General features: G+C 40.5%; 1 protein-coding gene across 2 annotated transcripts; it reads right to left on the bottom strand.

The window, feature by feature from the left end:
• Window positions 1–52,310: 52,310 nt before the first annotated feature.
• LOC128657019 (gastrula zinc finger protein XlCGF26.1-like) lies at window positions 52,311–120,700 on the bottom strand. Of its 2 annotated transcripts, XM_053711244.1 has the most exons (8): window positions 120,663–120,700; window positions 107,949–108,071; window positions 89,144–89,203; window positions 88,808–88,955; window positions 88,393–88,485; window positions 75,528–75,635; window positions 63,965–64,072; window positions 52,311–53,744 (listed from the first exon to the last, which is right to left on the bottom strand). In XM_053711244.1, exons 2-8 carry the CDS (start codon window positions 108,024–108,026, stop codon window positions 52,654–52,656), a joined length of 1,686 nt encoding a protein of 561 aa, XP_053567219.1. In that variant the 5' UTR covers window positions 108,027–108,071; window positions 120,663–120,700; the 3' UTR covers window positions 52,311–52,653. The 2 variants fall into 2 exon arrangements, with proteins under 2 accessions (XP_053567219.1, XP_053567220.1); XM_053711245.1 differs by lacking the exon at window positions 120,663–120,700 and having other exon boundaries at window positions 107,949–108,116.
• Window positions 120,701–144,179: the final 23,479 nt, after the last annotated feature.

The raw sequence follows: 144,179 nt of genomic DNA, 5'->3' as shown, positions 1-144,179 counted from the left end.
GATTCAGAAACAAAATCTCTTATGTTATCAGGAACATTCTGCACCTTAGATGTTGAAGGAACTGCAACAGGCAATGGTACTTTACTAAAGGAAATATTATCTGCATTAACAAGTTTGTCATGACAATCAATACAAACAACAGCTGGAGGAATAGCTACCAAAAGTTTACAGCAGATACACTTAGCTTTGGTAGATCCAGCACTAGACAGCGATTTTCCTGTAGTATCTTCTGACTCAGATGCAACGTGAGACATCTTGCAATATGTAAGAGAAAAAACAACAACATATAAAGCAAAATTGATCAAATTCCTTAAATGACAGTTTCAGGAATGGGAAAAAATGCCAAAGAACAAGCTTCTAGCAACCAGAAGCAATGAAAAATGAGACTTAAATAATGTGGAGACAAAAGCGACGCCCATATTTTTTAGCGCCAAATAAGACGCCCACATTATTTGGCGCCTAAATGCTTTTTGGCGCCAAAAATGACGCCACATCCGGAATGCCGACATTTTTTGCGCAAAATAACGTCAAAAAATGACGCAACTTCCGGCGACACGTATGACGCCGGAAACGGAAAAGAATTTTTGCGCCAAAAAAGTCCGCGCCAAGAATGACGCAATAAAATGAAGCATTTTCAGCCCCCGCGAGCCTAACAGCCCACAGGGAAAATAGTCAAATTTTTGAAGGTAAGAAAAAATGATTAAATCAAATGCATTATCCCAAATATGAAACTGACTGTCTAAAAAATAAGGAAAGTTGAACATTCTGAGTCAAGGCAAATAAATGTTTGAATACATATATTTAGAACTTTATAAACAAAGTGCCCAACCATAGCTTAGAGTGTCACAGAAAATAAGATTTACTTACCCCAGGACACTCATCTACATGTTTGTAGAAAGCCAAACCAGTACTGAAACGAGAATCAGCAGAGGTAATGGTATATATAAGAGTATATCGTCGATCTGAAAAGGGAGGTAAGAGATGAATCTCTACGACCGATAACAGAGAACCTATGAAATAGACCCCGTAGAAGGAGATCACTGCATTCAAATAGGCAATACTCTCCTCACATCCCTCTGACATTCACTGCACGCTGAGAGGAAAACCGGGCTCCAACTTGCTGCGGAGCGCATATCAACGTAGAATCTAGCACAAACTTACTTCACCACCTCCATCGGAGGCAAAGTTTGTAAAACTGAATTGTGGGTGTGGTGAGGGGTGAATTTATAGGCATTTTGAGGTTTGGGAAACTTTGCCCCTCCTGGTAGGAATGTATATCCCATACGTCACTAGCTCATGGACTCTTGCTAATTACATGAAAGAAAGTATAGTTTTTATATTTTTAGTATTAAAAAATTATTTTAGATGATATATTATTAGTGGTTTTCATATTAAATCCACAAGTGAGCTGTGATATCTCTCAGGAAAGGTATGGGGGCAGGGAGTCTTGCATCTTGCCTGGTATAGTGTGGCATTTAGCTGGCATTCATGTGAGTAGGGGAACTGATTGGCAGATTTAATATGGTATATGATAAGTGGCATAAATGAGGGAAGGGAGTCATGTGGCAGAAAACTGTAATACGTGGTTGTAAAAGGCCCTTAATCTTAATCAAATGTAGTGTATTACTGGCACATAGTAAGTAGGAGCAGGGGGCCACTCCATCTTGTCAAGTACAACTGGCATATAATATTAATAAAACATTTTATTCAACTATTATATATTTAACTCATGTAAAAGTCACGTGGAAGTATGTATGTGTGTGTATCTGAGTGTGTGTGTGCTTGTCTGTATATATTTGTGGATTAGCCAGCCTCTTAGTGGGTGTTCCTGTGGGTGCTTGTGTATGGGTGAGTGATGATGTATGTGGCTTCTTGTCTGTGCTTTTTGGGTGCCTGTTTGTGTGCATGTGGTGCCTGGTTTTATGTTAGTTCCTATGTGTATATGGTATCTGATGGTGTCTGTCTGTGTGAGTCTTATGGTATATCTGAGTGTATATTTCTGTGTGTGATTCTGTATGTGTCTGTTTATGTGTGTGTCACTTTGTGTGTCTGTATGTGTTAGTGCTTCTGTATGTCCGAGTGTGTTTCTGTGTGTATGTGAATCTATGTTTGTGAGTGTGTGTTTCTATGTATGTGTGGGGGGCCCTGATTAATGGTTTTGTAAGGGGCTGTATAAGGATGTCAGTAGTATGTTAGGACTGTACATGGATGTCAGCAGTTTTCTGGAAATGTACATTATGTCAGCAGTATGCTAGGGCTATACATTGATGTTAGAAAAAATAAATATATATGTTTTTTTCCATTAAAATTTTTGTTTTTATAGCCTTATTTCTATCATTTCTTAGGTGCTTTGCTTCACTTGTATTTTAACTTTATATATAGAATTGCAAAGTGGGCATGGTTTTAGTACTTGGGCCACTGAATTGTACTTGCCCCCTGGTTCCAAAATTGCCAGTCATCCCCTGCATTTTTGATGCATTAGGGAGTTTCTGGTTTTAACATGTGGTCAGATTGTTTGGAAGCCTTGTTTGTGTGCTTGCAAGTATTTCATCCTGCCTGGGTCAGAATTCAGTCTACACCAAAATCGCTATTATTTAAAAAGATAGATAACGCCTTTATTACCCATTCCCCAGCTTTGCACAATTAACATTGTTATATTAATATACTGTATAACCATTTAATCTCTACATTTCTGACTGTTTAAGCCACTACAGACAGCCTCTTATCACATGCTTTTTTATTAGCTTTTTTACAACAAGAGACTGCTAATTTATGTGTGTCATATAGATAACATTGTGCTCTCTCCCGTGGAGTTGTGCAGGACACACCACTGACTGGCTAAAATGCAAGTCAATAGATAATAAATAAATAGCCCTGAGATAAGGGGACTGTCTGCAGAGGCTTAAATACAAGATATTAGATACTATTCTAATCGTCATTGTGTAACCGGCTAATTTAATCGTAAATTTAAGTTACCTATATTAGGTTCATATATGTGCTTCTCAGGCCTATCATAGCCACTGCCTCACTAGCCTCTGAGCTCACTGCACGTCACTGATATATATATATATATATATATCCCACTGACACCAATAAATTATCATATATTTAACCCACTGTAATATATATATATATATATATATATATATATATATATATATATATATATATATATATATATATATATTATAATTATATGATAATTCAGTGGTGTGGGATCCATATATAATATATATAAATGGTTTATAGTGAGTTAATTTTATAATTCATTGGTGTCAGTGGGAGAGAAAAAGAGAGAGAGGGGAGGAGAGAGAGAAAGAGATAGGGGAGGAGAGAGAGAGAGAGAGAGAGAGAGAGAGGAGGAGAGAGAGAGAGAAAGAGAGAGGGGAGGAGAGAGAAAGAGAGAGGGGAAGAGAGAAAGAGAGAGGGGAGGAGAGAAAGAGAGAGGGGAGGAGAGAAAGAGACTGTGTGTGTGTATATACAAATATATATATTTCTTCCAAACCTACTGCAACCCACTCCCGATACTTACCGGGCCCTGGACCGGCCCGGCTAAAACTTACCGGGCCTTGAGGTCACTTAGGTTAAGAACCACTGCTTTAGTGTACTCTATTAGAATACTTCTAATTCAGCAATATGTGCAATAGAGAAATACTATCAGTAAAATTACAGGATGACTAATGAAGGCAAACAGCAATTATGAATAGAGTATGAGGTGAAACTTTCCAAAAATATATATGATAAACAAGGAGGCAGAGAAAGCTAACACTTTATATGTGAGCTGAATATAAGGAGAAACTTTCTATTAAACATTCCGAAAACAATGAGGCTATGGTCTTTTCACAGTAACAAATATTATTTGAAGTACTAGAGAATGGATGCGTCTCTGGTAGTATGAAATATTAACAGGCTAGATGCGTAGAAAGTACCTTGTCACGGTGAGAGAGTGGTAGACAGTGCTACAAGCACTTCCGGGTTCTGTGTGCACTGAATGCAGGGAGGAATCTGACTCCTGGTTGTCAGGATGGTAAGTAGCGTGTGACGTCACAGAAGCTCCGATAATACCGGATCAGATCTCAGCTTGTAAGACTTATTGTTAGCTCAATATATATAAGAGATACAACATGAAAGTTCAATTGTTCAGAGCTATATTTATGAAATCAGACTTCACTTACATGTATGTTGTGGGTTGTAGTGAAGGAGTGAATATGACTTTCCGTGATGCACAGTCTCCCTTAAGTTGTTTTTAAATCATGCCAAATGACTCGATGTTACTTGCCAGTAATGAGTTGCAGCAGACAGGCAGGAGATGGGAGATAGCCTTTCACAACGACTCAGAGAGTTAGCTGTAGATCTAGGAATGGTAGAGATTGCATTAGGTAGGATATCACAAGGAATATCAAGGCTCAGTGTTACTCCTAAGGTGAATAACAAAATACTAAGCAAGGAGTGCTTAGTGTGCAGGTGTTTTATGGAAGTAACTAGCTTGTGATTGGATGATCAATAATTAAAGGAACAGTATACCCTAAAACCCTGACATCTAGTGAGCCGTCAATCACACCCCAGCTAAGCCAGAGACCTATACCTTTTAATTACCGATTAAGAATATAGTATACATAATAAAGCGAGATAAAGATATAGTTGTATCAGCAAAAAATTCCCTCAAAATGAGGAGATATCTGTACCTTTTAATACCGTTAGAGCAGGAGTAAGCAAATGCTAGTTAAAAAAAGGGGGAGAAGGAGCAAGGACGCCACTGACGCGTTTCGCCGTGGTGGCTTTATCAAAGGGCCTTTAACCCCTATACCTAATACCACCTAATTTTAAATTAAATTTACAATATAACTATTTTTAAATAAAAAAATATAAAGTAACCTTACATTACTATTTTAAAACAATAAAATTAACGAAAAATCAAAAAACCTAAGTTACAAATTAAAAAAATCCTAACACGATTTTTTTTTTTTTCACTCAATCCCACTGCCAGTCAGCCCCCCACAGATCACCGTCTTGCTAGGAGACACACCTGGTCATCGCTAGCCGACACACTTGCTGTGAAGGGCTCTCCATCCGCCCTAGCCCCCGGTTGTACAACGCAACTTACTGACCATGCTGCTGACACGCTGCAAGAGACTCAACCAAGTTCCAGCTATGCTACTACAAGAGAGTATTCAACATCTACCTCTGTGAGGGACAAGAGGTAACTGCTTGGGCTGCTCGGTAGCGGGTCTTGGATGTTAATTACCTTTATTGGCCACGGGGATGGCAGCAGGACCGCAGCATGACCTAAAACCCTCTCCGGAACCTGCAGGCAAGCGGAGTGACTGACCTCGCTCTACTCATAGTACTACATGGACTTACTCGACGATACAGCACAGAGGCATATATCTTGCAAGCCTGTCTAATCTTGTATCATAGACTGCAGGGTGTCCAGGCCTAGACGTCAATGAGGTACTGTACAGATAGAAAAATAACTGCCTGCACTGTATGGTATCGGGCCCTGACTGATAACTATCTCTATTAGCCATGTGGGTGGCGACAGGGCTGCAACGCGGTCTGAAACCCCTCTGGAATCTTGGAGTGGGAGGAATAACTGATCTCACTCAACACGCAGCAATACCAGGGCTTGCTTGATTACATCGCTCAAAAGGACACCTTCTACAATCTCACCTGACAGGCCTTGTGTTGCGGGCTGCGGAATGCTGCCACGTGGACATTGATAAGGTACTGTATTACTACCCAAAAGTGTGCCAGACAAGACCAGACATACAATTATACAGTGACTTCAAATACTAGTGGGAGTACATTAGATAGCCTGGACACTGCTGACAACCGCCCATTTAGTGCCACCACTATAAGACGAGATATATGTTACATTGCTCTGTGTGGGCCGCTGTTGTTATTACATGATACTTGAACTGCACATACAATACCTGCATAGAGCTTGATCTTTATTAACACTACTTATTCACCTCTTTGGCCTACGCACACATCGCTAGTATACTTTCAGTGGGGCTACTCAGAGGAGCGTCATTTTCTATCTCTACCAATCACATGAAAGTGGATCAATACTTTTAGAAGTTACATACCACCTGAGATAATAAAATGACCCACAAATCTAAAGCAGTGGACAAAAGAACACTCCACACGGAGGAAATACACTCAAAAATCTCCCAATATCCTGACCCCTCTAGCCCGCAAGGTGGGGACCACTCAGGCCTTATGCAAGGCTTAAAATCCTTTTTCCTACCCAAGATAGACTCCTTGCAGGCAGGGGTGGACAATTTAACCACTGAGGTGAGACACTTCTCCTCCCGCCTTACAACTGTGAAGAATCACATTTCAGATGTGGAAGACCGACAGTCTAGTGCGGATGTCTCTATTAAACAACTTCTTAGGCAAAACCAACATCTACTGGACATCATTTGGCGTCCCCGAAATGATTAAAGGCAAAGCTCTCATGGAATTCCTGGCCCTGACCTTCCCCAGACTGCTAGGAGTCCATGCTGACCGTCTCCCTATAGATGTGGAGAGAGCCCACAGGGTAGGCCCTGAAACCCTCCCAAACACCAGTAGCAAGCCTAGACAAGTAATTTTTAAATGCTTAAATTTCCAACAGAAGATCCTGATACTCCGAGCCTACCGCATGCAAAAGGAGGTGAAATATGACTCCCAACGCCTGCTCCTGTTCCAAGACTACTCGATGGAAGTCAAAGGCATAAGGACTTTGCTCCCCACTGTACAAGCCTACACGAACAGGGTCGGCAAGTGGCTTTGCTATATCCAGCCAAGCTCAGGCTGATAACAGCCTCTGGCCCCAAATATTTTCACTCCCCACAGGCACTGGAAGCCTACTTGTCTGCAGAAAAGAACCCTGCGGTCACTTGAGTGTCTGAAGACACTACACCTTGGAACTTTACTCTATCCTGTGGACACTCCAGGGGACAGATATGTATACCATGTTTGTGATAATATTGATGTTTTTTGTTGATGCATTAATGTCTACTACCCTTTACAGGTTGAAGAAGAAAACAGCCATTACTCCTATTATGTTTTTGTTGGTGCATTAATGTCTACTACCCTTTACAGGTTGAAGAAAAAAACAGTTATTATTCTTAATTGTTTAATGATGTTAAATGTTATGAATGTTGCCCACCTTAGGACTAACGATTACTTCCCATCGTCTAGAATTAACATGTGAAACTCTCCACCCTCTGGCCCTTTAAGATCTTGCCCCTTACCTACCTTATGGAAGTAATGAAACTGTTCATTGTTTTAGTTTGTTTATTAATTAATTAATACTAGTCCTAAAGCCCGTTCACACGGGCCGTGTGGTTTATTTTTATATTCTCTCTCTCTCTCTCTCTCTCTCTCTCTCTCTCCCTATCTCTCTCTCTCCCCTCTTTCTCCCCCCTGTCTCTCTCTCTCTCTCACCCTGTCTCTCTCTCTCTCTCACCCTGTCTCTCTCACTCTATCCCCCCTGTCTCTCTCACTCTATCCCCCCTGTCTCTCTCACTCTATCCCCCCTGTCTCTCTCACTCTATCCCCCCTGTCTCACTCTCACTCTATCCCCCCTGTCTCACTCTCACTCTATCCCCCCTGTCTCACTCTCACTCTATCCCCCCTGTCTCACTCTCACTCTATCCCCCCTGTCTCACTCTCACTCTATCCCCCCTGTCTCTCTCACTCTCTCCCCCTGTCTCTCTCTCTCTCTCCCCCCTGTCTCTCTCTCTCTCTCCCCCCTGTCTCTCTCACTCTATCCCCCCTGTCTCACTCTCACTCTATCCCCCCTGTCTCACTCTCACTCCCCTGTCTCTCTCTCACTCCCCTGTCTCTCTCTCACCCCCCTGTCTCTCTCACTCTCTCCCCCCTGTCTCTCTCACTCTATCCCCCCTGTCTCACTCTCACTCTATCCCCCCTGTCTCACTCTCACTCTATCCCCCCTGTCTCTCTCACTCTATCCCCCCTGTCTCTCTCACTCTATCCCCCCTGTCTCACTCTCACTCTATCCCCCCTGTCTCACTCTCACTCTATCCCCCCTGTCTCTCTCACTCTCTCCCCCTGTCTCTCTCACTCTATCCCCCCTGTCTCACTCTCACTCTATCCCCCCTGTCTCACTCTCACTCTATCCCCCCTGTCTCACTCTCACTCTATCCCCCCTGTCTCACTCTCACTCTATCCCCCCTGTCTCACTCTCACTCTATCCCCCCTGTCTCACTCTCACTCCCCTGTCTCTCTCTCACTCCCCTGTCTCTCTCTCACTCTATCCCCCCTGTCTCACTCTCACTCTATCCCCCCTGTCTCTCTCACTCTATCCCCCCTGTCTCTCTCACTCTATCCCCCCTGTCTCACTCTCACTCTATCCCCCCTGTCTCTCTCACTCTCTCCCCCCTGTCTCTCTCACTCTCTCCCCCCTGTCTCTCTCTCTCTCCCCCCTGTCTCTCTCACTCTATCCCCCCTGTCTCACTCTCACTCTATCCCCCCTGTCTCACTCTCACTCCCCTGTCTCTCTCTCACTCCCCTGTCTCTCTCACTCTCTCCCCCCTGTCTCTCTCACTCTCTCTGAGGCTATGTTTGCGTGCGCATTCTGCAAGTGTGCTGTGTGATAGGCTAAGTGGGTGTCAACATCAAGTGTGCTGTGTGATAGGCTAAGTGGGTGTCAACATCAGTTTTTGCTTTGAGGGTACGGTGCGCATGAGGTCACGTGGGTGCGAGGGTGCGCGCGGTGAAAGTGTCACATCAGTTTTGTACGCATCAGGGTGCGCGCGGTGAGGGTGCGCGTGCGAGGTCAGCGGTGTGCGGTGAGGGTGCGCGTGCGAAGTATCAACAGCTGTCAGCTATAGGCCAAGGGTGCGCGTGCGATCAGCGGCAAGAGTTTGTCTGAACTGCGCATGACGGCTTCAGACAAACTCTTGTCTTTTATAATATAGGATATTGTTCTTAATGTTATGAAAGTTGTTTATTTAGAACCTAGCGATCAACTTCTCATGTCTACAATTAATACATTAGGTATCAGACAACTGAAGTTCTTATTACCCAATCCCCCTGGATATTGCCCACACTCCCTGAGTAACTTAGCAAGGGCCGAGAACCCTATTTGTATTTCTAGTCTGCTGGGTTATTTGAATTGGATTGTTCCATGTCTCCTACTACCCCTAACCCATAATTATAAATTATTATTTTTTTGACTACAAACACCAGGCCCGCCAGGGCTGTAAACATTATGTACGGCTAGCTTTACCTATCCCTCCCCCATTTAAATACCATCAATATCTGGACTCCCTCATATCCTACCCACTGTGCTTTACGCATGGGACTGACCATGCCTGCTGTTGTGGAGTTGGGGGGGGTGATTTGGGAACGATCTATGTGCTCATATATGGGTTGTTGCGGCTTTTGACTAAGGTTGTCGCAATGTGTGGGCCTCACAATGTCTATTTCTTAGCACACCTAGAATATTGGTCTAGCCTTAACATGTTTTGTGATGTTCTTGCTCTAGCGGCAATTGCCACTATGTACCGAAACTTTACTCATCTGCTTTTTACCACATTGGTGACCTTAAGTCCCATCGCTATATATGTCTGTTCTACTCTTGTCCTGCGGGGATCTCGTGGTGTTGGGACTGGATACAACCTGACTCTAGCACAGTATCATTCTAAAAAAACCCTAGGTAACACACCCTATATTTTCAAGTACATTCATGTTGTCCACTGTGTTCAGACCCCCATAGGGAACACCGATGACCCTTAGACTGTTTACTTGGAATGCGGGAGGTGTTAATTCCCCCATTAAAAGAAAATCCATCCTGACTCACGTTCGTAGACTTAATGCAGATATTGCTCTCCTACAAGAGACTCACCTAACGGATGGGGAACATGAAAAATTACGTAGTGACTGGGTGGGACACGTTGCTCATTTATCCTACCAAAGCAATAGTAGAGGACTGGCCATCTTATTTGGCAAAAGACTCCAAGTAGAGATACTGAATACAGTTTCAGACCCTAACGGAAGGTTCTTGGTGGTACAAGTCTCTATCAATAAGGTTCACTACACACTGTGCAACATATATGCTCCCAATAGCAATTATTTACCTTACTGGGAATCCTTGGTTCAGACCCTGTCTCCTTTTATAGGCACTAAATTTATTCTGGGAGGAGACTTCAACCTTACACCGTACCCAGCCCTGGACAGATCTTGGCCGTCTGAAGACCTGACTAACAAAAGAATCCTTCGCTATAAAGGAAGGTTTGAGCTAAACGTTTTTGGCCTTCTTTATGATACCCTGGCCGTGTGGGACATTTGGTGTAGACAACACCCAGATGATAGGGATTTTACATGTCTCTCTAAATCTAATGCATCCCTCCATATCTTTTGGCAATCGCTTAAACTACCCCATCTTACTCGGGATCAAATTGATATCTTAAATGCCCCAATATCCTTAGAGGAAATCCAATGCACTATTAAGCGGGGCCGGATGGCCTTCCCATAGAATTTTATTGGTTACTACTATCTCAAGTATCACCAACCCTCCTTCATTTATTCAATGATATGTTTATCCGCGAGGGGCGACCCTCGGACTCAACTGCCCACATTACCCTAATCCCAAAACCAGGGAAGGACCATGCCCTCCCTGAATCATACCGCCCCATATCGCTATTAAATACAGACTACAAGCTCCTTATGAAAATATTAGCTAACCGTCTGAAGGGAATTCTCCCCTTTCTGGTGCATCCTGATCAATCGGGATTCGTGCAAGGGAGACCATCTGTAGTTAATCTGAGAAAGGTTCTTCATGCCCTTTATCATTACTGGAATAAGCCCACCTTAGATCATCAGAATGGGGCTCAGGAGGCCTTCCTGCTGTCTTTAGACACAGAAAAGGCCTTTGATAGAGTTGAATGGCCTCACCTTTTTCATACCCTGCAACAATTTCATTTTGAGGGCCCATTCCTCGACTTTATTCATAAAATATACTATACTCCCACCGCAAGCATCTTGGTCAATGGTCTCCACTCCCCAAATTTTCCCCTGGAGAGAGGCACGCGTCAGGGCTGCCCACTGTCCCCCTTATTATTTGATCTTGCCCTTAAACCACTCACCCTAAAGCTGAAGCAAATTTTCCCTGGAATGACCATGGGAGATGCCAGCATTCACATGGCCCTGTATGCTGATGATATGTTACTCTTCGTCAGCAACCCCGCCCTATATATCCCAAAATTCATTGATACCCTGGGGGTCTTTGGAGACTTCTCAGGGTACAAAATAAACATGGCTAAGTCGGAAATCCTCTGGCTTACTGATCATGATCCAGACCGAATGGATTACCCCTTTGTTTTGCAACCTCATACTCTGACCTACTTGGGTATCCCCATTCATAGAAACCCCCATAAACTATATGAACTCAACATCACGAAACAGTGTATACAATTACCCGTACAATTACAAGCCTGGACTAAACTCCCGCTAGGGCTAACCGGACGGATTAATCTTCTTAAAATGTCAATATTACCTAAGCTTATCTACCCACTTCTAATGCTTCCCTTCCTGCTCACTAAGTCAGACTTAGCAAAACTTAATAGAGCAATTCAACTCTTTATCTGGAATGGCAGGAAATCGTGTATATCATCGACAACCCTGCAGCAACCATACCTTAGAGGGGGTCTGGCGCTCCCTAATTTTAAGATTTACAATTGGGCAGCTTTGATCAGGTTAGTGATAGACTGGCAACTTAACACAAACCACTTTCATGATCCAGTTCTGGAGACGGCTGTTGTTTCTCCACATTCATTGGCTTATTTGCCATATATGCCATTTACTGACCTACCCCCGAGTCTTAAACGCAACCTCATGTACAGAGATGCACTGCGAGCTTGGAAGCTTGCATTTAAATTCTTGGGAAACAGATCACCTACACCCAAACACATCCCATTAATAGGAAATAAGAACTTCCCGGCGGGTGATGAAATGGCTCCTTTCCGGGAATGGAAGTCACAGGGAATCACATCAGTGGGTGCCCTTTGGACCCTCTGTCACACACGGTCAGGACTTTTCAGAACCTCAATATAGTCAATATAATCTACCAAACTCAAACTTCTATGCATATCTCCAGGTCCGGCATTATATAAATACACTAATGACTCAGCAGACTGACTTCTGGCAGCTCTCCCCCTTTTCTCATACTCACGTTTCTTACACCATGGGAGATTTCTCTATGTCACCCATATATCGCCAATTGATAGCACAGGCCTTGCAGAGTACTGTGGAACGAGTCTTAGCCAGATTACAGAGGGAAGAGTTGGGAGAGATATCATCTAATGACATACTAACTAGTTTAGACAGAACAAAAACCGCTAGCCTTGCGGTCCAGATTAGGGAAATGCAGACCAGAATGCTCAATAAAGATTATATCACACCAGCGCGCCGTTCTCATTGGAATCAGGGTTTGCCAAACCAATGCATTAAATGTTCATTAGTGAATCCCTCACTTAAACATTACTTCTATGAGTGCCCATATGTAAACCAATTTTGGAAACGCATACAATATTGGGTAAAACTTACCTTTCAGGCGGATATTTGCTTTTACCCTAAGCTTGTATTTTTACTTACATGGGAAACACAAAATAAATCACTATGTTCTATGCTTACACTCAGCACTTTAATAGCAAGACAGTGTATCCTAACGCAGTGGATTTCTAAAAAACCACCCACCCTGACCCAGTTCAAACATAGAATGTCTAGACAATTGTTTATTGAACAATTTGACACTACCTTGGACACTAAACGTAGACTGAGACACTTTCTAACAAGTGACAGACCCTTATACTGAGCCTTCCCCTGGGTCAATAGCAGCAGGTACTAAAGCCCTTTCAGCACCACGAGATCTAATTATTGTTATATACAAAAGATTGCTAGGTTATTATTTACTATTAATATATTTATTTAATGGTTTAATGTGTTAAACATTTGTAAAAAAAATGTATAGAAGGATGTGTGGAAAGGAAAACGGAAATATATACCTTTTCATTACTATGCGACTCAAAGATATAGCCTTCTTACTGTATATCACAGGAAACTATGTATCATACCACTGTATAAGAAATATCATATTACTGATGTACCTCTTCTCCTATTGTGAATAGGAAAACAACTGTCTTTGTAATGATGTTATATCATGCATTCCTTCTATCAATAAAAATAATAAAAAAAAAAAAATTCTAACACTACGAAAAAAAAAAATACATTACAGAAAAATAAAAACTCTAAGATTACATAAAATAATAAACAAAGTTATCCAAAAAAATAAAAATTACACCTAATTTAATACCCCTATAAAAACAAAAAAGCCCTTCAAAATAAAAACACCCCTAACCTAACAATAAACCACCAATACCCTTAAAAGGGCCTTTTGTAGGGAATTGCCCTAAGCTAAACAGCTCTTTTACCTAAAAATTACAAAGCCCCCCTAACAGTAAACCCCCCACCCAACCAACCCCCCAAAATAAAAAAAATAAGCCTAAAAAAAAAAACTAAGCTACCCATTGCCCCTAAACGGGCATTTGTATGGGCAACATTGCCCTTAAAAGGGCATTCAACTATTTTGCAATTAGCTCTTTTACAGCCCATCCCTAATCTAAACCCCAAAAAAAAAAAAAAACTAACACTTGCCCCAGAAAATCTACTCACAGTTCCTGAAGTCCGGACATCCATCTTCATCCAGGCGACGAGAAGTCTTCATCCAGACGGGGACATCTTCATCCATCCCGGGGGCATCTTCTATCTTCATCCCGGTGGCACGGAGCTGTGGAGGCGCGGAGCATCGGCGGCGGCGCGGACATGCAGCGTGGAGGATCCTCTTCTGGCAATCACTGCCGTACACTGAAGCTTGAATGCAAGGTACCCGTTTAAAAATGGGGTACCTGGCATTCCTATTGGCTGACATTTTCAAATTAGCCAATAGGATTAGAGCTACTGAAATCCAATTGGCTGATTTGAACAGCCAATAGGATTTCAGTAGCTCTCATCTTATTGGCTGATTTGAAAATGTCAGCTAATAGGAATGCAAGGTACCCCATTTTTAAATGGGTACCTTCAATTCAAGCAGTGTATGGCGATGATCGTATGAAGAGGATCCTCCACACTGGATGTCTGTTTCGTCGGCGACGATGCTCCGTGCCAAAGGGATGAAGAGAGAAGATGCCCCCGCGATGGATGAAGATGTCGCCACCTGGATGAAGACTTCTCGTCGTCTAGATGAAGTTGGATGTCCGGACTTCAGGAACTGAAAATTTTCTGGGGTTAGTGTTAGTTTTTTTTTGGAGTGTTTTTTTTTTTTTTTTAAGATTAGGGATGGGCAGTAAAAGAGCTGATTGCAAAAAAGCTAAATGCCCTTTTAAGGGCAATGCCCATACAAATGCCCCTTTAGGGGCAATTGGTATCTTAGGTTTTTTTAAACTTAGGTTTTTTTTATTTTGGGGGGGTTGATTGGGTGGGGGGTTTACTATTAGGGGGACTTTGTAATTTTTAGGTAAAAGAGCTGTTTAACCCCTTAATGACCGGACCATTTTTCAATTTTCTTACCCTTAATGACAATGGCTATTTTTACATTTCTGCAGTGTTTGCGTTTAGCTGTAATTCTCCTCTTACTCGTTTACTGTACCCACACATATTATATACCGTTTTTCTCGTCATTAAATGGACTTTCTAAAGATACCATTATTTTCATCATATCTTATAATTAACTATAAAAAAATGATAAAATATGAGGAAAAAATTGAAAAAAACACACTTTTTCTAACTTTGACCCCCAAAATCTGTTACACATCTACAATCACCAAAAAACACCCATGCTAAATAGTTTATAAATTTTGTCCTGAGTTTAGAAATACCCAATGTTTACATGTTCTTTGCTTTTTTTGCAAGTTATAGGGCCTTAAATACAAGTAGCACTTTGCTATTTCCAAACCCCTTTTTTTCAAAATTAGCGCTAGTTACATTGGAACACTGATATCTTTCAGGAATCCCTGAATATCCCTTGACATGTATATATTTTGTTTTAGAAGACATCCCAAAGTATTGATCTAGGCCCATTTTGGTATATTTCATGCCACCATTTCACCGCCAAATGCGATAAAAAAAAAAAAAGTTCACTTTTTCACAAATTTTGTCACAAACTTTAGGTTTCCCACTGAAATTATTTACAAACAGCTTCTGCAATTATGGCACAAATGGTTGTAAATGCTTCTCTGGGATCCCCTTTCTCAGAAATAACAGACTTATACGGCTTTGTGGTTGCTTTTTGGTAATTAGAAGGCCGTTAAATGCCGCTGCGCACCACACATGTATTATGCCCAGGAGTGAAGGGGTTAATTAGGGAGCTTGTAGGGTTAATTTTAGCTTTAGTGTAGTGTAGTAGACAACCCCAAGTATTGATCTAGGCCCATTTTGGTATATTTTATGCCACCATTTCACCGCCAAATGCGAGCAAATTAAAAAAAAAAACTTTACATTTTTCACAATTTTAGGTTTTTCACTGAAATTATTTACAAACAGCTTGTGCTATTATGGCAGAAATTGTTGTAAAAGCTTCTCTGGGATCCCCTTTGTTCAGAAATAGCAGACTTATATGGCTTTGGCGTTGCTTTTTGGTAATTAGAAGGCCGCTAAATGCTGCTGCGCACCACACGTGAATTATGCCCAGCAGTGAAGGGGTTAAATTAGGTAGCTTGTAGGGAGCTTGCAGGGTTAATTTTAGAGATCAGCCTCCCACCTGACACATCCCACCCCCTGATCCCTCCCAAACAGCTCTCTTCCCTCCCCCACCCCACAATTGTTACCGCCATCTTAAGTACTGGCAGAAAGTCTGCCAGTACTAAATAAGAGTTTTTTTTTTTTTTTTAAATAAAAATTATAAAATATTTTAGTTGTGATGGACCCCTGCCTTAGCACCAACCTCCCTGATCCCCCCCTCCAGCTCTCTAACCCTCTCCCCTACCTAATTACCGCCATCTTGGGTACTGGCAGCTGTCTGCCAGTACCCAGTTTGGCCCCACAAACCAAACTATTTAAATTTTATTTATAACTTTTTTATTTGTATTTTTAATTATTTCTGTAGTGTAGCAGCCCCCCCCCACAATACCCCCACCCCTCCCCCTCCCAGATCCTTTTATATGTAAAAAAACCCAACTTTTTTTTTAACTTTTTTTTCCCCCCTTCCTTCATTGGTGTCAGTGTGGCTAATGCGCGCACGCGCATTCGCGCGCACACGCTCCCTCCTCCCACCGGACAAAGGCACCATCGGCACCATCACTACCGGTGCAGAGAGGGCCACAGAGTGGCTCTCTCTGCATCGGAGGCTTGTAAAGGGGTATTGCAGGATGCCTCCATATCGAGGCATCACTGCAATACCCTCAGAGCTGCTGGAAGTGATTGTGATCACTTCCAGCACTCTGTTAGACAACTGACGTACCAGGTACGTCCATTGTCATTAACTGCTTGTTAATGCATGACGTACCTGGTACGTCAGTTGTCATTAAGGGGTTAACTTACGGCAATGGCCTACAAAAGGCCCTTTTAAGAGCTATTGGTAGTTTATTGTTAGGTTAGGGGGTGTTTTTATTTTGGGGGGCTTTTACTTTATAGGGGTATTCGATTAGGTGTAATTTTTATTATTTTGGATAATTTCGTTTATTATTTTTTGTAATCTTAGAGTTTTTATTTTTTGTAATGTCATTTCTTTTTAATTTTATCGTAGTGTTAGGATTTTTTTAATTTGTAATTTACTTCTTTTTATTTTTCGTTATTTTTTTTGCTTTATAATAGTAATGTTAGGTTACTTTATAGTTTTTTTATTTCACAGGTAAGTTTTTATTTATTTAAAGATAGTTATATTGTAAATTTAATTTTACATTAGGGGTATTAGGTTTAGGGGTTAATAGTTTCATTTTGTTTGTTGTGATGTGGGGGGCGGTTTAGGGGTTAATAGGTTTAGTTTAGTAGTTGCGATGTGGGAGCTGGCGGTTTAGGGGTTAATAGGTTTATTATAGTAGTAGCGATGTGGGGGGCTGGCGGTTTAGGGGTTATTAAGTTTGTTATAGTAGTAGTGATGTGGGGGGCCAGCGGTTTAGAGGTTAATTGGTTTATTATAGTTGTAGCCATGTGGGAGGCCGGCGTTTTAGGGGTTAATAGGTTTATTACAGTAGTTGCGATGTGGGGGGCGGCCGTTTAGGGGTTAATAGGTTTATTATAGTAGTTGTGATGTGGGGGGCCGGCGGTTTAGGGGAAAATGTATTTATTTAGTGTTGGCAATGTGGGGGGGTCGGCGGCTTAGGGGTTGATAAGTTTAATAAAGTATTTGCAATACGGGAGGGTGGCGGCTTAGGGGTTAATAGGTAGTTTATGGGTGTTAGTGTACTTTGTAACATTTTAGTTATAAGTTTTGTGAAACATTTTTGTTTCACAAAATTCATAATTACTAGTCTCAGATCGCGGTATGAATCATGGCGGTATAGGCTATAACGCAAATATTTTAGACGGAACGCACATCCTGTAATAAGGCGCTATGAAAATCCTGCACTCAAACGTCATTTTTTGAGTGCAGAATGAATCGTTGCGTTATAGCTATACTGCAGCGACTTGTGATACGGGAGACCTGCCATTCCGTGCGCATTGCCCAGTTTTCAGCGGTATAGTCGTACCGCACAACTTGTAATTTAGGTCATAGTAAAGCACAAATATCAATTTCTTTGTTTTGTTTTTTATTTGACATGACACTCTTGCTTCCCTCTGTTTTGCAGTCTCTGCCCCTTTTTCTAACAACCTCTCCATCTAAAATATCTATGTACATTTATTTATGTTACCATTTTAGTTCCTGATTTAGGGCCAGATTATATGTTCTATTGTATGTTGTTACCGTTCCAAGTGATCGGTGCTTTCTTTCTCGCTGCCATTATAGTTTTTTTCCTTGTCATCAAAATTATTACATCTTAAGATGTTATCTCTTGGGGGAGCTGATTCAGGTGGTTTAGATCTTAGTGCTGTATGCGCTCTATCTAGTATGATGCATTTCCATTCTCTAATATAAAGCTGAATCATTGTTGTTGATACTCCTGCTTCTGAGATGGCAATACACTCTCAGGGACTCCTCTTATTCTCAAGTTTTGGCATCTGCCCCTGTTGTTTAGGTCTTCAGCTTGTGATTGAAGCTGTAATATTGTGGCATTTTGTTGTTGTATTTGCAGAGCCATTCAGTCTGATGATGTGGAGATTTCTTCTGTATATTCTTTGCGATGAAGAACTCTTTGGCCTAGATCTGTGCCATCTTTCCTAACCTCTGCCAAACCCTCTTTAATTAATTGGCCTACTTGAGTAAGGAATACTGTAAAATCTGCTCTGGAGTTGAACGTAGATCAGCTATGGTAAGGGCACTGTTGTCCTTAGGTTGTAGCGTCAAGGTGTCTTCACAAACTTCACCGTTTTCTGACTGGTGAGGTGAATTTGGTGCAGCTTCCAAAGCTTTAAAATAAGTGTTCATTTTCATGCTTAAGTTGTTAGGAGTTTTAGCTGCTTTGTATAACTGTACAGTATATATATTTATTAATTTTTGAAGGTACAATGGCATAAAAATACAACATCATTTATAGCAGTTAATTTGTACAGAATCGACATCTTGAAACAACTTTTGTATTTTTTCTCATTAGGTTACGTCAAGTCAGTACAGTAATCTACAGAAGGCCGACTCACTTCCTATGTCTATTTTCTCACAATGACAATCAGAGAATCCCGTCAGTCCGACCCTACAACAGTTCTCGAAGAAATATACGGCTAGATTACGAGTTTTTGTCGGTAAGACTTGCGGTGCTAACGCTCCTTTTTTTCCCAGCGCTGACTTTAAACAACGCTGGTATTACAAGTTTTCTGAATGGCTGCGTTAGCTTCAGAAAAGAGAGCGTTGAGAAAATTTAGCGACACTTCTCACTGTAATACCAGCGTTGCTTATGGCAGCGGTAAGCTGGCTAAACCGTGCTTGTGCACGATTTCCCCATAGGAAACAATGGAGCTGAGACGGCTGAAAAAAAACCTAACACCTGCAAAAAAGCAGCGTCCAGCTCCTAACGCAGCCCCATTGTTTCCTATGGGAAAATACTTTTAATGTCTACACCTAACACCCTAACATGAACCCCGAGTCTAAACACCCCTAACCTTACACTTATTAACCCCTAATCTGCTGCCCCAGACATCCTCGCCACCTGCATTATATTATTAACCCCTAATCTGCCATTCCGGACACCGCCGCCACCTACATTATACCTATGAACCCCTAATCTGCTGCCCCTAACACCGCCGACACCTACATTATACTTATTAACCTCTAATCTGCCGCCCCCAATGTCGCCGCCACTTACCTACAATTATTAACCCCTAATCTGCTGCCCCCAACATCGCCGCTACTATATTAAATGTATTAACCCCTAAACCTAAGTCTAACCCTAACACCCCCTTAACTTAAATCTATTTTAAATAAATCTAAATAAAATTACTATAATTAAATAAATTATTCCTATTAAAAACTAAATACTTACCTATAAAATAAACCCTAAGATAGCTACAATATAACTAATAGTTACATTGTAGCTATTTTAGGATTTATTTTTATTTTACAGGCAACTTTGTATTTATTTTAACTAGGTACAATAGTTATTAAATAGTTATTAACTATTTAATAACTACCTAGCTAAAATAAATACAAAATTACCTGTAAAATAAATCCTAACCTAAGTTACAATTACACCTAACACTACTCTATAAATAAATAAATTAACTAAATTAAATTAAACTAATTACAATTAAATTAAATAAACTAAATTACGGATAAAACCCCACTAAATTACAGAAAATAAACTACCTACAATTAAATACAATTAAATTAACTAAACTAAATTACAAAAAAACAGAAATTACCATTTTATTAAACTAATTACACCTAATCTAATCCCCCTAATAAAATAAAAAATCCCTCCAAAATAATAAAATGCCCTACCCTATACTAAATTACAAAGTAATCAGCTCTTTTACCAGCCCTTAAAAGGGCTTTTTGCAGGGCATTGCCCCAAAGTAATCAGCTCTTTTACCTGTAAAAAAAATACAATCCCACCCCCAACATTACAACCCACCACCCACATACCCCTACTCTAAAACCCACCCAATCCCCCCTTAAAATAATCTAACACTAACCCCCTGAAGATCACCCTACCTTGAGCTGTCTTCACCCAGCCGGGCACAAGTGGTCCTCCAGAGGGTCCGAAGTCTTCATCCTATCCGGGCAGAAGAGGACATCTTATTATTTTGGGGGGATTTTTTATTTTATTAGGGGGATTAGATTAGGTGTAATTAGTTTAATAAAATTGTAATTTCTTTTTTATTTTCTGTAATTTAGTGGGGGGTTTTCTTTTCGTAATTTAGTTTAGTTAATTTAATTGTATTTAATTGTAGGTAGTTTAGTTAATTAATTTAATTATAGAGTAGTGTTAGGTGTAATTGTAACTTAGGTTAGGGTTTATTGTACAGGTAATTTTGTATTTATTTTAGCTAGGTAGTTATTAAATAGTTAATAACTAATTAATAACTATTCTACCTAGTTAAAATAAATCCAAAGTTGCCTGTTAAATAAAAATAAATCCTAAAATAGCTACAATGTAACTATTAGTTATATTGTAGCTATCTTAGGGTTTATTTTATAGGTAAGTATTTAGTTTTAAATAGGAATAATTTATTTAATTATAGTAATTTTATTTAGATTTATTAAAAATAGATTTAAGTTAGGGGGGTGTTAGGGTTAGACTTAGGTTTAGGGGTTAATACAATATAGTAGTGGCGACGTTGGGGCGGCAGATTAGGGGTTAATAATTGTAGGTAGGTGGCGGCGATGTTAGGGACGGCAGATTAGGGGTTAATAAAAAAAATTATAGTGTTTGCGAGGCGGGAGTGTGGCGGTTTAGGGGTTAATACATTTATTATAGTGGCGGCGATGTCCAGTCGGCAGATTAGGAGTTACATTTTTTTATTATAGTGTTTGCGATTTGGGGGGGCCTCGGTTTAGGGGTTCATAGGTAGTTTATGGGTGTTAGTGTACTTTGTAGCACTTTAGTTAAGAGCTTTATGTTCCGGCGTTAGCCCATAAAGCTCTTAACTACTGACATTTAAATGCGGTAGGAGTCTTGGAGGTAGAGGCTGTACCGCTCACTTCTTCCAAGACTTGTAATACCAGCGTTAGGAAAATCCCATTAAAAAGATAGGATACGCAATTGACGTAAGGGGATTTGCGGTAGACAAAAGTCGCGAAAAAAAGTGAGCGGTACACCTGTACCTGCCAAACTCGTAATACCAGCGGGCGTTAAAAAGCAGCGTTAGGACCCCTTAACGCTGCTTTTTAAGGCTAACGCAGAACTCGTAATCTAGGCGATAGTGATGAAATGTGTGAGGACTAAGTATTTTGGAATAGATATAACCTTGTTCTTTAATGGTTATGTATATATGATTATAAGGTTTTATTAAAAATAATATTTATTTTCATGTGCTTGTTTTTTGTTCCCAAATAAAAATAACGTCTAGTATAAGTTCCGGTTTCCCTAAATAACTATAATATACTTTCTATAGGGTGAGGACATGATCTACCGAGTTTAGCCATCGGATGTAGGTTGGTACATGTTTTTGTCTAACTTTGAATGACTTTTGGAAGCCATTTGTCCTGTATATCACAAGGTGTATATGAAAATGGGTAAAGTCAGTTTATCCAAATGCTTTACTCAGATGCAGTTGTATGACAAAGGAATTGTACAAAAAAACTAAAAATAGGTTAACAGAATTATAGGTATTTACAATCTTATATTCAAGAAAAGCACAGTTTAATTGTGGGCTATTAAAAGTTTACTATGGCTTGTGTAACTGTGGCCCATGAGTGTCAGAAAAAGTTTTGCATCCTCTGTTGCATTGATGTCCAGCAATTCATAAACAACGATGCAGGCTCTGTACTGTGCAATAAGTCGCATATATTATGGTGAATAGAAAGTAACAGCAGCCTGTTGTAATTATAGTTAGCGGGTACTCACGCCACAAGGCCTTGGATGCTGCGGTTCCTGCACCGGATAGATCCGTGTGATCTCTGTTGCCTGCAGAGCTGTTCATTTGTTTGCAGAAGGTGATCCAATATTACTGTGCCTTGGGTGATTCACAATCAGGTCTCCGGCCGGCATACATATTATTAATAGATACAAATATACAGTTTTACATACAGATGTAGACAATACGTCTGTTGCGGTTGTCAATATTATAAGCCAATGGCATGCTTACTATTAATAGCAACTAAACTGTAGGATACGTCTGTATGAATATTTACCTAAAAGAGCAGAACAAACCTCACATTTTTTATTTCAGCCGCTTTTGGGCCTCACTGCAACTCAAATAAACAAATTGAAGGAAACTTATATAATCGTCCGCTTATGGACCTTACTTTATACAGAACTATACCTTATAACTATCATAACAACTGCTTGTTCCTTCCATAGACTCCTGAAGCCACTTATGGACTTAAAGGGACAGGAAACATGAACATTTTATTTCATGATTTGGATAGAACAATTTTAAATAAGTTTTCAATTTACTTCTACTATTAAATTGTCTTTATTCTCTTGTTATCCTTTGCTGAAGGAACAGCTTTGTACTATTGACAGCTAGATGAACACATCTAGTTATCCGATCACAAGAGACAAATTTATGCAGGCACCAATCAGCAGCTAGCTCCCACTAGTGTAGGATATGTGTGTGTTCTTTTTCAACAAGGGTTGCCAAGAGAACAAAGCACGTTTGATAATATAAGTGAATTTAAGCGTCTTAAAATTAAATGCTCTATCAGAATCATGCAAGATTCATTTTCACTTTCCTGTCCCTTTAACTAATATTATATATGAATATAGCAGAAGGAACCTGCAATGACAAACATACATGTATATTACAGCTATCATAATAGTTGTTCCTTCAACAAGCTCTTAAAGACACTTATGGACTCCATTATTAATATAAATGTAGAAGGAACCTGCAATCACATCCACATTTTTGTAAAGTAGCACACAACTATACCAGAAGTCTCATAGGAGGGATAAGCTTAGCCTCTTTAGCTAGCAATATGATATACATTTATATAATAAACACATATATACAACATAAAGAAATGCAATTCCACTTATTTAGCCAACAATTAGGATATCTGTAAGTCTGGAAGGTGCACCTCTTCATATAAAGGTTAAAAGGCACTATAATAAAATGACCTGGAGTAGGCATAGAAACTGCACTGCAAATAAAAATAAATACTAGCGTCATATTGATGGTTTAAGAGCGGGGCACTGTCTTCTGGAGGACTAAAAGGAAGGCAATAGTAGGAGCCAAAAAGCTCTTGGTACCTACTTGATAGGCCTAGTATGGCTACTTACAATTTCCCCAATGACAACATAACTCTCAATATATCTATCACATCTGACTCAGAAGTCACCCTTAAAACTGCTCATAGTGTTTCTCGGACTATAAAAAAACATATGTTAAGGATTAAAAATTCTTATAAACATCAGCCTAAAGGTAAGCCATGCTGTGAGCATTTGTAAAGGTAAAATTCTATTGAGACATGTAGTCCTTATAGTAATGGGCATAAGGCAATGACTCATATATCCAACTAAGCCCCAACGTTTAACTGAGAAATTGTATAACCTAGGATGCACATTTCCTCAACACCTCAAGTTGGTCATTCTTGAAAATAAGAAATCCTAGAATTATTAGTAAAACAACAGATTACTTACAAAAATGTATTAAATATATAAGCTAGAACAATAAGCTTCAGCAAACTCAGGTTAAGTAGTGTAACGCTGCTATGTGTTGGAATTCAGGGAGGGCAACCTGTCATTATTGTATGGGTCCCCATAAAGACCCCATCTGGACCGCAAAAGCACAGAAATAAGTATACATATAGTTCTGATAACATTATAAATGTCTGTATATGCTATTATTTAAATCTGTGGTTATTAACGTGTGAAGCGGGCCTCTTCAGGGGGCATTAGAACAGATAAGGGGAGGCGTGGTAGCAGTGAAACTTCACTCTATCCGATTGAAACCACAAGCAGAAGCACTGAGGTTGGAATCACTCAGATTGCATTGCTTCATTTGTCTTGATCGGTAACTTGAGTTTAACACAGGAGTAAAAGTGCAAATTTAAGCGTGAGTGAAGCACTCATTTGGTTGAGTAGTAACCGCTCTTGAGAGCTGTGTGTAAACCTTGGATCAGATGTAAATTCCCCACTTTAACGTGATGGTAAACTATCACTAATCTTATATGCATGTATTCTAAGAATTTTTAAGCTGCTAATCGCAATATTTTTTTTACAATTTTTTTTTCTTCAAAATAATACATTTCATTACCTGTCCATCAACAGCTTCCCTCCTCCCACTTAGAAACTCCATTATTCCTTTCCGTGACGTACATGGTGGATTGATCTATTGGCACGTCACATAATTGGGCTGTACTAAGCGGAGTTACTGACATCACTCAATGTGCTACTTGTTACAAAGCGCATGCTCTAATTTTGTCACTGGGTTTCTTTCAAGTAAACACTGAATTGTAACACTATCTACAATTTAGTGTTTGAAATTGCGTCACTATGTTATGCCCACTACAATTAGCACGCATGAGTGAAAATTCATACGAACGAGCATGGCTGACTTCGTGGGGTTGCAGGAATAGAGAGCGGGAGTACGGATGTGTGATTTTCCGGTCCGTTTACTCATAGAAAACTGCCAGGCAGCTGACTCAGATTAGGATTGGTGAATCATGATAAAAAATAAAAATAAAAAAAAAGGACAAAAGAGCGGGGCCGGTTTTTGCAGTGCACATGGCCACTAAGAAAATATGTATAAAAAAAATAAGGGTTTGGAAATACTACTTAAATTTTTTTTTTTATACTTTTACTTAATTTTTGCTAAACTTTATAATGGCAGCATCGATAAATACATTGTTTACCATCACTTTAAATCTAAAAATAAATATTACAATTTACAAGAGAAAAAATTTAGTAAAAATGTTTTGATGGTGGGGGGGGGGTTGCTGTCTCATAAATTTTTATAAGAAAGTAGGCCCATAAGACCTTGAAAACCCCCTGATTTAAAGCAATGGATAGTCTTCAAACATTAATGAGGGGTTAACTCATTTAACAGCTCTAAGAGTCACTAAAAAGCTGCAAAGCTAAAAAAAAAAAAATTGTATGCTTACCTGATAAATTTCTTTCTCTTGTGTTGTATCCAGTCCACGGATTCATCCATTACTTGTGGGATATTCTCCTTCCCAACAGGAAGCTGCAAGAGGACACCCACAGCAGAGCTGTCTATATAGCTCCTCCCCTAACTGCCACTCCCAGTCATTCGACCGAAGACAAGCAAGAGAAAGGAGAAACTATAGGGTGCAGTGGTGACTGTAGTTTAAAAATAAAAAACACCTGCCTTAAAATGACAGGGCGGGCCGTGGACTGGATACACCACAAGAGAAATAAATTTATCAGTTAAGCATAAATTTTGTTTTCTCTTGTAAGGTGTATCCAGTGCACTGATTCATCCAATTACTTGTGGGATACCAATACCAAAGCTATAGGACACGGATGAAGGGAGGGACAAGGCAGGCGCTTAAACGGAAGGCACCACTGCCTGTAAGACCTTTCTCCCAAAAATAGCCTCCGAAGAAACAAAAGTATCAAATTTGTAGAATTTAGAAAAAGTATGAAGCAAAGACCAAGTCACCGCCTTACAAATCTGTTCAACAGAAGCCTCATTCTTAAAAGCCCATGTGGAAGCTACCGCTCTAGTGGAATGAGCTGTAATTCTTTGAGGAGGCTGCTGGCCAGCAGTCTCATAAGCTAAGCGGATTATACTTCTTAGCCAAAAAGAAAGAGAAGTTGCTGAAGCCTTTTGACCTCTCTTCTGTCCAGAGTAGACCACAAACAAAGCAGATGTTTGACGAAAATCCTTCGTAGCTTGTAAATAAAATTTTAAAGCACGAACCACATCAAGATGTGTAATAGATGTTCCTTCTTTGAAGAAGGATTAGGACATAGTGAAGGAACAACAATCTCCTGATTGATATTTTTATTAGATACCACCTTAGGAAGAAAAGCAGGTTTGGTACGTAACACTACCTTATCTGCATGGAAAATGAGATAAGGGGAATCACATTGTAAAGCAGATAACTCCGAAACTCTTCGAGCCGAGGAGATAGCTACTAAAAACAGAACTTTCCACGATAAAAGTTTAATATCTATGGAATGCAAAGGTTCGAACGGAACCCCTTGCAGAACCTTAAGAACTAAATTTAAACTCCATGGTGGAGCAACAGGTTTAAACACAGGCTTGATTCTAACTAAAGCCTGACAAAACGCCTGAACATCTGGAGTATAGAGCCAGACGCTTGTGCAAAAGAATAGACATAGCAGAAATCTGTTCCTTTAAGGAACTAGCTGACAATCCCTTCTCCAATCCTTCTTGGAGAAAAGATAATATCCTAGGAATCCTGACCTTACTCCATGAGTAACTTTTGGATTCACACCAATGAAGATATCTACACCATATCTTATGATAGATTTTCCTAGTGACCGGCTTTCGAGCCAGAATTAAGGTGTCAATGACCGACTCAGAAAAACCACGCTTTGATAAAATCAAGCGTTCAATCTCCAAGCAGTCAGACGCAGAGAAATTAGATTTGGATGGTTGAAAGGACCCTGAAGTAGAAGGTCCTGCCTCAGCGGCAGAGTTTATGGTGGAAGGATGACATGTCCACCAGATCTGCATACCAAGTCCTGCGTGGCCACGCAGGTGCTATCAAAATCACTGAAGCTCTCTCCTGCTTGATCTTGGCAATCAGACGAGGGAGCAGAGGAAACGGTGGAAACACATAAGCCAGGTTGAAGGACCAAGGCGCTGCTAGAGCATCTATCAGCGCTGCCTTGGGATCCCTGGACCTGGATCCGTAACAAGGAAGCTTGGCGTTCTGACGAGACGCCATGAGATCCAGTTCTGGTTTGCCCCAAAGTTGAATCAACTGTGCAAACACCTCCGGATGGAGTTCCCACTCCCCCGGATGAAAAGTCTGCCGACTTAGAAAATCCGCCTCCAAGTTCTCTACTCCTGGGATATGGATAGCTGATAGATGGCAAGAGTGAACCTCTGCCCATAGAATTATTTTTGAAACCTCCAACATTGCTAGGGAACTCCTTGTTCCCCCTTGATGGTTGATGTAGGCTACAGTCGTGATATTGTCCGACTAAAATCTGATGAACCTGACTGCAGCAAGCTGAGGCCAAGCCTGAAGAGCATTGAATATCGCTCTTAGTTCCAGAATGTTTATCGGAAGGAGTGCCTCCTCCTGAGTCCACAAGGCCTGAGCCTTCAGGGAGTTCCAGACTGCACCCCAGCCCAGAAGGCTGGCATCTGTCGTTACTATTGTCCAATCTGGCCTGCGGAAGGTCATACCCTTGGACAGATGGACCCGAGATAGCCACCAGAGAAGAGAATCCCTGGTCTCTTGATCCAGATTTAGTAGAGGGGACAAATCTGTGCAATCCCCATTCCACTGGCTGAGCATGCAAAATTGCAGCGGTCTGAGATGTAGGCGGCAAACGGCACTATGTCCATTGGCGCTACCATTAAGCCGATTACTTCCATACACTGAGCCACTGAAGGGCGAGAAGTGGAATAAAGAACACTGCAGGAATTTAGAAGTTTTGACAACCTGGTCTCTGACAGGTAAATCTTCATTTCTACAGAATCTATCAGAGTTCCTAGGAAGGAAACTCTTGTGAGAGGGGATAGAGAACTCTTTTCTTCATTCACCTTCCACCCATGAGACCTCAGGAATGCCAGAACAATGTCCGTATGGGACCTGGCGATTTGAAAATTCAATGCCTGTATCAGAATGTCATCTAGGTAAGGGGCTACTGCTATACCCCGCGGCCTTAGGACCGCTAGGAGTGACCCTAGAACCTTCGTAAAGATTCTTGGTGCCGTGGCTAACCCAAAGGGAAGAGCCACAAACTGGTAATGCCTGTCTAGGAAGGCGAACCTGAGAAACCGATGATGATCTCTGTATCGGAATGTGAAGATAAGCATCCTTTAAGTCCACATTAGTCATATATTAACCCTCCTGGATCATAGGTAGGATGGTTCGAATAGTCTCCATCTTGAAGGATGGGACCCTGAGAAATTTGTTTAAGATCTTGAGATCTAAGATTGGTCTGAATGTTCCCTCTTTCTTGGGAACTACAAACAGATTTGAATAGAAGCCTTGCCCCTGTTCCTCCTTTGGAACTGGGTGGATAACTCCCATAACTAGGAGGTCTTGAACACAATGTAAGAATGCCTCTCTCTTTATCTGGTTTGCAGATAATTGTGAGAGATAAAATCTCCCTTTTGGGGAAGAAGCTTTGAAATCCAGAAGATATCCCTGGGACACAATTTCCAACGCCCAGGGATCCTGGACATCTCTTGCCCAAGCCTGGGCGAAGAGAGAAAGTCTGCCCCCTACTAGATCTGTTTCCGGATCGGGGGCTGATCCTTCATGCTGTCTTAGAGGCAGCAGCAGGTTTTTTGGCCTGCTTTCCCTTGTTCCAAGCCTGGTTAGGTCTCCAGACTGGCTTGGACTGGGCAAAATTTCCCTCTTGTTTTGTATTAGAGGAAGTTGAAGCTGCGCCACTCTTGAAGTTTCAAAAGGAACGAAAATTAGTCTGTTTGGTCCTTAATTTGTTGGACCTATCCTGAGGAAGGGCGTGACCTTTTCCTCCAGTAATATCAGAAATGATCTCCTTCAGTCCAGGCCCGAATAGGGTCTGCCCCTTGAAGGGAATGTTGAGAAGCTTAGACTTTGAAGTAAGGTCAGCTGACCAGGATTTAAGCCATAGCGCCCTACGCGCCTGAATAGCAAAACCTGAATTTTCAGCCGTTAGCTTGGTTAAATGAACAACGGCGTCGGAAACAAATGAATTGGCTAGCTTAAGAGCTTTAAGCTTGTCAAGGATATCATCCAACGGAGTTTCTACCTGTAGAGCCTCTTCTAGAGACTCAAACCAGAAGGCCGCAGCAGCAGTGACTGGGGCAATGCATGCAAGGGGCTGGAGAATAAAACCTTGTTGAATAAAAAATTTCTTAAGGTAACTCTCTAATTTTTTGTCCATTGGATCTAGAAAAGCACAACTGTCCTCGACAGGGATAGTTGTACGCTTCGCTAGGGTAGAGACTGCTCCCTCCACCTTAGGGACCATTTGCCACAAGTCCCGTGTAGCGGCATCTATAGGAAACATCTTTTTAAAAACAGGAGGGGGAGAGAATGGTACACCTGGTCTATCCCATTCCTTAGTAATAATTTCTGAAAACCTCTTAGGGATTGGAAAAACATCAGTGTAAACAGGCACTGCATAGTATTTATCCAATTTACACAATTTCTCTGGGACTACAATGGCGTCACAGTCATCCAGAGTTGCTAAAACCTCCCTGAGCAACACGCGGAGGTGTTCAAGTTTAAATTTAAATGTAGACATATCAGAATCAGGTTGAAGTGTCTTCCCTGAATCAGAAAAATCACCCACAGATAGAAGCTCTCCTGCTTCGGCTTCTGCACATTGTGAGGGTATATCAGACATAGCTACTAAAGCATCAGAGAGCTCTGTATTTGTTCTAGCCCCAGAGCTGTCTCACTTTCCTTGTAACCCTGGCAGTTTGGACAATACCTCTGTAAGGGTATGATTCATAACTGCCGCCATGTCTTGTAAGGTATACGCAATGGGCACGCTAGATGTACTTGGCGTCCCTTGAGCGGGAGTTATAGGTTCTGACACGTGGGGAGAGTTAGTCGGCATAACTTCCCCCTTGTCAATTTCCTCTGGTGATAAATCTTTTAAAGCCAGAATATGGTCTTTATAATTTATTGTAAGATCAGTGCATTTGGTACACATTCTAAGAGGGGGTTCCACAATGGCTTCTAAACATAATGAACAAGGAGTTTCCTCTATGTCAGACATGTTTAACAGACTAGTAATGAGACCAGCATGCTTGAAAAACACTTTAATAAATGTGAAAAAGCAGAATATAAAAAACGGTACTGTGCCTTTAAGGGAAAAAAACAATCACATAAACTGCAAAACAGTGAAAAAAAAAGCAGTAAACTCTACGAAATTTTTACAGTGTGTATAATAGACTAAAATAGCATTGCACCCACTTGCAAATGGATGATTAACCCCTCAGGTTCAAAAACAAATCAGAAAAACGATAAAACCGTTATAAACAGTCACAAGCAAACTGCCACAGCTCTACTGTGGCTCCTACCTGCCCTTAAAATGACTTTTGTAGCAACAAAAACCCTTTACAGAGGTCCTATATGTCAGGGGACTCCTTCAGGGAAGCTGGATGTCTCAGACTGCAAAAACTACTGCGCAATTAGAGCGTGAAAATAGGCCCCTCCCACCATGCAGTCAAAGTGAAAGGGCCATAAATAACTACTCCTAGGAGAAATCTAATCAGCCATGTGGAAAACTAGGCTCCAAATAAAGATTTATCACCTTCAGTAAAAAACGTTTTTTATATCTCATGCAAACGTTTTACATACTAAGTGATAAGAGCAATAAACATGAATATTACCCTTTACTGCAAGCATGATCCCAGTCGTTTGTTAAATCACTGTAATCAGGCTTACCTTAAATATATCAGGCACTGTCAGCATTTCCTAGACCTTATCATCTCTCTAGAAAAAAATATACTGAACATACCTCAGAGCAGGTAATCCTGCCGGCCATTCCCCCAGCTGAAGTTTTCCCATACTCTTCAGTTATGTGTGAGAACAGCAGTGGACCTTAGTTACAACCTGCTAAGATCATCAAAAACCTCAGGCAGAACTCTTCTTCTAATTTCTGCCTGAGGTAAAAACAGTACAATGCCGGTACCGTTTAAAAATAACAAACTTTTGATTGAAGATAAACTACACTAATTCACCACATATCTCTTGATACTTCCTTTCTTGTCGAGAGTGAGTGAGAGAGAGTGGCAGTTAGGGGAGGAGCTATATAGACAGCTCTGCTGTGGGTGTCCTCTTGCAGCTTCCTGTTGGGAAGGAGAATATCCCACAAGTAATGGATGAATCTGTGGACTGGATACACCTTACAAGAGAAATATATAGAGCAATTAAAGGCTTAAAGAATGAAACGTTTAGCCATTATAAAAAAATAGCTGGGATTCAAGGAGCCTGCCGTGTTAACAAAGGAAAGCAATCTCTTGGGAGAAATACAGACAGCCTTACCATATGCAAGACATCCAGGATCTCAGACCCATTATATTTCCTCCAGTCAAGTGCAATAAAGGGTGTCATAAAAATATCACAGATGACACTGTTGCACAGGACTGCCAGAACAGTTTAGGTTGTGTTGGTCCCACCCTCCATAGTTGCAACTGTCCCTTTTTGGAGTGCATCCAGTTGGCGAACCAGGGAGCCAGCCGCTGTCCCCGGAATATCAAAAGTGTACCAAATCATTACACTCCCAAGTAGCATCCCCCTGTCTGTAAATAGCAAACTGACAGGTGAACCTTCTTCCACCTCTAAGCCATTCTCAGCAAAGTTTACAAACTTTTCTGTAGTGCAGGGGGGGGGGGGGCAAAGAAGGAATCTTGGGGAGTTGCTTAGGTGTACTTTGTTCTACATTCCCGGTTTTAGGAACCTGTGACATGTTATCCAGAGGTCTTAGTGCAGGAAATCTGAAGTTGTTTTCTATGCTGTATAGCGGATTGGTGTCTTCCCCAGCCACCTCAGAAGTAGGGGCTAAACCGCTTTCTCCCGCCCCAACAACATAAAACTAGGCGATCAATACTCTTGCAGACCCTCCTCTCAAAACCATCAAAGAGGAACTAAATAGCTCTGTAAAATTTCTGGAAACCTTTCAGGGAGTGCTCAAGTTTAAAATATAACTGCAGCTAAATATGTGATGCAATTTTACTTATGTTATTATGAGTCTCACTGCTCGATAACCCAGTCTCCTGGGAGGTAATGTGTGGCAGCATAGACTCTGGACACCGTCGATCGAAACAAATAGGCAACGTTGAAAAAGTAATGGACTCTCTTGGGAACCACACAGTTTCACTAAAGAACATAGGTCAGGTATGAAGACTTGTTAAATGCTTTCAGACTTGCTGGAATAAAACTTCACATGGATATGCTAACTAAACCAAGTAGGTAAAATGGAGCAGGAGCTCCTTCAAACTGTGTCCTGATGCTTTAGTGGTTGGCACTACCCTCCCAATAAAATTTTATTAGATATCATATGGTGCACAATTTTCCATAGACCCCCTAAGATAAAATGGATATGTAACAAATGGTTTCTGGATCAGGCTTATTTATGTCACCAGAAGAGTATAGCAGATTTAACAAGAAATGTGATTCAGTATTTTGTGATCATGTGTAATGAGTTTCTTTAAGATTACAACAACACCCACAATATCAAAGGAATAGTGAGCTGTGTCAAGGCAATAAGGTCTCTGGTTCAGCTGAATGTTGTACAGGTTAGGAGAAGATGTTTTTCAGCCCATACAAATATAATGGCTTCTTCAGCTTGATGGACACAAATAGAGCTATTTACTCCACTGAACTAAACATACCTGTTTGGTTTGATCATGTGGTTGCTAAATGAGGGTGTCTTAATTATCCTAATTACAGTGGTTATTACATCCATGGATCCACACAAATGAAAAAATGAAAGTATATTACAAAGTAGTCCTAATAAACACAATTAAATATTTTATATCTCAATGTGTTTCATGTCGTGTTCACCCCTTAGCTGCGGAACCATTTTACACCCCTGTGCTGAGATGTTTTGAGCTTTTAAAATCTGCCTACATTTAATTAAGCCCTACTAGAAGTAATTTTCCAAGGAGAAACCCACCTAAACTATACTATTATTTTATATGAGGAATCTGCATCAAAAGGTAAAAATAAAAAGAAGCATATTTTTGTTTTTATAACCATTTTAATAAACAAGGTCATAAACAATACAGTGTAAAAATAGTTTTTTTTCACCTCAAATCTAGTCAAAACTGTTCTGGATCATAGCATAAATAGAGAATATATTTATAATATATAATTTTGCAATTAAACATAAAAAATGAAAAACAATTTAGTGTTATCATTGTATGCAACAAGGGGGGTTCTCCTATTCCAGACAAGGGCTTTTGCATTTTTTATAATAACATAGGGGCATACCCTAAACAACTGGTCAATTTAAATTCCGAACTCTGGGGAGGCGGAGCCTAGGCAAGCTTCATGGCAGACGCATAACCTCAGAGCTCCGTGAACATCTAGCACAGAAAGAGGAGAAAAAGCAATTGCTACCCTAATGAGTGACCCTCAAACTATACCGGACTGCTGCTGAAGTGGATCTTCGCTACATAACTTGCTAAACCGCGCTAAATACAGAAGCAGCCAGAGAGACGGCTCACCCGGCACTCTCCGGGTAATGGCGAGCTAAACAGAACAGCGCTGATCTACAAGAAACAAAGCCCCTGATCTATTGAGCCCTGCACGGAGTCGCCAGTCGGCAAGCAAACGATCCGGTAAGCAGAGCAGGGGCTGACAGGCACACGCACTTACTTCAGCATGGCGTTGGCTTAAAATCATAAACGGAGACGCCATCTTAATCGCACAGCCACGTGGGAGTCAGGGCTGATAATAATGCCGAACTAACACTACTAGGGCTATAGACATTGACTTTAAAAAGCCTAGATCCTAAGTTACTAAACCTACAGCTTTAAAGATGAATCAGCAGGGCAAAACACAAATATGATTCCAACTTTACTTTAACTGACCCGCTCCACTAAAGGTTCAGCCTTAACTTGAGTGCGTAACAAATGAATGAAGGCGCTGTTATATTCTATACCTTCAATTTTGGATCTTCCTAAAGATTCAACATGAAAAAAAGAAAATAGAACTTTTCAAACCTGGAATGGCAATGTGTTAAAACTATATCCACATCATATATCTATCTCTCAGCTGACTGATCTCTCAAAATCATATGAGATTCAAGGCAATTTTGCTGTAATTCTCTCCACACAGACACAGTATATATTTGTTATCAGCCACTACAACGCTTATACCCTACTGCCTGTCACCAAACTACATAATGTCAGTTAGAAGGCAGAACAAGTCAGGGGCCATAAACAAACCTGCAGTAGCTGATATTTTTCTTAAAGCCCAAAAAGGAGAAAAGCCTCCTGAAAAAAAGTGGTAACAACACAGAGGAAGAGATGGAGGAGGAAACTGAAACTATCTCCCCAGATAGCTGTGATACACCTGTAACTCTAAAAGATATAAAAAATCTCGTCTCCAAGCAAGACATAACTAACATCTTTGACAAAATGTGGGCAAAGATGGATGCACTCCAGAACACTGTCACAAACAGCCTCACTGAAATCAAGCAAGACATAACAGAATTAGGCACCAGATTGGCGACTTTGGAAGAAAAAGAAGAAACAATGGAAGAAGATATTACATATATTAATCAACACCTAGCTGATCATCAGCAGGAATTAGCGGATATCAATGACAAACTTGAAGACTTAGAGAATAGGAGTCGGAGATGTAACATTCGATTGAAAGGGATCCCAGAAACGATAACACCAGCAGACCTCCGTAACTACCTTTTACACTTATTTCAAAATATTTCAGGTTCAACAGAAGAGGGGAAATTCCAGATTGAAAGAGCTCATAGAGCTCTTAGAGCAAAACCCAAAGACACTGAACCCCCAAGAGATGTAATAGTCAAATTCCTCCGCTTCCAAGAAAAAGAAGAAGTCATGTCGGCAGCAAGGAAAAACCCAACATTCAAATATCAAGGATCAATTATACAATTCTTCCAAGATCTCTGTATCAAGACTCTCCAGAAGAGATTTGCTCTCCGTCCATTGACACAACTTTTGAGGAAAAATCAAATTATGTACAGATGGGGATTTCCTTTTGCCCTGTTCATACACCATGAGGGCAGCACCATTACCATTAGAGAGAAGCAGGACATTCCAGATATTTGTCAAAGACTAAAATTAGACTGCCCAGAGATCCCAGACGACTCTCAAGACAACAACAAAGTCCGTTCACAAATCCCACGAGGATCAAACCAACAAGGTCGCTGGACTAAAGTCTCCAAAAGAAAACAGAAGTCATGAGAGAGACTTTACAGACTCTGAAAGTTGAATAGTACCTTCGGGTGGTAACTATACCTTTGCCTGCTCCTAAGTGAGAGAAACTTATATAGGACTTTAGACTTTGGCCGATATTTCCAGGAAACAGCATAGACAACTCTTTGAAAGGAGGTTGGGGGTTGAAAAGACTTATGTCCAGTAAAACCCAAAGTGTAGTTCCCCCATACCTTCATCTAGTCCGAGTCAATACATATTTTACACAAGCACTTAACATCCGGTCATTCTAAGATCGAGACTTTATCTATCATAATTGCTGAAATATATTTGTAAAATTGATGTGCTATTTAGGGCACGTAGATAGAGAGTTAGGAAAATACATTTCCACAATACTGTTTTGATATGTACGTTTTTTTTAAGAATTGAGTTATGTTTAACGTTTGGTTTTGTTTTTTTCTTTTCAAATTCCGCCGAGCAGAGGTCCAGAAAGTTTCTCTATACTAAAGAAGGCCAGAAGGCATGGTCAGACAACCTACAATCCCAGTTCAAATACGATAGCCAGGTACGTGATGAAGGGGTGGTGAACGTTTGTAAATGGATTCTAAATTGCAGATAATCTCACACAACGTCAGGGGTCTCAACACCAATGTAAAGAGAAAGTTAGCTCTCACCCAATATAGTAGTATGAATGCTAAAATTATTTTTCTACAAGAAACTCACTTCACAAATAGTCAAATCCCTACATATTGGAGCAAACACTACACGCAACACTATCATTCCACAACCGACACAAAAAAGAGAGGTGTGACAATTCTCCTGCACAACTCCCTCACATTTACCAAAGAGGAAGTGATAAGAGACAAAGAGGGTAGATACCTCATTGTGAGAGGTAATATTCAGGGCACGCAAATAACACTCTGCAACATTTATGCACCTAATGAGCAACAACATACCTTTTTCACTAAACTCTCACACTTATTAACTCAGTGGTCGCAGACTCTATTGATAGTGGCGGGAGATTTTAATGTAAATTTAAAGATACTGAGGGAAACCAATAACTCCAAACTGACAAATAAACAATGCAGACTAAACTCTATCACTAAAGCTATCAGAGAGACTCTAGAATCACACAATGTAATGGACTCCTGGACAACACTGTATGGTCAGACAAATGATCATACATATTACTCACCAGCTCATAAAACTTATACTAAGCTAGATTATATCTACATTAGTCAGATAATGATACCTAACTTGATCTCCTCATCCATCCACGCATCAGTTTGGTCAGATCACTCAATCATACAGATACAGCTAAAGGGACTTACTGACGTAAACAGACAAAAATCATGGACATACGACCCTACATTACTGAAACAACCAGACATATACAAAAGAATCCTAAATAGACTTAAAGAATATTGGAGATTCAATGTTAATCCCTCAATCAAACCTGTTATGGTATGGGCTGCCCACAAACCCTACATTAGAGGGTTGCTCATAAAAGAAAAAAATATATTTTTAAAAAGAACCAGGTCGGTAATTGTTACACTACAGCAAGAAATTGAAGAATTAGAAAAGACACACCGACTCACCCTGTCCAATTCGACTTTGGCCACCCTGACCAATAAAAGAAAAGAGCTTAACAAAATCTTAACTGACAATTCCATGAGAGCGATTAGCAGATTAAAATCATATTACTTCCTGCATGCAAACAAACCGGACAGATACCTAGCTAATAGACTAAGAGAGAAAACTAAATCCTTCACGATTGCACAACTACAAAAGCCAGACGGTACACTGACTTCTCACCCACAAGAAATTGTGGAAAGCTTTGCACAATACTATGAGGCTCTTTATGACGGGAAGAAAGTCACACACTCACCACAGATAGCACACTTAAGACAAACACTTCTTGAGGCAGCAGAGCTTCCGAAGCTAGACGAACAAGGCGCAAAAACCCTAGACGCAGAGATCACTTTGATAGAAGTAGCCTCCGCTATCAAAGAACTTAAAATAGGAAAAGCAGCGGGCCCTGATGGGTTTTCGGGAGATTACTTTAAATTACTTAAAACAGACTTGGTTACCCACCTTCACAAATTCTGTAATGACGTTCTGAGCGGCACTCCACTACCCTCAGAACTTCTTCAGGCTAAGATCATTGTAATTCCCAAACCGGGGAAGAATCCCAAAATAACACAAAATTACAGGCCAATATCATTGATCAACCAAGATGTAAAGATCTTCACCAAGATCTTGGCAAACAGACTTAAACACTTGTTACCCTCATTGATTCACCCTGACCAGGTGGGCTTCATTAAAGACCGAGAAGCACCAGATAATGTTCGACGCACAGTAGCCCTGGTCGAATATTTAAAGGAAACAGGAACGCCTTCTCTGCTCCTATCTCTGGACGCGGAGAAGGCGTTTGATAGAGTGGATTGGACATATATGGTGGCGGTCTTAGAACACTTAGGTTTTGGCGACAAATTTATAAAGGCCGTTAAAAATATCTACTCTAACCCAATGGCAACAATTAGAACGGCGGGATATCAATCTAGACCTATCCAAATATTAAACGGAACGCGACAGGGATGCCCATTATCACCTCTTTTGTTTGCTATGTGCGTAGAACCCCTAGCAACATGCATACGGAATTCCAAGAACATTTATGGGGTTAGATTAAAGAAAGGAGATTTTAAATTATCACTATTCGCAGATGACATTCTGCTGACACTTACTAAACCCATGTTATCTCTACCTAGTCTCTATCAGATCTTAAGCGATTTTTCCCAGATTTCTGGCTTCAAAATAAATTCCGACAAATGTGAGGCACTCCCCCTGTCGTTACCAGAACACACACGAAAATTAATAGAAACTAATTTTGATTTTAAATGGGCCAAACATGCCATTAAATATTTGGGAATCTATATCACTGACACACCAGACATGTTATACAAAGCGAACTATACCCCGATTATCAAAACTATAAAATCAGATCTAAATAAATGGAAAAAAGGCGGATTCTCTTGGATGGGGAGACAGGTAGCAATAAAGATGAATATTCTGCCAAGACTGCTCTATCTGTTTAGAGCCCTCCCTATTAAGATCCCCCTAAAAGACTTGGAGGACCTACAGACTGAATTTCTCAAATTAATTTGTGGACACAAAACGACTAGAATCCCAGCTTACTTACTAAAACTACATAAACAAATAGGGGGAATAGGTGTACCTAACTTACGTGACTACTACCAAGCTGCTAGACTAGCGCAAAGCGCACTACTAGGGAAAGACTGTCACAACATGACGTGGCCAAACATTGAAGCGGATATTGGGGGTTATAACCAGGGGATATTCTTTGGACTTCAACAAACGCTAAACTTCAACCACTAGCTAAACTTAAAATCACAGAAAATACTAAAACAACATGGAGTTCTATGACTACAACATTGAAACTAATCTCACCACACACAGTTATACTACCATTGGGGATGTTACTCCCGTTAGAATTTCAAAAACTGATAACTAAATGGGAAAACAAGGGTCTTTACCGAGTAGCGGACTTCCTGGACAATGGGAAACTACTGACGTACACACAACTAAGAGATAAAATTAGCCCCAACACTCTGCATTGGTTTTTATACCACCAAATTTCACACGCGATACACAAATATAGACAAGGTGCTCCCTCCGGCCCAAAAACTATCCTAGAGCAAATTATATTAACTCCAGGTAGAAACAAAAAAATGATTACAAAACTGTACCTGGCTATCCAAGAGGCGAAAAACCTTAAAAAACAAAAGGTTACACAATATATGGGAACAGGACCTAGGTATAACTTATAATGAAGAAGAATGGAGACAAATACTCTTATCACTAAGCAAAAGTTTAGTAGGGGCTGATCTTGTTGAAAATACGATAAAAACAGCATACCGTTGGTACCTTACACCACTAAAAACATCACATTTTACCCCACAGAACAATAGATTATGTTATAGAGGCTGTTCGGGGTTAGGTACTTACTTACACATGTGGTGGGAGTCCCCGATGATACAGCCTATATGGGATAAACTAACACAATTGATTAAAAACTCATTAGATAACTCATTCACACTCTCGGCCGCAAAGGCCTTGCTCCATATTCCTCTTGATTCTCTAAACTCGACCACTAACAAGTGGGTTAATATAGTATGTACAGCTACTAGATTATGCATAGCTAGGAAATGGAAAGTGGGAGCGCCGGAATGGTGTGAAATACTCGACAAAATTGAGAATATCTACATTATGTCTGAAACAGCAGCATGGTTGCAGGGTACTTCTGAAAGCTTTCAAAATATCTGGATCCATTGGATTCTAAATAGACATGATCAGAAGAGATAGTCTAGGCTAATGCTACAAGAATACTTATAAAAGTAGAGAAACTTGATACAATAGCTTCCAAACATGGGACACTGCTCGACGGAACAAAGTTCAATGTTTATAGTTAAAAGTTAGACCAAGTTAAGAGGTCTTTTGTTCATGGGGGGGGGGGATAGGGAGGGGGGGGAAGAGGGTCAAATGAGGGAAGGGATAAAACACGATATTTAAAAGGAAGGTAAAACAAAAAGAAGAGAAATGAACATTGTACAATGTGGAAAATCTGACTGTATATCCAAATGTATAATACCTTATCTTGTTGTACTGTTACACTTTATGATGCCGTAATGTATTTGATGTGAAACCTCAATAAAAAACATTTCAACTAAATTCCGAACTCTGTCGCCTCAGTGATAAACTGACTTTAATGCCTTCAACAGTACCTAAATTGCAAAGACAGCTCCATCAACAGGGCATTTTATTTGTTCCATGTGATCACTTGGCTATTAAAACCAATTTAGGGACTCATGATGCCCCCAGGTATGACAAATACAGTAAGCCACCTAGTAAATTCTTGCAGTGCAGAAGGAGCCTCAAACTACTTCAAAAGCGCCCCTCCCCCAAGGATAACATGTAGTCATTATCATTACTAGGTATTGTGTGGGTGATAACTACATGCCACTCTACTCTTAAAGGGAAACTCAAGTCAAAAACATTATTTATGTAAGAACTTACCTGATAAATTCATTTCTTTCATATTGGCAAGAGTCCATGAGCTAGTGGCGTATGGGATATACATTCCTACCAGGAGGGGCAAAGTTTCCCAAACCTCAAAATGCCTATAAATACACCCCTCACCACACCCACAATTCAGTTTAACGAATAGCCAAGAAGTGGGGTGATAAGAAAGGAGCGAAAGCATCAACAAGGAATTGGAATAATTGTGCTTTATACAAAAAAATCATAACCACCACAAAAAGGGTGGGTCTCATGAACTCTTGCTAATATGAAAGAAATGAATTTATCAGGTAAGTTCTTACATAAATTATGTTTTCTTTCATGTAATTGGCAAGAGTCCATGAGCTAGTGACGTATGGGATAGCAAATACCCAAGATGTGGAACTCCACGCAAGAGTCACTAGAGAGGGAGGGATAAAATAAAGACAGCCAATTCCGCTGAAAAACAATCTACAACCCAAATCAAAAGTTTTAATCTTTATAATGAAAAAAACTGAAATAATAAGCAGAAGAATCAGACTGAAACAGCTGCCTGAAGTACTTTTCTACCAAAAAAATGCTTCTGAAGAAGAAAAAACCATCTAAATGGTAGAATTTAGTAAAAGTATGCAAAGAAGACCAAGTTGCTGCTTTGCAAATCTGATCAACAGAAGCTTCATTCTTAAAAGCCCAGGAAGTAGAAACTGACCTAGTAGAATGAGCCGTAATCCTTTGAGGCAGGGATTTACCCGACTCCACATAAGCATGATGAATCAAAAGCTTTAACCAAGACGCCAAAGAAATGGCAGAAGCCTTCTGACCTTTCCTAAAACCAGAAAAGATAACAAATAGACTAGAATTCTTTCTGAAATCTTAGTAGCTTCAACATAATATTTCAAAACTATGACCACATCCAAAGAATGTAAGGATCTTTCCAAAGAATTCTTAGGATTTAGGACACAAGGAAGGAACAATAATTCCTCTATTAATGTTAGAATTCACAACTTGAGGTAAAAATTTAAATAAAGACAGCAAAACCACCTTATCCTGATGAAAAATCGGAAAAGGAGACTCACAAGAAAGAGCAGATAATTAAAAAACTCTTCTAGCAGAAGAGATGGCCAAAAGGAACAATACTTTCCATGAAAGTAATTCAATGTCCAAAGAATGCATATGCTCAAACGGAAGAGCCTGTTAAGCTCTCAGAACCAAATTAAGACTCCAAGGAGGAGAAATTGGCTTAATGACAGGCTTGATACGAACCAAAGCCTGAACAAAACAATGAATATCAGAAAGATTAGCAATTTTTTCTGTGAAACAGCACAGAAAGAGCAGAGATTTGTCCTTTCAAGGAACTTGCAGACAAAACCTTATGAAGAAACTAAAATCCTAGGAATTCTAAAAGAATGCCAAGAGAAATTATGAGAAGAGCATCATAAGATGTAAGTCTTCCAAACTCGATAATAAATCTTTCTAGACACAGATTTACGAACCTGCAACATAGTATTAATCACTGAGTCAGAGAAACCTCTATGACTAAGCACTAAGCGTTTTAATTTCCATACCATCAAATTTAATAATTTGATTTCCTGACGGAAAAAACGAATCTTAAGATATAAGGTCTGGCCTAAATGGAAGTGACCAAGGTTGGCAACTAGACATCCGAACAAGAACCATATACCAAAACCTGAGCGGCCATGCTGGAGCCACCAGCAGCACAAACGATTGCTCCATGATGATTTTGAAAAATCACTCTTAAAAAGAAGAACCAGAAGGAGCAAAAATATAGGTAGATTGATAACTCCAAGGAAGTGTCAATGCATACACTGTTTCCGCCTGAGGATCCCCGGACCTGAATAGGTACCTGGGAAGTTTTCTTGTTTAGATGAGATGCCATCAGAACTATTACTGGAAACTCTCACATCAGAACAATTTGAAAAAACACATCTGGGTAAAGAGACCATTCTCCCGGATGTAAAGCTTGATTGACAGAGATAATCCGCTTCCCAATTGTCTAAACCTGGGATATGGACCCCAGAAATTAGACAGGAGCTGGATTTAGCCCAAGCAAGTATCCGAGATACTTCTTTCACAGCCTAAGGACTGAGAGTCCCACCCTGATGATTGACATACGCCACAGTTGTGACATTGTCTGTCTGAAAAACAATAACGTCTCTCTCTTCAAAAAGAAGCCAAAACTGACAAACTCTGAGAATGCACGGAGTTCCAAAATATTGAATGGTAATCTCGCCTCCTGAGATTTCCAAACCCCTTGTGCTGACAGAGATCCCCAGACAGCCTCCCAACCTAAAAGACTCGCATCTGTAGTGATCAAGGTCCAGGTTGGATGAATCGAAGAGACCCGTAGAACTATATGATGGTGATCTAACCACCAAGTCAAGATAGTTGAACATTGGAATTCAAAGATATTAAAAATGATATCCTAGAATCCCTGCACCATTAATTCAGCATAAAAAACTGGAAAGGTTTCATATGAAAATGAGCAAAGGGAATTGAATCCAATGCTGCAGCCATGAGACCTAAAACTTCCATGCATATAGCTACTGAAGGAAATAATAGAGACTGAAGGTTCCGACAAACTGAACCCAATATAATTGTCTCCTGTCTGTTAGAGACAAAGACATTGACACAATCTATCTGGAAACCTAAAAAAGGTGACCCTTGTCTGAGCAACCAAGGATCTTTTGATAAAAAGATCCTCCAACGATGTCTAAGAAGAAACAACAAAAGTTGAATCGTATGAGATTCTGCAGAACGAAAAGACTGAGCCAGTACCACGAGATCATCCAAATAAGGAAACACTGAGAACCTTGAAAAGATTCTCAGAGCTGTTGCAAGACCAGAAGGAAAAGCAACAAATTGGTAATGCTTGTCAAAAAAAAGAGAATCTCAGAAAATGAAAAATAATCTGAATGAAAACAGAAGAAGATATGCATCTATTGTATCTATTGTAAACAAATAATGCCCTTACTGACCAAAAAGGCAGAATAGACCATATAAACACCATTCTGAAAGAAGAAACTCTTATATGACAAATCAAAAAGATTTTCTATCTTTGGGGTTTTGTTCAAAACTATTCATTGTCCCAAACCCTGTTCCTGAAATGGAACTGGTATGAATACCCCAGATAACTCCAGGTCTGAGCAGCGCCATGAGACCCCAATGGGTAACCAGCCGCGCCTCACAAGTACCCAACACAAACAGGTCTGAAAATACTTCAGAAAAGTGTGAGCCTTTACTGGAATAGCTGGAATATGCTAGAGAGAAAAAAACTTCTCACAGGCGGTTTTACTCTGAATCCTATTCAGTACCTCAATCTAAGAAGTTTGGACCGAATTGAACCAAACAAATTTAAAAAAGTCAAAACCTGCCCCTTACCAGCTAAGCTGGAATAAAAAACTGCACCTACATGCAAATTTGGGGGGCTGACTTTGATCATTTAAATAGCTTAAATTCATTCCATGTTGAAGAAAGCTTCCAATTATAAACATGTTACTTGGGGAAGAATTAGGATTCCGTTCCTTATTTAGAACAAAAAAATAAGTTTAAGATTTACTCTTAGAACTCAATCTTGAAGCAACAAAAAACATAATTTATGTAAGAACTTACCTGATAAATTCATTTCTTTCATATTAGCAAGAGTCCATGAGCTAGTGACGTATGGGATATACATTCCTACCAGGAGGGGCAAAGTTTCCCAAACCTCAAAATGCCTACAAATACACCCCCTCACCACACCCACAAATCAGTTTAACGCATAGCCAAGAAGTGGGGTGATAAGACAAAAGTGCGAAAGCATAAAAAATAAGGAATTGGAATAATTGTGCTTTATACAAAAAAATCATAACCACCACAAAAAAGGGTGGGCCTCATGGACTCTTGCTACTATGAAAGAAATGAATTTATCAGGTAAGTTCTTACATAAATTATGTTTTCTTTCATGTAATTAGCAAGAGTCCATGAGCTAGTGACGTATGGGATAATGAATACCCAAGATGTGGATCTTCCACGCAAGAGTCACTAGAGAGGGAGGGATAAAATAAAGACAGCCAATTCCGCTGAAAATAATCCACACCCAAAATAAAGTTTAAATCTTATAATGAAAAAAACTGAAATTATAAGCAGAAGAATCAAACTGAAACAGCTGCCTGAAGTACTTTTCTACCAAAAACTGCTTCAGAAGAAGAAAACACATCAAAATGGTAGAATTTAGTAAAAGTATGCAAAGAAGACCAAGTTGCTGCTTTGCAAATCTGATCAACCGAAGCTTCATTCCTAAACGCCCAGGAAGTAAAAACTGACCTAGTAGAATGAGCTGTAATCCTTTGAGGCGGAGTTTTACCCGACTCGACATAAGCATGATGAATCAAAGACTTTAACCAAGACGCCAAAGAAATGGCAGAGGCCTTCTGACCTTTCCTAGAACCGGAAAAGATAACAAATAGACTAGAAGTCTTTCGGAAATTTTTAGTAGCTTCAACAAAATATTTCAAAGCTCTAACTACATCCAAAGAATGCAACGATCTTTCCTTAGAATTCTTAGGATTAGGACACAATGAAGGAACCACAATTTCTCTACTAATGTTGTTAGAATTCACAACCTTAGGTAAAAATTTAAAAGAAGTTCGCAACACCGCCTTATCCTGATGATAAATCAGAAAAGGAGACTCACAAGAAAGAGCAGATAAATCAGAAACTCTTCTAGCAGAAGAGATGGCCAAAAGAAACAAAACTTTCCAAGAAAGTAATTTAACGTCCAGCGAATGCATAGGTTAAAACGGAGGAGCTTGAAGAGCCCCCAGAACCAAATTCAAACTCCAAGGAGGAGAAATTGACTTAATAACTTTATACGAACCAAAGCTTGTACAAAACAATGAATATCAGGAAGACTAGCAATCTTTCTGTGAAAAAGAACAGAAAGAGCAGAGATTTGACCTTTCAAGGAACTTGCAGACAAACCTTTATCCAAACCATCCTGAAGAAACTGTAAAATTCTAGGAATTCTAAAAAAATGCCAAGAAAAATGATGAGAAAAACACCAAAAAATGTAAATCTTCCAGACTCGATAATATATCTTCCTAGATACAGATTTAAGAGCCTGTAACATAGTATTAATCAGAGAGTCAGAGAAACCTCTATGACTGAGAATCAAGCGTTCAATCTCCATACCTACAAATTTAAGGATTTGAGATCCTGAAGGAAAAAAGGACCTTGTGATAGAAGGTCTGGTCTTAACGGAAGAGTCCACGGTTGGCAAGTGGCTATCCGGACAAGATCCGCATACCAAAACCTGTGAGGCCATGCTGGAGCCACCAGCAGAACAAACGAGCACTCCTTTAGAATCTTGGAAATTACTCTTGGAAGAAGAACTAGAGGCGGAAAGATATAGGCAGGATGATACTTCCAAGGAAGTGACAATGCATCCACTGCCTCCGCCTGAGGATCCCTGGATCTGGACAGATACCTGGGAAGCTTCTTGTTTAGATGAGAAGCCATCAGATCTATATCTGGAAGTCCCCACATTTGAACAATCTGAAGAAATACCTCTGGGTGAAGAGACCATTCGCCCGGATGTAACGTTTGGCGACTGAGATAATCCGCTTCCCAATTGTCTATACCTGGGAAACGAACCGCAGAAATTAGACAGGAGCTGGATTCCGCCCATACCAGAATTCGAGATACTTCTTTCATAGCCAGAGGACTGTGAGTCCCTCCTTGATGATTGACATATGCCACAGTTGTGACATTGTCCGTCTGAAAACAAATGAACGACTCTCTCTTTAGAAGAGGCCATGACTGAAGAGCTCTGAAAATTGCACGGAGTTCCAAAATATTGATTGGTAATCTCACCTCCTGAGATTCCCAAACCCCTTGTGCTGTCAGAGACCCCCAAACAGCTCCCCAACCTGTCAGACTTGCATCTGTTGAAATCACAGTCCAGGTTGGAAGAACAAAAGAAGCCCCCTGAACTAAACGATGGTGGTCTGTCCACCACGTCAGAGAGTGTCGTACAATCGGTTTTAAAGATATTAATTGAGATATCTTTGTATAATCCCTGCACCACTGGTTCAGCATACAGAGCTGAAGAGGTCGCATGTGAAAACGAGCAAAGGGGACCGCGTCCAATGCAGCAGTCATAAGACCTAGAATTTCCATGCATAAGGCTACCGAAGGGAAAGATTGAGACTGAAGGTTTCGACAAGCTGAAACCAATTTCAGACGTCTCTTGTCCGTCAGAGACAGAGTCAAGGACACTGAAACTATCAGGAAACCTAAAAAGGTTACCCTTGTCTGAGGAATCAACAAACTTTTTGGTAAATTGATCCTCCAACCATGTTCTAGAAGAAACAACACTCATAAAAGACTGGAAAGGTTCTTTCTAGTGAAAATGAGCAAAGGGAATTGAATCCAATGCTGTGGCCATAAGACCTAAAACTTCTATGCATATATAGCAACTGAAGAAAATAATAGAGACTAAAGGTACCGACAGATGGAACCCAATAGAATTATCCCTTGTCTGATAGAGACAAAGACAGTGACACAAACTATCTGGAAACCTAAAAAAGGTGACCCTTGTGTGAGGAATCAAGAGCTTTCGAAAAAAAGATCCTCTAACTATGTCCTGAAGAGGAAGTGAATCATATGAGATTCCGCATCCTCAGAAAATAATCTGAATGAAAACAGAAAAATGAAAATATGCATTTATTGTATCTAATGAAAACAAATAATGCTATCAATGACCATAAAAAGGCAAAATAGTTTGAATAAAACTCCAAACCCGGTTCCTAAAAAAGGAACTGGAAGAAATACCCCAGAAGATTCTAGGTCTGAGCAGCGCTTGAACCCCATGGGTGCCCAGCCATGCTTCAACAGTACCCAAAATATATAGGACAGAAACACACTTAAAGAAAGTGTTAGCCTTACTGGAATAAAATCAAAGAAATTTGGACAAAATAGAACCAAATAAATTTCAAAGAAGTCATAACCTGCCCCTTACCAGCCAAGCTGGAATACGGCACGTACATCGCAATATTAGGGAGCTGATTTCGAACCCCAATTATAAACATGTTACTTTGGACAAAATAGAACCAAATAAATTTCAAAGAAGTCATAACCTGCCCCTTACCAGCCAAGCTGGAATACGGCACGTACATCGCAATATTAGGGAGCTGATTTCGAACCCCAATTATAAACATGTTACTTGGGAAAGAACTCAGGAATTTGTTCCTTAATAAGAACAACCAAACTAGTATAAGCTTAAAGTTTTAGTCTTAGAACTCAATCTTGAAGCCCAGAGTAACAGTTAAGAATTGAATCCAATTATAAAACAAATAATTGATTATCTTAGAACAAAAGAAATATGGATTTTTTTTTTTTTTTAAAAATCACAAAATTCTTCTAGCTAAAATAGCTAAAGACATAGATTAACCCTCATTTGCGAAAATATTCAATAAAATGAAGACACAAATGAAATTATTAGCATGATAGTCCAGTTTAAAGGACCAGTCAATACAGTGGACTTGCATAATCAATAAATGCAAAACAACAAGACAAATGCAACAGCACCTAGTCTAGTAAATGTTGTCCTTTAACAATGCTAAAATAAATCATAATCTGATACTTAATCTTAAAGTAAACAGAAAAAATGAAGCAATTGCAATATCCAAATAAATCACAGGACCAAGAAAAGTACCTGAAACTAAATAATTTTCCATAAATAAGATACAACTATCTAAAGGAAAATAAATACTATTTTGCTATAGAAACAATAGCATAATTAGTAGAAGTAGAGATAGCCCCAATAAATTGGAGAACCCTCCAAATTGGATTTAACAGCTGGCAAAGAATATAGTTTAAAACCTTTGAAGAAGGAATAAAAGAAAATTCTCAGCCTATTCCATTCCCTAGTATGGGGAATTGGAAAGAAAACCTCTGAAAACGCAGAAGAAATAAATAGGCAGAAATAGTGTCAGCTAGTCTTAAAGAACTAGTTACCTTAATATCCAAAATAATCAACACCTTTTCAACAAAGAACAAATGTACTTTAATAATAGAAAAATAATAAAAAAGTAGATTTGCTAGTGTCAATATCTGATGAAGAAAATTTCTGAAAGAGAAAAAACATCATCAGAGAAGGATAAATCAGTATGTTGTTGGTCATTTGAAACTTCAATAATTAAAAAAGAAGTGAAAAAGACCTAAAAATTTTATTAGAAGGCACGAAGTCAGACAAAGCCTTTAAAATAGAATCAGAAAAAATATTTCTTATAAATCTTCTAAATATTTCTTGTACATAAGATGTAAGAATGGAAATATATAAAGCATAAATACTAATGGATTCTGCATGTAAAAGTATATCATAATAACTTATTACAAACCATAGCTAAAGATAAACATTTATAACACTTAAAATAAATGAACTTAGCTTTGGTAGAACTGAAACTCAGTTAAGCGTTTTTCCAGAAGTGGCTTCTGATTCAGGGTCAATCTGAGACATCTTGCAATATGTAATAGAAAAAACAACATATAAAGCAAAAAAGATCAAATTCCTTAAATGACAGTTTCAGGAATGGGAAAAAAATGCCAATGAACAAGCTTCTAGCAACCAGAAGCAATAAATAATAAGACTTAAATATTGTGGAGACAACAATGACGCTCAAATTTTTTTAGCGCCAAAAAAGCCGCCCACATTATTTGGCGCCTAAATGCTTTTGGCGCCAAAAATGGCGCCACATCCGGTAACGCCAACATTTTTTGGCGCAAAAACGTCAAAAAAATGACGCAACTTCCGGCGACACGTATGACGCCGGAAATGACAAGAAAATTTTTGCGCCAAGAATGACGCAATAAAATGAAGCATTTTCAGCCCCCGCGAGCCTAACAGCCCACAAGAAAAAAGTCAAATTTTAAGGTAAGAAAAAATTGATTTATTCATATGCATTATCCCAAATATGAAACTGACTGTCTGAAATAAGGAACGTTGAACCTGAATCAAGGCAAATAAATGTTTAAACACATATATTTAGAACTTTATAAAAAAGTGCCCAACCATAGCTTAGAGTGTCACAGAAAATAAGACTTACTTACCCCAGGACACTCATCTACATGTAGTAGAAAGCCAAACCAGTACTGAAACGAGAATCAGTAGAGGTAATGGTATATATAAGAGTATATCGTCGATCTGAAAAGGGAGGTAAGAGATGAATCTCTACGACCGAAAACAGAGAACCTATGAAATAGACCCTGTAGAAGGAGATCATTGAATTCAAATAGGCAATACTCTCTTCACATCCCTCTGACATTCACTGCACGCTGAGAGGAAAACCGGGCTCCAACCTGTTGCAGAGCGCATATCAACGCAGAATCTAGCACAAACTTACTTCACCACCTCCACAGGAGGCAAAGTTTGTAAAACTGATTTGTGGGTGTGGTGAGGGGTGTATTTGTAGGCATTTTGAGGTTTGGGAAACTTTGCCCCTCCTGGTAGGAATGTATATCCCATACGTCACTAGCTCATGGACTCTTGCTAATTACATGAAAGAAAACTCCCTTCCCCAGAGTAACAGTTGGAAAAAATTGAATCCAATTGTGAACCAAATAATTGATTACCTTGGAAAAAAAGAAATCTGAATTTTAGAAATCAAATTAGCATTCCAAGATTAAGTCACAAAGTTCTTCTAGCTAAAAATTGCTAAAGACATAGATTAAACCTCAATTGTGAAAATATCAAAAAAATGACGACACAAATGAAATTATTAGCATGTTGATCAACTTAGCAATGCTAAAACAAATCATAATCTGATACTTGTTGCACTAAAGTATCCAACCAGAAAGTTGAAGCATTTGCAACACCAGCCAAATAAATTGCAGGCCTAAGAAAAGGACCTGAAATAAAATAATTTTCCTTATAAGTTTCCCATCTGAAGGAAAAAAATAAATACTATTTTCTATAGGAATAGTAGTATGTTTAGCAAGAGTAGAGATAGCCCCATTAACTTTGGGGATCTTCCTCAAAACTTTAAACTAACTGCCGGCAAAGGATACAATTTAAAAACCTTAAAGAAGGAATAAAAGAAGTCCCAGGCCTATTCCATTCCCTAGTATCATGAACTGGGAGAAAAAAAACCCTCTGAAGAAACCACAGGAGGTTAATGAGCAGAATTTAAATGTTAGCTAGTCTTAAATCAAAAGAACTAGACTCCTCAATATCCAATATAATCAACACCTTTTCAATAACGAATGTACTCTATTTAAAAATAAAAAAGTAGATTTGTTAGTGTCAAATATCTGATGAAGTATATTCTAAATGAGAAAAAACATCATCAGAGAAGGATAATTCAGTATGTTGTCGGTCATTTAAAAATTCATCAACTAAATGAGAAGTTTAAAAAAGACCTATAAATTTTATTAGAAGGCGGGATGTCAGACAAAGCCTTTAGGATAGAATCAGAAAAACATTCTCATAGATTTCTAGGTATATCTTGTACATTAGATGTAAAAAGAATAGCAATAGATAATGCATAAATACTAATGGACTCTGCATGTAAAAGTTTATCATGATAACTTATTACAAACCATAGCTAAAGATAAAATTCATAACATTAAAAGAAATGAACTTAGCTTTGGTAGGACCGATATCAGTCATCAGAAATCCAACAGTATTTTCTGATACAGGAACAGTTTTTGGAATATCTTGCAATATGTGATAGAAAAACAACATATAAAGCAAAATTATCAAATTCCTTAAATGACAGTTTCAGGAATGGGAAAAAATGCAAACAGAACAAGCCTCTAGAAACCAGAAGCAACTAAAAAGTGAGACTTAAATAATGTAAAAAAAAACTGGCGCCAAGTATGACGCCCACATATTTTTTGGCGCCAAAAAAGTCTAATAAACACGAGAGTCAAAAATGACGCAACTACGTGAAAACTTCCGGCGTCAACTACGACGCCGGAAATGGTGTCATTGACGTCAGACAAACGTCAATCTTGCGCCAAAAAAGTCTCGCGCCAAAAATGACGCAATATAATCTAGCATTTTTTGCACCCGCGAGCCTAACAGCCCACAATTTAAAGGAAAAAAGTCAATTGAAAATTTTAGCTAAGAAAAATATTTCATTCATATGCATTTTCCCAAAAAACTGACAGTCTGAAAGAAGGAAAATAAACTGATTGACCTGAATTATGGCAAATATAAGTATAAAACATATATTTAGAACTTTACATATAAAGTGCCAAACCATAGCTGAGAGTGTCATAAATAAAATAAGACTTACTTACCCAAAGACACTCATCTACATAAAGTAGATAGCCAAACCAGTACTGAAACGAGAATCAGTAGAGGTAATGGTATATAAGAGTATATCGTCGATCTGAAAAGGGAGGTAGGAGACGAAATCTCTACGACCGATAACAGAGAACCTATGAAATAGATTCCCTAGAGGAAGACCATGGAATTCAAATAGGCAATACTCTTTCACATCCCTCTGACATTCACTGCACTCTGAGAGGAAAACCGGGCTTCAGCCTGTTGCGAAGCGCATATCAACGTAGAAATCTAGCACAAACTTACTTCACCACCTCCATGGGAGGCAAAGTTTGTAAAACTAAATTGTGGGTGTGGTGAGGGGTGTATTTATAGGCATTTTGAGGTTTGGGAAACTTTGCCCCTCCTGGTAGGAATGTATATCCCATACGTCACTAGCTCATGGACTCTTGCCAATTACATGAAAGAAATAAACTTTTATGATTCAGAAAGAGCATGCAGTTTTAAGACACTTTACAATGTACTTCCATTATCAACTTATCTTCACACTTTCTGGGGAACAAGATCCTACTGAGCATGTGCACAAGCTCACAGGGTTTAAGCATACTAGTCTGTGATTGGCTGATGTCTGTCACATGATACAGGGTGCCGGAAAATGGGAGAAAAAATAAATTTGTCAGAAGAAAATCAACTGCTTATTTGAAATTCAGAGTAGGTGTTAAATCATTGTCTTTTTATTATGCACTTGTTTATTATGCAATTCTTCTGCAATGAGAGGTCCTTTAAGTGTTTATGTTCTTATTTCCTTTAATATGACTTTTCTGATGCTTAGTAAGATTTGACTTTAGAGTAAAACATTTCCCACAGCCAGAACATGAAAATGCTCTCTCTCCTGTATGAATTTTCTGATGACTAATAAGATGTGTTTTCCAAGTAAAACATTTCCCACAGCCAGAACATCAAAATCCTCTCTCTCCTGTATGAATTTTCTGATGCGTAATAAGATTTGATTTCCGAGTAAAACATTTCCCACAGTCACAACATGAAAATGCTCTCTATCCTGTATGAATTTTCTGATGACGAATAAGATGTGGTTTCCGAGTAAAACATTTCCCACACTCAGAACATGAAAATGCTCTCTCTCCTGTATGAATTTTCTGATGATCAATGAGATATGATTTTAGAGTAAAACATTTCCCACAGTCAGAACATGAAAATGCTCTCTCTCCTGTATGAATTTTCTGATGCGTAATAAGAGTTGATTTCCGAGTAAAACATTTCCCACAGTCAGAACATGAAAATGCTCTCTCTCCTGTATGAATTTTCTGATGACGAATAAGATGTCGTTTCCGAGTAAAACATTTCCCACAGTCAGAACATGAAAATAATGCTCTCTCTCCTGTATGAATTTTCTGATGATCAATGAGATATGATTTTAGAGTAAAACATTTCCCACAGTCAGAACATGAAAATGCTCTCTCTCCTGTATGAATTTTCTGATGCGTAATAAGATTTGATTTCTGAGTAAAACATTTCCCACAATCAGAACATGAAAATGCTCTCTCTCCTGTATGACTTTTCTGATGATCAATGAGATATGATTTCCGAGTAAAACATTTCCCACAGTCAGAACATGAAAATGCTCTCTCTCCTGTATGAATTTTCTGATGCGTAATAAGATTTGATTTCTGAGTAAAACATTTCCCACAGTCAGAACATGAAAATCCTCTCTCTCCAGTATGAATTTTCTGATGCGTAATAAGATTTGATTTCTGAGTAAAACATTTTCCACAGTCAGAACATGAAAATTCTTTCTCTCCTGTATGAATTTTCTGATGGACAATAAGATACGACTTCCGAGTAAAACATTTCCCACATACAGAACATGACTTTTTTTTTTCTCCTGTATGAATTTTCTGATGAACAACAAGATTCCCTTTACGGTTAAAACATGTCCCACATATAGAACAGGAAAATGGATTTTCTCCTTTATGAACTTTCAGATGTCTATAAAGATGTGATTTCTTGAGAAAATATTTCCCACATTCAGAACATACATTTCCCACTTGGCTTCTTTGATGATGAAGATTTAAAGAAGCATCTGCACTCTGATCATGACTAGGATTATTGTGGTTTGTGAATTCACCTGTCAATAAGAAAGACAACGAAAGTAACATTATTTATTAATAAATAATTATTTAATCATAAGAAATTTTAATTGTTCTAAGTTAGTGTATACTACAAAGGTAGGGGACTTTCCGTAACCCCCACACCTTTACCCAGCTCCATGCTAAGGCTTAACAACAGTTTACTGGACATCAGTGACTATTTTTAAAGGACTCACAAATATACCATATAAACCAATCACTGAACTAAATTAAAATTAATGTTGTAATTTTGTACCTATTATTATTTTTCTTACATGTATTATTTAGAGCTTTTAAAATTGTGATCTCAGAAAATTTCAGTAATACAATTTATTTTAGTCCCAAAACAAATCTTTATAACTACTTCTTGTGTGCTTGTAGTTAAAACAAGGATAACTCTAAAACAACAAAAGAAAAGTAAAACGGCCCCATCATAAACATAAGTATCACATCTACCGAAAAAATATCATCACCAACAAAGCTTACATTAACATAAGTGCATATTGGCATCAATATCTCCTGAGGGAAATGAACAGACGCCAGATATGATTGTATATATTTACTTACATATCAGTGAAACATTGAGGTTTGCCAAGGAAGGGGAACTCCTATGAGGTATGTGGTTGCACTATAGGCGTTCACCAGTGTTTCAAACATTTGGTAGAGGAACTCTGGCACCAGTTGTTTAACTGTTTAGGACTTTTTGGAATGTTTTTTAAAAGGATTACAGGTTGTTTGAAAATAACAACATGTACTATTCTTTGTTCAGGATATCATATGGCATATGCCACATATTAATTAGGTAGATCATTGATTTGTAACACCTGTTTATCAGGTGCAGGGAGGAGCATATGGGCTCTGTATCAGGTTTTAAATCTAGAGCTTCCTTATTGTTAACAGATGTCTGAGTAAGCAGCTAGACAAGCTGAGAAACGTGTTGCAATCTGTTACCACTATTGTTGTTTCTTTTACTTTATTGGGTGCACACTAAACCCATTGTTTTTATAAGATTTTAATAAATATTTGTTGTATCTATTGGAAGCATGAGCCTCTATTGCTTCTCCCACCACCTGGAGTTCCTGTGTATTCCTGTTATCCGATGGTTGGATCAGTGTTACTGGGCCACTGTGAGTCCCCAGTCTGCATCATTTAGCACACTGGGTGCAACCCTTTTGAGTATTATTTTAATACAAGAATTGTCAGTTGTCAGCACCATTGCAATATTGCACTAGGAGGTGCCCTCTTTGTGATTTTTCTCACAGATTTTTGGATTTCTTTGTTGCCTATGAGAGGCGCTGCCCGCACTCTGCATACCTGCACTTTAATCATAGTGAACAATCTTTTTGGACGTCATCTTACATCCGATCCTATTGACATTAAAGGACTCAGTTAAGGCACTAATATAAATTATATATACATCTGTATACATACTATTGTTATATATGTTATAATAACGTTTCTGTGCCATAATATATCTTAGCGTCCCCTGGAGCTGGATATGTAGGTATTACAGCAGTAGTTTTTAAATTAAAACTTACCTGTCAAATTAAAAAAAAACTAAGTTTAAACTAACAATTAAACTAATATAACTATTAAATTAATATTAAACTAACTACCAATTAAAAAAAACTAAACTACCATTCAAAAAATCCTAACACTACTCTAAAAATTACAAAGTATCTAATTACAAAAAAATACTACTAAGTTACAAAAAATAACAAACACTAAATTACGGCAAATAACAAACAAAATTATCCAAAATAAAAAAAGAATTACACCTAATCTAATAGCCCTATCAAAAAAACAAAAAAAAAAAAACTAGCCTACAATAAACTACCAATGACCCTTAAAAGGGACTTTTGTGGGTCATTGCCCCAAAGATATTAGCTCTTTTACCTGTAAAAAAAAATAAAAATACAAAGACCCTCAACAGTAAAACCCACCACCCAACCATCCCCCCAAAATAAAAAACCTAAATCTAAAAAAAGCTAAGCTATCCATTGCCCTGAAAAGGGCATTTGTATGGACATTGCCCTAAAAGGGCATTTAGCTCTTTTACTGCCCAAACCCTAAAACTAAAAAAAAAAACATCCAAAAAAAACATAAAAAGCCTAACACTAACCCCCGACGATCCACTTACAGTTTTTGAAGTCCCGCTTGAATAATTTTCATCCCAGCGGCAAAGTCCTCATCCAGGTGACGAGAAGTCTTCATCCAGGCGGCCTCTTCAATCTTCACCCCGGCGGCAAAGTCCTCATCCAAGCGGAGAGAAGTCTTCATCCAGGTGGCCTCTTCAATCTTCATCCAGACGGCCTCTTCAATCTTCATCCAGACGGCATCTTCTATCTTGATCCCGGTGGCGCAGAGTGGGTCCATCCTAAAGACATCCGGTGTGGAGCATCCTCTTCATATGGTCACCACTGCACACTGAATCTTTAATGCAAGGTACACAATTCAAGATGGCGTCCCTGCATTCCTATTGGCTGAAAATTTTGAATCAGCCAACAGGAATTAGAGCTGCTAAAAAGAAAATTTAATTGTATCAAAAACTTATGCTTACCTGATAAATTTATTTTTTAACACGATGAGTCCACAGATCATCTTAATTACTAATGGGATATTCACCTCCTGGTCAGCAGGAGACGGCAAAGAGCTCGACAGCAGAGCTGTTAAATAGCTCCTCCCTTCCCTCCCACTCCAGTCATTCGACCGAAGTTAAGGAAAGATAGGAAAAGCCTAGGTGCAGAGGTGTCTGACGTTTATAAAAATCAAAAAACCTGTCTTACAAGAACAGGACGGGCCGTGGACTCATTGTGTCAAAAAAGAAATAAATTTATCAGGTAAGCATAAATTTTCTTTTCTTTTTAAGACACGATGAGTCCACGGTTCATCTTAATTACTAATAGGATCCAATACCAAAGCTAGAGTACACAGATGAGACGGAAGGGACAAGACAAGGAACCTAAACGGAAGGCACCACTGCTTGAAGAACCTTTCTCCCAAAAGCGGCCTCAGCCGAGGCAAAAGTGTCAAATTTATAGAATTTTGAAAAAGTGTGCAGAGAGGACCAGCTTTATTTTTGAATGCCCATGAGGAAGCAACAGCCCTCGTGGAATGAGCCATAACTCTCTCAGGAGGCTGCTGTCTCATAAGCAAAACGTATGATACTCTTCAGCCAAAGAGAAAGAGAAGTTGCTGTAGCTTTCTGTCCCTTACGTTTTCCTGAAAAAATGACAAACAAAGAAGACGACTGACGAAAGTCCTTAGTCGCCTGCAAGTAAAACTTTAAAGCACGGCCCACGTCCAAATTGTGTAGAAGACGTTCCTTCTGAGAAGAAGGATTAGGACACAAAGAAGGAACAACAATCTCCTAACTTAGTACGTAAAACTACCTTATCTGAATGGAAAATAAGGTAAGGAGACTTGTACTGTAACGCTGAGAGCTCTGATACTCTACGAGCATAGGAAATAGCAACAAGAAATAAAACCTTCCAAGATAACAACTTAATATCTAAGGAATGTTTTGTGGGTAACCCCCTCAACAATCTACAACCACTCCTAGATATTATTAACAATTTTGGGACCTTTTCGGGCTATAAGATCAATATCGATAAGTCCGAAGTTACCTGGTTGCAGAACTCCCACAAAACTACATTGACAGACACAGGTCTCAAGGTTTACGGAGGGCCTTTCAAATATCTAGGGATATGGATACATGTCAACCCTTCTAAGTTGTACCACCTCAATTTTAGTGACATTATTGCTAACATCAAACAAATGCTCCTGAGCTGGGCGGGCTTCCCCTCTCCTTCTCTGGCAGGGTTCACCTTTTTAAAATGGTTGCTCTGCCTAATCTACTCTACCCTCTACAGATGTTACCCCTCCTCCTCACTCGACAAGACACTGACTCACTCCAGGCCTCTCTTGGACAGTTCATATGGCAGGGTAAAAAACATAGGATAAGCAGATCGTATTTGTCAATGCCATTGTGTGGGGGTGGGCTTCGCCTCCCAAATATAATGTGGAACAACTGGGCCGCCCTGTCTAAGATCACATTGGATTGGCTTGTGGGCAACAATCACTTTACCATCCCTGACCTAGAGACTAGCCTCATTAAACCAATACATTTGGCATTTCTGCCTCTTGCAGACTTCAACTCTCTTCCCCCGTGTATACAATCCTATATACTATTTAGGGATCCCCTGAGGGCATGGTCCAATATTTGTAAACTATGGGGGGTGCAGAACTCAGTGAGCAAATATTTACCGATTCAAGGCAACTTACACTTCCTTCCGGGATACACGACAGAGGTGTTTGCTGTATGGCAACGAAAACATCTCACTAAGCTTCACCAACTCTTCAACCCACTAACTTTAGCAAATACATCTTTTCAGGAATTGCAAAACTCACAAAGGTTTGCGTACTTTCAGTGTAGACATTACCTATACCAGTTGATTTCAGATAAGCTGTTAACTAACGAACCCTCTAACATTGAAAAGTTATGCCCATTAGCCAAGCAAGGATCTTACAAAATCTCCTACATATATGATCTTTTCCTTGGACATTTTGAGGAATCTACTGTACAGGGGATTTTACTAAAGTGGTCAAATCACAGAGAGCTACAGATAGACCCTGATCTCCTCAAAGCCAGTTTTAGAAAGGCACATACAATTCATACATCAAGCTTACATTACTCCAAGTCTGCATTCAAAATGGGTGCAGGGGGCGAAGAACATTTGTAACAAGTGTAGATACCATACCCAAAAACAAATTACTGCGCTAGCTGTCTGTACCTATTATTAAGAAAAATTCATACACCAAATCAATGATAATCTCAAATTATTGATATGAGTGTTAGCACCTCTAGTATCACCAGGTACCTTGTAAACACAGTTCAGATGGTATAATCTATCACTTTAAAAATAGTGAGATAATATATAAAATAAATAAATAATTAAAAATATAACACACTTTATATATAAAACTTGACAGAGATACTTACTTCATGACTCCAGGAGTATGGTAAAAAACATATAATACCAATAGTTTGTTAACTCCACAGGGTATTCTTATATCCTCTCTGTGATTTCTCATGTGATTCTGAGATAGTGGTGCTGCTACTTCTTACAGGGCACTCAGGGGTGCACTGACATGGAGATACTGAAATGATAAAGCACAGAGCACATCCACGACTCAAGGTGAATCAAATACAATTTATTTTGAGCATATAAATCGTTAAGAATAAAGCCTTGATAAAACCAGGTCCGAAAAGTCAGCTCAGGAAAGTAAGTTCCTACAAGTTTCAGCTGGAAACCGTCCGTCCGCTCCACCTGTAGTTCCCTGACTTGGTACCTTTTCCCCCGTGCTTCTCTTAGTTCCCATGCGGCTGCTTGGAATAGTAACGGATGTCTTGCCAAGCTTCTCTCCCGTTGGTATCTCCTGTAGATACCAACTTTCCGACTGGACTCACTATGGGATTGTCCCAAATTGAAAGGATTTCTGGCACAGAACTGCTTACTGGCTGACAAGGGTGACAAAAGAACAGGTAACACTCACAGCACAGCATGTGATTTTCTTGATCCCTAATTACAGAGAATATAAATTTGACATTTTCATAATCACAGTCCTTATGCTCGCTAGACAAGTCATTCTGATGGGATGGGCTAGTGAAAGATCTCTTCCCTTCCGACAATTAATTAGTAAGATACACACCCAGATGCTGATTGAACAGGCAGACACAAAGTGAGACCCAGAAAAACGGATTAAGAGATTTCTTCACAAATGGGAGGCTCATCTATTATTTTTACCGGCTAGTGTTAGATATAGAGTTATTTTCACATTTAGAAACAGTCTTTATGTTCTAAATGAGAACCTCAGAGGTAAATGGTGTTTATATGATGGCTAGGCCCCCAAGCAACCATAAACGTATTTTGGATTGTCTTATTATTGCTCTTCTTTTTTCCTGAGCACTGGTCTGCGGGGGTGAGCTGGAGGCGCTCCGGGTAAGTGTTATATATTTATTGTTTGGTTTTGTTTCTTTTGTTCTTATTTCATGTATAAACAAAATTAGGGAACATTTGATTCCTTGCCTCTGCATGACAAACTAGTGATCCTGTTATTATTCGCTGTACTCATATCTATTATTATGATGGATTTTGTGGAACCAACAAAGGTCTTTTGTCATTCTACTCTTCTTTGTTATTTGTCATGTATGTATTGGATCTCTTGTTCTTATTTGCTATAAATAAAGTTATTAAAAAAAATATATATATTTAAGGAATGCATAGGCTCAAATGGAGCCCCTTGAAAAACTTTGAGAACAAGATTAAGACTCCATGGAGGAGTAACTGGTTTAAACACAGGCCTGATCCTAACTAAGGCCTGACAAAAGGATTGAACATCTGGGACATCCGCCAGACGTTTGTGTAACAAAATAGATAAGGCTGAGATCTGACCCTTTAGGGAACTCATCGATAAACCTTTCTCCAAACCTTCTTGAAGAAAAGACAAAATTCTAGGAATCCTAACTTTACTCCATGAGTAACCCTTGGATTCAAACCAATAGAGATATTTACACCAAATCTTATGGTAAATCCTTCTAGTAACAGGTTTACTTGCCTGAATCATGTTCTCTATGACCGAATCAGAAAACCCCCGCTTGGATAAAATTAGGCGTTTAATCTCCAAGCAGTCAGCTTCAGAGAAACTAGATTTGGGTGAAGGAAGGGTCCCTGTATTAGAAGGTCCTTCCTCAACGGAAGTCTCCAGGGTGGCAGAGATGCCATCTTCACCAAATCCGCATACCAAATCCTGCGCAGCCAGGCTGGCGCTATGAGGATCACAGACGCCCTCTCCTCTTTGATTCGAGCAATAACCAGAGGAAGAAGAGCAAACTGAGGAAATAGGTATGCTAGACTGAAGGTCCAAGGGACCGCCAGAGCATCTATGAGCTCTGCCTGGGGGTCCCTGGACCTCGACCCGTATCTTGGGAGCTTGGCATTCTGTTGGGATGCCATAAGATTCAATTCCGGCTGACCCCACTTGAGAATCAGATGGGAAAACACTTCCGGATGGAGTTCCCAGATAAGGTGCCACTCCAATGCCCCTTGACCGAAATACCGCCAACAGAGACCCCAGAACCTTTGTGAAAATTCTGGGAGCAGTGGCCAGGCCGAAAGGAAGCGCCACAAACTGGAAATGTTTGTCCTGGAAGGCAAACCTTAGAAACCTGTGATGATCCCTGTGAATAGGGACATGAAGGTACACATCCTTTAAATCCACTGTTGTCATAAACTGACCCTCCTGGATTAAAGGAAGAATGGAACGAATAGTTTCCATCTTGAATGACGTAACTCTGAGAAATCTGTTTAGACTTTTGAGGTCTAAAATTGGTCTGAAGGTTCTCTCCATTTTGGGAACAACAAACAGATTGGAATAAAACCCCCGACCCTGTTCCAGAATTGGAACGGGAACAATTACTCCCAGGGCGGAGAGGTCTTCTACACAAAGTAAGAACGCCTCTCTTTGTCTGGTCTACAGATAATCTTGAAAGAAGAAACCTGCCTCTGGGAGGAAAACTTTTGAACTCCAATTTGTATCCCTGAGACACTATTTCTATTGCCCAGGGATCTGGAATGTCCTGAACACAAGTCTGAATGAAGAAGGAAATTTTGCCCCCTACAAGATCCGGACCCGGATCAGGGGCATGCCCTTCATGCTGATTTGGATTCAGTAGCCAGCTTCTTGGATTGTTTACCCTTATTCCAAGTCTGGTTGGGTTTCTATGTATGCTTAGATTCATTGTTCCTGCTTAGAGGAGGAAGAGAAAGAATTTTCCTTGAAATTTCGAAAGGAACTAAAATTACTCTGTCGCCCCTTTTGTTTGTTTCTCTTATCCTGAGGTAGGAGATGACCCTTACCTCCCGTGATATAAGAGATAATTTCTGTGAGGCCAGGTCCAAACAAGGACTTCCCCTTGTAAGGGATCGCTAGAAGCTTAGACTTAGATGATACATCCCCAGACCAAGGCTTTAACCATAAGGCTCTGCATGACAGAATAGAAAACCCCGAAATTTTAGCTCCCAATTTAATAATTTGAAGGGAAGCGTCCGTAATAAAAGGTCTCTCCCATTCCTTAGTAATGATCTCCGAAGCTCGCCTTGGAACAGGAAATCCGTCTGAGTAAGAAGGAACTTCGAAATATCTGTCCAATTTACTAGACTTCGTAGGGGCAACCACTACCGTGGAGTCAAAGTCGTCCAAAGTAATCAAAACCTCCCTAAGTAACAGGCGGAGGTGATCAAGTTTAAACCTAAAAGATACCACCTCACTTTACCACTTCCTATAACTAACGTAGGCAAAGAGAATGACTAGAGTGGGAGGGAAGGGAGGAGCTATTTAACAGCTCTGCTGTGGTGCTCTTTGCCGCCTCCTGCTGACCAGTAGGTGAATATCCCATTAGTAATTAAGATGATCCGTGGACTCATTGTGTCTTAAAAAAGAAATCCTATTGGCTGTTCAAATCAGCCAATAGGATTTAAGCAGCTCTCATTCTATTGGCTGATGAATCAGCCAATAGAATGAGAGCCGCTTAAATCCTATTGGTATACTGTTAAGGGGTATTTGTTTTTTTGAAGCAAAAGAGCTGTTTATCTTAGGGCAATGCCCTACAAAAGGCCCTTTTGAGGGCCCCCCCAAAATATATATATACAAAAATTAATACATAAAATTTAATTAACAATGAAACGAATAATACTAGTAGTCCACCTAATAAATACAAATGCAAATGGAAAAATCATACAACAAAAGTTCACAGGGTTCCAGCTGTGTAAGTCCCGAGCGAGGCGCCAAGCTGTACAAGAAAGGAAAAGAGAAACACAGCGCATCCGCGATTCACAGTATCGTTTATTCTTACAATGAAAAAAACACACTTACAAGATAACAGTGTGAAAGAAGCACTTTGCCCACTGGCCTGATTATATAGCCTGCTGTACTCCTCGAGGGAATCCCAGAGACGCCGACCTGCAGCACCTGGTTTCCCACTCCTCTCCGCAGCTAAGTGTAACAAACTTTCCACTGTTCAGCACAGTCCTGACGTTTCCTGTAGGTACCTCCTCCCTACGTGTTTCCTCTGCTCACACACTGAGTGGTTTGCACGATGCAGCTTTGCAGGTGACTTTACACAGCACAGATAAACTGAAAGAGCAAGGATTTACTCTGTGAAAGATCAGCTATCCAGAGGTAGAGGTCACGTGATCAGACTGGAGAGAGCTGAACCCACAGCCTAGAGGGAACAACAATAATCTGCTGTTGGTGACAGCCAGCTGGAGGCTTTAAGATCCAGCCTGCTTTGTCAGCACTAATTCAAACTTAGTGCTCAACTAAATGTAAATGTGAAAAAATGTATGTAGGACGTACGAAAAGGAGCATAAAAAGAAGTCTGCCTGTGAGCAGAGGAAACGCGTAGGGAGGAGGTACCTACAGGAAACATCAGGACTGTGCTGAACAGTGGAAAGTTTGTTACACTTAGCTGCAGAGAGGAGTGTGAAACCAGGGGCTGCAGGTCGGCGTCTCTGGGATTCCCTCGAAGAGTACAGCAGGCTATATCATCAGGCCAGTGGGCAAAGTGCTTCTTTCACACTGTTATCTTGTAAGTGTGTTTTGTTCATGTGTGATTAGGATGCGCTGTTTCTCTTTTCCTTTCTTGTACATGAGGACTTAACCCTTGATTTCCCAAAGGACTCTACACCAGTCTCAGGAAATCATGTATTATTTAGAAGGTAAATTAAAATGAGAACATGGCCTATAAATATAAAAAAGCTAAAACAATTCTATATTAGAAATCTAGCAATTTGAAATGTACTGCTAAGGCACACGTACCCTCTGCAGTGTGGTGTCATATGATAACTTAGGTCTTGCTGACGATCTATAGCACACGAGCAAACAATAAATGTCACAGAATCACTGCTGGTGCACAGTGTAAACTTGTCCATAGAGGCGCCTAGCAACCAGTAAAAAGGAGACTTACTGACATGTTTAGGGCTAAGCTAGAACAGCAGTCAAATAACAATGAATTTCTTTGAAAAATGTGTTTATAATGCAATTTATCTATGCACAATTTTATTAGAAACTTGTAGGTTACTTTACTGGGAGAGTTCCATGGTCAGACCCTTCACACATGTGCAGTCACCTGTACCTTGTGTCCCACATGTACACTCACCTGTATTTATATTGTCACATATTTCCTGCTCTGCCGCTTCTGGCATATTACTTAGCCACTGATCTTCTGATTGTTCTGTGTTACATGAAATCTTAGCATCTTTTTCAACTGGAAAAAAAAAGAATAAATATAAAAAACACTATTTACATGGTCTCTATTTAAAAATTAGTTTAGTGTGATACATTGTGTAATTTAAGTTAAATACACCTGAGCCTATATCATTAATAGTCACATCTGGATGAAACAAATTATATAATGACATTAGCACAACAGTAAATACAACCTGTGTCATACAGTAAAGCAAGTTAGCTGGGAATCAGTTACTTTACTCGCTGCAAATACAGCCACCATTGTAACCAATCATAATTCCCACATGAGACGTATTACAGGGTTTTGTGAGTGGTACACTGCTGGTGCAATACTGCCCCCTGCAGATTTGCGGCCAATCGGCCGCTTGCAGGGGGTGTCAATCAACCCAATCGCATTCAATCTGGTTGATTTCAGGTGATGTCTGTCCGCCTCCTCAGAGCAGGCCGACAGGTTATGGAGCAGCGGTCTTTAGATCGCTGCTTCATAATTTGTGTTTCTGGTGAGCCTGAAGGCTCACCAGAAACACGGGGCATCAAGCTCAATTTGGAGCTTGAAAATTCGGTCTCATACACACAACTGTGACCGGCATCCCTCAGACACATCACACATGTACACTCACCTGTGCCCTGCATCCCCCATACATGTCATACAAATACACTCACCTGTGCCCTGCATCCCTCAGACAATCACACACATGCACACACCTGTGCTCGGCATTCCACATAAACATCACACATGTACACTCACCTGTGCCTGGCATCCCACAGACACATCACACATGTACACTCACCTGTACCCATCAGACACATCACACATGTACACTCACCTGTGCCCTGTATCCCTCAGACACATCACACATGTACACTCACCTGTGCCCTGTATCCCTCAGACACATCACACACGTACACTCACCTGTGCCCTGTATCTCTCAGACACATCACACACGTACACTCACCTGTGCCCTGTATCCCTCAGACACATCACACACGTACACTCACCTGTACCCTGTATACCTCAGACACATCACACACGTACACTCACCTGTGCCCTGTATTTCTCAGACACATCACACACGTACACTCACCTGTGCCCTGCATCCCTCAGATATTTCACACACATACTTACCTGTGCCCTGCAACCCACAGATATGCTATACATGTACACTCACCTTACTTGGAGTTCCATGGTCAGGCACGTACACACACCTTTGCTCTGCGTCCCTCAGACACATCACACACATGCACTCACCTGTACCCTGCATCCCACAGACAAGTCACACACGTACACTCATCTGTATTTATATTGTCACATATTTCCTGCTCTGCTGCTTCTGGCATATTACTTAGCCACTGATCTTCTGTTTGTTCTGTGTTACATGAAATCTTAGCATCTTTTTCACCTAAAAAAATAATAATCAATCAATAAATCGATATTTACATGGGCTCTATTTAAAAATTAGTTTAGTGTGATATATTGTGTAATTTAAGTTAAAAACACCTGAGTCTACATCAGTAGCAGTCACATCTGGATGAAACAAACCCATATAATAACATTAGCACAACAGTAAATACAACCTGTGTCATACAGTAAAGGGAGATAGCTGGGAATCAGTTACTTTACTTGCTACAAATACAGCCTCATTGTAACCAATCAGAATTCCCATATGAGAAGTATTACAGGGTTTTGTGAGGTTTTTGAAAACCAAATCCATGCACCCCTCAGACACATCACACACATACACTCAACTGTGCCCTGCATAAGTCAGACATGTCACATGTACACTCACCTCTGCCCTGCATCCCCCCTACATGTCACATACATATGAGAGAAGAAGGTAAAAAACCTACAAAAGTTGTGTAACAAAAAAGCACTCTACATCTCTTATCAAAGCCTAATTCCAAAATTAATTGGTCCGATTATGTATAACTGGAAAATGCTTGTCAATTCCCACTAAGGGGAAAACAAATTGGGGGGAGGGGATGTAAGGTTAAAATACAAACTTTATTAGTTACAAGTTAAAATAGGGAAACACCGTTAAAATTAATAGTGATGTCAAACCAACCCATAATATGGTGAGTGGTCCACGACAGGTAAATCACTGGCTAAGTAATTTATTTATTCATTGTGATGCAAGGAGCAGAATTTTATATGTTGTCTGTCATAAACTGAGAACAATAGTGGGGGATTATGATCTTTAAATTAATTACTTGACATTTAGTGGTTGTGTTCCCTGGATTAACAGAATAAACCCTCTTACAAAATCAAAGTCATAAATAAATTATGATGTCCCCCCTAAGTGTATACATTGTGACTCAGTCCCATATGTGATTATGGTGTCCGATTAATTCATATATGAAAGCTACCATATATATCACTAAATATAAAATTTGTCTTGTGATGATTACTCACATAAGGTAGTTAGCAATTGTACAAATATTGTAAGATTAAAGGGAAAATAGAATAGTTGTATAAATATTCTGGGATATAAGGTAAATTCTAGTGGAATCACTGTAGTAATTAAAAATTATTTCTGAAATGAAATGTGTTTGCATTTGTTAACATATACGTTACACTTTTTTTATATATGTATATCTCTTTAAGTGCTGTATATTAATTATGCGGAGACTATAATAGTCTGTCTCTAAAACATACAGCAGTTAAGTGGTATTACCACTAATTATCCAGTTATATTGTTCTTATAATCTGAGGTGTCAATTATTAAGCGACTTATATTTAAATATACATTGTGGTAATCTTTATTGGGTCAGTGAAATACTCCAACTAGATATGTGATTTTGTTTGTGAAATTCGATGGTTATTACAAACCCCCAAAAACCACAACGTAGATATTACTGAGTCACGATTATGAACAGTGAAGCTGATGTGTAACGATAACGCTACAAAATACAGCCTCATTGTAACCAATCAGAATTCCCATATGAGACGTATTACAGGGTTTTGTGAGGTTTTTGAAAACAAAATCCATGCACCCCTCAAACACATCACACACATACACTCAACTGTGCCCTGCATAAGTCAGACATGTCAAATGTACACTCACCTGTGCCCTGCATCCCCCCTACATGTCACATACATACCCTTACCTGTGCCCTGCATCCCTCAGACACATCACATACGTACACTCACATGTGCCCTGCATCCCCCATACATGTCACACACATGTACACTCACCTGTGCCATGCATCCCTCAGACACATCACATACAGACACATCACATACGTACACTCACATGTGCCCTGCATCCCCCATACATGTCACACACATGTAAACTCACCTGTACCCTGTATCCCTCAGACACATCACACATGTACACTCACCTGTGCCATGCATCCCTCAGACACATCACACATGTACACTCACCTGTGTCATGCATCCCTCAGACACATCACACATGTAAACTCACCTGTGCCATGCATCCCTCAGACACATCACACATGTACACTCACCTGTGCCATGCATCCCTCAGACACATCACATACGTACACTCACCTGTGCCCTGTATCCCCCATACATGTCACACACATGTACACTCACCTATGGCCTGCATCCCTCAGACATGTCACACGTACACTCTCCTGTTTCCTACAGAAATGTCACAAACGTAGAATCATCTGTGCCATGCGTCCCTCAGACATGTCCCAGATGTACACTCACCTGTGCCCTGCGTCCATCAGACACATCACACACGAACACTCACCTGTGACCTGCATCCTTCAGGCATGCCACACACGTACACTCACCTGTGCCACACATCCACCAGACATGTCACACGTACACTCTCCTGTTTCCCACAGGAAAACACGTAAAAGCATCTGTGCCCTGATTCCCACAGACATGTCACAAGCGTACACTCACCTGTGCTCTGCGTTCATCAGACACATCACACACATACACTCACCTGTGCACTGCATCCCTCAGACACATCACACACGTACACTCACCTGTGCCCTGCATCCTTCAGACACATCACACACGTACACTCACCTGTGCCCTGCATCCTTCAGACACATCACACATGTACACTCACCTGTGCCCTGTATCCTTCAGACACATCACACATGTACACTCACCTGTGCCCTGTATCCTTCAGACACGTCACACACGTACACTCACCTGTGCCCTGCATCCCCCATACATGTCATACAAATATACTCACCTGTTCCCTGCATCCCTCAGACACATCACACACGTACACTCACCTGTGCCCTGTATCCCTCAGACACATCACACACGTACACTCACCTGTGCCCTGTATCCCTCAGACACATCACACACGTACACTCACCTGTGCCCTGTATCCCTCAGACACATCACACATGTACACTCACCTGTGCCCTGTATCCCTCAGACACATCACACACATACACTCACCTGTTTCATTCCTAACTTTATCTGAAGAAATCAACATAAAGAATCAGAAGGAAACACATTCATATAACAATCTAAATAAAAAAGAGAAAGTTGCACTTAACACTCTAAAAAATAATCCCAATTTGGTAGTTGTCAATTCAGACAAGGGTGGTTCAATAGTGATACTCAATAAAGATCAATATTTAACTGAGGTTTATAGACAACTAAATGATATACATACATATAAGAAATTAACGTTTAATCCTACAATTAAATACCAGAGAGAGTTAAAACATCTACTAGACATAGGATTAGAGGAGTCTATATTGACCGTCAAAACAGGAGAATTCATTTATGTTGATACACCCAGAGTCCCGGTATTTAAGATCTTACCAAAAATACACAAATCCTTGGAAAATCCCCCAGGGAGGCCAATTATCTCTGCTATTGGCTCCCTGGGAGAGAGATTGGGACAATGGGTTGATGCACAACTTCAGCCAGTTGTACAATCGTTACCAGGTTTCCTCAGAGACACTAAATATTTGTTGAGACTATTACAAAATTTCACATGGAGAGATGGTTACAAATTTGTAACCATCGATGCTATATCCCTATACTCATGTATTCCTCATGAGTTGGGGATTAGTGCAGTCAAGAAAATGTTAGAAAAGTATTCAGAATATGACATCAAACTAATTAATTTCATTCTACAAGCCATTTCCTTCTTATTGGAACATAACTTTTTTATCTTTAATGGAGAATTCTGCCCCATCGTATGCGAATCTTTACCTTGCAAACTTTGAAACTGAGACAATATTTAATGAACAGAATGAGTTTAGAGATAACATTAAAATGTACACTAGATACATTGATGATATCTTGATAGTGTGGGATGGCTCCAACCAAGCTTTAGAAAAATTTCTTGATTATCTGAACAATAATGTGGGGAACCTAAGATTTACATCTGAGGCCTCAGAAAACAATATACCATACTTAGATCTAATTTGTCATTCTGAAGATAAAGTAACCACGGAGGTTTACAGAAAAGATATAACAGGCAACACTATACTGAGAGCAGACTCATTACATCCATCACATTTAAAAAAGGGCATACTCAAAGGTCAATATATAAGGCTTAGACGCAATTGTACTTATCTTGAAAATTATTGGAAACATGCTAATGATTTAACATCACGACTTATAGATAGGGGTTATAAGCCTTATGACCTAAAGAAAATATCTGAACAGGTCTCCCATTACAATAAGGACAATCTGTTGAAAGATAATATCAAAAAAAGTTCAGATAATAGTGGTATAAACTTTGTTCCAAAATTCAGTAAACAGTACAATGATATTTCCAACATTATAAGAAAAAGGTTGCCGATATTAGAAAATGACAAAGATTTACAATCTATTTCTGCCATGTGTAATTTTGTCTCTAGGAAGTCTGAAACTTTTGGTGAGAAAGTAATGAAGAATTTCAGTTCCAAAAAAAATCAAAATGAGACGAACACAAATAAAAATTGGCTATCCAGAAAAGCTGGTTTCTATAGATGTGGTGGCAGGCCTTGTAAATGCTGTGAATTTGCTAAAACAAGTGACAGTTTTATTTCAACAAACACAGGTAAATCATTTAAAATCAGGGATTGTGGGGGGCGGAGCTGACTAGCAAGGAGAATGGACGTGTTTTTATGGAGCTCCTATGTTATAATGAACTAACGATGGGCAAATATATAACTTTCTAATGACTTCAACTTCTCAACACCTTAGTAGTTTAGGGTGATACGATCTACTAACTTTTTGCTAAAAATAACCCCTTAATCTGCGGGCTATGAATCTACCCCAATAGTGACACAGCTTGGGGCCTGCTGTCTTTGGCGCGGCAGCTCGGATATAACTCTTGAAGAGTCTCTATCTTCCTCCCTGCAGAATGAATCTCGAGGCTGCACTACACAAGATTGAAGATCGCTTTTGCGGCGCCCTGGAGGCTTATTACTCCGAAATGAACCTCTTACTCCAGCAGCTATGCGAACAGCTTTCTAATCCACATGCTGCGCAAGATGGCGGTGACAAACCGAGAACAGCTAGCACTGATGCCACGCTAGATATACATGTCCCTGAAATCTCCATCTCCCAGAAGGTAGCTGCTATATCTATTGAAGCTAACAGACAGCAGTGCAACCAGAGCTACAAAGCCCTGAAGGACGGCTTGAGAGCAATGAGAACTAGACCTGCTGCTCCGGTGTTCAGATCAACAAAAGGCATGAAGCTAAACACCTACCTGTCAGACTCCATGACAGCGGCATCACGCACGCTGATTACCGGAGTTACCTTAGATGTTCCTATTCCCGGATGGGCAGATTCTCACGATACCCCAACCTCATCTAACGGAGGCACCATGGGGAGCATATCATTAAAGGCATGTGATCCCTTCTTTCCAAGACTGTTTTCAGGGGCCAGCAAGGCAACAGCTACGGGTATTGGCTAGAGCAAGGTGATTATGGCGGCAGTCCTGAACCGTTCTGTGGGGCACTTGAGATGGAGACTTTTTCTTTTCTTTTTGTATTACACTTTGCCGTTTGGCGCTACACCCATCAAGCGCAGTATTTGCAGGTACCCACTAACTGATCTTTATCTCAGCCTATGCTCCTGTCACTGGAAGATATTTATGATGGCGGCGACGCCGGATACATCACCCTTCCCAGTCAGTTTTTTGAACTATGTGTCATGAGAAGTATCACATGAACTACTTAATTGTGGGACATATATTGATTCATTCATATTTTGAGGGTTTGTGTTTATCTGTTATGTACTGTCCTACATGGTCTGCTGTTAAAATGTTCTTTAGTTATACCTCTGATCTCGTGAACCACACCAGCTTCTAGTTTTGGTACAGTTTGAACACTTGCTACCGCACACTTAGCCTTAATCTAGAACTAGAGAACTTTGTGATCGTGGAGTTATCAGCATAAGAGCCTCTAGCCCATAGGTGCACATAGTCTCCACTTTCTTAACCCCTTACTTAAACCTACTGTATTCATTCCAGCAGCTACTTAAGGCTTCTACCATGTTGAATCTCCCGTGTCTCATACTTAAATAAGGTATGGACCTGAGTCTACAATTTAGATATAGTTGCATGCTGTATTATATATCAGGAACAGTGTTTAGGTAGACGTTTTGTTTATGACCATAGTTCTATTTTTAAGCCCCAGGATTGTCTTTATCCCTGCTCATTCTTGCTGCAGCTACACTAGGTGACTATTGTGCTATTAGTCCATCTATGAGCTTAACCACTTTGTCCTCACTAACTTACCCTTCTAGTGTCATTTAGATATCATCTAGAGAGTCGCTTGCACTTGAAGAGATTAAGATTATCTTTACTAGGATCTGCTTTCTAGAGGGCATACATAATCTCATGTAACATAACAACGGTCTTCCATGATAGTCTGCAATGTGGGAGATTATCCACAATGTTTTAGTTGAGGCATACTTATTCATTATCATGACTAACATATGAAGAAGTGGACACTGTATCATGAGCCTCCTTGAACCCACTGTATATGCTTAGACTAGCTTCTCTAAAACATCTAATGGAAAGATATACTCGAGGCCCCTCTCCATGCCATATATGTAGCTGGTATATTTAGCTGTTATAACAGCATGTTGCTGCTAAACATGTGGTTTCAGAGCTTTCTATCATATCTATATGGCATTTACCTTGCCTTCATTTGCGAATATGGCCACATTTATTACTATATTTACTCAGAGCAAAATAATATCTCTTTCAATTACTAAGTGGATGACTGTATATTTGCTGTTTCTGTTAAGAGTTGTTCTTTGTCATCCTATCACTTGGATACTATACTATTATTTCGCTATACACATAATAACTGTTATTATACATCATTTTCTATATAACATTACCAATCCCATATCCCTCTTAGTTCCTAGTATCTGCATACTCACAGATAATTTGACCCATGTGCATACCTAAGACCCCCACTACTGTGGTCTAATGCTAGTTGAAATAAAATTCTAAGAAGATTACCATCCGACGAAAAACCCCTCCACATTCTTCCCACATTCCCTTATTCCCACATATATCACTGGCCCTATACCTATCTGTCTATACATCTACACTAGGTTACCCACAGTGTTCATTAATATATCTTATTTTTACTTTCTTCTGATAAATAACCTCTCTAAGGAAGCACCCTAAAAGCTTAATAATTCGGTACATTTAGAACCCCAGCACCCATTCCAGACTTGCAGCTTTTTAACCTCCGCCCCCCACATGTTTTCCCCCCTTTAGAGCGGCTTTGGCCCGCTGAGCTTCCCTCCCCCTGATAAAAACCAACATACCAACTCCTATATTACTCTAACTCATTAGAATACATATTTAGCTATTTCACCATAGTAATATAGAGACCATTCACTATGCCTTCTTATTCAAAGGTCACAAAAGAGGTTTCATACTCATACGTCCTAGCCATTCCTCTCCCTCACATGTTGATTCATTATGTCACTCCTATCCTTAACAATACACATTTATAGCTACATACTTGTACACATACTCCTCTACCCATTTCTAGATGTAATATCTCTCTTATTTCGATCTTGTTACCATTTTAGGCTATAACCCTTATACGCTCACATACATAGAAGTGATGACACTTATCACGACAATAATCACTGAAATATTGCCTTCCTCGGCTCTAGATCAAATCTATTTCCTACAAGGGAGTTGTTAAGATGTACTCTTTATGTTTGACTTTATATAGACGTATTTACTATTTCGCTGTAATTGTTTATTACCTCAATAAAAAAATATTTTCAAAAAAAAAATAAAAAAATAAAAAAATCAGGGATTGTATAGATTGTAACTCTACATATGTTGTTTACCTTATCACTTGTCTATATTGTAATTTTCAATATGTAGGACTCACTTTGAGATTACTAAAGGACAGGATAAGGGAGCATTTACTATCAATAGAGGCAGAAATACCTAAGACACCAGTGGCTAAACACTTTGCACTCCATGATAGTAATTTAGGCTATTTTAGTTTCCAAGGAATAGAACATGTTTCCTTGGGAATACGTAGAGGAGACAGATATCAAGCTTTAAGTAGAAAGGAAGTGTTCTGGATCTATACATTAAGAACTGGATCCCCCAATGGTATGAACAAGATTAGCGATGTCAAATTGTTTATAGATAGGAATTAGATATAATTATTCCAGTCCATGTTAGATCTTATATTATTTATATATAAATGAAATCTGACATATCTATGCTTTTTCTTCTAGATTTTGCATTTTGGGTTTTGCTAAGTGTCTATGTGACACATGTGATTATACAACAACCGATATCCCATATAGTATAATGTTCTCTGTTGAAATGTGATATGATGTTGGGGAATAAATATGCAGAGATTGGACAGTTATCAATTATTATATGGCATTTGACTTTTATACTGTATTCATATGTAATATGTGCAACCTCTGTGTGTTTCTTTTCCCATCATCATTTAAAATCACATTGTATGAAAAAATTGTTTTGCATTATTTATATTCTCTTTCTTAATGTTTTACATTTTAAATGAGCTTTCTTAATAGTTGTTATAGGATAGTGTATATTTGTGTATGAAGTATAGTGATTATTGCAATGGAGGTACTGAGTGTGTTAAACCTGAAAAAGTGTTGAACAAGTTGCAATTGGCTGAAATACCTCTTACCTTGACTATTTAACAGCTGTGAGTAACGCTTGTTTATTAGCTCTGATGAACTGCCTCTGAGGCAGGAAACGCCTCAGCTGTGTCCTGTGCTGTGTCTTTATGCTGGTTTTAAACAGATGAAATAAAGGATCGTTTTTATACTATATACCTTCTCTCCTTGCTCATTTTCGGTGAGATCGCTACATCAGACACATCACATATATACACTCACCTGTACCCTGTATCCCTCAGACACATCACACACGTACACTCACCTGTGCCCTGTATCCCTCAGACACATCACACACGTACACTCACATGTGCCCTGTATCCCTCAGACACATCACACACGTACACTCACCTGTGCCCTGTATCCCTCAGACACATCACACATGTACACTCACCTGTGCCCTGTATCCCTCAGACACATCACACACGTACACTCACCTGTGCCCTGTATCCCTCAGACACATCACACACGTACACTCACCTGTGCCCTGTATCCCTCAGACACATCACACACGTACACTCACCTGTGCCCTGTATCCCTCAGACACATCACACATGTACACTCACCTGTGCCCTGTATCCCTCAGACACATCACATATGTACACTCACCTGTGCCCTACTGCCCTGTATCCCTCAGACACATCACATATGTACACTCACCCGTGTCCTGTATCCCTCAGACACATCACATATGTACACTCACCTGTGCCCTACTGCCCTGCATCCCTCAGACACATCACATATGTACACTCACCTGTGCCCTACTGCCCTGTATTCCTCAGACACATCACATATGTACACTCACCTGTGCCCTACTGCCCTGCATCCCTCAGACACATCACATATGTACACTCACCTGTGCCCTACTGCCCTGTATCCCTCAGACACATCACATATGTACACTCACCTGTGTCCTGCATCCCCCATATGTCATACAAATACACTCACCTGTGCTCTACTGCCCTGTATCCCTCAGACACATCACATATGTACACTCACCTGTGCCCTACTGCCCTGCATCCCTCAGACACATCACATATGTACACTCACCTGTGCCCTACTGCCCTGTATCCCTCAGACACATCACATATGTACACTCACCTGTGTCCTACTGCCCTGTATCCCTCAGACACATCACATATGTACACTCACCTGTGTCCTGCATCCCCCATATGTCATACAAATACACTCACCTGTGCTCTACTGCCCTGTATCCCTCAGACACATCACATATGTACACTCACCTGTGTCCTACTGCCCTGTATCCCTCAGACACATCACATATGTACACTCACCTGTGCCCTGCATCCCCCATATGTCATACAAATACACTCACCTGTGCCCTGCTTCCCACAGATTCACGTCACACTAGTACACCTACCTGTACTTATATTGTCACATATTCCCTGCTCTGCAGCTTCTGTCATATTACTTAGCCACGGATCTTCTGTTTGTTCCGTGTTACTTACAATTTTAGCATCGTTTTCATCTGAAAAAAATATCAGTAATAGAAATAAATAAATAAATCATTCTTTGCATGGTATCTTTATAAAAGTTAGTTAAAAATTTTTTTTTAAAAAAACAGTGGAATTTAAGTTAAATAAACCTGAGCCTACATCAGTAGCAGTCACATCTGGAAGAAACATCCCATGAAATGACATCAGCACAACAGTAAATACAACCTGTGTCATACAGTAAAGGGAGTTAGCTGGGAATCAGTTACTTTACTTGCTACAAATGCAGCCTCACTGTAACCAATCAGAATTCCCATATGAGACGTATTACAGGGTTCTGTGAGGTTTTGAAAATAAAATCCATTTCCCATTGGTTATTAAAACCCCACTATAGCCCATTTAATGATCTTAACTTGTATTGCCTGTGTGAGAGAGAGTACCACAGTGATATGATAGAGACATCAGATATATAAAGGGATTTATATAGTTCAAGACAAAGGCATTTTCTCTTAGAGTAAAAATAATAGGAGGAATAATGCAAGTTATCAAGTTTAACCTTTTCACCACTGAGCCATTTCATACCCTGTTAACCAACGCGCCACTCGTAATCTGGCCCTAAATGGATCTAAAATAAATGTTTCACCCACGGGCTGCATCCCTGCATTTGCACGTGCGTCTTCACAGCTCATTAGAATATGCAATTCAACTGCGTACACTATTGCACATTTTCATAGTCATCGCTGCTGCCACTTCTCAACTGGGTATTTATCACTAATAATAATTAGTTGGTTCTGTCTTTAATGTTGTGTCTTGCTGGCAGAGTTCAATGTCCCTTTAAAATTATCCACGTAAAAATAAATATTACAAAGCTGTTTCTCTGCTGGTCTTTCACATGTACAGGGAGTGCAGAATTATTAGGCAAGTTATATTTTTGAGGATTAATTTTATTATTGAACAACAACCATGTTCTCAATGAACCCAATAAACTCATTAATATCAAAGCTGAATAGTTTTGGAAGTAGTTTTTAGTTTGTTTTTAGTTTTAGCTATTTTAGGGGGATATCTGTGTGTGCAGGTGACTATTACTGTGCATAATTATTAGGCAACTTAACAAAAAACAAATATATACCCATTTCAATTATTTATTTTTACCATTGAAACCAATATAACATCTCAACATTCACAAATATACATTTCTGACATTCAAAAACAAAACAAAAACAAATCAGTGACCAATATAGCCACCTTTCTTTGCAAGGACACTCAAAAGCCTGCCATCCATGGATTCTGTCAGTGTTTTGATCAGTTCACCATCAACATTGCGTGCAGCAGCAACCACAGCCTCCCAGACACTGTTCAGAGAGGTGTACTGTTTTCCCTCCTTGTAAATCTCACATTTGATGATGGACCACAGGTTCTCAATGGGGTTCAGATCAGGTGAACAAGGAGGCCATGTCATTAGATTTTCTTCTTTTATACCCTTTCTTGCCAGCCACGCTGTGGAGTACTTGGATGCGTGTGATGGAGCATTGTCCTGCATGAAAATCATGTTTTTCTTGAAGGATGCAGACTTCTTCCTGTACCACTGCTTGAAGAAGGTGTCTTCCAGAAACTGGCAGTAGGACTGGGAGGTGAGCTTGACTCCATCCTCAACCCGAAAAGGCCCCACAAGCTCATCTTTGATGATACCAGCCCAAACCAGTACTCCACCTCCACCTTGCTGGCGTCTGAGTCGGACTGGAGCTCTCTGCCATTTACCAATCCAGCCACGGGCCCATCCATCTGGCCCATCAAGACTCACTCTCATTTCATCAGTCCATAAAACCTTAGAAAAATCAGTCTTGAGATATTTCTTGGCCCAGTCTTGACGTTTCAGCTTGTGTGTCTTGTTCAGTGGTGGTCGTCTTTCAGCCTTTCTTACCTTGGCCATGTCTCTGAGTATTGCACACCTTGTGCTTTTGGGCACTCCAGTGATGTTGCAGCTCTGAAATATGGCCAAACTGGTGGCAAGTGGCATCTTGGCAGCTGCACGCTTGACTTTTCTCAGTTCATGGGCAGTTATTTTTCGCCTTGGTTTTTCCACACGCTTCTTGCGACCCTGTTGACTATTTTGAATGAAACGCTTGATTGTTCGATGATCACGCTTCAGAAGCTTTGCAATTTTAAGAGTGCTGCATCCCTCTGCAAGATATCTCACTATTTTTGACTTTTCTGAGCCTGTCAAGTTCTTCTTTTGATCCATTTTGCCAAAGGAAAGGAAGTTGCCTAATAATTATGCACACCTGATATAGGGTGTTGATGTCATTAGACCACACCCCTTCTCATTACAGAGATGCACATCACCTAATATGCTTAATTGGTAGTAGGCTTTCGAGCCTATACAGCTTGGAGTAAGACAACATGCATAAAGAGGATGATGTGGTCAAAATACTCATTTGCCTAATAATTCTGCACTCCCTGTATTATAGAAGGTTTAAGTACAATGCCCCTTTAACTCACAATATACAGACGACATACAGATGAGCAGATCATATAATGCTGTGAGATTTATTTTATGCTCCTACAAAGTGCTACTGACGTCTCTGCAGCTGATCAGATGACAACAGTAATGATTATACTCAGATATAAATGACAGCAGCTGTATAGGGCTTGGGTGTCATGTGATCAGGATAACTAAACACTAGGCAGTGAGTATCAGGCTATATTGTACTGTGACACTCAGTGTGTGATTGTGGTGACACCCTGACTGGTGATATAATGTACAGCACTTACAGACAATAAGCTATAAAACCAGGCAATACCCCATAAACAGAAGACACGTCACACACGTGCACTTACCTTCATTGTCACTGTCACACACGTGCACTTGCCTTCACTGTCACACACGTGCACTTACCTTCATTTTCACTGTCACACACGTGCACTTACCTTCACTGTCACACACGTGCACTTACCTTCACTGTCACACACGTGCACTTACCTTCAGTGTCACACACGTGCACTTACCTTCAGTGTCACACACGTGCACTTACCTTCAGTGTCACACACGTGCACTTACCTTCACTGTCACACATGTGCACTTACCTTCACTGTCACACACGTGCACTTACCTTCACTGTCACACATTTCCTGCATTGGAGCTTCCAGCTGACACATTACACTCAGATACTCTGCTTTGACATCTATGCATTTTGAATAGAAGCATTTTTGTAATATAGATGTATTAGCGAAAATGCTTCTAATAAAAGCTATAGCTGTTTCAAACATGTATTTAAGTATGCACCGTGCACCAGCATTTTAAACCCAGCCTAAGGTGCTTTTACCATCTGGTAATGACTCAATTTGTTAATTGCTGACATGATACAAGTCCCGCAGGTGCTCTGAGCAGCTGTAGAATTTAAAATGCTGGTGCACAAAGAAAATCCAGCTATGCTGCACGTGCAGAAAAAATAATAACACTAAAACAGTGAAAACTTTAACTATAAGTATTTTTGCTTATTCTTGTATAGCACAAAAATGTTTCAATTCAGAGATTTAATTCATCTATGCGCATTTAAATTTTGACCGGAATGTCCCTTTAAATTTATATATAATAGTCTATAGATTAAATATTGTTCCACTACTGTCATTGTATTAAAAGGATATTTACAGTATATTACAAAGTACCAGATGCCAATTTATTCCTATATTTAATCTTTATTAATGGCCCAAATGTCTGAGTTCACAATAAAGAGTTTTCAGAATACCATTTAATGAACTAGAAGAGGGATAGAGAGGGCACATTTGTATCATTTACATGACGCAGAGGGTGAGAGAGGGCATGTGTGTGTACCATTCACATGAAGCAGAGGGTGTGAGAGGGCATGCGTGTGTACTATTCACATGAAGCAGAGGGTGAAAGAGGGCATGCGTGTGTACCATTCACATGACGCAGAGGGTGAGAGAGGGCATGCGTGTGTGCCATTTACATGAAGCAGAGGGTGAGAGAGGGCATGCGTGTGTGCCATTTACATGAAGCAGAGGGTGAGAGAGGGCATGCGTGTGTACCATTCACATGAAGCAGAGGGTGTGAGAGGGCATGCGTGTGTACCATTCACATGAAGCAGAGGGTGAGAGAGGGCATGCGTGTGTACTATTCACATGAAGCAGAGGGTGTGAGAGGGCATGCGTGTGTACTATTCACATGAAGCAGAGGGTGAGAGAGAAGGGAAGAGAGGGCATGCGTGTGTACTATTCACATGAAGCAGAGGGTGACAGAGGGCATGCGTGTGTACCATTCACATGAAGCAGAGGGTGTGAGAGGGCATGCGTGTGTACCATTCACATGAAGCACAGGGTGACAGAGGGCATGCGTGTGTACCATTCACATGAAGCACAGGGTGACAGAGGGCATGCGTGTGTACCATTCACATGAAACAGAGGGTGTGAGAGGGCATGCGTGTGTACTATTCACATGACGCAGAGGGTGAGAGAGGGCATGCGTGTGTACCATTCACATGACGCAGAGGGTGAGAGAGGGCATGCGTGTGTGCCATTTACATGAAGCAGAGGGTGAGAGAGGGCATGCGTGTGTACCATTCACATGAAGCAGAGGGTGTGAGAGGGCATGCGTGTGTACCATTCACATGAAGCAGAGGGTGAGAGAGGGCATGCGTGTGTACTATTCACATGAAGCAGAGGGTGTGAGAGGGCATGCGTGTGTACTATTCACATGAAGCAGAGGGTGAGAGAGAAGGGAAGAGAGGGCATGCGTGTGTACCATTCACATGAAGCAGAGGGTGTGAGAGGGCATGCGTGTGTACCATTCACATGAAGCACAGGGTGACAGAGGGCATGCGTGTGTACCATTCACATGAAGCACAGGGTGACAGAGGGCATGCGTGTGTACCATTCACATGAAGCAGAGGGTGTGAGAGGGCATGCGTGTGTACTATTCACATGAAGCAGAGGGTGAAAGAGGGCATGCGTGTGTACCATTCACATGAAGCAGAGGGTGAGAGAGGGCATGCGTGTGTACCATTCACATGAAGCAGAGGGTGTGAGAGGGCATGCGTGTGTACTATTCACATGAAGCAGAGGGTGAAAGAGGGCATGCGTGTGTACCATTCACATGACGCAGAGGGTGACAGAGGGCATGTGTGTGTACCATTCACATGACGCAGAGGGTGAGAGAGGGCATGCGTGTGTACCATTCACATGACGCAGAGGGTGAGAGAGGGCATGCGTGTGTTCCATTTACATGACGCAGAGGGTGAGAGAGGGCATGCGTGTGTGCCATTTACATGAAGCAGAGGGTGAGAGAGGACATGCGTGTGTACCATTCACATGAAGCAGAGGGTGAGAGAGGGCATGCGTGTGTACCATTCACATGAAGCAGAGGGTGAGAGAGGGCATGCGTGTGTACCATTCACATGAAGCAGAGGGTGAGAGAGGGCATGTGTGTGTACCACTCACATGAAGCAGAGGGTGAGAGAGGGCATGCGTGTGTACCATTCACATGAAGCAGAGGGTGAGAGAGGGCATGCGTGTGTGCCATTTACATGAATCGGAGGGTGAGAGAGAAGGGAAGAGAGGGCATGTGTGTGTATCATTTACATGAAGCAGAGGGTGAGAGAGAAGGGAAGAGAGGGCATGTGTGTGTATCATTTACATGAAGCAGAGGGTGAGAGAGAAGGGAAGAGAGGGCATGTGTGTGTATCATTTCCATGAAGCAGAGGGTGAGAGAGAAGGGAAGAGAGGGCATGTGTGTGTACCATTTACGTGAAGCAGAGGGTGAGTGAAGAGAAGATAGCGCACGTGTGTGTATCATTTACATGAAGCAGAGGGTGAGAGAGAAGGGAAGAGAGGGCATGTGTGTGTATTATTTACATGAATCAGAGGGTGAGAGTGAAGAGAAGATAGGCCATGTGTGTGTTGCCATTTACATAAAGCAGATGGTGAGAGAGAAGAGAGGGCGCACGTGTGTGTATCATTTACATGAAGCAGAGGGTGAGAGTGAAGAGAAGAGAGGGCGCACGTGTGTGTACCATTTACATCAAGCAGAGGGTGAGAGTGAAGAGAATAGAGCGCACATGTGTGTACCATTTACATGAAGCAGAGTGTGAGAGTGGAGAGAATAGAGCGCACGTGTGTGTATCATTTACATGAAGCAGAGGGTGAGAGTGAAGAGAATAGAGGGCGTGTGTGTGTATCATTTACATGAAGCAGAGGGTGAGAGAGAAGGGAAGAGAGGGCATGTGTGTGTATCATTTACATGAAGCAGAGGGTGAGAGAGAAGGGAAGAGAGGGCATGTGTGTGTATCATTTACATGTAGCAGAGGGTGAGAGAGAAGGGAAGAGAGAGGGCATGTGTGTGTACCATTTACATGAATCAGAGGGTGAGAGAGAAGGGAAGAGAGGGCATGTGTGTGTGTATCATTCACATGAATCAGAGGGTGAGAGAGAAGGGAAGAGAGGGCATGTTTGTGTATCATTTACATGAAGCAGAGGATGAGAGAGAAGGAAGAGAGGGCATGTGTGTGTATCATTTACATGAAGCAGAGGGTGAGAGAGAAGGGAAGAGAGGGCATGTGTGTGTATCATTTACATGAAGCAGAGGGTGAGAGAGAAGAGAAGAGAGGGCATGTGTGTGTGTGTATCATTTACATGAAGCAGAGGGTGAGAGAGAAGGGAAGAGAGGGTGTGTGTGTGTATCATTTACATGAAGCAGAGGGTGAGAGAGAAGGGAAGAGAGCGCACGTGTGTACCATTTACATGAAGCAGAGGGTGAGAGAGAAGGGAAGAGAGGGCATGTGTGTGTATAATTTACATGAAGCAGAGGGTGAGAGAGAAGGGAAGAGAGGGCATGTGTGTGTATCATTTACATGAAGCAGAGGGTGAGAGAGAAGGGAAGAGAGGGCATGTGTGTGTGTGTATCATTTACATGAAGCAGAGGGTGAGAGAGAAGGGAAGAGAGGGCATGTGTGTGTATCATTTACATGAAGCAGAGGGTGAGAGAGAAGGGAAGAGAGGGCATGTGTGTGTACCATTTACATGTAGCAGAGGGTGAGAGAGAAGGGAAGAGAGAGGGCATGTGTGTGTACCATTTACATGAATCAGAGGGTGAGAGAGAAGGGAAGAGAGGGCATGTGTGTGTGTATCATTCACATGAATCAGAGGGTGAGAGAGAAGGGAAGAGAGGGCATGTGTGTGTGCCATTTACATGAAGCAGAGGGTGAGAGAGAAGGGAAGAGAGGGCATGTGTGTGTATCATTTACATGAAGCAGAGGGTGAGAGAGAAGGGAAGAGAGGGCATGTGTGTGTATCATTTACATGAAGCAGAGGGTGAGAGAGAAGAGAAGAGAGGGCATGTGTGTGTGTGTATCATTTACATGAAGCAGAGGGTGAGAGAGAAGGGAAGAGAGGGTGTGTGTGTGTATCATTTACATGAAGCAGAGGGTGAGAGAGAAGGGAAGAGAGGGCATGTGTGTGTATCATTTACATGAAGCAGAGGGTGAGAGAGAAGGGAAGAGAGGGCATGTGTGTGTGTATCATTTACATGAAGCAGAGGGTGAGCGAGAAGGGAAGAGAGGGCATGTGTGTGTATCATTTACCTGAAGCAGAGGGTGAGAGAGAGAAGAGAAGAGAGGGCATGAGTGTGTACCATTTACATAAAGCAGAGAGGACGAGAGAAGGGAAGAGAGGGCATGTGTGTGTATCATTTACATGAAGCAGAGGGTGAGAGAGAAGAGAAGAGAGGGCATGTGTGTGTGCATCATTTACATAAAGCAGAGGATGAGAGAGAAGGGAAGAGAGGGCATGTGTGTGTGCATCATTTACATAAAGCAGAGGATGAGAGAGAAGGGAAGAGAGGGCATGTGTGTGTATCATTTACATGAAGCAGACGGTGAGAGAGAAGGGAAGAGAGGGCATGTGTGTGTGTGTATCATTTACATGAAGCAGAGGGTGAGAGAGAAGGGAAGAGAGGGCATGTGTGTGTGTGTATCATTTACATGAAGCAGAGGGTGAGAGAGAAGGGAAGAGAGGGCATGTGTGTGTATCATTTACATGAAGCAGAGGGTGAGCGAGAAGGGAAGAGAGGGCATGTGTGTGTGTATCATTTACATGAATCAGAGGGTGAGAGAGAAGGGATGAGAGGGCATGTGTGTGTGCCATTTACATGAAGCAGAGGGTGAGAGAGAAGGGAAGAGAGGGCATGTGTGTGTATCATTTACATGAAGCAGAGGGTGAGAGAGAAGGGAAGAGAGGGCATGTGTGTGTATAATTTACATGAAGCAGAGGGTGAGAGAGAAGGGAAGAGAGGGCATGTGTGTGTATCATTTACATGAAGCAGAGGGTGAGAGAGAAGGGAAGAGAGGGCATGTGTGTGTGTGTATCATTTACATGAAGCAGAGGGTGAGAGAGAAGGGAAGAGAGGGCATGTGTGTGTATCATTTACATGAAGCAGAGGGTGAGAGAGAAGGGAAGAGAGGGCATGTGTGTGTACCATTTACATGTAGCAGAGGGTGAGAGAGAAGGGAAGAGAGAGGGCATGTGTGTGTACCATTTACATGAATCAGAGGGTGAGAGAGAAGGGAAGAGAGGGCATGTGTGTGTGTATCATTCACATGAATCAGAGGGTGAGAGAGAAGGGAAGAGAGGGCATGTGTGTGTGCCATTTACATGAAGCAGAGGGTGAGAGAGAAGGGAAGAGAGGGCATGTGTGTGTATCATTTACATGAAGCAGAGGGTGAGAGAGAAGAGAAGAGAGGGCATGTGTGTGTGTGTATCATTTACATGAAGCAGAGGGTGAGAGAGAAGGGAAGAGAGGGTGTGTGTGTGTATCATTTACATGAAGCAGAGGGTGAGAGAGAAGGGAAGAGAGGGCATGTGTGTGTATCATTTACATGAAGCAGAGGGTGAGAGAGAAGGGAAGAGAGGGCATGTGTGTGTGTATCATTTACATGAAGCAGAGGGTGAGCGAGAAGGGAAGAGAGGGCATGTGTGTGTATCATTTACCTGAAGCAGAGGGTGAGAGAGAAGGGAAGAGAGGGCATGTGTGTGTACCATTTACATGTAGCAGAGGGTGAGAGAGAAGGGAAGAGAGAGGGCATGTGTGTGTACCATTTACATGAATCAGAGGGTGAGAGAGAAGGGAAGAGAGGGCATGTGTGTGTGTATCATTCACATGAATCAGAGGGTGAGAGAGAAGGGAAGAGAGGGCATGTGTGTGTGCCATTTACATGAAGCAGAGGGTGAGAGAGAAGGGAAGAGAGGGCATGTGTGTGTATCATTTACATGAAGCAGAGGGTGAGAGAGAAGGGAAGAGAGGGCATGTGTGTGTATCATTTACATGAAGCAGAGGGTGAGAGAGAAGAGAAGAGAGGGCATGTGTGTGTGTGTATCATTTACATGAAGCAGAGGGTGAGAGAGAAGGGAAGAGAGGGTGTGTGTGTGTATCATTTACATGAAGCAGAGGGTGAGAGAGAAGGGAAGAGAGGGCATGTGTGTGTATCATTTACATGAAGCAGAGGGTGAGAGAGAAGGGAAGAGAGGGCATGTGTGTGTGTATCATTTACATGAAGCAGAGGGTGAGCGAGAAGGGAAGAGAGGGCATGTGTGTGTATCATTTACCTGAAGCAGAGGGTGAGAGAGAGAAGAGAAGAGAGGGCATGAGTGTGTACCATTTACATAAAGCAGAGAGGACGAGAGAAGGGAAGAGAGGGCATGTGTGTGTATCATTTACATGAAGCAGAGGGTGAGAGAGAAGAGAAGAGAGGGCATGTGTGTGTGCATCATTTACATAAAGCAGAGGATGAGAGAGAATGGAAGAGAGGGCATGTGTGTGTGCATCATTTACATAAAGCAGAGGATGAGAGAGAAGGGAAGAGAGGGCATGTGTGTGTATCATTTACATGAAGCAGACGGTGAGAGAGAAGGGAAGAGAGGGCATGTGTGTGTGTGTATCATTTACATGAAGCAGAGGGTGAGAGAGAAGGGAAGAGAGGGCATGTGTGTGTGTGTATCATTTACATGAAGCAGAGGGTGAGAGAGAAGGGAAGAGAGGGCATGTGTGTGTATCATTTACATGAAGCAGAGGGTGAGAGAGAAGGGAAGAGAGGGCATGTGTGTGTGTATCATTTACATGAATCAGAGGGTGAGAGAGAAGGGATGAGAGGGCATGTGTGTGTGCCATTTACATGAAGCAGAGGGTGAGAGAGAAGGGAAGAGAGGGCATGTGTGTGTATCATTTACATGAAGCAGAGGGTGAGAGAGAAGGGAAGAGAGGGCATGTGTGTGTATAATTTACATGAAGCAGAGGGTGAGAGAGAAGGGAAGAGAGGGCATGTGTGTGTATCATTTACATGAAGCAGAGGGTGAGAGAGAAGGGAAGAGAGGGCATGTGTGTGTGTGTATCATTTACATGAAGCAGAGGGTGAGAGAGAAGGGAAGAGAGGGCATGTGTGTGTATCATTTACATGAAGCAGAGGGTGAGAGAGAAGGGAAGAGAGGGCATGTGTGTGTACCATTTACATGTAGCAGAGGGTGAGAGAGAAGGGAAGAGAGAGGGCATGTGTGTGTACCATTTACATGAATCAGAGGGTGAGAGAGAAGGGAAGAGAGGGCATGTGTGTGTGTATCATTCACATGAATCAGAGGGTGAGAGAGAAGGGAAGAGAGGGCATGTGTGTGTGCCATTTACATGAAGCAGAGGGTGAGAGAGAAGGGAAGAGAGGGCATGTGTGTGTATCATTTACATGAAGCAGAGGGTGAGAGAGAAGAGAAGAGAGGGCATGTGTGTGTGTGTATCATTTACATGAAGCAGAGGGTGAGAGAGAAGGGAAGAGAGGGTGTGTGTGTGTATCATTTACATGAAGCAGAGGGTGAGAGAGAAGGGAAGAGAGGGCATGTGTGTGTATCATTTACATGAAGCAGAGGGTGAGAGAGAAGGGAAGAGAGGGCATGTGTGTGTGTATCATTTACATGAAGCAGAGGGTGAGCGAGAAGGGAAGAGAGGGCATGTGTGTGTATCATTTACCTGAAGCAGAGGGTGAGAGAGAGAAGAGAAGAGAGGGCATGAGTGTGTACCATTTACATGAAGCAGAGAGGACGAGAGAAGGGAAGAGAGGGCATGTGTGTGTATCATTTACATGAAGCAGAGGGTGAGAGAGAAGAGAAGAGAGGGCATGTGTGTGTGCATCATTTACATAAAGCAGAGGATGAGAGAGAAGGGAAGAGAGGGCATGTGTGTGTGCATCATTTACATAAAGCAGAGGATGAGAGAGAAGGGAAGAGAGGGCATGTGTGTGTATCATTTACATGAAGCAGACGGTGAGAGAGAAGGGAAGAGAGGGCATGTGTGTGTGTGTATCATTTACATGAAGCAGAGGGTGAGAGAGAAGGGAAGAGAGGGCATGTGTGTGTGTGTATCATTTACATGAAGCAGAGGGTGAGAGAGAAGGGAAGAGAGGGCATGTGTGTGTATCATTTACATGAAGCAGAGGGTGAGCGAGAAGGGAAGAGAGGGCATGTGTGTGTGTATCATTTACATGAATCAGAGGGTGAGAGAGAAGGGAAGAGAGGGCATGTGTGTGTATCATTTACATGAAGCAGAGGGTGAGAGAGAAGGGAAGAGAGGGCATGTGTGTGTATCATTTACATGAAGCAGAGGGTGAGCGAGAAGGGAAGAGAGGGCATGTGTGTGTATCATTTACATGAAGCAGAGGGTGAGCGAGAAGGGAAGAGAGGGCATGTGTGTGTATCATTTACATGAAGCAGAGGGTGAGAGAGAAGAGAAGAGAGGGCATGTGTGTGTACCATTTACATGAAGCAGAGGGTGAGAGAGAAGGGAAGAGAGGGCATGTGTGTGTATCATTTACATGAAGCAGAGGGTGAGAGAGAAGAGAGGGCATGTGTGTGTGCATCATTTACATAAAGCAGAGGATGAGAGAGAAGGGAAGAGAGGGCATGTGTGTGTGCATCATTTACATAAAGCAGAGGATGAGAGAGAAGGGAAGAGAGGGCATGTGTGTGTATCATTTACATGAAGCAGAGGGTGAGCGAGAAGGGAAGAGAGGGCATGTGTGTGTGTATCATTTACATGAATCAGAGGGTGAGAGAGAAGGGAAGAGAGGGCATGTGTGTGTATCATTTACATGAAGCAGAGGGTGAGAGAGAAGGGAAGAGAGGGCATGTGTGTGTATCATTTACATGAAGCAGAGGGTGAGCGAGAAGGGAAGAGAGGGCATGTGTGTGTATCATTTACATGAAGCAGAGGGTGAGAGAGAAGAGAAGAGAGGGCATGTGTGTGTACCATTTACATGAAGCAGAGGGTGAGAGAGAAGGGAAGAGAGCGCATGTGTGTGTACCATTTACATGAAGCAGAGGGTGAGAGTAAAGAGAATAGAGAGCATGTGTGTGCGTATCATTCACATGAAGCAGAGGGTGAGAGAGAAGAAAAGACAAGTTAGTGGTGTGAACCAAATAGATTTTATTATTAAAATCTGTCTGTACTGAGGCTCATCATTAACATAAGGGGGGAAACATTTTAGAATCTAACTGTGAAGCTTATAACATAGATCCCTCACCTGCAGAGACATCTGATGGCTGAATATTCTGTAAAAGTTCTCTATGTGATCCTGTGTCTAGGACACCGTGACCTGTTAGTTCTAATAAAGAATACAACTAGTTTTATGGTTAGTGGTTATATGGATTTAAGTGCAGTTATCTCACACAATCTGATTATACAGTAATATTACACAACACATCATTATTTTAAAACATTACTAGTAGCTTCTGCCATAGATCTGTTACCTGCAGAGACGTCTGATGGGGTCTCCACTGGCTGAATATTCTGTACTCTATGTGCTCCTGTGTATAGATTTTCATCTCTGCGACCTGTTAATTCTAATAAAGAATAAAATCAGTTTATTTTGTTAAATGCATCTAATATATATATAAATGTATTCAATTAAGATAAAAAACAAAGCATCTGTTACTTTTTGCATATAAAATATTTACATATATAAATTAATATATAATTGATTTAACATTAATCCCGCTTTACCCTTTAAATGTGGTTTTATTATTTTTGTTGGGTATAAAACTAGTTTATAATAAGACAGCTCATTAGATCACACATGATAGATTCACTGTAGATTTGCTGTCACTCACGTCAGTAGTGTATGTGCACTTCCTGAGTGAGATATTTATTACTACACAGCGTTACCTGAGCTCTCATTTCCTGGGATCTCCATAGTCCTTAGTGCTTGGTGAGTCTCCATCATGACGTCCTTGTAAAGCTCCTTGTGTCCCTCTATATACTCCCACTCCTCCATAGAGAAATACACAGCAACATCATCACACTTTATAGGCACCTGAAACACACACAACTCATTCAGCGCTGACATAGGGACTGGTTCTGTCACACACTTTTACTGACAGAGCCAGGATAAAGTTACTGAGAACATACAGAGACACAGACAGAAGGCAGGAAATACACAGGGCCAGATGGGTCAGTAAAGGAAGTCACTGTGTATAAGTCACATTCCCCAGCAGTACTCACCTCTCCGCTCAGCTGTTGTATGCTGCTGTGGGAGGGCCTCTTCTTCACAATGGTGTATTCCTATAATATGTATAAGAAAGATCATAAGACTCCATTTGCCTGGACTAACAAGTTCTTGTTTACTTCTCTCGATCATCACAAAACATATAAATAAATAAAATATAGTGGATAATTCTGTGGGACATATATGGATAAAAGCTGCTAAAGACTGAGGATATGAGCTCAAAAATATAGACATTGCTGGAACATTTAAGAGGGTGTGATGGGGGAGGGGTGAGTTAAGCCCTTGATTGATAGGAGGCTCCTTCGGTGCTGGGGTCCCTTGGGTATTAAGGCTTTTTTGTAGTTGGGGGCCTTTAGATTCTGGAGGGAGTTTTTGCAATAGAGGTCATGTAGTAGGGCTTTGTATGTTTGGGATTTTTCTTTATTGTGAGAGAGGACTTGGGTGTTAGGATTAGTATTTTTTTTGCAGCAGCAGAGGGTTGTGCAGGGGGCCCTGGGTACTGGGGGATGATTTGTGTTGGAGGGTTGTGCAGGTCAGTAAGCTTAAAGGGAAAGTCTACTTTATTTTATTTATTTATTATTTAAAAAGATAGATAACGCCTTTACTACCCATTCCCCAGATTTGCATAACCAACAATGTTATATGTATATATTTTATAACAACTAAACCTCTATATCTCCGCCTGTTTCTAAGCCCCTGCAGGTCGCCTCACAGTGCTTTTTAAAGGGACAGTCTAGTCAAAAATAAACTTGTATGATTCAGATAGGGCATGTCATTTTAAACAATTTTCCAATTTACTTTTACACCAATTGTGCTTTGTTCTCTTGGTATTCTTAGTTGAAAGCTAAACCTAGAAGGTTCATATGCTAATTTCTAAGCCCTTGAAGGCCGCCTCTTCCCTCAGGGTATTTTGACAGTTTTTCACCACTAGAGGGTGTTAGTTCATGTGTGTCATATAGATAACACTGTGCTCATGCACGTGGAGTTCCTATCAGCCAGCACTGATTGGCTAAAATGCATGTCTGTCAAAAGAACTGAAATAAGGGGGCAGTTTGCAGAGGCTTAGATACAAGGTAATCAGAGGTAAAATGTGTATTTACTGTGTTGGTTATGCAAAACTAGGGAATGGGTTATAAAGGGATTATCTATCTATCTTTTTTTTTTTTTTTAAATATTTTTATTGAGAACCAAAATTACATACAGTCAATCAACAAGAGGAAAAATTATTTTCCACAAAGACATCAAAGTAATTACATAGGTTTGACATATGGCGTCCAGGTATAGTACTGAGTGATAAACATCCAAGTATACAATAAACAATATGTATATGTCTAGATATTCGTTAAGAAGCTTCCTCAGGTTTAATAGGGATCTCAAATAATGGAACATAAATCTAGCATTTGTAGTAAAAGGTTGTAAGTGACAAATATAACCACATATCTCAGGTGTCAAGATGGTCTCTAGTTCATCTTGATTATTCAAGGGTGCTGTGTAGAAGGGGAAGGCCAAAGGGAAGAGGGCAGAGGAGTCATCTCATGGGAGGTGGCGGGGAGGTCCAGGGAAGAAGGAAGGGTAGGGGAAGAAGGAACAGAGAAGAAAGAGTAATAGTAGCGATGGAGTTGTAGGGAGTAGGGGGGGGAGGGGAAAAAAAAAAAAAAGATTAATTATAACAACTTGTGCACAATGTCCCCGGACCCAATTGTCTGGGGAAAAGAACAATAGCATGAGGAAGTGTCCGGGTCTATTGGATCTGAATCCAGTCTTCCCATATTGCCCAATAGTCCTCCATCCGTTCCAGCGAACTATATGCAAATTTCTCCATGTTAGCCAGGTATTGTATTACCTCGCAAACGTCCGAGATTGTGGGTGGAGCGACCTGTTTCCATGCTCTGGCAATACAGAGCTTAGTGGCTGCCATCACATAGATCACCAATTGCTTGCTACATTTAGGCAGGACTTTATCAAGGATATGGAAAAGAGCCAGGCTTGGCGTCAGCTGTAAAGTCAGATTCATAGAATGTAGAAGCGTTTCAACATCTCTCCAGAGATCTCGGATTTTTGGGCACGACCACCACACATGTAAGTTAGAGCCCTCCTCTCCGCACAGTCTCCAGCACCCTGGGGATGCACTAGTAAACATTTTCGACAGTTTGGTAGGCACTCTGTACCATTGTAGCATAAGTTTCATATAGCTTTCAAAAATCGTTATGCAATGAATCGGTTTTTTTTTGTCAGTTGAATCGCATCTCTCAGATCTGTGTCTGATATATTTAAGGCTAGCTCCCTGCACCACATTTTTATTTGGCCCGGGAGACCCACCGAGTGATCTTGTAACATGGCTTTGTAATGAAATGTAAGAGGTTTTACCGTCCCCATTTCGTGCAGCCATCTCTCTTCCCACTTAGAATGGGGTCTTAGGTCTTGAGCTCCGAATTTCCAGGAATGCAGCAAGCTGAGTATCCTACATCATTCAAAGTAAAGCCATAGGGGAGAACCCCATAGTGAGTCGAGTATTTGGCGGACTGTCATAAGCCTACCGTTGGAAAACAAATGCTCCACCATATCAAGATTATGTTTTATCCAGAATTCAACATGGATATTTGGGAGTTCCCACAGGAGACCCCTCATTTGGTGGATTGGTGAGGGGTGTGGGGCAATCTCTGTGTGATGTCTGAGCTCATGCCACATTTTAATATTTTGCTGTACTACGGGGTTAGTAACCCTGTCAACTAGTTGTTTGTGTCTGTGAACCCACAGAACACTCAGAAGATCTAAGCCTTCAGGTAAGTGAAGTTCCTCAAGTCTGAACCACTTCGGTTTCTCTCTAGCAGGGCCCCAGGCCGTGATCTGCGATAGTCTGGCAGCTTCATAATAAAGAAATATGAGAAAAGACACTCAGCCTCTAGAAAACTCTCTCTGCATAATTTTGTAGCTAATCCGGGGTGTTTTTTTCATCCAGACATATTTAGAAAAGAGCCGGTGGATTTGCTGTAAGGTTCCGTGCGGGATATTCAACGGGATACATCGAAACAGATACAACACCTTAGGGAGTAGCAACATTTTCACCGTAGCTATGCGTCCCATCCAAGAGATTTCCTTAAAATCCCATCTGTGTATTAAAGACTGTAGCTCAGTAATTAGAGCATCAAAATTTAATGATAGAATGCTATCCAAGTCCGCGCTTAGATGAATACCTAGATGTTTGATAGACGTTGTGGACCAATGGAAATCATGCATTTCCTGTAGGTTCAAGAGCTGCTCGCTAGGTAGATTGATACTATATGCCTCTGTTTTCGACATGTTTATCTTGTAGTAGCTCAAGGTACTGAACTGTTCTAAGGTGGTAAAGACTGCCGGAACTGAACATACAGGTTTCGTAAGAAAAAGAGTGACATCATCTGCGTATAACGCAATTTTTTCTTGACAGGGGCCCATTGGCATTCCCTCAATAGCAGATGACATACGGATCGCCTCTGCCAATGGTTCCATGACTAGGGCAAATAGCAAGGGGGACAGTGGGCAGCCCTGCCTAGTTCCATTAGAGATGTCAAAGGATGGAGAGCAGAAACCCAACCCTCTCACCCTAGCGCTTGGACTGGAATATAAGACTCTGATCATGGTTATAGCTTCGGGTGGAAAACCGAATGTCTCCAAGACCCTCCACATGTACTCCCATCTGACCCTGTCAAACGCCTTTTCGGCATCCAACGACAGGGCCAGAAGGGGGGTGTCCTGTCTCTTTGCTTCGGAGAAGATAGATATCAAACGTCTTGTATTCTCCGGTCCCTGTCGACCGTTCACAAAGCCAACTTGGTCTGTATCGATTAATAACGGCAACAAGGGGGCCAATCTGTCCGCAAGAATTTTAGAGTACAATTTTGTATCCACATTAATCAGTGAAATAGGGCGGAAATTGCTGCAATGGGATGGGATGGGTCTTTGCCTGGTTTAGGTATCGCAACAATAGTCGCTTCAAGGTATTCCTTTAGTATCAGTCCTCCCGATCCAATCTCATAAGCGTGACATAGTACGGGTTTAAGTTGTGCCTGTAACTTTTTATAGAGTTGCCCCGGGAACCCGTCAGGGCCCGGGACTTTATAATTTTTTTAACTGCTTAATTGCCAGTCCAATTTCCATCTCAGTGTTAGGTTCAACTAGCTTATCTTTATCTTCCTCTGAGAGTGTGGGCAGGTTCAATTTCTCCAAAAAGGAGGAGATGGCCTGGGGAGGTACCGCTTTGGGTCTCTCATAGGATTCAATGTTATAAAGGCGCTCATAAAAGTCCGCAAAGGCCTTCCCTATTTCATCAGGGGCATGTATTTTTTGTCCTTTGTGATTGAGGTATGGTATCCGGGAGCTAGCCAGTCTCTGTTTCAGTTTGTTCGCTAACATCGAGCCTGCTTTATTGCTTTTGGAGTCCTTAACCATTTTAAATCTCAAAAGGGCCCGTTTAAATTTTTCCATTTCCAGGCTCTTAATTTGTGATTTTAAATTCAGAATGTCAGTTGATAAGCTAGCTGTAGGAGCCAATTTATTTTGCTGTTCTTTCGTCCTCAGATCACAGGTTAGTTTACCTAGTGGGGCGCCCCACTTTTTTTTTACTAGTTGTCTTTGCTATACAGAATCCCCTGATATAGGCCTTTAAGGCTGCCCACCTAATTTGATGTGAGGTCTGATGAGGTCTGTTGGTCTCTAGGAATTCCTCTATCTTTTCTACCAATTCAGGGACAAAGGATGCATCTTCCCATAAGAACTTTGGGAGTTTCCATGACGGTCTGATCAATGCAGACCCCTCTATGTCAATTGACATTATTACAGCATCATGGTCTGACCACGGACAGCTGCATATGCTAGAATTAGTGATACTGTTCATAGACCAGGAGTCTACAAAGAAGTAATCTAACCTCGAGTACGACCGGTGAGGGGGTGAAAAGTACGTATAGTCTCTTGATTCTGGATGGCATGCCCTCCACACATCGTACAGCGTGGACTGGTAAATGAGGTTTTGAAATTTAGGGGCCGTGGACTTAGAGTAGCTATCTAAGACTTTGTCGTTCTGAATTTTTGTTGTCTATATAGGGGTCCCAGACTGAATTAAAGTCGCCCCCTAATATCAGCGTGCCTTGTTTCAGACCATCTATAAAGTGCAACATTGTGCGCAGGAAAGTTATCTGACCCTGATTAGGGGCATACAAGTTTACAAGAGTATAGAGGTGCGACATGAGTCTGCAGATCACCAGTAGAAACCTCCCTTCCGGGTCCGTTTCCACATGTAGCTGTTGAAATGCCACCGCTGTACTGATACAGATTGATACACCTCTGCTTTTCTCGTGGTAAGTTGAGCTGAGCACCACCGGATAGTGCTTAGATTTCAGGACTGGGGTATTAGTTGAAGCCCAGTGTGTCTCCTGTAAAAAGGATACATCACACTGAAGCTTCTTTAAATATGATTGCACCATGCTTCGCTTTGCGGGCGAGTTAAGTCCCTTTGTACTAAGGGAAACAAATTTGAGACCGGGGCTCATTGCGAAGAGAAGAAAAAAAAAAAAAAAAGGGGGGAAAGGAAGGGACTGCACCAGGGGAGGGGGAGAAGGAAAGGTATAGAAAGTGGTGTATAGAGATATATAGATGTATAATAGGAAGCAGTAACGACCAAGGAAGAGAGGTCAGAGGGTTATTGCTAGTATGGTCAGGCTGCTGTTGTCTGACCCTCAATTATGAGGATATGGATAATGAGTCACTTTGTGGGTTCGAGTGAATCTGTGTTCTGTTGCTTACTTTCAGTAAGCTTTGGCATTACCCTTGGGGGGGGGGTGGAGAGATACAGTCTGACGACCGTATAGACTAGTGTCCAAAAGGAAAAGGAAGGAGGGGGGTGAGGTCCGGGCCGAGGCAAAGTCTGCAGTTGGGGGTGTGGGGGGGGGTGGGTTGTGTTGTCAAACAGGATTATTTTATATCCCCAATTTGTTACTGTAGTTATAGACAGGAAAGAAACTAAAGTCATACCTAACCACGTAATAGGACATCCTATGTCTTGAATAAACAAACCTTATTCCATATGTCTCCTTCAAGACGTACATGTGTGTGGGTTAGTATTACCGAATGAGCAATAGTTGTGGAGAAAGGTGGTATGTGGACTTGGGGTGGGATCTGTCTGTACCTGGTTAGAAGTGTACATGTCAGTGGGAAAGAGAGTGAATGTTAGATAAGCTAGTATGATGTCCTTATGATCTCAAAAACATATCTGACCACAACAACATTTTTCAAACATAAATGCGAGATAAGTTGGTATGATGTTGCTATGATCTCAAAATCATATCTGTTTATAACAATGACTTTCAAACGTAAACTGACATGCAAGGTTTTCTTTGCTGTCCGGAGCAGACCTTTCTGCTCCAGTTAAACACCTTACTTATTAGCATCCATCTATAGTTTAACTAACCTATGCTTGTAAATGCAAAAACAGGCATTTCAAGATAATAAATAGCTTATATAAATAACACAGAACAGAAAGAGGTCAACAGAACCCTTTATCGATGTGTAACAGCTTGGCATTATAATACCTAGACTAGAAAAGGCTTTCGCAGTATGTCTAAGATTTCTCAGTTTCCTGCAGGGCAGGGTTAGGTGTCTATCAAAGTGTCACCAATGCGTGATGCCCCCGTCCTTCTACTCTAGGCTAGGTAGGGCAGGACTAGGGAGTATAAAACTAAATATCTCCTCTAGATATATAAGGCAGCGAATATAACCTGGTAAATCATCTAAAGTCAATTATATGTATGTGTAGCCTAACTGATAGCGTGTCAATCTTTTCCCATAGCTAGGGCAGGGCTCACCATGTCTGTAAAGAAGAAATACTTTTAGCATGTGACTATAATTCGACTGATATCATGTTTGTTTATTCCTGACTTTTAAGTGGATCTTTTCCCCCACGCTTGTCAGGAGAGAAAAGTATCTGGTGGGTTCGAAAACAAGACCTGGTGCGTTTTGGCCTATATATTAAACCTCGCCATGCCAATTACTTAGGGCCTCTAACAGTAAACTTATGTGCTGCTAGCTTAACTGGTGTCATGTCTAGTACGTATGCCTACAGGGCTTAGTAAGCTGAGACCTTATACAGCTAAGTAGAGGTATCTAGGAGGGAGAAATAACCCAGCTTAGGTCCTGACAGATGGCAAGTACCCTAAAACATAGCAAGTCATGTCCTGTCAGGATCTTCCTAGCTGACAGCTTATTCTTCTATGACATTGTACTGTTCCTTTAAATTTCAATTATCCTTTCCATCCAGCCTATAAATCTCCCAGTATCCTTTACTTCATTGCTTGGTATTGGATTTTTTCCTGATCTAGCTACTGAACAACTCACAGTTGTTCCAACTCTACCTACTTTGAACTTTATCACATTTGACTATATGCTGTGCTAACTATATTGGTTCCCATTCGCCTGCACAATTCTTCTGGCTCCGTTGTTACCTCTGAGCTGTAGCACTTCTCCTCCGTTCCTATTCCGGATCTCTATCAACAGCAAGCCGTACTGGGATTCATCCGCAGTGACGTCACACGCCAGCTTCACGGATCACACCAGCTCCTCACTGCTTCTACGGCTCCGGATTTTCTCCCAGAGGTCAGTCCATTTGCCTTCCTGGCTACCGAAGCAAACTCTCTATTAAGGTTAGCCCTAACTGTTATTACGTATAACACTGTACCACCAACGAACTGTTTATATTTAACCAGTCTCACTCCATGTTCCGGTTTCTCACCTAAGAGGAATTGTTGCTACTAACGCCAGTTAATGATATATATTCTGCTTAACTATTGTTTCCTATTTGCATAGGAAGTTTTCCAATTGGGTTGTGATATAGTTCCCTGCTGCACTTATTACTTTCTGTGATACAAGTTGCAGGAATAGAGTTCTATCTTACCTCTATACCAATTTAAATTAAATGCTATATGTTAATGGGGTTTGCAAATCACCTGTTAGGTGATTCATTTGCTCTCCCCACACATCATAGCTACAAACTCTATATTATAAGATTCTCAGCAGCTGAGGCTCACAGTATTTATAACACTTATTTCTTTAGTGTTTTAGCTCGCCTGACAGAATACCAAGCCTGATAACAAAATGAACCCAGCTGAGATGACTACACATCTACAGACTCTAAACCAAAGAGTAGATTCCCTGACTGAAGGTTTTAATACACTTAGAGCTGAAAACACAGCATTAAAAGCTTACATTAAGGATTATATTGAGACAAAATTACATACTCCTGAACCACAAGTCAGTTTGCCAGAAACATTTTATGGTGAAAGGGCACACTACAGGGACTTCAAAAATGCTTGCTTACTCCTGTTTACACTGAAACCCCAATCTTACCCCACGGACAGGATTAGAGTTTTAACAACTATATCATTCTTAAGGGGGGAACCACGTAGTTGGGCAAACAGTTTTTTTGAATCCAATTAGACCATATTAGATTCTTTGGAGAATTTCTTCTCTGCAATGGGTCAGTTATACGAAGACCCATTCAAACAACAAACTGCAGAAACTGCCCTTAGGGCACTTAAACAGAAAAAAAGAATGGTGGAAGATTATATAGCCGATTTTAAGAGGTGGGCAAAAGACTCAGAGTGGAACAATTTATCCTTAAGGAATCAGTTCCGTCTGGGTCTCTCAGACGCGGTTAAGGACGAATTGTCCCAAACTGATATGCCCCCCACTTTAGAGGGTTTGATCAATTTAAGCATCACAATAGATAGACGCTTACGAGAGACACAACACGAAAGATCATATCCTGATTCTTACACAAAGAGACCCACAAGTGTAACACCCTCCATCTCCACTGCTAAGTCACACTCTGAACCAATGGATATTGGTTTCCTCAAAGCCCCTTTAACCGCACAAGAAAAGACCAGAAGAAGAGAAAATAATCTCTGTCTCTACTGTGCATCAGACGAGCATACAGTAAAAGAATGCCCAGCTCTTCAGAAAGCTAACAGGGGTAAGTCCCTATTAATATCTACTTGTTGCAATACATATGATAATAGAAGTGCCTACTGTAAACTTTCACTTCTTTTCCAGTGGGATCTCCATCGTCTCCACGTCCCCGCAATTATTGACTCAGGAGCCACTGCCTGTTATATCGATAAAGAATATACACTTATAAATAAAATCCCACTTACGCAGAAAAAGACTCCTGTTTTATTAAGAGGAATTGATGGTAACCCTATCTCATCAGGTCCAGTAGCCTGTCAAACTATTCCTCTCTTAGTTCCACAGATCATCATAGGGAATACCTTACGTTTGATGTAATCTCCTCTCCGGTATCTCCGGTTATACTTGGTCTAAATAGGTTAACTTTACATAATCCTAGTATCTCCTGGGACACTCTCTCTGTATCTTTCGACTCAAAATTCTGTTCTACTACCTGTTTCCCTATCAGTATTATGCATACTTCTACCACTGAACTAGACTTTCATTTGCCTAATGAGTATAAGGATTTTGCTGATGTGTTCTCTAAGATTGAGTCAGAAAACCTTCCACCCCACAGGAAATACGACTGCCCCATAGAGCTAGTCCCTGGAGCACAGATTCCCTATGGCCACATATTCCCTTTATCTAAACCTGAACTTACACACCTCAAAACATATCTTGAGGACAATCTAAAGAAAGGTTACATACGGCCATCCACATCACCAGCAGGTGCCGGTATGTTCTTCGTGAAAAACAAAGACGGCAGTTTACGCCCCATAGTTGATTACTGACAGCTTAATAAGGTGACAATAAAAAATCGGTACCCCTTACCGCTTATTCCGGAGTTAATAGAAAGATTGGAAGGGGCTAAATTTTTCACAAAATTAGATTTTAGGGGAGCCTACAATCTAATCCGGGTAAGAAGTGGTGATGAGTGGCTGACGGCGTTTCGTACCCGCTACGGCCTGTACGAATATACTGTGATGCCGTTTGGGCTATGTAACGCCCCAGCCACCTTTCAGCACCTAATAAACGACTTATTCAGAGATTTCCTTGACGTTTTCCTTGTCATTTATTTGGATGACATTTTGATTTACTCAAAAACTTTAACTCAGCACATATCACATGTCAGACAGGTACTCTCTAGATTAAGAAGTAACTACCTCTATGCAAAACCTGAGAAATGCATATTTAACTCAAATAAAATAACCTTCTTAGGCTACGAAATAAGCTCTACAGGTATACGTATGGAGGAAGCTAAGATCCAGGCGATTATTGAATGGCCTATCCCCAAATGTAGGAAGGAGGTTCAGAGTTTTCTCGGTTTCGCGAACTTCTATCGCAAATTCATTCAAAACTTCTCTAACATAACGAAACCCTTAACAAATCTGACTAAACAAAATGTACCTTTTCGTTGGGACCAGGTTACTCAAAAGGTTTTCGATCATCTAAAAAACAGGTTCACTACAGCACCTATTCTTAGATTTCCGAATCCTGACTTGCCTTATGTTCTTGAAGTAGATGCTTCTGACGTCGCTGTTGGAGCCGTGCTGTCTCAACGCCAAGCCTTAGATCAACCTTTACATCCAGTGGCCTTCTATTCTCACAGTTTATCCCCCCCGGAACAAAATTATCCTATTGGGGATAAAGAGCTATTGGCCATCAAGATGGCACTCAAACACTGGCGACATCTTCTGGAGGGTACCAAGATTCCGACTCTGATTTATACGGACCACCGTAACCTACAATATCTCAAATCCACAAAGACTCTCTCGGCCAGACAGGTTCGATGGAACCATTTCTTTTCTAGATTCAATTATCAGATCGTCTATCGTCCCGCAAATAAAAACCATAAGGCAGATGCACTTTCAAGGTTTCCGACTCACATCCGCTTAAAGTCCTCAGAAGAAAACATTATTCCTCCTGAAAATTTCATCTCCTTTGTTATTGATTCTGATTCTTATCTTAAAGGAGAACAACTAAATGATACAAACAAACCTCTACCTCTTTTACAGAAAAAAATAATGGCCTCTATTATTTTCAGGACAAATTGTACATTCCACCTACTCTACGTCAGATGGTTCTTCATTCTTCCCATGACTCTTTACTCGCAGGACACCCTGGTGTTAGAAAGACTCAAGAACTTATAGGAAGAACTTATTGGTGGCCAGGTATGTCACGAGATGTAAGGACCCATATACTCTCCTGTAGGAAATGTACAATTTCAAAAAGGTCAAAACATTCTCCCTATGGGTTGTTAATACCTCTTCCTACACCCAGTAGGCCTTGGCTCGACATTGCAGTTGATTTTATCGTTGACTTACCAAAATCAATGAATAACACAACCATCCTGGTTATTGTTGACTTATTCAGCAAAATGTGTCATTTTGTTCCATATCACAAACTTCCCACAGCATCTGAAACCATCCAACTTCTCATCTCTAATGTTTTCAAATACCACGGAATTCCTGATAGCATCACCAGTGACAGAGGAACTCAGTTTCTAGTAAATTGTGGTCTGAGTTCTGTAAAGCCTTTGTTATTGATAAAAGATTAAGCACCGCATATCATCCTCAGACCAATGGCCAAACAGAAAGGTCAAACCAGTGGCTGGAGCAGTTTCTCAGAACTTACTGCTCATCTCAACCTCAAAATTGGTCCATTCATCTATCATACGCTGAGTTCTGTTTTAATAACACCATCCATTCCACAACAAAAGAAACCCCCTTTTATGTGAATTATGGGTTCCATCCTAGGTTTCAAATCCTACCCAATCTCCAGACCCCTTCATTGAATGTATCGGAACTTGCAGATATGATTTCTTCCAATTTCACTACCATAAAGACTGCTATCGATGAAGCTAAAAGAACCCAGAAGTATTACTACGATAGGAAAAGGACTCCTTCACCCGTTTATTCGGTGGGCGACTTAGTATGGTTATCCACGAAAAACCTCAACCTCAACACTCCTTGTAAAAAATTCTCGCCTTTGTTCATTGGGCCTTATCCTATCTCTCATATCGTTAACCAGAATGCTGTTCGTCTTCGACTTCCAGATTCGTTCAAGGTTCATTCAACTTTTCACGTTTCTCTGATAAAACCATACAGAGCTCTCAGGGATTCTCTTCCTTCTTCATTGGCTGTTCCGATAGTAGTGGATCCGAACACTGAATACGAGGTGCATTCCATCCTGGACTCAAGACTTTCCCGTGGTACTCTCCAGTATCTGGTCCGCTGGAAGGGTTATTCTCCAGACGATGACTCTTGGGAGCCTGCCTGTAACATCTCTGCTCCCAGACTCGTTGCCCTGTTCCATCGTAGGAACCCGGATCGTCCTCGGCCCTGAGCACCGGGGTTGCTCCTTGAAGGGGGGGTCCTGTCAGGATCTTCCTAGCTGACAGCTTATTCTTCTATGACATTGTACTGTTCCTTTAAATTTCAATTATCCTTTCCATCCAGCCTATAAATCTCCCAGTATCCTTTACTTCATTGCTTGGTATTGGATTTTTTCCTGATCTAGCTACTGAACAACTCACAGTTGTTCCAACTCTACCTACTTTGAACTTTATCACATTTGACTATATGCTGTGCTAACTATATTGGTTCCCATTCGCCTGCACAATTCTTCTGGCTCCGTTGTTACCTCTGAGCTGTAGCACTTCTCCTCCGTTCCTATTCCGGATCTCTATCAACAGCAAGCCGTACTGGGATTCATCCGCGGTGACGTCACACGCCAGCTTCACGGATCACACCAGCTCCTCACTGCTTCTACGGCTCCGGATTTTGTCACAGAGGTCAGTATATTTGCCTTCCTGGCTAACGAAGCAAACTCTCTATTAAGGTTAGCCCTAACTGTTATTACGTATAACACTGTACCACCAACGAACTGTTTATATTTAACCAGTCTCACTCCATGTTCCGGTTTCTCACCTAAGAGGAATTGTTGCTACTAACGCCAGTTAATGATATATATTCTGCTTAACTATTGTTTCCTATTTGCATAGGAAGTTTTCCAATTGGGTTGTGATATAGTTCCCTGCTGCACTTATTACTTTCTTTGATACAAGTTGCAGGAATAGAGTTCTATCTTACCTCTATACCAATTTAAATTAAATGCTATATGTTAATGGGGTTTGCAAATCACCTGTTAGGTGATTCATTTGCTCTCCCCACACATCATAGCTACAAACTCTATATTATAAGATTCTCAGCAGCTGAGGCTCACAGTATTTATAACACTTATTTCTTTAGTGTTTTAGCTCGCCTGACATGTCCTATCACGCATTAAACTATAATAATCTGCTGGGTTTCACATACATCAATTCTACAGGCACACATAATATAGAATTAACATAGGCCTTCTAAACAAGGCTCACCAGTACTCGCAGCAAGCATCAGGAATGATAAAAAATAATCATAAACATTGCAAAAGAAACATATTATTCAAGCATTTTCGCTGTTTGTAACAGATCGGGATCATGATAACTGGGGCAAAAAGTCTCTCATGGTATGTCCGTGGCCCTGCAACATTTCCTTGAATGGGGCTAAATGTCTCTAGTCCTGCAATAAAACATTTCTTTCTTCTCTCGGGTTTATAACTAGGGGATAAACAAGAAATACCCCCCCACAGAACATGGCAATAAGCAACATTCATTAATGAAAAGTATACTTATCAATCTTCATCATCCGAGGGATCCTCTGCTCGATCTGATGACAGCTGTTGTGATGCTAAGTTCTGTCTTTTAGAAGGGGCAGTCCTCTGAGCAAGAGGCCTCCATTCAAATGCTGTCGGTCTCAGAATGGAAGAGGACGTGGTGCTTTGTTCCGCTTCCTTAGGAATAGGGGAGGTATTCTCCCTGCTTTGGCTGGTGCTTTTGATCCATCCTTTGAGGAGAAGTTGTCCCTTGTCTGGAGTATCAGCCATGTAGAAGCGGCCATCTTTTTGAATCAGCAGCTAAGTGGAGTATCCCCACCTGTACTTTATTCCCATCTGTCTCAATGATTTGGTAACCTCACGGAAGGTGCCTCTCTTTTGCACCGTGTACTGAGACAGATCAGGAAATATTTGTATAGACTCAAATCTTTTAGGCAATGTGGGACGCTGAAACATGGCTCTAAGGATCTGTTCTTTATAGGTGAAATAGTGAAATCTGGCAATCACATCCCTTGGTTTCTCCGCTGAGACATTTCTCCCTCTGGGGAGTCTATGCACTCTGTCCATTAGGGTCTCATTAGGGAATCCTGGAGGATGTAGTATTTCACAGAGCTCATTAAGGTACCTGCCTAGTTCAGTCGGAGCTACTTCTTCGGGAACACCTCTAAATCTCAAATTGTTCCTACGGGAACGATCCTCCATGTCGGCCATCTTAGCCTCAACAGAGTCCAACATATCAACTAGCACCTGTGAGTGGTTAGCCAAGTTCTCCTGCTCTACTGTTAGGTCCTCCTGTTTTTTTTCCAGAACGTCAATACGTTCGCTGATGACACCAATATCTCTTCTGAGATCTTCAGCAGATCCCCTGATAGCTTTGGTGAGGGATTCCTGAAGGTAGTTCATCCTCTGAGTGAGGGTGGTGACAATATCCGAAGCCACAGAGCCAGAGAGGCTATTTTCTATTCCTGAAGCCTCTGCCATGTCAGGACTACTCCCCAACAGTAGTTGTGAGGTGTTAAGTTCAGTTACAGGCTTCCCAGCGGCAGGCTTAGCTTTAAAATGATCCGCCACAGATTTCCTATATTCTGAAGGGTTAGCAGTTTTCCTCCTAGAGCCCTGTGGCATGATAGAGACAATGGGGATTCAGCAGGGGAACAGCAATGCGAAATAGTACAGTTAAGCAGAGATCCCTCAGTAAGGTATATAGGACCAATTTCTTAGTTCACAGTCCTTTAGTTTACCGCCTTATGCCTCGGCCCCAAGGACCCCCGCCCCTTAGTGCATATTGTGAGCCATGTGAACCAACAAAAGTAGGATTATGGCCATAGATTGGAGTGGTGAATCAATAAGTGATGATCTAAAAAGGGGTCTTCTTCGGCTCTGAGTGACGTCAGGGTGGGTACATAGAAGTTTACAGACTAGAACCTCTCAGTTACATAGTCCCCCCTGGGGATATGCCTCCTATTGGCCAAGTCGGTAAAAGGTCAGGGGGTATGACCCACAGGCACCTGTGGGAAAGGAAGGAGGGGACTAGCTGAGGACACTGAAAGTCAAATTCCAAAGCAGGGCAAAACTTTCAGTTTAGCAAAAATCTCCCTCTTCTGTGAGAGGATATTTGGTCTGAAAGATCTGCAGATTTATATAAAGAGTGTCCTTTAATGAAAGTGATAATATCTTGTATAATGTCAAAGCAGGTCCTATTTCACTTTTTGAAATTAAGGCATAAGTAAAATCAATCCACTTTCAGAAGCATTTGATAGCAAAAGGTTCCTTTTAGTGAAGGGGTGTTTTGGCTGGTGCAATGTATAAGCAATATATTAAATATGCATGTAATTGAATCCTTAGACTTGCAGAGAATAAAGACAATGCAGATCTCAGTCCCACTGTTGTCAGGTTGTGTGATGAGGTCTGATCTTGACTAGTATATGACACAGATTTACACTATCCTAAGCACACTTATTTCTTATGCACCGGTGAAACAGGCTTGTGGTAAACAGCAAGGCAGAAAAGGTCACATCTAGTAAATGCTTTATTGCAGAATCCTCAGCAAAACAAAAGCCAGAGTTGCATACCTGACAAAGATGGTAAATGTGGATAGTGGAGCGCTTATATTAGTGCTGGTCCCTGCAGTAATGTTGGTAATTGCAAAACAGTATGTGTGTGCCAGGCCTGGATAAGAGCTTTAGTGCAAGGTGTTTGTACTAGTGCCTTCCCACAGTCTTAGTTGTTTAGCAAGCCCTCCAGATCACACAATTCTAAATTCCCATCGGCCTCTGAGGGATAGCTGAAGTTAAGTGTCTCTTAACAATAGTTTGTTCAGACATTGCAGAGAAGTAGGGAGAAGGAGGAAAAATGGTGGATTTTGGCGCCTTTTTTATTTAACAGGTTTAAATGTCCCAGGTGTATGCTTAACTGTCTAGGAACTTTCACCCTTCCATCAGCATTAAGTGTCCCTTTTTTTTTTTAAAATTGCAAGCTTCACCCCTTACATATAATGTGAACAAAAATATGGGCTTGTAGCAGTCCAGCTTGGGGGCCCAGGAGTGAACGATTACACCGGCAGCAGAGGGAGTATCTTCTAGGTCCTGTTAGCATGCCCCCAGACCGGACCTAAATCAGAGTTCACGCTGGATTGCTTCGCCGACTCCACCGGCAAGAGTGCAGAGAAGGGGCAGCACGGTAAAGGCGTCACAGAGTCGGCTATCTGTAGATTACTGCCGCAACTCTAGTTCACCACAGGGAGGGAGTCCCGGCACCAATGTGGCTAGCTTTTATGTAGGCAGCAGGTGTCTTCACTAAAACCACTTCGGAGCAGATCCCCGACCCTCCAGAGTGACGGGTGTAAGTAGCAGGGCTATCTGGTGCTCTAAATAGGTCCCCTGCAGGAGCGGGGGGGACAAGCAGGCACCTCACGAACTCCGGCTGTCAGGCGCAGCAAAGGCTCCACATAGTCTGCGGTCCAAGATAGGCAGCTCCAGCACCACCAGGGCTAGTATGTTAGAAGTAGGAAAGTTCTTTCTAAAAATCGCTCCGGAGCGGATCCCCGACCCTCCGGAGCGAAATATTCAGGAAGCAAGACTGTGTGATGCGTCAAGAGGGCCTCCCTGCAAAGTAGCAAAAAAGCGTGCTATCGACTTGCAAACTTCGGCTCTTAAGTGGTTAAGGTTAGCTTGGAGAATGATATTAAAGTCCTAAAACACTTTTTTATGCTGTGTGTCTGCTTAATGCTATTTAAATTTAGGTCTGCGAGAAGAGATCCACACACAGACGTCTTCACAGCATGGCAGTTGGCTCCGCCCCCGGGATTATCTATCTTTTAAAACAATAAAAATTCTGATGTAGACTGTCCCTTTAACTTTTCACAGCAAGATAGTGCAAGTCCATGTGTGAAATATAGATAACATTTTGCTCACTCCTATGGAGTTATGCAGGAACCAGCACAAGTTGGTTAAAAGGCAAGTTTGTAAAAATCACTGAGGTAAGGGGCAGTCTGCAGAGGCTTAGATACAGATAATGATAAAGCAAAATGTATATTAGTATAACAGTGATGGTTATGCAAAACTGGTGAATGGGTAATAAAGAGATTATCTATCTTTTTAAACAATAACACTTTTCAAAGTAGCCTGTCCCTTTAAAAGGGACACTCAAGTCAAAATAAACTTTTATGATTCAGATAGAGCATTCCGTTTTAAGACACTTTCCAATTTACTTTCATTATCAAATTGTGCACAATATTTTTATATACACTCTCTCTGGGGAACAAGATCCTACTGAGCATGTGCACAAGTTCACAGGGTAAACGTATACTAGTCTGTGATTGGCTGGTGTCTCTCACATGATACAGGGGGCCAGCAAAATGGGAGAAAAAAGAAATTTGTCAGGAAAAAAAACTGTTTATTTGAAATTCAGACTAGGTTTTATTGCTTTGCCTTTTTATTATGCACTTGTTCATTATGCAATTCTACTGCATTGAGTGGCCCTTTAAATTAGTGTTAGTGAGATGGTCTGGTTAGGGTTTGTCAGATGGTCTGGGTGAGCTAAAGCTAGGGTATGTGAGATGGTCTGGTTGAGTAGAAGTTAGGGTATGTGAGATGGTATGGTTGAGCAGAAGTTAGGGTATGTGAGATGGTATGGTTGAGCAGAAGTTAGGGTATGTGAGATGTCTGGGTGAGATGAAGTTAGGGTTAGTGAAATGGTCTGGGTGAATTGAAGTTAGGGTTAGTGCAGGGAGATGGTCTGGTTGAGCAGAAGTTAGGGTATGTGAGATGTCTGGGTGAGATGAAGTTAGGGTTAGTGAGATGTCTGGGTGAGATGAAGTTAGGGTTAGTGAGATGGTCTGGGTGAGATGAAGTTAGGATTAGTGAGATGTCTGGGTGAGATGAAGTTAGGGTTAGTGAGATGTCTGGGTGAGATGATGTTAGGGTTAGTGAGATGTCTGGGTGAGATGATGTTAGGGTTAGTGAGATGTCTGGGTGAGATGAAGTTAGGGCTAGTGAGATGGTCTGGGTGAGATGAAGTTAGGGCTAGTGAGATGGTCTGGGTGAGATGAAGTTAGGGTTAGTGAGATGTCTTGGTGAGATGAAGTTAGGGTTAGTGAGATGTCTTGGTGAGATGAAGTTAGGGTTAGTGAGATGTCTTGGTGAGATGAAGTTAGGGCTAGTGAGATGTCTGGGTGAGATGAAGTTAGGGCTAGTAAGGTGGTCTGGGTGAGATGAAGTTAGGGTTAGTGAGATGTCTGGGTGAGATGAAGTTAGGGTTAGTGAGATGTCTAGGTGAGATGAAGTTAGGGTTAGTGAGATGAAGTTAGGGCTAGTGAGATGGTCTGGGTGAGATGAAGTTAGGGCTAGTGAGATGTCTGGGTGAGATGAAGTTAGGTCTAGTGAGATGTCTGGGTGAGATGAAGTTAGGGCTAGTGAGATGTCTGGGTGAGATGAAGTTAGGGTTAGTGAGATAGTCTGGGTTAGATGAAGTTACAGTTAGTGTGATGATCTGGGTGAGATAAAGTTAGGGTTAGTGAGATGGTCTGGGTGAGATGAAGTTAGGGTTAGTGAGATGGTCTGGGTGAGATAAAGTTAGGGTTAGTGAGATGGTCTAGGTAAACTGAAGTAAGATCCGGTGTATCACAAGCGGCACAGTAAATAGGACCAGTGTCACATGATATTCCCCAGAAGCTCTTACCTCTCCTGTCAGCAGGCAGATGATGCCCAGAGCCTGACTCAGGAACTGCTCTGCTATCTGCTTCCTGTATTTCTTCATCTTGTTCTTTGTCAATGACTGAGTCTGATGCTATAAATGTGACACCTGTGAAAAGAAAGCAAGACAGCAACGTGAGAGATGGGAAATAATCAGAGCTCTTCCTGTATTTTTATTATGGTAAAGAGCCGATTATGTGATATTAAACATGTTTATTTCACTTATACACAATCTAATACTACACGTGACCAGCTGCATATAGAGAAGATAACATATAAAGTGATAAAATGTGACAATCTTTATATAGCAGGTTTGTCAAACGTTATGGGGTGACACATTTATTTAATACTAGTATCATGAGAAGCTGACTGTATACAGGAATATGCAGAGTTATCTGATAAATCAGGAAACAAATGTAAAATACTAAGTGCCACAGCTCCCTGGTTACCAGTCATCCTGTAGTTTATGGGATTAATCCCAATCTGGTAGCTCTGTCCGGCTGCCCCTCAGTTCCTCATCTGCTATTTATGCTCAAACCGGAATCTGCCCCAAATCATCTAACCCACATATTACCTTGATCATAGGATAAAATGACAAATTATGTGAGGCTGCTAAAGTGAGGACACAACAAATACTGTGCACCAAGTAAGTATTTGCCCTACTACATGTGCTGTTAGCCTGGTCCTTATACCTACTACCCTGAACAGCTGTGCTTGTGCTTCATATAATTATATATATTGCATTACTCTAGGATGTGGTTTCCTCTTCATATTTAGTTAAATGGCTTCATGTCACCCCTAACTTTTCATTAAGATAATCATAAATGGTCATGAGGCGGAGCTTGGCCGTGCTAGAACATGGCCGCATAGAGTGTGAGCTCCGGTGCAGCCCTTCCCCACTGACCGGGATATAAGCCTTTATTCGACCTGAAAATTGAAGGTAAAATGTCCTGAGACCCCTAGGTAGTCAGGATACCTCCTTAAACTAACAAATCCTCGGAGAGACACAGACACCGCGATCCGGTTATAAGACTCACAAGAGCCCCTGGAGCGGCGCAAAAACAACATGCGGGGCCGGGTGTCTCTCTGAAGTGAAACAGCGGCAACTGTTTTCCTCTCTCCCCACACTGTGGCACCGAGTAGATATACAAGAGAAGAAAGATACCTCATGCGGTGAAGCTCCGATCGCCATCTTGGCCCACCCACAGCCCTCTAACGGCCTCAGCCACAAACGCTTCAGCAGCATGAGACTGTAAAATGGTAAGAGTTACCTAAAAGAACACTGACACAACATATGAATATACCTACTCGCAATAAATATGAGAGTACTAACTGACATTATTATATAACACATATATAACGGTTATACAAACCATCACTGGGACTTAACAGAGAGGGGAGAGAGATCCTTCAATCCTAATATATACCTCATATTCTGTCTCAGCCATATTGAACTGGAGACTTTAAAGCTCTTTAACTCTTCATAATAAGGCACCACTCAAAACAATCAAGAGAAATTAAAAAGGGGAATCTGCATTAATAAAATAAACCCCCCAGCAAGGAAGAGAATTTTGAAGTTAAATAAGACTTATATAAACCAAGGTCCTCAATAATACCATTGATTGGGCAAAGACACTAACACTACATTTTATTGAAACACCATGTCGTCCAGAAGACCAGCAAAACCTGACAAAAATGGCAAAACTACAACCCAGATAACACCTGTATCTGCCTACTTTTCTCCTTCAGAACATACTCGAACAGACACAACCTCATCAACAAAAGATACCTCACAACCTGTTTCTCCCACAGCGCCAGACCACGTAGCAAACTATTCCATTACGCAGCAACAACTCACAACACTGCAAGCTACTATAGATAAATTACCCTCCAAGTCTGACATAGCAGACCTCAAATCATTTATACAATCTGAAATCTCCACTGTCAAAAGAGAAATTGGAACTTTGGGGGCTAGACTAGATGACTTAGAAGAGTCTCAAGAAGTTATTAACACCATGTTAAACACGACAGAATCTGGTCTATCACAACAAGCTACCCTGATACATACGCTCCAGGATAAAGTGGAGGACTTAGAAAATAGGAGTAGGAGAAATAACTTAAGGATTCGCGGAATCCCAGAAGACATACCTCCAGAAGAACTCCACTCCTATCTAACAAAATTATTCAACCATCTCACTGATTCTACCTCCTTCACAGAGACAGCAATAGAAAGGGCCCACAGGGCTCTAAGACCTCGCCCCAGCTCATCTGCTCCACCGAGAGATGTTATCATCAAACTGCTTCACTTCAAAGATAGAGAATCCATATGGACGGCGGCTAGGAACACTCACCCCTTGACATTTCAAGATAAAAATCTACAAATATATCAAGATCTATGTCCATCTACCATAGAAAAATGGAAATCTCTGAAATTCCTAACATCTGCTCTCCAAGAACACCACATCAAATACCGATGGGGATTTCCTTTCAGCTTATTAATACCACATGCTGGCAAAATGCTAATCTATAGAGAGTCTTCGGACTTGGACACTCTCTCAAAGGCCCTAGGTATCCATTTTATTGATCCGACTTCCTCTACAGAAGCAGCAGATTCTTTGTCAACCCAGTTCAAGAATAGATCAACAACAGATACACGATCCAACTGGTCTACAGTGCCCAAAAAATCTAAGAAGCAAGTCTCCAACATTCACCAAAACCTCCCTCCATGAATTCCTAAATACACTGGGTGTGTTTTACCGTCCTCGTGACAGATAAGTACTTTCTTATTTGACTGTCTATAATGCTCACCCTTGTAGAAGAGATATCAACCTAGCATGTCTGCTCCATTAAAATCTTTAATATGGAGGGGAAGTTATTAACATACAAACAGTTCAACACTTTTTCTATATATGTTGTTATTGAACAGTTTCCTAACCTGTTACATCATGTCCTACTATATAGCAACTAACATGGTTTATTATCAAGTAAATTGTTTTGAAGGTATAAATTACTCCAAACCATTTGCGCCTATTAGATAGGCCATAAATATCACTCATAGTCACGAATAGGTTATGTATGAAATTGTTTACCAGTCTTACCACACCTCTTAACTAAGTGCAATGTATGAGTTGCACAACGCCCTATAAAGTTAAATGCTCCTTAAGGACCCATATACTAGGGGTCAATGGAAAGCCTTCACTGAATCCCCGGCGGTTGGGGAAGAGTGGCCATTCCTCAACTTTGTCTTCCCTAAAAGGAAGAACTGATTTATTGTTTTTCTATATCATTATTTTTACTCTAAGTAGAAATGTATTACAACGTTACATGTTATTCTGTGTTTTTGTTTGAATTGTTATGTTTTAAGACTGTTCCGGACTGGACAACCACACGTCACACACATCATAGTCTCACTCTTCAAGGACATCTCACTATGCTTCTTAGATTAATAACTATTTCAACCCCTCTCTTTTAACATGGCCTCAAAAATATCTAAAACAGTTGACAATAGATCCATAAATTTCATTTCTATAAACTCAAAGGGCCTTAACTCCCCTAGAAAGAGGTCAACGGCACTCACAGATTTTAAACGCAAGGGAGGAGATATAATCCTACTCCAAGAAACCCATTTTCTAAAAGGGAGGGAACCCAAAACATTCCATTTCAAATTTGGTAAAAGTTACTACGCATCACATCCCCAGAAAAAGATCCAAGGGGTAGGCATCCTAATCAAAACTGGGATTCCATTCCAAGAGATAGCGGTACATAGGGATAGGGATGGTAGATGGCTACTACTAACAGGGCTGCTTTATGGCCTACCTATCACAATAGTTTCCCTATACGCCCCAAATACAAAACAACACTCTTTCCTTAAAAAAGTGTCAAATGTAATAACTGAATAAAAAAAAAGGCATGTTACTAATAGGAGGGGATTTTAATCTAACCTTCAACCCCCTCACAGATAGTTCCTCGCATACAACATCCAATTCTAAAGTAAGCATCAAAAAATCAAACAACATATTGAAACAGCTTGGATGTCTAGACGTTTGGAGAACTTTACATCCAGAGTCTATGGACTATACATTCTATTCATTTCCCCACAAAACATATAAGAGAATTGATTACATATTTACCGACATCACAAGCATGAGTCTGACTAGAGCAGCAAACATATCCCCAATAACATGGTCAGATCATGCGAGTGTGAGCTGTATTTTTAACTGGCCAACCAAACCATTGAAACAATATATCTGGAAATTAGACGATAGCCTACTAGCTGACCCAACCATTACGCTAAAACTCCAAACTAGAATCGAGGAATTTTTCCTCCATAACAAACATACTGATACATCCCCACAAAACAATTGGGAGGCACACAAATGCACTATAAGAGGGGAATTAATTGCCCACAAAGCTCAAATTAATAAACTCAGAAGAGAAGCAACCACTAACCTCATTAAAGAAATAGCACAGCTCGAAGACATACATAAAAAAAATACTAAAGATGATACCATTCTACAAACCCTACAAGCTAAACGCTTTAAATTAGCCTCTATCCTCAACAAAGAACAAAGTAGACGCATTTTCCTGTTCAAGCAACACTCATACATGGACCTAAATAAGCCAGGACGTTCAATGGCCAGATACATAAAAAAAAAAACAAATCTAATTATATTCTCCACATCAAAGATAGTAAAAACAAATCACATAGCTCTACACAAGCCATAGCTAAAGCATTCAGAGATTACTACCACAAACTATATAATCTGCCAAAACCGAATTCCAAGTCACTCACCGACACCACCTCCCGTCAAGAATCTATCATGGAATACCTCTCAAACCTACACCTCCCCAAGCTGACTCAAACGCAAAAAGAGACTCTAGACGAACCCTTCTCATTAGAAGAATTACAACTAGTAATTAAAAATCTCCCTAACAACAAATCACCAGGGCCCGATGGTTTTACATATAAATACTACTCAATATTCGCTGAACAATTATCCCTACACCTTCTACACTATTTCAATTCAATTGATCTCACTCACCCCTTCCCAAATTCAGCATTAGAAGCTCACATCACCACACTATTGAAGCCAAATAAACCCCCAGACTTGACCACAAGCTATCGCCCAATCTCACTCCTAAATTCGGATATAAAAATGTATTCTAAATTATTAGCGAACCGAATTAATATCTTACTCCCAGACCTCATCCACCCTGATCAGGTGGGATTTTTGCTAGGTAGAGAGGCAAAGGACAACATGGTCAGGGCCCTTAATACAATCTTTTTCGCGCAAAAGCAAAAACTCCCATTAATCTTACTGTCTATCGATGCTGAAAAGGCCTTTGACCGTGTTGCATGGGACTTCCTACAGCTAACCTTACAAACATTCGGATTCGGGGAGGGTATACTACAAAAAATATTCTCCCTATATGCTCACCCTAGTGCGAAAATACAAATAAATGGAACTCTGTCTGACTCATTTGAAATATCTAATGGGACGAGACAGGGCTGTCCGCTATCCCCCTTGCTATTTGTATGCGTAATAGAGACCTTTGCAGCCAAAATTCGATCACATCCAGGGATTGAGGGAGTTACAATAGATAATCAGAGATATGTAATCTCTCTATTCGCAGACGACATACTTTTCACATTAACCAACCCAGAAACATCCTTACCATTATTAATAAAAGAATTAGACAGCTTCCACACTCAATCGAACTTCCTAGTAAATATTCCTAAATCTGAAATTCTTAATATCACATTAGACACACATAAAAAGAAAACAGCCGAGAAACTTACCCCATTTAAATGGAACATGGTGTCTCTTAAATATTTAGGAATTTACCTTACCACGTCTATAGAAACTATGCACCAACTCAATTATGATAGGATTAAACGGGAAATTATACGAGATCTATCAAGCTGGAGATCCAAAAACCTGTCTTGGCTAGGCCGAATCAATCTGATAAAGATGAATATATTCCCTAGAATACTGTACATTCTACAAACTATGCCAATCCCCCTAACGGACAAATACTTAAGCTCACTACAACAAGCACTCAACGATTTCACATGGCACAAAAAACACCCTAGAATCAATAAACAGCTTATGTCCCTACCCAAAACACAAGGGGGACTGGGCCTACCTAATATAACCTATTACAGATACGCAACATTCTTGCAAAGGATAATCGATTGGAATATACATGGAAAGTTTAAACAATGGGTGGGTATGGAACAAGGAATTGCCCAAACCCCAAATCTTAGTAGACATTGCTGGACATTCCCAACACACAAAATTAAACACTTAGACATCAACCCCTTGATATCAGAAACATACAAGATGTGGAATAAAATTCTGATACACTTCCCGAACCTTTCTTCTAGACCCTCTCCTCTCACGTCCTTAGTAGCTAACGGTGAATTTAATATGGGCCCAAGTATAGAGAAACACTGCTACCCTTCTCATATCCGCGACTTCCCGATATATTGGCTCATACAAAACGAGCAGATTAAACCACAAACCGAGCTAACACAACAAGGCTTTACCTGTCTTGAAAATTGGTTCACATATAGGCGTATTTATAGCTTTCTCACTACGCACAAACAATCTCCAAACATGATTAGACCATGCAATTATGTGTCAGGAGCCCCCCAGTTCATCATACGCTATCACTGATATATAAGATTCTGATTACCCCATTCCCGGGACATCCCCTCCCATACCTAGAAAGTTGGGAAAAAGAAATAGGCATCATAATCCCACCACACATAGGTATGAAGATAGCCCAATCCACACTAAAAACCTCCATTTCCATGGCCATTCTGGAAATTAATCTAAAAATACTTCACAGGTGGTATTACACCCCCCCAAAAATCCATCGTTTATTCCACAGAGCTAGCAACAAATGCTGGTGCTGCGGCCACGTCAATAGTGGTATGATCCACATGTGGTGGTGGTGCACAGCTATACAAAATCTATGGAGATCTATCATCGCCGAAGTGGAAGATATACTAGAACTACAATTCCCGTTAGACCCCCTAATTTGGCTATTAAATAAACCCCCTAAGATAAAACATAAACCATTTCTCAAATTATTTTCAATCATGTCTAATAGTGTAAAATTCTTAATAGCCAAGAATTGGAAATCAAAAGACCCACCCACACTTGAAATGTGGGTACAGAAGGTATCCGAGTCAATCCATCTTGAAGAACTATACTACCTAAAACACGATAAACTAGACATATACTCAGACATCCTAACAACATGGGAAACGTACATCAAGAATAGATAACTTTGTTCCGAGTTCACACATAGCTAGATCGACAATAGTGATAAGATTACAACACAGTCCCTTGAAATCTCTACAGCCATATAAAAAAGTGAGAACGATCAGAAATCACCTCCTCTCTACACAAAATTACACATGGAAACTACGGTGATTGTTCTTCAATTAACGTGGGTTGTTCCAGTCCAAAGTTAAATTGTCTTGTTAAAATTAATTAGCTTTAAAATTGCTATATGTATTACTACACATACAGTGTAATAAATATGGAGCTGCGTCTCCAGGAATTGTAATTTTACTTCATAATTTACATAATAAAGCTGATTTTATAAAAAAAAAAAAAAAAAAAAAAGATAATCATAAATGGTCAATTATAGCAACAGTAATAATAATATCTAATAGCAATAAGAAACAAACAGCCAGATTACGAGTTGTGCGTTATGAGTGAAAAAGCAATGTTATGGCTCATAACGCTGCTTTTTCACTAACGCTGGTATTATGAGTATTGTAAGTATAGGTGTACTGCACACTTTTTTGGCCGTCACGCAATGTCAGTACCGCACTTTTAAAAAAGCCCTTTTTCAATGGGACTTCCATAGCGGCGGTATTACGAGTCTCCCTGTCAGGCCAAAAAGTGAGCGGTACAGCCTATAACTACAAGATCCCGTACCGCATTCTGAAGTCAGTAGTTATGAGTTTTGCGTTACAAAGCTGTACCATAAAACTCATGACTAAAGTGTTTAAAAGTACACTAACACCCATAAACTACCTATTAACCCCTAAACCGAGGCCCTCCAGCACCACAAACACTATAATAAAATTATTCCCTAATCTGCCGCTCCGGATATCGCCACCACTGTTAAAATGTATTAACCCCTATTCCGCCACTCCCCGACATCGTCACCACTATAATAAACCTATTAACCCATAAACCGCAGCACTCCTGCATCGCAAACACTAGTTATATCTTATTAACCCCTAATCTGCCATCCGCCCACTAAACCCCACTAACCACTAAACCCCCACAACGAAATATACTAAAATAAACTATTAACCCCTAAACCTCTGGCCTCCCACATCACTAACTCTACATAAATATATTCAACCCTAACGTAACCTTAACCCTAAGCATAACCCTAACACCCCCTAATTTAAATATAATTAAAATAAAGCTAAATTAAACTTACAATTATTAACTAAAAATAATTCCTATTTAAAGCTAAATACAAACTTACCTGTAGAATAAAACCTAAGCTAGCTACAATATAACTAATAGTTATATTGTAGCTATCTTAGGTTTTATTTTTATTTCACAGGTAAGTTTATATTTATTTTAAATAGGTAGACTAGTTATTAAATAGTTATTAACTATTTATTAGCTACCTAGTTAAAATAAATGCAAAGTTACCTGTGAAATAAATCCTAACCTGCCTTACACTAAAAACTAACATTACAATAAAATAAATTAAATTAGTAAAATACAATTATCTAAATTACAAAAGAAATACACAATAAATTACACAAAAAAACGAAATTATCAAAATTAAAAAACAAATTACTCCTAATCTAATAGCCCTATCAAAAAAAGCCCTCCCAAAATAAAAAAAAACCCTAGCCTACACTAAACTGCCAATAGCCCTTAAAAGGGCCTTTTGCAGGGCATTGCCCCAAAGATAACAACTATTTTACCTGGCAATAAAAAATACAAATACCCCCCCAACAGTAAAACCCACCACCCACACAACCAAACCCCCCAAATAAAACTATCTAAATAAACCTAAGCTAACCATTGCCCTGAAAAGGGCATTTGGATGGGCATTGCCCTTAAAAGGGCATTTAGCTCTTTTGCTTTGCCCTTAAAAGGGCATTCAGCTCTTTTACGAAGTGCCCAAACCCTAAGCTAAAAATAAAACCCACCCAAAAAAACCCTTAAAAAAACCTAACACTAACCCCCGATGATCCACTTACAGTTTGCGAAGTCCGGACATCCATCCTCATCTAGCCGGCGAAGTCCTCATCCAAGGGGGAAGAAGTCCTCATCCAAGCAGCAAGAAGTCTTCATCCAGGCGGCCTCTTCAATCTTCATCCAGCCGGTGAAGTCCTCATCCAAGCAGTCAGAAGTCTTCATCCAGACTGCATATTCTATTTTCATCCTTCCGGCGTGGAGTGGGTCCATCTTCAAGACATCAGGCGCAGAGCATCCTCTTCATACGGTCGCCACCGTACACTGAAGGTTCCCTTTAAGGGACGTCATTAAAGATGGCGTACTTGAATTCCTATTGGCTTTTCAGGGCAATGGTTAGCTTAGGTTTATTTAGAAAGAGTTTTATTTGGGAGGTTTGGTTGTGTGGGTTTTACTGTTGGGGGGTGTTTGTATTTTTATTGCCAGGTTATCTTTGTGGCAATGCCCTGCAAAAGGCCCTTTTAAGGGCTATTGGCAGTTTAGTGTAGGCTAGGGTTTTTTTTTATTTTGGGGGCTTTTTTATTTTGATAGGGCTATTAGATTAGAAGTAATTGATAATTTCGTTTTTTATTTTGTTTAATTTAGTGTTTATTTTTTTGTAATTTAGGTAATTGTATTTTATTAATTTAATTTATTTTATTGTAATGTTAGTTTTTAGTGTAAGGCAGGTTAGGATTTATTTTACAAGTAACTTTGTATTTATTTTAACTAGGTAGCTAATAAATATTTAATAACTATTTACCAGGTAGTCTACCTAGTTAAAATAAATACAAACTTACCTGTGAGCTATTGTAGCTAGTTTAGGTTTTATTTTACAGGTACGTTTGTATTTAGTTTTAAATAGGAATTATTTTAGTTAATAATTGTAAGTTAATTTAGCTGTATTTTAATTATATTTAAGTTAGGGGGTGTTAGGGTTAGACTTATACTTAGGGTTACGTTAGGGTTAGGGGTTAATATATTTATGTAGAGTTAGTGATGTGGGAGGCCAGAGATTTAGGGGTTAATAACTTTAGTATAGTGGCGGCGACATTGAGAGCAGAAGATTAGGGGTTAATAAGTGTAGGTAGGTGGCAGCGATGTTAGGGGCAGCAGATTAGGGGTTAATAACTGTAATGTAGGTGGGGCGATATTGGGGGCGGCCGATTAGGGGTTAATAACTGTAATGTAGGTGGCGGCGATGTTAGGGGCAGCAAATTAGGGGTGTTTAGACTCGGGGTTTATGTCAGGGTGTTAGGTTTAAACATTACTTTTTTTTCCCCCATAGACATCAATAGAGCTGCGTTACGGAGCTTTTCGCTCCGCGATCACAGGTGTTAGGCTTTTTTTTTGCCGGTTCTCCCCATTGATGTCTAATGGGAAAATCGTGCACAAGGATGTCAAAGCAGCGCTTGATTTCGGTGCGGAATGGAGCTCAACGCAACCATATCGCCCGCACAAATCTCCTTTTTCTGAACTTGTAAAAGCAGCGCTTTGGGGGAGTGAAATAACGGTAAAAATGTTGCGGTCGTTAATTTCCCTTTAGCACTCAAAACTTGTAATCCGGCTGATATTTTTTAACAAACTTTTTCCCAGTTATGTCACATCCTGTTTGGGGCAACAATGCAGACTGACTTCCTGTGACCCCATCACATATACATGTGATAAATATACAATTATTATAAACATGTCAGACTTGTACCATCACCCTAACACACAGACTGTACTTCATCAAGTCCTCACTCATCGTATCAGCCCCCTCACACCCAGTCCATGTACCAGCTCTCAGCCCCCCTCTGTCTCACACCTTAGCCCCTGTACAAGATCTCAGTCCCCTCTGTCTCACAGCTCTGTCCCTGTGCAGACTCTCAGTCCTCTCTGTCTCACATCCCATCCCTTGTACAGGCTGTCAACCCCCTCTGTCCCACACCTAAGCCCCTGTACAAGATCTCAGTCCTTTCTGTCTCCCACGCCAGTCCCTGTGCAGACTCTCAACCCCATCTGTCTCACATCCCCTCCCTTGCACAGGCTTTCAGCCCCCAGTACAGGCTCTCAGTTCCCCTCACACCCCAGCCCCTGTATAAACTCCCTTCTGTCTCACACCTGAGCCCATGTACAGACTCTCAGCCCCCCTTAGACCCCAGCCCCTATACTGATTCTCAGCCCCCTCTGCCCCATACCCCAGTCCCTGTACAAACTCTCAGCCCCCTCCATCTCACACCCCAGCTCCTGCACAGACCCTGAGCTACAATCATATCCCAGTCCATGTATAGACTCTAAGACCCCCTCTTTCTCACACCCCAGACCCTGTACAGACACTCAGTCCCCTTACACCTCAGTCCCTGTATAGAATCAGACCTCTCTCTTACACACACCTGTCTTGTATTAGTTCTCAGCCTTCCTCTGCCTCACACCTAAGCCACTGTACAGACTCTCAGCCCTCCTCTCTCTCACTCTCCAGCCCTTGTACAGACCCTCAGCCCTCCTCACACCCCAGCCCATGTATAGACTCTCACCCCCCCTGTCTCACACTGCAGCTCCTGTACAGACTTTCAGCACTAATCACACCCCAGCACCTGTAAACACTCTCAGCCCCCCTCTCACACCCCAGCCCCTGTACAGACTCTCAGCCCCTTTCACACCTAAGCTTCTGTAGGGACTCACAGACCTATCCCCCTCTGCCTCACACCAAAGCCCCTGTATAGGCTCTTAACCCCCTCTGTCTCACACCTTAGCCCATGTACAGACTTTCAGCCCTTTCCTCTGTCTCACACTCCAGTCCATATACAGACGCTTAGTGCTCCTCAAATCCCAGACCCTGTATAGACTCTCAGCCACCTCTGCCTCACACACCCCAGCCCCTTTACAGATTCTCAGTCTCCTTCTCTCTCTCACCCCAGTCCTGTACTGGTTCACAGTCCTCCTCTGCCCCACTCCTAAGCCCCTGTACAGATTTTTCAGCCCCCTCTGTCTCAGACATCACCCCGCTCTGTGTTACACCCTAGCCCCTGTACAGACCATCAGCACCACTGTCTCACACCCCAGCCTCTGTACAGACCAACAGTATCCTTGTCTCACACCCCAGCCCCTGTACAGGTTCTCAGCCACCCCTGTCTCACACCCCAGTCCCTGTACAGGTTCTGACCCCCTTCTGTCTTACACCCCAGCCCCAGTACAGGTTCTTACCCCACGGCCCATACCATGCCCCCACTCACACTTCAGTCACTGTAGATTCGCAGCCCCTCTCTGTCTCACACCCAACCTCTGTAGACTCTAAGACACCCTCTTTCACACCCCAGCCACTGTAGACTCGCGGCCCCCTCTATCTCTCACTCTAGCCCATGTAGACACTATGCTCCCTTCTGTCTCACACATAGCTCCCTCCTTAACCTCTCTCTCCGAAACCCCAGCTCAACTCTCACCCTTAGGCGGTTAACGTTAATTGTCACACCTCCTTAACTATTACCTACCTAGTAGCAGCTAGATCCAGTCCGGCTAAAGGACTGATGATGTCACTGCAGTCACGTGGGTCATTAGCTGCAGGGGATCTAGCTGTTACTCGAGGATAAGGTAGTACTGGAAGGAGGGTGTGTGTGAGGCATAGAAAACCTAATAATATGTATCTGTGTATAATGCACCGGGGAGGTGTTTGTGTGTGAGGCAATGGGAATATCTCTATAATATTATATACCTGTGTATAAGGTACTGGGGAGAGGGCCGTGTGTGTGTGAGGCAAATTAACTTCTCTATAATATATATCGGTATATAAGGTACTGGGGGGAGCTCTGTGTGTGACTATGGGAACCTCTCTATAATATTAGATATATAAGGTACTGGCGAGGGGAGCTATGTGAATGTGAGCACCGCTTTATATTAGTGTTTGCAAAAGCCAGGCAGAGGGCACTTATTATAATTTTATATATATATTATATAGATAGATAGATAAAAGGTACTGCTGTGGTGGCTATGTGTATATGAGGCAGAGGAACTCTTATATTAGTGTGTGCAAAAGGCAGATGGCACTTATAATTACACATATATGTATGTGTATATATGTGGATAAAAGGTACTGCTGAGGGGGCTATGTGTATGTGAGGCAGAGGAACTCTTTATTTTAGTGTGTGTGCAAAAGGCAGAGGGCACTTTTGATGATATATCTGGATATAAGGTACTGATTATGGGGCTGTGTGTATGTGAGGCAGAGGGAACTCTTTATATTGGTGTGTGCAAGAGGCAGAGGGAACCTTTTTATAATATATATCTGTATATAAGCTACTGGGGAGGGGTCTATGTGTGTGTGAGGCAGAGGGAACTCTATATATTGGTATGTGAAAGAGGCATAGGGCACCTTTTTATTATACTATATATCTGTATATAAGCTACTGGGGATGGTGGCTATGTGTATGTGAGACAGAGAGAGCTCATTATATTGGTGTGTGGTGAGGCAGATGGCACTTTTTTATAATTTTATATATATATATCTGTGTGTATGTATATATATATATATATATATATATATATATATATATATGTGTGTGTGTATAAGGTACTGGGGATGTGTGTGTGTGAGAAAGTGGTAACTTATTCTTGGCCTTCCCTGCTAATACTTTACCAGTGAAGAACCCCTCCCCTTATTTACCTATAACGGCAATCCTCAGGCACCAACTCTCCCCAAGTAAGGCTTCTGAGGATGATCCTGTTTAGACAGTAATTAATGGCATCAGGGCATTTTGCAGTTGTATTCCTGTATCTGCATTTATGCACCCAAGGTTGGCTCAGACCACTGGTTTAGTGTGCGGCGTTACATTTCTCAATCTGGAATTACTATGTGGGAGGCCCGCCATGTTCCACAATATTACATTGCGGGGTCTCGTCTGAGGAATGCTGTGAGTATGCGCGTGTGCTTTGAATTTAGCCTCGGTGTGGGCCTTTTCCCATTGCACTAAAGTTTTTATAATATTGCCCATTAAGATATTATTTGTGAGGATACGGCCTCTGGATGTTTGGTACCTGTGTATATTTGCAGGCATGTACAGTGTATATTATAATGAAGCATTAACCTGCACAACTTTAAAGGGATAATAAACCCACATTATTTCTTTCATGATTTAAATAGAGCATGCAATTTTAAGCAACTATCTAATTTACTCCTATTATCAATTTTTCTTTGTTCTCTTGCTATCTTTATTTAAAAAGTAGGAATATAAATCTTAGGAGCCGGCCCATTTTAGGTTCAGCACCATAGTTAGCGCTTGCTTATTGGTGGCTGGCATTTAGCCACCAATAAGAGATCATAACCCAGGTTCTCAACCAAAAATGGGCCGGCTCCTATGCTTAACGTTCCTGCTTTTTAAATAAAGATAGCAAGAGAACAAAGGAAAATTGATAACAGAAGTAAATAAGAAAGTTGCTTAAAATTACATGCTCTATCTGAATTGTGAAATATTATTTTTTTTGGGTATTGTATCCCTTTAAGATGCAGTGTTATATTATCATGCACAGCTGTAAGCCACAGTACTATATTATCATGCAGCACAGCTGTGAACCACAGTACTATATTATAATGCAGTATTTACTTGCACAGCTGTCAGCCACAGTACTATTTTATAATGCAGTATTTACTTGCACAGCTGTCAGCCACAGTACTATATTATAATGCAGTATTTACTTGCACAGCTGTCAGCCACAGTACTATATTATAATGCAGTATTTACTTGCACAGTTGTACGCCACAGGGCTATATAATCACGCAGTATTTACTTGAACAATTATAAGCTACAGTGCTGATTATCAAGGAGCCAGTTGCTCAGTTCATGAATGCCAGTAGGAACTCAGACATTATTTCAAGGTGTGTTATTTGAGTTATAATACTTATTATTGTTCCTAATTTGGGCATCTTTCTTTTCTAGATGGGCTGTATTGTATTTTTAAAATCTTACTTGGGCTGCCATTTTATAACGTTAATTTTGAAATTCAAGGTTTGTGCCTTCTTTGCTATGCAGTTATTGGAAGCATTAATTCTACAATATATATATATATATATATATATATATATATATATATATATATATATATATATATATATATATATATATATATATATATATATACTGTTAATATTGGCATTTTATGATTATTTGTGGCTTTTAATCTTCAGGTCTATGCATTTATACACTTAAACAGTGTGTTATAAATTAACTATGTTCAAGCCATGTGAATACTTTTAAGATGTTTGTATCTGGCAATTTATGCCTAAAGTGGTAACAGCAGTAAGTATTATGTTTGTGTATACAAGGCAGGAATGTTTTTCAGCAAATTGGATAATATTCATTGCATGATATTTTATATATTTGACATTTTGCTTAAAGTTTCCAAATTAATTATGTTATTTAATTTTCTTCCTTCTCTTGTTATCCTTTGCTGAAAGGTTTATCTAGGTAAGCTCAGGAGCAGCAATGAACCTAGGTTCTAGCTACGCTACTGATTGGTGGCTGTGTGTATATATATATATATATATCTCGAAAAAATTAGAATATCGTGCAAAAGTTCATTTATTTCACTAATGCAACTTAAAAGGTGAAACTAATATATGAGATATACTACATGCAAAGCAAGATAATTCAAGCCGTGATTTGTCATAATTGTGATGATTATGGCTTATAGCTCATAAAAACCCCAAATCCACAATCTCAGAAAATTAGAATATTGTGAAAAGGTGCAATATTCTAGGCTCAGTGTGTCCCACTCTAATCATCTAATTAAGCCATAACACCTGCAAAGGGTTCCTGAGCCTTTAAGTGGTCTCTCAGTCTGGTTCAGTAGGAATCACAATCATGGGAAAGACTGCTGACCTGACAGTTGTGCGGAAAACCATCACTGACACCCTCCATAAGGAGGGAAAGCCTCAAAAGGTAATTGCAAAATAGTTGGATGTTCCCAAAGTGCTGTATCAAAGCACATTAATAGAAAGTTATGTGGAAGGGAAAAGTGTGGAAGAAAAAGGTGCACAAGCAGCAGGGATGACCGCAGCCTGGAGAGGATTGTCAGGAAAAGGCTATTCAAAAGTGTTGGGGACTTTCACAAGAGCCACCACACACAGACGGATCCTGGACATAGGCTTCAAATGTCGTATTCCTCTTGTCAAGCCACTCCTGAACAACAAACAACGTCAGAAGCGTCTTACCTGGGCTAAAGAAAAAAAGATCTGGTCTGTTGCTAAGTGGTCCAAAGTCCTCTTTTCTGATGAGAGCAAATTTTGCATCTCATTTGAAAACCAAGGACCCAGAGTATGGAGGAAGAATGGAGAGGCACACACTTCAAGATGCTTGAAGTCCAGTGTGAAGTTTCCACAGTCTGTGTTGATTTGGGGAGCCATGTCATCTGCTGGTGTTGGTCCACTGTGCTTCATTAAGTCCAGGGTCAACGCAGCCATCTACCAGGAGATTTTGGAGCACTTCATGCTTCCTTCCGCAGACGAGCTCTATGGGGATGCTGACTTCATTTTCCAGCAGGACTTGGCACCTGCCCACACTGCCAAAAGCACCAAAACCTGGTTCAATGATGGTGGGATTACTGTGCTTGATTGGCCAGCAAACTCGCTTGACTTGAACCCCATAGAGAATCTATGGGGCATTGCCAAGAGAAAGATAAGAGACATGAGACCTAACAATGCAGAAGAGCTGAAGGCCGCTATTGAAGCATCCTGGTCCTCCATACTACCAGTGCCACAGGCTGATAGCTTCTATGCCACACCCGCCACATTGAGGCAGTAATTGCTGCAAAAGGGGCCCAAACCAAGTACTGAGTACATACAGTATGCATGCTTATACTTTTCAGAGGTCCGATATTGTTCTACAGGTATTTACAATCCTTGTTTTATTGATTGCATGTAATATTCTAATTTTCTGAGATTGTGGATTTGGGGTTTTCATGAGCTGTAAGCCATAATCATCACAATTATGACCAGGGTTGCACCGATACCGATACTAGTATCGGTACCAATACCAAGTATTTGCATGAGTACTTGTACTCGTGCAAATGCACTGATACTTATACCGATACCTCCACTTCCTACCCATATGCTATCTTGTGGCGTTTTTTCAAACTGCATGTTCCCATTTCATTTTAAGCTGAAGTGGAGACCAAACTAAAAATTGTTTACTACTGTTCTGCCAATACAAATTGCTGTTATTTGTATTATTGTAGGAGAGATCACTGTACCTCGTTCAGACAAACCCCTGAAGTACTGGTCAGTTAATAAACTGAGATTTCCAACTCTGGCTAAAATGGTCCAAAATATCTTTCTGCCCCATGCAGTAGTGTGGAAAGTGAAAGATTGTTCAACTTAGAGTAAAACCTCCTTACTGATAGCAAAAACAGACTTATAGCTGAACATGCAGAGAGGCTTCTGTTCTGTTCCTTAAAAAGAACTTGCCACTAACTTTTGAAAAATTATTCTAATTGCTAAATTGCCTTTTTTATTGCTAGTTCTCATCTTGCACAATGATGTTCAAAACATACTGTACTCTGAGGAACATCCATAGGTTAGCTTATATAATTGCAGGAAGAGTACTCATGGCAAAAATTAAGTTAATTCCAATGAGCACTCATCCTGCAATTATAGGACTAGATTTAGATTACATTTGATTGGTAAGCTTTATCAATGCTTTGTTCACATTTCCAACTTTTCCCCAAGATTAAACAGTGCACTGTTCTATTTTTACTATTTTTTCTATTTTTTACTGTATTGCACTTTTGGTTGGTTGTGATTTTATATTTGTTATTTGTTGTTGTTATTAATATATTTTATTGTAATATTTTTTATTTATAAACATGTTCTGTGAAGTTTATGACAAATAAAACTGTTTTATTATTTCATAATGTCTTTTAAGTTACAGTCCTTCTTAATTATAAAGAAGGAATCTTAAACAATTAGTCTGTATTGTGCTTGGTTAACTGTCACATGACATAAAAAAAAAAGTATCGGTAATTGGTATCGGCGAGTATTTGAAAACAAGTATCGGTACTTGTACTCAGTCTTAAAAAAAATGGTATCGGTGCAACCCTAATTATGACAAATCACGGCTTGAACTATCTTGCTTTGCATGTAATGAGTCTATCTCATATATTAGTTTCACCTTTTAAGTTGCATTAGTGAAATAAATTAACTTTTGCACGATATTCTAATTTTTTGAGTTTCACGTGTGTGTGTGTGTGTGTATGTATGTATGTATATATGTGTATATATATATATATATATATATATATGTATGTGTGTGTGTGTGTGTAATATATATATATATATATATATATATATATATATATAATACAGTATGTATATGTATATAATGTATATGTGTATATGAAGCTACTTTGATAATAGAAGTACTTTTGGGTTTCATGTCCCTTGTAAACAATATGCTGTTGCTTAAAAGGATAGTCTACACCAGACTTGTTATTGTTTAAAAAGATAGATAACGCCTTTAGTATCCATTCCCCAGCTTTGCACAACCAACATTGTTATACAGTACTGCATTAATATAATTTATAACATTTAAAGGGACAATAAACCCAAATTGTTGATTCAGATAGAGCATGCAATTTTAAGCAACTTTCTAATTTACTCCTATTATCAATTTTTATTGGTTCTCTTGCTATCTTTATTTAAAAAGTAGGAATGTGATGCATAGGAGCCGGCCCATTTTTGGTTGAGAACCTTGGTTATGCTTGCTTATTGGTGGGTAAATGTATAAGCCTCCAATAAGCAAGCGCTATCCATGGTGCTGAACCTAAAATGGGCTGGCTGCTAAGATTTACATTCCTGCTTTTAAAATAAAGATAGCAAGAGAACGAAGAAAATTTGATAATAGGAGTAAATTAGAAAGTAGCTTAAAATATCATGCTCTATCTTAATCATGAAAGAGAAAATTTGGTTTCAATGTCCCTTTAAACCTCTAAATTTCTGCCTGTTTCAAAGCCACTACAGACAGCCTCTTATCACATGCTTTTGTATTAGCTTTTTAAAACAAGAGAGTAATTTAAGTGAGCCATATAGATAATATAGCCATATAGATGACACTTGTGCTCTCTCTCCGTGGAGCTGTGGCGGACACTGCACTAATTGGCTAAAATGCAAGTCAATAGATAATAAATAAATATAGCTATGTGATAAGGGGGCTGCCAGAAGAGGCTTAGATACAAGGTAATAACAGATGTAAAAAGTATATTAAAGGGACACTCAAGTCAAAATTAAACTTTCATTATTCAGATAGAGCATGCAATTTTAAACAACTTTCCAATTTACTTCCATTATCAAAATGTGCACAGTCTTTTTATATTCAAACTTTTTGAGTCACCAGCTCCTACTGAGCATGTGCAAGAATAAACATGTATTTGTTTGTGATTGGCTGATGGCTGTCACATGGAACGTTTATTCATTTGGGATTGGCTGATGGCTGTCACATGGTAAAGGGGGAGTGGAAATAGATATAACTTTTAAAATTGTCAGAAAAAAATCTACTACTCATTTGAAGTTCAGACTAAGTGCTATTGCATTGTCTTATCTTGCATTTGTTAATTATGCAACTCTACTATGTTGACTGGTCCTTTAATATAACAGTGTTGGTTATGAAAAAGTGGGGAATGGTTAATCAAGGCATTATCTATCTTTTTAAACAAATAACATTTTTGGAGTAGACTGTCCCTTTAATGTTGATTGTAATCTTATGTTTGTATTCCCCCCCCCCATCTTTTATTGTGTATTGTTTTATACTTTTGTCACTGGTAATGGTAAGTAATACCAGGGAAGGCCAAGATAACTAGAAATTGTACACTAGATTGTTCTTTGCATAAATGTTTTATAGATGATCCATTTATATAGGCCACTTGAGTGTGTTTTTGTAAAAATGTATAGTTTTGCTTATTTTTAAATAACATTGTGCTGATTTTTAGACTTCTAACCAAGCCCCAAAGTTTTAGATGTACACCGACGTATACAGGCTTCAGACTTCTTCTGTTTGTATAATGGGACTTTTCATATGAAGGGGAGGGCAGGTTCTGCTATCAGCCCCTTTCAGTGGGTGTCCCAGGCTAATCTGATAAACAGTGCTATAATGGGAGCTTCTAAGTAAGTTTTTAAAAGGTTTTATACTGGATATTTATATTGGTATCTGCATATTATTCTTTATAGTAGTGTCTATTTACACGCAGTTAAATGAAAATTGGTGTATACTGCACCTTTTTAATATAAGCAATTTCTATATCTTGGCCTATATTCCTGGGTAATACTCACCAGGCTCCCTAACTCTTTTATGTTAGTCTTAGTCCTCTTGTTTGACCAGACATCTCTAGAAAGAGAAAAGGGGGGTGCCTGAGGATTACCTATATAGATATATCAGGAGAGTAGTAGTTCTGTCTACGCCCCTTCGGGGAGGGGCTCTTCACTTGTAAATAATAACCTATGGATAGTGGCAAAGATATAAAAAAATATATATATATATATATATATATATATATATATATATATATATATATATATACAGGTAGCCCTCAGATTACGCCGGGGTTAGGTTCCAGAAGGAATGGTTGTAAATCGAAACCATTGTAAATTGAAACCCAGTTTATAATGTAAGTCAATGGGAAGTAAGGGAGATGGGTTCCAGGCCCCTCTCAAAATTGTCATAAGTAACACCTAATACATTATTTTTAAAGCTTTGAAATGAAGACTTTAAATGCTAAACAGCATTATAAACATAATAAAATAACCACACAACACAGAATATGTAATTAAACTAAGTTAAATGAACAAAAACATTTGCTAAACAGCATTATAAACCTAATAAAATAATCACAACACAGACTTCACTTGCATTTTTCTGCAAACAGTTCTTTCTATGCATTCCAATCTGGACTGATTTATAGACAGGAAGATCTTGTTCCTTTGAAATCTGCTCGATAGCTCAGTTCTGGTTAAACTGATTAATTTCAGCTTGCTTGGCTTTGCTGCAACACAAGCGGACAGCTCCACCTACTGGCTATTTTAATAAATGCACTGCTTCTCAATGCTTTAACATTAACAAGAAAGATCAGCACTCACCAACATTGTAACCACTCAATGCACGGCCAAAAAAATACATACAACGATAAATTGCATAAGGACAAGACCTGGTGATGATCCTTGTAGCCCCCCGCAAAGAAAGCCAGCACACGAGATTTAGACAAAACACCTTCCTTTAATGCCAAAGTAGCATAACGTTTCAGCTCCCACTGGAGCCTTGGTCACATGCAGCAATTCACAGAAAGAAATCGGGCATATATATTATAAGAAGAGGATCGAATATCACTTGATTAAAGCAACTTCCAGAGTCTATCTTGATCCGCACTGGTAATTTCAAATAATTCAAGAAAAGCCCTGTTAAAGGACACCAACTGAACAATACACAGAGAGAGATCAATTTATGAAATCAAAACAAAATTTATTCCTAAGTACTCTGATTAAATTCATACTGGTACAGAATATATAGATAATAAATAAACCTTAACAGCCTAAACTAAAAATACCTAATATCTAAACCGTAAACAAGATATGTTTGCTGTTTAAGTGACCGGTCACTGAAAAAAAGGGGGAGGAGTGAGTTGGACTCCCGGGGATACACAAAAACTGATCATGCATAGTTTCTGTCCTTAGGGATAGAAAGATATATATCCCCAAGATTCAGGAAATCTTGTCAACAATATTGGATCAGTCTTATAATCCAAAGCAACCTTCCGTGTCCATGATGGTTCCAAACTAGAGCTTAATAAATATGGCCACCATCAGATTAACCCCTATTCACTTTAGAAACAGTCCCAGAGTTCCCTTGTCCTCTAGACTTTATAGGGTGTACCAACTGAAGGCGGAACTACTGTGTTCACTTGTTATAATATACTGTAAATGTAATATTTTGTGATAATCACTTTTTCTGTTGGATTAATCCATTGTATTCACTTTAATCCATTTGTTACACATCATGAACTTTTTTTATGATACCCCTCTCTCTGTGTGTTTAGGCTGGTTTTGCCATCAGAATGGGATAATATTTACAGTAATAAACCAGAAACCTCAGTGATTTGAGCACTTTAAAGGGATATAACAATCGGTAGTGTTTACTAGAACTGTGCGATTAATCGCATGATGAGATTAATCACAATTTTTGCCTTGCGATTTTCCAATCACAAGAGTATGCAAATTTTTTTTTTGCTTTCTTCACTAAACCCTATTACAGGGCTCAAGAAATCCAGGCCACTTGAAATTAAACCCTGGTGTTCAGATTTGAATATGAATCATACTACTCTGTTCAATATCTCTTTAATTAACTGAGTAGGTTGGATAATGCAGTTGAGAATTTAGTACTGACAGAAAAAATGAGTGAGTTTATACTTGTTGAGTTTCCTAGAGTGCCAGTGTTTAAGTTCCTACCGAAAATACACAAGTCCCTAAAAAATCCTCCAGGGCGCCCTATTATCTCTGCCATAGGGTCACTTGGAGAGAGGCTGGGAGAATGGGTGGACGCACAATTACAGCCTGTGGTCCAATCCCTCCCAGGTTTCTTAAAAGACGCAAAACATCTGTTGAAACTATTAGAGGGGCATAGCTGGGCTAATGACACATTGGTTGTGACTATAGATGCTGTATCCCTATATTCATGCATACCGCATGTTTTGGGGATTGCGGCAGTTAAAAGAATGCTTCACAAATATTCAAACTATGGAGATGACCTGATTATATTTATCCTTGAGGCCATATGTTTTCTGCTTAATCAAGTCTTCCTGAAGATAGTCTTAATGACTTTGTGAGACATCTAAATGATAATAGAGGGAATTTGAAATTTACGTTCAGTTCTTCTAAATATTTCATTCCGTATTTAGATGTCAAACTCGGCCATGAAAAACATAATTTATGTAAGAACTTACCTGATAAATTCATTTCTTTCATATTGGCAAGAGTCCATGAGCTAGTGGCGTATGGGATATACAATCCTACCAGGAGGGGCAAAGTTTCCCAAACCTCAAAATGCCTATAAATACACCCCTCACCACACCCACAATTCAGTTTAATGAATAGCCAAGCAGTGGGGTGATAAAGAAAGGAGTAAAAAGCATCAACAAAAGAAATTTGGAAATAATTGTGCTTTATACAAAAAATCATAACCACCATAAAAAGGGTGGGCCTCATGGACTCTTGCCAATATGAAAGAAATTAATTTATCAGGTAAGTTCTTACATAAATTATGTTTTCTTTCATGTAATTGGCAAGGGTCCATGAGTTAGTGACATATGGGATATCAATACCCAAGATCTGGAACTCCACGCAAGAGTCACTAGAGAGGGAGGGATAAAAATAAAAACAGCCATTTTCCACTGAAAAAATAAATTCACAACCCAAAAAAATAAGTTATTCTCATAAATGAAAGAAACTTAAATCAAAAGCAGAAGAATCAAACTGAAACAGCTGCCTGAAGAACTTTTCTACGAAAAACTGCTTCTGAAGAAGCAAATACATCAAAACGGTAGAATTTAGTAAATGTATGCAAAGAGGACCAAGTTGCTGCTTTGCAAATCTGATCAACTGAAGCTTCATTCTTAAAGGCCCACAAAGTGGAGACTGATCAAGTAGAATGAGCTGTAATTCTCTGAGGCGGGATCTGACCCGACTCCAAATAAGCTTGATGAATCAAAAGTTTTAACCAAGAAGCCAAGGAAATAGCAGAAGCCTTCTGACCTTTCCTAGGACCAGAAAATAAAACAAATAGACTGGAAGTCTTCCTGAAATCTTTAGTAGCTTCCACATACTATTTCAAAGCTCTTACCACATCCAAAGAATGTAAAGATCTTTCCAAAGAAATCTTAGGATTAGGACACAAAGAAGGGACAACAATTTCTCTACTAATGTTGTTAGAATTCACAACCTTAGGTAAAAATTGAAAAGAAGTCCGCAAAACTGCCTTATCCTGATGAAAAATCAGAAAAGGAGACTCACAAGAAAGAGCAGATGGCTCAGAAACTCTTCTAGCAGAAGAGATAGCCAAAAAGAACAACACTTTCCAAGAAATTAGTTTAATGTCCAAAGAATGCATAGGCTCAAATGGAGGAGCCTGTAAAGCCTTCAAAACCAAATTAAGACTCAAAGGAGGAGAAATTGATTTAATGACAGGCTTAATACGAACTAAAGACTGTACAAAACAGTGAATATCAGGAAGTATAGCAATCTTTCTGTGAAATAAAACAGAAAGAGCAGAGATTTGTCCCTTCAAGGAACTTGCAGACAAACCCTTATCCAAACCATCCTGAAGAAACTGTAAAATTCTAGGAATTCTAAAAGAATGTCAAGAGAATTTTTGAGAAGACCATGAAATGTAAGTCTTCCAAACTCTATAATAAATCTTTCTAGAGACAGATTTACGAGCTTGTAACCTAGTATTAATCACTGAGTCAGAGAAACCTCTATGGCTTAGTACTAAGCGTTCAATTTCCATACCTTCAAATTTAATGATTTGAGATCCTGATGGAAAAACGGACCTTGAGACAGTAGGTCTGGCATTAACGGAAGTGGCCAAGGTTGGCAACTGGACATCCGGACCAGATCCGCATACCAAAACCTGTGTGGCCATGCTGGAGCCACCAGCAACACAAACGATTGTTCCATGATTATTTTGGAGATCACTCTTGGAAGAAGAACTAGAGGCAGGAAAATGTAAGCAGGATGATAACACCAAGGAAGTGCGCCTGAACATCCCTGGACAGGTATCTGGGAAGTTTCTTGTTTAGATGAGAGGCCATGAGATCTATCTCTGGAAGACCCCACATCTGAACAATCTGAGAAAACACATCTGGATGGAGAGACCACTCCCCTGGATGTAAAGTCTGACGACTGAGCTAATTCGCCTCCCAATTGTCTACACCTGGGATATGTACCGCAGAGATTAGACAGGAGCTGTATTCCGCCCAAGCAAGTATCCGAGATACTTCTTTCATAGCTTGGGGACCGTGAGTGCCACCCTGATGATTGACATATGCCACTGTTGTGATATTGTCTGTCTGAAGACAAATGAACGGTTCTCTCTTTAACAGAGGCCAAAACTGAAGAGCTCTGAGAATCACGGATTATTGGTAATCTCGCCTCTTGAGATTTCTAAACCCCTTGTGTTGTCAGAGATTCCCAAACAGCTCCTCAACCTGAAAGACTCGCATCTGTTGTGATCACAGTCCAGGTTGGCCGAACAAAAGAAGCCCCTTGAACTAAACGATGGTGATCTATCCACCATGTCAGAGAGCGTCGAACATTGGGATTTAAGGATATTAATTGTGATATCTTTGTATAATCCCTGCACCATTAGTTCAGCATACAAAGCTGTAGAGGTCTCATGTGAAAACGAGCAAAGGGGATCGCGTCCGATGCTGCAGTCATGATACCTAAAACTTCCATGCACATAGCCACTGAAGGGAATGACTGAGACTGAAGGTGCCGGCAGGCTGCAACCAATTTTAAAGGCCTCTTGTCTGTTAGAGACAGAGTCATAGACACTGAATCTATCTGGAAGCCTAAAAAGGTGACCCTTGTCTGAGGAATCAAGAAACTTTTTGGTAAATTGATCCTCCAACCATGTTTCCGAAGAAACAACACTAGTTGATTCGTGTGAGATTTTGCAGAACGTAAAGACTGAGCTAGTACCAAGATATCGTCCAAATAAGGAAACACTGCAATACCCTGTTCTCTGATTACAGAGAGTAGGGCACCTAGAACCTTTGAAAAGATTCTTGGAGCTGTTGCTAGGCCAAATGGAAGAGCAACAAATTGGTAATGCTTGTCTAGATAAGAGAATCTCAGGAACTGATAATGTTCTGGATGAATCGGAATATGAAGGTATGCATCCTGCAAGTCTATTGTGGAGATATAATGTCCTTGCTGAACAAAAGGCAGAATAGTCCTTATAGTCACCATCTTGAATGTTGGTACTCTTACATAAAGATTCAAAATTTTCAGATCCAGTACTGGTCTGAATAAATTTTCCTTCTTTGGGACAATGAATAGATTTGAATAAAACCCCAAACCTTGTTCCTGAAAAGGAACTGGCATGATTACCCCTGAAGACTCCAGGTCTGAAACACACTTCAGGAAAGCCTGAGCTTTTACTGGATTTGCTGGGATACGTGAGAGAAAAAATCTTCTCACAGGAGGTCTTACTCTGAATCCTATTCGATACCCTTGAGAGACAATGCTCTGAATCCATTGATTTTGGACAGAATTTATCCAAATATCCTTGAAGAACCTTAAACTGCCCCCTACCAGCTGAGCTGGAATGAGGGCCGCACCTTCATGCGGACTTAGGGGCAGACTTTGGTTTCTTAAATGGCTTGGATTTATTCCAATTTGAGGAAGGCTTCCAATTGGAAACAGATTCCTTGGGGGAAGGATTGAGTTTTTGTTCTATTTTGACGAAAGGAACGAAAACGGTTAGAAGCCTTAGATTTACCCTTAGATTTTTTTATCCTGAGGCAGAAAAACTCCCTTTCCCCCAGTAACAGTTGAAATAATAGAATCCAACTGAGAACCAAATAAATTATTACCTTGGAAAGAAAGAGATAGTAATCTAGACTTAGATATCATATCAGCATTCCAAGATTTAAGCCACAAAGCTCTTCTAGCTAAAATAGCTAAAGACATGGATCTAACATCAATTTTGATAATATCAAAAATAGCATCACAAATAAAATGATTAGCATATTGCAGTAAGCGAATTATGCTAGATATGTCAGAATCCAATTCTTGTTGCGCTTAATTCTCCAACCAGAAAGTTGATGCAGCCGCAACATCAGCCAAAGAAATTGCAGGTCTGAGAAGATGACCTGAATATAAATAGGCTTTCCTTAGATAAGATTCAAGCTTCCTATCTAAAGGATCCTTAAAGGAAGTACTATCTTCCATAGGAATAGTGGTACGTTTAGCAAGAGTAGAAATAGCCCCATCAACTTTGGGCACTTTTTCCCAAAACTCTATAGAATTTGCTGGTAAAGGATACAATTTTTTAAACCTTGAAGAAGGAATAAAAGAAGTACCTGAAATCATATCAGAAATAGCCTCAGGAATAGGAAAAACCCCTGAAGAAACCACAGGACATTTAAAAACGGCATTTAAACGTTTATTAGACCCAACGTCAAGAGGACTGGTTACCTCAATATCCAAAGTAATTAACACTTCTTTTAATAAAGAACACATATACTCTGTTTTAAATAAATAAGTAGATTTGTCAGTGTCAATGTCTGAGGAAGGATCTTTTGAATCAGATAGATCCTCATCAGAAGAGGATAAATTATTATGTTGTTGGTCATTTGAAATTTCATCAACTGAATGAGAAGTTTTAAAAGACCTTTTACGTTTATTAGAAGGTAGAAATGCAGACAAAGCCTTCTGGATAGAATCAGAAACAAATTCTTTAAAATTCATAGGTATATCATGTACATTAGAAGTTGAAGGAACTGCAACTGGCAATGTACTATTACTGATGGACACACTATCTGCATGTAAAAGTTTATCATGACAACTATTACAAATGACATTCAGAGAAATAATTTCCACAATCTTACAACAAATGCACTTAGCTTTGGTAGAACCGATGTCAGGCAGCAAAGTTCCAGCAGACACTTCTGAGGCAGGGTCAGATTGAGACATCTTGCAAAATGTAAAAGAAAAAACAACATATAAAGCAAAATTATCAATTTCCTTATATGACCGTTTCAGGAATGGGAAAAAAATGCAAATGGCATAGCCCTCTGATAGAGAAAAAGGCAAGAGGCAAACATCAATGGGGTATTGAAATAATGAAAAAGTTTGGCGCCAAGTATGACGCACAACGTAACTGAAAACTTTTTTGGTGCCAATAATACAGGAAATGACACACTCGTGTCACTAATGACACAACCATGTGTAAGGCTTGCGTCATAGACGTATTTTTTGGGGCAAAAAAAAATTCTCGCGCCAAAAATATAAAGTCTAGCATTCGGCGCACCCGCGGGCCTAATACCACCCGCAATTTGCAAGAAGTAGTCAATTGAAAAAAAGACTAAACCCCAGGTAAGAAATTTTTTTCTTAAAAATGTTTATTTTTCCCCAAATATGAAACTGACAGTCTGCAGAAGGAAATACATGAACCTGACTCATGGCAAATATAAGTACAATACATATATTTAGAACTTTATATAAATGCATAAAGTGCCAAACCATAGCTGTGGTGCCTTAAGTAATAAAAAAACATACTTACCAAAAGACACCCATCCACATATAGCAGATAGCCAAACCAGTACTGAAACAGTTATCAGTAGAGTTAATGGTAAATTGAGAGTATATCGTCAATCTGAAAAGGGAGGTAGGAGATGAATCCCTACAACCGATAACAGAGAACCTATTGAAATAGACCCCCGTTAGGGAAATCATCGTATTCAATAAGTGATACTCCCTTCACATCCCTCTGACATTCGCTGTACTCTGAGAGGAATCAGGCTTCAACAATGCTGAGAAGCGCATATCAACGTAGAAATCTTAGCACAAACTTACTTCACCACCTCCATAGGAGGCAAAGTTTGTAAAACTGAATTGTTGGTGTGGTGAGGAGTGTATTTATAGGCATTTTGAGGTTTGGGAAACTTTGCCCCTCCTGGTAGGATTGTATATCCCATATGTCACTAGCTCATGGACTCATGCCAATTACATGAAAGAAATAACTTCATAACTATTGAAGTTTATAGAAAAGAAGTATCAGGAAATATAATCCCGAGAGCAGATTATTCTCACCCTTATCACCTTAAGAAGGGGATTCCTAAAGGACAATACAAGGCTGAGAAGAAACTGCACAGCTCAGGCTAAATATTGGCAACCTGCAGATTTGCTGACAAGGAGATTATGTGACAGAGGTTATGACTTAAAAAATGTTGCAAATTTGGACAGGGACTGCTTATTGAAGGAAAGTAATAATAATAATAATAGAAAAAGAAATTTCAAACAGGGTAGTATCAACTTTATTACAACTTATAGCAGACGGTATAGGGATATATGTGCTATTATTAAAAAAAGACTACCGATATTGGAACGTAACCTAGATCTTAAAAATGTCTCCAGGCTGTGCAATTTTGTTCCACGCAGATCAAAAACAATTGGGGATATAGTCGGGAAGAATTTTAGAGAGGACGTTACCAAAGGGAAGCATAAGAGAAACTGGCTTTCCTTAAATAAAGGGTTCCACAAATGTGTTGTTAACCCTTGCAAAAGTTGCAGTTATAGAAATCCAGTAACGGTCCACAGCACTTGTATAAAAAGTATCCTTTAATAGCACATAAATGTAACAAATAAGTGACGTTTCGGGGTCTCCCCCTTAGTCATACATGTTCAACAAACTTTTCTCACTGCCTTTTATGGGTAAATAGGCACCAACATCTTCATTTCACACACTTAGTTTGCAATCTGCTGGCCTAATCATGTTACTTCAATCCTTATATGTTACATAGTTTAGCAGTCTAATAGCAGCTACCTAGGTAGCTATAATTGCTACAAATGACCCAATTTTTTATCATAAATTTTCCTATATCCTTGGTCTATTATTTAGCAGTTTCTTTGTTGCCCTTACAATTAAAAACAACATTAAATATATACATAGTATCAAGTTCAAACGTATACAGTTTTAAATGGCTGCATATTATTATTACCATAATGTTTCATCAAAAAAAATATTTTCTCCAAAATTTACCAGTTAGAAAAATACAGATAAATCGTAATCTTTATTACACCCCTTAGGTCTAAGGGTTTCTAACCTATGTGTCCTTTTTATTTCTTTTTGTTGCAATAATTTTTCCCTATCCATACCATTTCTGTGTGGTCCTACATGGTCTATCACCTGCCACCTGAGTTGGCTGATTTGATGTCCCTTTTCTATAAAGTGTGTTAAAAGTGGCTTCTAGGTTAGTACATCTTATATTAGATCTATGTTGACTTAGTCTGTCCTTTATTTTTCTAGTTGTTTCCCCCAAGTAGATCAATGAACATGGACACTTAATGAGGTAAATAACAAACTTGGATTCACAAGTATAAAAACCATTAATGGAATATTTAGTTTTTATGACACAATGAGTCTACGGATCATCTTAATTACTAATGGGATATTCACCTCCTGGTCAGCAGGAGGCGGCAAAGAGCACCACAGCAGAGCTGTTAAATAGCTCCTCCCTCCCACTCCAATCATCCTCTTTGCCTACGTTAGTGTTAGGAAGTAGTAAAGTGAGGTGTTAGATAAGATTCTTCAATCAAGAGTTTATTATTTTTAAAGTAGTACAGGACTGTGCTGCTTTGTCCTTGGGTGTAGCCGTAGTCCATATCAGTCTCTTCAGTAGAGCAGTGGTGGCTTTAGAGCAATGGGAACTTGTGGGACTTAATTCTCACTGTGCCTCCCATACACTCATGCTGCCCTATCTTCTATAGCCTGAGGTGGATTTACTCAGACTTTTATTCCTCCACAGGTCGATGTGAGGGATAGGACCTCTCAAGCCTGTGAACTGCCTTGCTGTCAGGCAGATGTAAGGTAAGTGCTACTTTTTTATTCTGGGGCCAAGCCAAACTCAGAGGAAAAGTGGGCACATTTATTTAAACAAGAACATATAAGGCTCATAAGGATGGGGCTCTTTATGTTTGGGTCTTCAGGCTCTCCTAGTCTGGAGAGGAATGTGACAGCTATATTTGCGGGCACTGGGGCTGGGAGTAAAGCTTTTTATATTTTGCTCAGGTGGTTATGTCACCCGATGGTTTAAACTAGCAAACAAGCCGATCGGGAGATTAGATGCATACAGTAATGCCCACAATGGGCGGTCCTAACGGGTTTGCACGCTTTTGTAATTGTGCAGTACTTAGAGACATGTCTTCCGTTACAGAGATGGAAGAATAGTGTGGCACTAGAACCGCATGGTTTTTATAGTTTAAGCAAGCGCTTCTAGTTCTATCCGTTACCCGTATCTTGCTACTAAGGTCCGTATCGTTCCTGTTCCAAAGAGAAGGGGACATTGACTTCTGTTTAGCGGTCAGGTAGGCACCTCAGCAGGGTTGCTGATGTGTAAAGGTGTCTGATAGTATTTAAATTGACTTATTTTTATATCTGACATAGCTGGGTAAAAAAGTTACTGGTTTAAATTTAAAGTCACAGTAATGTTTTTCTGTACATAAGTTCTTTATTCATTTACTCAAAAAGATATATGTACACCAGGGCCTGCAATGGCAACCAGCTGTGTGCATTGCTACCGTCACTAGTGTGGCGGCGTATTGGTTTGATGCACTGTCTGAGGCTCTCAGGACAGAAACTTCTTTGGATGAGATCCAGGATAGGATAAAGGCTCTTAAACTAGCTAATTCCTTTATTACGGATGCTTCCCTTCAGGTTATCAAGCTGGGAGCTAAGATTTCAGGGGTTCTCTATTCCAGCTTGCAGAGCCTTATGGTTAAAATCTTGGTCTGCGGACGTTTCCTCTAAGTCTAAACTTCTGGCTATTCCTTACCAGGGGAAGACCTTGTTTGGACCTGGCCTAACGGAAATTATCTCCGATATCACGAGAGGTAAGGGTCATCTTCTCCCTCAAGATAAGAGAAACAAACAGAAAGGACGACAGAGTAATTTTCATTCCTTTTGAAATTTTAAGGGAAATTCTTCCTCTTCCTCCTCTAAGCAGGAACAATCTAAACCTGCATGGAGACCCAATCAATCTTGGAATAAGGGAAAGCAATCCAAGAAGCCTGCTATTGAATCCAAGACAGCATGAAGGGCATGCCCACGATCTGGGACCGGATCTGGTAGGGGGCAGACTTTCCTTCTTTGCTCAGGCTTGGGTGCGGGATGTTCAGGATCCCTGGCAATAGAAATAGTGTCCCAAGGATAGAGTTCAAAAGTTTTCCTCCCAGAGGCAGGTTTCTGCTTTCAAGATTATCTGCAAACCAGACAAAGAGAGGCGTTCTTACACTGCGTAGGAGACCTCTCCGCCCTGTGAGTGATTGTTCCCATTCCAGTACAGGAACAGGGTCAGGGTTTTTATTACAATCTGTTCGTGGTACCCAAGAAGGAGAGAACCTTCAGACCAATTTTAGACCTCAAAACAAATTTCTCAGGGTACCGTCTTTCAAGATGGAAACTATTCGTTCCATTCTTCCCTTGATCCAGGAGGGTCAATTTAGGACAACAGTGGATTTAAAGGATGCGTACCTACATGTTCCTATTCACAGGGATCATCACAAGTTCCTAAGGTTTGCCTTCCTGGGCAAATACTTCCAGTTTGTGGCTCTTCCTTTCGGTCTTGCCACAGCTCCCAGAATTTTCACAAAGGTTCTGGGATCGCTGTTGGCGGTGCTTTGGTCACGGGGCATTGCAGTGGCGCCCTATCTGGAAGACATCCTAGTCCAGGCACCATCCTTTCAACAAGCAAGATCCCACACCCACATGGTGTTATCCTTCCTGTGAACACATAGGTGGAAGGTAAAGTTGGAAAAGAGTTCCTTAGTTCCAAATACAAGGGTAACTTTCTTAGGAACCATAATAGATTCCCTGTCTATGAAGAAGTCAGGAAATCAAAGATTATCGATACTTGCCTAGTCTTTCAGTCCACTCCTCGGCCGTCAGTGGCTCAGTGTATGGAGGTAATCGGGCTGATGGTGGCGGCAATGGACATCATCCCGTTTGCTCGGTTCCACCTCAGACCTCTGCAGTTGAGCATGCTCAGACAATGGAACGGAGATTATGCGGACTTGTCTCCTCGAATAACTCTGAAGCAGGAGACAAGAGATTCTCTTCAATGGTGGTTGTCTCTGGACCATCTCTCCCAGGGAACCTGCTTTTGCAGGCCATCCTGGGTGATTGTGACAACAGACGCCAGCCTTCTAGGGTGGGGAGCAGTCTGGGGCTCCCTAAAAGCTCAGGGAGTTTGGACTCGGTCAGAGTCTGTTCTCCCTATAAACATTCTAGAACTGAGAGCGATCTTCAATGCCCTTCTGGCCTGGCCACAATTAGCCTCGGTCCGGTTTATCAGGTTCCAGTCGGATAACATAACTTCAGTGGCTTACATCAATCATCAGGGAGGAACGAGGAGTTCCTTATCGATGACAGAGGTAACCAAAATAATCCAGTGAGCGGAAGCCCATTCTTGTTGACTATCGGCGATCCACATCCCAGGAGTGGACAACTGGGAGGAGGATTTCCTAAACAGGCAGACCTTTCATCCGGGGGAGTGGGAACTCCATCCGGAAGTGTTCCCAACCTGATTCTCAAGTGGGGTCAGCCGGAATTGGATCTCATGGCATCCCGACAGAATGCCAAGCTTCCGAGATACGGGTCAAGGTCCAGGGACCCCCAGGCGGAGCTGATAGATGCTCTGGCGGACCATTGGACCTTCAGTCTAGCATACCTATTTCCTCCATTTGCTCTTCTTCCTTGTGTCATTGCTCAAATCAAACAGGAGAGGGCATTGGTGATCCTCATAGCTCCTGCTTTGCCTCGCAGGATTTGGTATGCAGATCTGGTGGAGATGGCATCTCTGCCCCCTTGGAGACTTCCATTGAGAAAGGACCTTCTAATTCAGGGGCCTTTTTTTCACCCAAATTTAGTTTCTCTGAAGCTGCTTGGAGATTGAACGCTTAATTTTATCCAAGCGGGGGTTTTCTGACTCGGTCATAGAGACCATGATTCAGGCTCGAAAGCCTGTAACTAGAAGAATTTACCATAAGATTTGGCATAAAAATCTCTATTGGTGCGAATCCAAGGGCTACTCATGGAGTAGAGTTAGGATTCCTAGAATTTTGTCTTTTCTCCAAGAGGGTTTGGAGAAGGGATTATCGACAAGTTCCTTAAAGGGTCAGATCTCGGCTTTGTCTATTTTGTTACACAAACGTCTGGCGGACGTGCCAGATGTACAATCATTTTGTCAGGCCTTGGTCAGGATCAGACCTGTCTTCAAACCAGTTACTCCTCTATGGAGTCTTAATTTGGTTCTCAAAGTTCTTCAAGGGGCTCCGATTGAGCCCATGCATTCCTTAGATATTAAAGGGACAGTTTACTCAAAAATTTTCTCCCCTTTAATTTGTTCCCAATGATCCACTTTACCTGCTGGAGTGTATTAAATTGTTTACAAGTAGCTCCTTTACCCTTATATTGGCATTTGAAATTGTTGATTTAACATGTGGTATCCCCACCTATTCTGAAAGTTTGTGGCCGCGCGTACCAGCTATAGATAAGCTTTGTAAACGCAGCCAGCAGAAGAAATTACACTTCCAGTGGGATATAGCAGAGATAAGGTAATAAAATGCTGATTTTCCATTGTTCTCTAAAAGTACTGGTGATTGTTTTAAGGACAGATATAAGATAAAGAAGCAGGTATATGTGCACAATGTGATACAGTAATGAGATCTGATTATACCTACAAGCTCAACACATTTTATTAGGTTGTGGCTTCAAAACACAAAATCAGAGCTTTAATATACACAAATAAGCCTTAAAAGCTAATTTTCATATATTTTTTACTCTGCAGTTGGTAAAAGAAGCAATTGTAAACACATTAAGGGAAAAAATATTTTACAGTATACTGTCCCTTTAAGTTGTTATCTTGGAAAGTTTTATTTCTTGTTGCTATTTCTTCTGCTCGGAAAGTGTCTGCATTGCAGTATGAATCTCCTTATCTTAATTTTCATTCGGATAAGGTAGTTTTACGTACTAAGTTAAGATTTCTTCCTAAGGTTGTTTCTGATAGGAACATTAATCAGGAGATTGTTGTTCTTCGTTGTGTCCTAATCCTTCCTCTCAGAAGGAACGACTTGTGCATAATTTGGACGTGGTCCGTGCTTTGAAATTTTACCTGCAGGCGACTAAGAACTTTCGTCAGTCTTTTGCCTTGTTTGTGATTTTTTTTTTCCTGGTAAATGTAAGGGACAGAAGGCTACGGCTACTTCTCTTTCTTTTTGGCTGAAAAGCATCATACGTTTTGCATATGAAACTGCTGGACAGCAGCCTCCCGAGAGAGTTAAGGCTCATTCCACGAGGGCTGTTGCCTCCTCATGGGCATTCAAAAATGAAGCTTCTGTGGAACAAATTTGCAAGGCTGCAACTTGGTCCTCTCTTCACACTTTTTCAAAGTTTTACAAATTTGACACTTTTGCCTTGGCTGAGGCCGCTTTTGGGAGAAAGGTTCTTCAATCAGTGGTGCCTTCCATTTAGGTTCCCTGTCTTGTCCCTCCCATATCATCTGTGTACTCTAGCTTGGGTATTGAATCCCATTGGTAATTAAGATGATCCGTGGACTCATCGTGTCATATAAAAAAGAAAAGAAAATTTATGCTTACCTGATAAATGTATTTCTTTTTTGAAACGATGAGTCCACGGCCCGCTCTGTTCTTGTAGTACAGGTTGTTGGTTATTATAAACTTCAGACACCTCTGCACCTTGGTTTTTCCTTTCTATCCTTAACTTCGGTCGAATGACTGGAGTGGGAGGGAAGGGAGGAGCTATTTAACAGCTCTGCTGTGGTGCTCTTTGCCGCCTCCTGCTGACCAGGAGGTGAATATCCCATTAGTAATTAAGATGATCCATGGACTCATCGTGTTTAAAAAGAAATACATTTATCAGGTAAGCATACATTTTCCTTTTTTCCCATTATGTGGATGGCAAAATGTGTCCCCTTTAATAATCAAACTACAACTTGCACAACCCAAACAGGGATAGCTACCTGTAACTTTTTTCCCATATGTGTTTGAATAAGTCCTGTTTTAGGGCCTATGTCAGAGCTAACCAAATGATCCTTCAAATTTCTGACCCTCCTGTGTGCTGTGAGTGGTGGTACTTTAAAGGCCAATATATCTCTATTGGCCTCTATTGAAAATGTTCCAATGTTTATTTATTATTTGATTGATGTTTTTACTGACTGGGCTGTATTGTGTAACTAAT

This window comes from Bombina bombina, chromosome 4 (assembly GCF_027579735.1).
Source record: "Bombina bombina isolate aBomBom1 chromosome 4, aBomBom1.pri, whole genome shotgun sequence".
NCBI lineage: Eukaryota > Metazoa > Chordata > Amphibia > Anura > Bombinatoridae > Bombina > Bombina bombina.
This window is presented reverse-complemented; position numbering and strand designations above follow the sequence as displayed.

Coding starts and splice junctions, on each gene's coding strand:
- LOC128657019 (XM_053711244.1), bottom strand. CDS start 108,026: ATGAAGAAATACAGGAAGCAGATAGCAGAGCAGTTCCTGAGTCAGGCT. Junction 89,204..107,948: donor TCTGCCTGCTGACAGGAGAG/GTAAGAGCTTCT, acceptor TACATATTATAG/GAATACACCATTGTGAAGAA. Junction 75,636..88,392: donor CCCATCAGACGTCTCTGCAG/GTAACAGATCTA, acceptor TATTTTTTTCAG/ATGAAAACGATGCTAAAATT.